The sequence below is a fragment of the Enhydra lutris genome, unplaced genomic scaffold, assembly GCF_002288905.1.
Source record: "Enhydra lutris kenyoni isolate GAN:26980312 unplaced genomic scaffold, ASM228890v2 scaffoldscaffold9, whole genome shotgun sequence".
Lineage (NCBI taxonomy): Eukaryota > Metazoa > Chordata > Mammalia > Carnivora > Mustelidae > Enhydra > Enhydra lutris.
This window is the reverse complement of record NW_019154093.1, coordinates 1,243,692-1,386,767: the sequence shown is the minus strand read 5'-3', so window position 1 is coordinate 1,386,767 and position 143,076 is coordinate 1,243,692. Positions and strand designations below refer to the sequence as shown.

General features: G+C 47.6%; 3 protein-coding genes and 1 pseudogene across 6 annotated transcripts in view; all 4 read right to left on the bottom strand.

Moving 5' to 3' along the window:
• Nucleotides 1–29,128: 29,128 nt before the first annotated feature.
• Nucleotides 29,129–61,907, bottom strand: LOC111143159 (opioid receptor delta 1). Its single transcript, XM_022496667.1, has 3 exons — nucleotides 61,687–61,907; nucleotides 32,065–32,414; nucleotides 29,129–29,670 (listed from the first exon to the last, which is right to left on the bottom strand). The coding sequence occupies exons 1-3, from the start codon at nucleotides 61,905–61,907 to the stop codon at nucleotides 29,129–29,131; spliced, it is 1,113 nt and encodes a 370-aa protein (XP_022352375.1).
• Nucleotides 61,908–98,044: 36,137 nt separating this feature from the next.
• Nucleotides 98,045–125,558, bottom strand: LOC111143404 (YTH N6-methyladenosine RNA binding protein 2). Of its 2 annotated transcripts, XM_022497113.1 has the most exons (6): nucleotides 125,352–125,536; nucleotides 124,833–124,857; nucleotides 124,584–124,589; nucleotides 124,170–124,249; nucleotides 119,469–121,055; nucleotides 98,045–98,892 (listed from the first exon to the last, which is right to left on the bottom strand). In XM_022497113.1, exons 1-6 carry the CDS (start codon nucleotides 125,376–125,378, stop codon nucleotides 98,869–98,871), a joined length of 1,749 nt encoding a protein of 582 aa, XP_022352821.1. In that variant the 5' UTR covers nucleotides 125,379–125,536; the 3' UTR covers nucleotides 98,045–98,868. The 2 variants fall into 2 exon arrangements, with proteins under 2 accessions (XP_022352821.1, XP_022352820.1); XM_022497112.1 differs by lacking the exon at nucleotides 124,584–124,589 and having other exon boundaries at nucleotides 125,352–125,558.
• A 2,160-nt stretch (nucleotides 125,559–127,718) lies between these two features.
• Nucleotides 127,719–128,251, bottom strand: LOC111142807 (annotated as a pseudogene).
• Nucleotides 128,252–139,085: 10,834 nt separating this feature from the next.
• The window catches only part of LOC111143535 (glucocorticoid modulatory element binding protein 1), a 31,077-nt gene continuing 27,086 nt past the window's right edge, over nucleotides 139,086–143,076 (bottom strand). For all 3 annotated transcript variants that reach the window (XM_022497356.1, XM_022497355.1, XM_022497357.1), the window contains one exon: nucleotides 139,086–141,369. In XM_022497356.1, coding sequence (XP_022353064.1) covers nucleotides 140,669–141,369 — 701 coding nt within the window. In that variant the 3' untranslated portion in view covers nucleotides 139,086–140,668. The remainder of the gene's footprint in view (nucleotides 141,370–143,076) is intronic.

The following is a 143,076-nucleotide window of genomic DNA, read 5'->3' as shown; positions in this document are numbered from 1 at the left end:
GGGCTTTTGAGGCAGGCAGACCTGGGCTCAAATCAAAGTTCCACCACTGAGATGCTGTGTGAGTCTATGCCAAGTCCCTTCTCCTCTCTTCCTTGTCTATACTATGTGGAGAACATATGCCAAACACTGCGTACCAGGGACTTTTTATATACAGCACGTCAGGGAACCTTCACAATAGTCCCTTGACTATAACTCCCATTTTACACATGAGGAAGCAAAACACTTACCCAGGATCACCCAGCTAGTAAGTGTCCAAGTTCAGATGCAAATCCACATCTGCTGGGCTTTACTGCTAGCACTCTTCTTACGGTTTACAGATTGCCTGCATTTCCACAGTGGTCATTGTACTCATACCAGCAAAGATGTACAGTGTACTCGCTAGGTGCTTCGGTACCTCACTTGCCTTTTTATTTAATTTTCACAACAATCCCGTGGAGTGGGTACTATTTTAACCTCATTTTACAGCTTTGGGGCTGAAGTCAGAGAGATGAGGCAGTTTACCCAGGGTCATGTAGCTTGGGAGGGGTATAGAGAAGCCGAGCTTGTCTGACTCCAGAACCCTCTCCTTTGCCCACTACACTAACCCACCTCTCTTTCCAAGGAGGCCAAGTAGGTGTCTCTATCTCTGAAAGAGGAGAGAGCCAAGGACTAGCAAGAGGTAGTGAGTTGTCCATGGCAGCCCAACAATTGAGCAGCTAAGCAGGGACTGAAACCCAGGCCCTTGAGTCTTAAACCCGGGGTTACTTCCCCCACCCATACTACTGAATCCTGCGCATCAGAAAATGTCCTTGTCAACTGGATATTTGGAAACCTTATACCTAGGTCCCCCAGGGGGACTGGGGGAACGCCTCCCATACCAGGCCAGGCAGAGAGTGCTGAGGGTGTGGAGGAGAAACTTGGCAGGATACTACCTGGGGAAGACAGTGGTTGAGCTGGTTACCCAGGTGCCTGGAGCTTTGGAAACCTCTGCCTTAGTCTGCCTAAGCCATGCACCCCTAGCTGGGAAGGGGGTAGTTACAGAGGAAGCTGCACACGAGGCCTGGGTTTCCCCGGCTGGCACAGCTCTCTGCTGTGATTTCTGCTGAAAAACAAAAAGTTCAATCCTCTGGGCCTGCTTGCTAATTACCAGTAATGACATAATAACCATTGTGGGCCCAACAGCCAAACAGCCCCAACTAGAAATTCTGCATAGCTCAGGCTCAGGAACAAAAGATTTGGGCACTCCAACTGAAACTGATGCCCTGGCAGAAAATATCAGAAGCAAAAGGGCTTTAGGGTTGACCCAGCCAAAGTATTATCTGGCCAATGGAGAGGATGATGGCTCCTCATACAATTACTTATTGAGAATTATTTATCTGCATCGTATAATGCCAGACCCAGAGAGAAGCTGCTTCATTTTTTTCATTAAGTCACTCCACAAATATTTATTTAGCACCTATTATGAGCCAAACACTCTTCTAGGTACAGGGGATGTAACACTGAACAAGACAGACAAAAATCACTGTCACCACCGAGCTTACCATTCCAATGATGGGGGATAAATGATAAACAAATGTTCACTAAAATACAGTATGTCAAAGAATGATAAGTGCTAAAAAAAAAAAAAAAAATGATAAGTGCTATGGAGAGAGAAAAAAAAAATTGGCCTGGAGGGAAGATGGGGAATGGTCATATTGTGGCAGGAAAGGGTGTCACCATTTTAAGTTAGATAGGAAGGGCCTTACTGAGAAGGTGGACATTTAAACAAAAAAAAAAAAAATTAAGGACATGAGAGAGCAAGTCATGAAAGTATTTAGGGGTAGAGAGTTCCAAGCTGAGTGAACAGCAAGTGCAAGAGCCCTGGGGTGGAGGTATGCCTGGTGTATTCAAGGACTTGCCTGAGATCATAGACCCAGTCATTAACAGAGCTGGGCGAGGAAAGGAATCATACGCAGACTGATCACCCGCTGTGTACCTGAACTCTCTTAAGCCTTAGGACAACTCGGAAGGTAAACATTATGCTCACCATCTCACCATTTCCCAGGTGAGGGGGTGAGACCCAAAGAAGAGAAGTAACTGATCCACTTCACACAGCTGGAATGGGCAGCCTGCTGGGGCCTCCCTGCTTCTCTTCTGTGTGTCCTCCCCATGCAAATCCTAAGTATCTGCTGAGTGAATAAATGAATGAACGAATGAATTTCTCAAGCTTTGCCCTCTCAATGACCTGTTTGCAGGCCAGCCTTCTAGTCTTTACTAATTATAGAATAATAACCACCACAATAACTCCAATGTGCCAGCTGTGGCCTGAGGATTTTACCCAAATTACCTAACTCAGCCCCCCTCAGGTAATCGTAAGAGAAGGTGCTAATAATTTTCCCATTTTATTAGTGAGAAAACTAATGCTCACAGAGGTAGAATTCCCTAGGGATCCCACAGTTGGTAAATGGTGAAGCTGGGATTTAAACTGAGGTCTGTCGGCTCCCAAATCCCTTCTTTTAATCCTGTAATATTAGTAGAAACCTCTGACATCAGTCCATCGCCTTCCTTTTATGAACCAGAAAACAGAGGCTCAGCTAGGGCAGACGAAGAGCTGGGGGAGGGGTGTGGCCCTCCAGCCCCCAGTCTGGCATCCCTGCTACTCCACCCCAGGGGGGCCGTGGACCAGGTTTTCTCTTCTAGGCCTGCCTACTTCAGCACCTCCGCAGAAGTCTTCGTGTGTTGCCCCAGCTCCCAGAGGAGAGTTCCAGGGAGCTCAGCCTCCACCTCCGCCCCCTCTGCCTAGGCCTGGGTAATGCAAGTCCCTTTCGACTCTGCCTTCCCAAAGCGCTTGCAAGTGGCATGAACCAGAGGTGGGCGGAAGAGAAACTCTGTCCTGCTCCTGTGGTTCCTGGAAGAGAGACGATGCAGGCTAGGTGCCAAGAGCGTAGGATGGGCTGGGGGCAGGGGCCAAAACCAGGCCAAGGGTGAGGATAGGGTGTCCCAGCCAACCAGAGAGGGGAGCAGGGGAGGAGGGTAAAAGATGAAACCGGTTCACTGGGTGTCATTTGTTCAACAAGAAACTGTATCAAGTCCCTAGACTGGGAAGACGCAGGAAGAAGAAGGTTCTTAGAGGCAGCATTTATAATAGCATTAACGATACGGACCAACCACTAAGCCCCATAGTGCTCAGCACCGGACTAAGTGCTCTAACTACATCACTGCCAGTCCTCAGCAATATCAGCCCCATTTTTTTTTTTTTTAAAGATTTTATTTATTTATTTGAGAGAGAGACAGTGAGAGAGAGCATGAGCAAGGAGAAGGTCAGAGGGAGAAGCAGACTCCCCATGGAGCTGGGAGCCCGATGTGGGACTCAATCCTGGGACTCCGGGATCATGACCTGAGCCGAAGGCAGTCGTCCAACCAACTGAGCCACCCAGGCGTCCCAATATCAGCCCCATTTTACAGCAGAGGAAACCGAGGCTCGGAAAAGTGAAGGGACAGCCAAGGTCCCTGCATCATACCCATTCGTAGGGTAGTGCCAAAAGGGTCTGGAGACCTGGGTCCCTGCTGTGTGACCTTACGCCATGAGCCACCCACTCTGATTTGAGGCTCCTGCATCTGTACCACAAGGGACTTGGTCAGCAGTCCCTACTGTAAACTCCCGGAGGCTCAGAGATCCATTTCTGCCCAGACTATGGGGCCTCCCACAGATACGGGACATCACACTTACTCTTCTCCCTGTCACCCAGAAGAAAAAAAAAAAAAAGGCCCAGCTATCTGCTTCCAGGGGAAAAAAATAAAGCCACAGATTTTCAAAATATTTGTCCCTGTTTCAAGGCTGCTGCTGGCTTTGGCCTCCAGCCAGGAAGGGGCCCCTGGGGTGGGGGAGTTGGGGGGAACCCAGGCCTTAAGACTGAGAGTCCTTGGGCCCGAGGCCAAGGGGGGCAAGGGACAGATGGGGGCGAGCTGGGCAGTGGGCCAGGACCCCTCTGGAGATTTGGGCTTGTTTCTTAATCCTTTCCTCCCTTTGTTGACCAGCCGGCCCAGGAGAGGCGGGGGAAGCAAGCGGGTGGGACCGAAGAGACTGTGGAATCCGAATACTAAGAACTGAACTGGAGCCCCTTTTTATGGTTGTCCATTACATGGAGACACTGGACAAGGCCACTGGGGGGATTATCCCATTGAAACCACCACCCCTGCCTGGGTAGAGAGCCTGCTGTCCCCATTTTACTGAGGTGAAAAGTGGTGCAGAGAGGGCAGGTGACGAGAGCCAGGCACACAGCTCATAAGTGGTAGACCTGGCAGGGAGCCCAGGTTGTTGACTCCCCAGAGAGGCAGCCACTGGGACAGACTAGAGATGGGGAGTAGGGTGGATAGGGCCCTAGCAGTCCTAGGAGAGCAGGGAGTTATGAGGATGATCACCTCCAACATGACCGTCCCCAAAGCCCTGAAAGATCTGGGCCCTGCTGTCCTGCCCAGCCTCCTCTCCCATCACGGCCTCACCAGCTGTACCACACCATAGTACATATGGACGTGCCCTGAGCACATTATGGGCATTTAAGCCTTCACACATACTGTTCGACATGCTTATGAAGCTGTTCCCTCCACTGCCCACCTAGAGAGCCCTTATTCATCCTTCAAATCCCAGCTCAAATATCCGATGCCCAGAAAGAGTTAACCACCCACTCAGCTGGGCTCACGCAGAAGTGCTTCATGCTTCCTGAGTGGCGGGAACCCCCTCAGAACCCAGCACAAAGTCAGTGCTCAATAAATATTTGTTGTCCCTAGACATTGCATTTTATCACTGAATCTGTGAGGCAAGCAAAACAGGTTTTCTTGTCCTCTCTCTTGAGGTGCAGGAAAGGAGGGCAGGAGAGAGGGAGTGACTTCCCAAAGTCACGCATTCGGTGACACTGGTGGAGCTAGAAGCCAGGCCTTCTCTGCCCCACAAGCCCCTGCCTGGCCCCTGGCCCCAAAGAGCTCTCTCATCCCTGCCGCACCAGCCAGGGTCACCACAAGTGACACCCAAGGCAGGAGTGGGGGGCATGGGCCCTGGTGGCCTGAGGTCTTGCCCCAGTATCCAGCTCAGACGTTACTGCTGCCTGGGGAAACTGAGGCAGAAGGTGACAAAGACTGACAAGTGGCTTTACCCTCCAATCCAGCTCCAGCTCTGGCTTCTCCTGGACATGTGCCTCAGCCAGAGACCCCAGCGGGCCCCAGAACCCCACAGACCCTAAGACCTCACGCTCACCGCTTGCGTCTCCTGCCTCCCCTCCGCAGTCCAGGATCACATCCTGCTGGCTCAGGTCCTAAACCTCACATCCACCCAGTACTCCCCATCTCATGCCTCCGTCCAGGCTGCCTCTCAGTGTCGCTCTCCTGCAGAGTTGCCCCTGCCTCTCCCCTCCCATTCATCCTCCACACCAAACCATCCTCCCAAAATATAAGCCTGACCACATCGTTCCCCTATTTTGGGGAACCCAGGGGAAGCCCCTGATGGCTCCCCACGGGCTCTGGGATGAGTCCCCCTAGCTCTCTTGAGCCTGTCTCTCTAGCTGCATCCCAAACGCCGGTCATGACTCTGTACCTTGGCAAAACAGTTCCTTCCACTAGGAATGCTCTTTCTCCTGCGCTTTGCCTAAGGAGACAGTCCCAGTTCACACTTCAGTGCCTTGATCAAAGGTGGAGGTGGTAGTTCTGTGTCCTCCCCACCCAGTTAGACTCTGAACTGGGGCAGGATGGGGAGGCAGAGACCCCACAGATTCATTTCGGTGCCCCATGCCCAGCACAGGGCCTGGCAGGGGTCGGGGGGTGGGTATGAGGGAAAGCGGATGGCTAGGAAAGGGAGGTACCTTCTTACTTCCCAGAGGCCTCCTCTGTCCCTTCACCTTAATGATGTCTTTCAGAACCTGTCAGATTAGCTTGCTACCTGCCTGTCCCCAGCAGGCCCCTCCCAGACCCCGTCTCCATTGTCCCAAGAGGGCTATCTTTGTAATCCTAAAAGAACACTCAAAACTATGAAAATAACAATAATTACTATCATTGGGTACCCATCACGTACCTCACTGAATTATTTAATCCTCATAAGAACTCCAAGAGGTACGCAGGTTCTTTTATTATGCCCATTTTATAGATAAGGAAGCTAAGACTCCAAGAGGTTAAATGTTTTGCCCAGGGCCACAGAACTAGTAAGCAATAGATTAAGAATTCAAAGCCAGGTCTGACTCTCAACCAATATGTGATGGGGCCTTCTCCTGCTTCCTGTTGTTCCCTCTCTTCGAGACTCTTTGAGCACCAGGCGGCAGGGGCGGGGGGGGGGGGGGGGGGGTTGTTAACAGGGGGTGTTTGTGTGTGTGTGTGTGTGTATGCACAGGAAACAGTCCTGTAGCCCTCACCTGCCCTTTGCTGAGCCTTGGAGATAGAGCAGACTCAGGCACCATCTCTGCCCCCTTGGGGAAGGTAAGAGAGTTTTACACTAAGAATTAGGGCCCTGGGGTGAGCAGACTTGGGTCTGAGCTCCAGGTCTACCCCTAAATAACTGTGTGACTCTGGGTAACTCACCTGATTTACACAATACCAGTTCCCATGCCCGGAAAGCAAGGACCATAATGCCTGGACTGCCAGGAGGACTAGATGAGATAAGGCAGCTAAAAGAGTATATAAGGGCACTCGGGTGGCACAGTGGGTTAAACCTCTGCCTTCAGCTCAGGTCCTGATCTCAGGGTCCTGGGATCGAGCCCCACATCGCATCGGGCTCTCTGCTCAGCAGGAGCCTGCTTCCCTCCACCTCTCTGCCTCTCTCTCTGCCTACTTGTGATCTCTCTCACTCTCTGTCAAATAAATAAAATCTTTAAAAAAAAAAAAATCACACATCTTCCAAACTTGAAAAAAAAAACTAATAAAAGAGCATAGAACAACCCAGCCAGCACACAAGACACATCCGATGACAATAAACATAGATGGTGAATAGGGACTCCCAGGATCCCGAGGCCAAGAATCTCCAGGTCCCTCCCTTGAAGCCTTCTCAGCCAGACACAAAAGTAATAGTGATAATAATGCCTGATCCACCCATTTGCTTGTTAAATAAATCTTCCAGGGAAGTGTCCTTCAGTGACCGTATGTTGGAGGTGAGGCAACCGAACCCAGAGAGGGTAGGTTACTGAATCAAGTCTGCCAGCAAAAGACTGGGACTTCCACCTCCACTGAGCTGTGGCCGCACTGGGCAGAGCCCAGTCCTTAGCCCAGGGCCCTAGCCAGGCTGCTGGAGAGTCTGGGGCTCCTGACTCCCAGATTCTAGTCCCAACTGGGTGGGAAGTTAAAATAGGAGAAAGGAGACAAAAAGAGGGACACTTAACTTGGCCCCCTCCCAGAACGAGCTCAGGACTGGGAGGAAACCAACAATTACCAAGTGGGGCCCTGCACCGGGCACTTCGCACTGGCTCCCTCCCACGGCCTGTGGGAGAGATGTTATGGTAGGCATGTTGAAGACAAGGTCTCCAAGACAAAGAAGTCAATGGCTTGTCCGAGGTCACACAGTGAGGCAAGTAGCAGTACTGGGAGGCAGAGTCCCTCCTCAACCCTCCCACCTTCAGCCCCAGACCTCCCCAGCTGCCCCTCTCTCCTGGGGAAACCTAGAGGCCCCAAAGCTCCCTCCCCATCTCTAAGCAGAGGCCCTGAGTCGCTGGTTGGATGGGTGTGGTACCTGGCCCCACCCTCCGTTCAGAGGACCCAGAGCTCACTTAACAGAGCCCTCCCCCTGAGGAACTCCCAGTCTAGTGAGCAAAGAGAGAACGCCTGTTCTCTGAGCCCCTCTGATGGTGGTCACTTTGTGTCACTGATCCCTTTAACCCAACACAAAGCGTGGTGATGGGGCATAGGGACAGGAATAAATAAATACATTCGCTCATTCAGAAATGTTCAGAGTTGCTACTACACGCCCCTGTATCCTAGGTGCTGGAGATACAGCAGAGAACAGACACACAAAATCCCTGGCCTCCTGGGGCTTACGTGAAGAAAAGAACAAACATCCTGTGTCAGGCACATGCTGAGATTCCCATGTTATAGAGGCGAAACCGACCTGCGAAGAGCCCCCCAGCTACAAGGCGCAGAATACGGATTCCTGACCAGTCTGGCCCCAGAGACCTTTGCATTGGTCCCCTGTCTCAAAAATCACCACCCAGTGTGCTAAGGATGTGGGGAGAAGTCAGCTGGTTGTGGTAGGATCCAAACGTCACAGAATGCCCTCCTTCACTTCTTACCCCCCCCACCCACCGCTAGGCTCCCTGGACCCCTCCCAGTGACCTCAGTAATGCAGGACAGGCATTCAAATCAAGGTCACGGCCGTGAGGCAGTCATTTAGGCAAACCAGTACTCACCCAGCAGCAGCCAGTGGGGTCATCCAGCCCATCGGGGAGAAACGGGGGAGCCATCACCGCAGGGACACATGGATGGAAGCAAAGGACAGCAGTGAGACATGAGCACAACCAACTGGACACTATCTAGGGCCCCTCTTCATCCCGGGCAGGGGGGAAACATCCTGCCCAGCCCCTGCCTCCCGGGCTTGGCTAGGGCAGACACCCCCTTAGCGGGCAATCTGATCACGTGATAGCATACCCAGAGCTCCTCCCAGACCCAGCCCCTGGGAGGCTGGGGGAACCCTGCAGACAAATATTCACTGAGTGCCTACTGTGTGCTACGTGTTGGGTCTTCTGTCTGTTCACGTCTGTCTTCTTCAGATGGTGTCCCCTGCCCGCACAGAGAACAGGGAGGGGGCAGGCGTGTGACTCCTGCATGAGTTACAACTGTGATGAGTGCTTCAATGAGGAAGCTTACGAACCCAGGTTCAAACCCTGGCTCTCACTCACTAGCTTTGTGACCTGGGGCCTGTCTTCCTAACTTCTCTGTGCCTCAAATTAGTCATCTGTAAAATGGGGATATTTTAGTGCCCACCTCCAGGGTTGTCAGGAGGATTAAATGAAATAATATGTAGAAAACATTTTGCACAATGCTTGGCACAGGGTAAACTGTGCCAATAAACTGGTCATAACTGGCAGCTGTGGTCATTACAAGGAGCTGTAGGCCTGGGTTCTGGAGGGACCTGGTGTGGGTCAGGCCACCACCTACCTGACAAGGTAGGGATTAAGAGAGGCAATAGAGGTGAAGCTCTGGGCCCAGTGCCCGGCCCGTGTAACCTGTCGGTAAATGGTGGTGGTACTCTTCGGGCTGTTCTCCAGCTCATCCCTGGGGTACAGCCTCTCAGCCGAGGGGCTGTCAGAAGTGCCCTCTCCCCACAAACACGCATCCAGAATTGCAACTTTGGACTGAAAAATAACCAGCATTCCCACCTGATACTACAACTGTCTCACCTCCTTTGACCTTCACAATGACCCAGGAAGTGGACAAAGGCAAAATTCTTACTACTCCCATTTTACAGATGAGGACAGTGAGGTGAAAGGACTCCTCTCTGTGTGCACTTGGCTGTGTTCCTTCAGATCTCCAAGCCTAGTTAAGTGGAGCAGCCAGGATTCCAACAGACATCTGCCTGAATTTTGTTCTCCGGGCCTTCCCTTGTTTTTTTTTTTTTTCCCCCAGTGCCTGTACTACTAGCAGGACAGCCCCAGACAAGACTCTGAACCTCTCCAGCACCAGTCCTTTCATCTGAAATACTTATCTAATGGTCAGCCCAGGATCCAAGCTGTTTCTGACCCAAATTCTTCTTCCACGGGCTCAGCTGCTGCTACCCTGACCCTCCCTCTAACCTTTTACCTCATTACCAACTTCAGCCACAAATCCATTGGCCAAGCAATGTCTGCACTCAACTACTAAAGCCCGCGTTTTATAGATGGAAAAACTGAGGTCCCAAAGTGAGCCATACATCCAAGGTCCCCTTTCAGTACCCAGATCATTTCCTTGGGCAGTCAGGTGGGGCTGACTGAGGAAACCCCAAGGAAGGCCCTGATCTGCTCTTCCTCCCCCACAAACACCAGGCCTGTGGGTGCCTGCACAATCTGTCCCCCAGCTCCCCAGAATAAATATCCCAGAGCTCCGAGCTCACCCAGTAAGGGCCAGGCAGGTTCCAGAGGTAAAGTGTGGGGTATCGTGGGAGCCGTAGGACCTACCAGGTGGATACTTCCCCTTTCAGCTGAGTCTTCTGGGCTTTGGGGTCAGACAGAGCTTGGTTCAAATCCCAGCCCAGCCACTTCCCAGCTGTGTCACTCTGGTCAAGTAGATTCACTTCCCTAAATTCCTGAGAAACAGGAATAATACCTAGTCCCTCATGGGATTATAAGGATATTAGTTAATGCTGCATATTAAAGGCTTAGCATAGAGCACAGTGCATAGTAAATGTGGCTCTAATTATGATTAGAGAACACGGGCCAAGAATAGGACACGAGGGCCCATCACACTCCACCTTGCCCTTGCCCCATTCTTCCCCCTTCCCTTCATGGCAGGTAAACCAGGTCCTAGAGGCTCTAATAATGGGTGCTGAAAGACCCTTCGAGGCTCTAGGCTCATCTGACCTTCTCATTTCACAGAAAGAGAAACTGAGGCCCAGGAAGAAAAGTGATGGGCCCACAGACTATAAGGGAGTAGAACACTGCCCCCTTTACTAAATAAACATCAGAATCCCAGGCCCCAGGAAAAACCTGCCTGCCCCACCCCCACCAGGGGACTATCATAAAGATCCATTCTACAAGCCTCCAACCAATATCAGGCCTCCATGACCTTTACGGGGAGCCCTTTGTGGGTACCCCTGTTGAGCTCTGCGACTAGCAGACCCATACATGGTTCTCAGGAAGGGCTTAGCGACAAACCCATGCAGTTCCTCTTCGGCTCTACAGAGCAGCTCTACTCAGGCTCCCCTCAACCCCACCCCAGGTGGCTCCTTCCATCTCCCTTCCTCACTGCTTCCCTGGCCTCTGTCTCACCCTGCGGTCTGCGTCCCATCAGCTGGGCACAACCGCAGCCAGCAGAGCTGGGGGCCTCCGGAGGCCTGTACAGCGTCAGCATCTTCCCAGCCAGGCTGGGACAGTCCTGCCCAGCACAGCCAGCCAGGCTCCTGGCCAGGGTCCCCTCTGCAGAGTGGGTGCTGGCCCTGCCCTTCCAGGGGCCCCACCCCCACCGGTCTAGCAGGTGTGGCGACCTGGGCTTCCTGGGAGCTTCTACAGGCACCTGCAACCTATAGGAGGGAGGACAGCCTGGTCTAGGCTGTGCAGGGATGGGCTGATTGGGAGACAGATGGGTGTGCCACGGCTTCTCCTCACTGACTATCGCCACCCCCATGCAGGTGTTCCAGCTGCCCCTCACATTGCTGGGTCCTGGCAGGCTCTGCCTGGCTCCTAATACACAGAGGAAACCTCAGGGCATTCTCACCCCGTTCCCTTCTTAAAACACTCCCACTGGCCTGCTTCCAGGCCAGCTATCATTCTGGTCACTGCACACTTATTACCTCATCTGATTCTGCTAATGCCTGTGAGGTCTGGATTATGGACTGAGGAAGAGCTGCAGACTCAGAGAGGGGGAGTGACACATGCAAGGTCACACAGCAAAGTGCCAGGGCCAAGATTTAAACCCAGTTCTGCTGCAGGCAAAGCCTGCAGGGCACCCAAAGTTCCCTTTCCTTCCCCCTCTCTGTTCCCTAAAGCTTCTGGATCCCCTTCCTCCCAAACCTTCCATCTTTCTCTGCCAAGTCTCTCCTTCCACAGTTCCAGTCAGAATTAATCTTTCCCACCTCGTGGCTGCTGTTAACTGCTTGTTCACCCACTCCCAACAGCAGCAGGGCACAGGAGTTATCTCTGAGGTGTCTGTCTCACTGGCACTCAGAGGGGCCTTGAAGGTAGGGGGCGACCCCAGTACATGCTCCTCAGACCTGAGGAGGTCACCTCTATCTCCACCCTCCCTCTACCCCCACACAAATGTCCTCTGACCTCCTCCTGTTGATCCCCTCCCCATCCCCAGCCTCCTGCCCAGGCCTGTAACTGGGGTGAAGGTAGGGAGCCTGCTGAAACCTCAGGGGCTGGGTGCCAATGCTCTGGCCCCTCCCACTCCCCTTCAGTCGCTGAGTATCTGACCCAGACCTGACACCAGGCGGGTCTCACAGGGACTCCCAGCTGCCCTAAGCACCAGGCCTGGTCAGGCATTCCCCAAGCCTCCTCCTTCTGGAGAAAAGGGTTCCAGAAGCAGAGAAGGGGTTGCCTTCAGCCCTCGTCCGTGAACTTGAGGGGTCATACTGAGCCACTCCTACCCCGGGGAAGCTGTGGGCCTTGAAATAACACCCCCTCCTCACCAACCCTCAGGAATAGTCCTACCCTCCCCCCTTCTAGGGCAAGCTTGGGCTGGGGTCTGTTTGGACAAGTCCCCACCTCCAATTTGCTAAAGGGGAGAACTCAGGTTCTACCAAAAAGAGGTGAGGTCCTCTGGAAAGTGTACGTCAGGACGGGAAAACTCCCGAGGAAAGACTGAGGATGAGAGAGACAGGACCGCAGAGAGAGGAGAGATGAGGAACACCGGGAATCGGGGAATGAGAGCAAGCAGGAATCTGAGACCGATATACTGGGGAGACCAGAGACCGAGGAAAGTCCCCCGAGACCAAGCCTAGAAGGGAGCGTGCCGGGCTGGGGCGGCGACAGGAGGGCCATACTGGCTGGCACAGCTGGCACCCCAGCTCACGGGTCCCTCAGTTCCGAAACTCAAAGTCAGTTACGTAAGGGCCGGGAGCGGGGTTCCGGGCCCGGGGGGGCCCCCCTCCCGCTGCGCGCCGCCCGCCCTCCCGCTCCGGCCAGCGCTGCGGCGGGCAGGGCCGGGCAGGAGACTACGGCCGGACAGGGCGGGGCTGGTGGGGGGGGCACCTGGGGCCGCAGCACTCTGCAGAGACCAGCCCGCGGAGACCGAACCCAGGACCCCCGCCCCAGACAGGCCGGGACCGCCAGGGACCGCCAGCCGCAAGCGTCCAGCCGCGGACCCGAGTTCCCGAACCCCTCTCCTCTCGCCCGCGCCCCTCCCCGCACCCTGAACTTCCAGACGTCCAGGCCCCTGTGGACCCCATTTCGGACCTTGGAAACCGGGACCCTTAAAGCCCCCCTCCCCTGACCCTTAGACCCTGGTCTCGCCCCTACCGGGACCGCACAGGCCCTTGGGAGTAGGTCCATCTGTCCCTCACCCCGTTCCTCCCGGGGACCCGGGATCGCCCCCAGACAGTTCAGGCTCACCTGGGCCAGACGGGGTGGGGACCTGGCCGGGCCGGGCCGGGCCGCGTTCTCGCTCTGCGCCGCTCTCGCCCTTTAAGAGGTTCCTGCCACTTTGCCCCGCCGGGGGCCTCCACCTGCACTGACAGGGCAACTCGGGAGTGAGGCCCCGCCCCCGTCCCGGGAGGCCTCCTGATTGGCACAGGCAACTGCCAATCGGCGGGGCGGGGTAGAGGATGGTGCAGAGAAGTGTGAGCGTCGCAACCGGGAAAGGGCTGGGGCTGCAGGTGCGGTCTCCGAGCTCTGAGCCGCCCGGTGTTGACCCGAGGGTCAGGGGAGGACTGGGTAGGGAGCTCGTGGATTGGGTGGTGTGGTGTCTGACGTCACACGGTAAAAGTATGATGCAACTTGCCACGTGGTGCTGCTCCTAACCTAAGGGCTGGAAGGGTGGTAGGAAAGGAGTTGGTTCTAGTGACCCATGGTGAGACTCATCTGCATCACCTGCCCCTCCCCATTTAGTCCTGTGTGACCCTGAGCAAGTCACTTCAACGAATCTGAGTTTCTTCAACTATAAATCTTACAACACTTTCCTGAGAATTAGTGATACATGTTAAGTCCCAGGCGCAGGTTTGGTACACAATAGGTGCCCTTCAGTAAATATGGTTCTTGTTCCTCCCATCCCCAACTTGCCACTCTTGTCAGAGACTTTCTCCCTTTTATGGTCCATCCCACCAGCACTGGAAGGGGCTTACATCGTCATTGGTCCAAACCCCCTCCCCTTGCTACCTAATTTTGGGGCATTTACCTAATTTACTAATTAAATTTACCTAATTTACTGGACTGAGGCCCAGTAAAGGCAAGTGACTTCTGGGAGTTCAGTGGTCTTCCCTATTAGATGGGTCCTGGAGTCAAACTGCCTGGGTCTCAATCCCCAGCGTTGCCCTTGATTTGAACAAGCTACTAACCCTCTCCAAGCCAGGTCCTCTGCTGTAAAATGGAGTCAATAAAAGTACTTTACTCGTGGCACCTGGGTGGCTCAGTTGGTTCAGCGTTTGACTCTCGGTTGCTCTCAGGGTCGTGGGTTTGAAGCCGGCGTGAAGCCCCTGCGTGGGGCTCCCAGCTCTAGGTGAGTCTGCTTGAAATTCTCTCCCTTGTCCCTTGTCTCTCTCTCAAATAAATAAACAGATCTTAAAAAAAAAACAGTCTTCTCCTCAAGGATTGTTGTGAGAATTAAATGAAACGATCCATGTAAAGTTTTAAGAACAGTGTCAGTCTCAAAACCTCCAAAAAGTGTTAGGACCTATGATTATTGATGTTAATATTATATCAAGGTCATAAATCAATGTATTGCCCCCACCAAATTCACTGCAACTTCCAAGTCAGGTCTTGTTTTAGACTTCAGGACCCGGGTACCTTCCCTCAAGAAGCTCACAGTCTAGCAGAGGGTCTGACTGAGCCCCTAGATCTAGGGGATGCTTCCTCATACGGGGTACGGGGGAGGTGGGGGCGGTGCTTCACAGCACCAGAGAAGCTTTAGTTCCTTTAACCAGAAATCTAGACACTTGAGACCCCTCGGTCCCTAACCCTGTAGACTACATGGGGAAAGCGGTCACACACATACAGTCTCCCAAGCCTACTGACACACCTTTCACCTGCTTCCAGTTTCACCTGCCCACCAGGTAATAATGGCCAGGGGCTAAGTGCTCAGGCTTTGGAAGCAGTTGAGTCTGGGCTCTGCGGTTTTTTTTTTTGTTTTGTTTTGTTTTGTTTTAAGATTTTTATTTATTTATTTGACAGAGAGAGATCACAAGTAGGCAGAGAGGCAGGCAGAGAGAGAGGAAGGGAAGCAGGCTCCCTGCTGAGCAGCGAGCCCGATGCGGGACTCGATCCCATGACCCTGGGATCATGACCCGAGCCGAAGGCAGCGGCTCAACCCACTGAGCCACCCAGGCGCCCTGGGCTCTGCGTTTTACAACACTTTGTGCCTTTGGGTAAGTCACTTTCCCTCGGGGGTAAAATGGGAGTAATAATGGCCCAAACTTCATATAGAGCTGTTGCGAAAATTAAATGAGAGAATGAAAATACATATGCAAATACCCAGTAATGCATCCAGTGTTAATTTTTAATTGCTCCCACATGTATTCAGGCAACCCAGGAGAGAGCAGGCTGTGAATGCCTAGACTCAGTGACTGCAAAGGGCTTTCCTCTCTCCCTCCCCGGCTCTGACGCTCCGCCCCTGTCAAGGGGGCGGGGCGAGGAGAATCCCCGCGGAGTCACTGGAGGCTCCCGCAGCGCCCGGCCGTAGGCCCCGCCCCCTCGCAGCTCCAGCTTCCAGGGACGAGCTGCGGTGCGGGTGACTCAGCAGCACCCGCGCCTGCCCCGGCCTGATAAGTGTGTGTGTGTGTAAGTGTGTCGGTGAATGTGTGTGTTGGGGTGGCCGGGGAGGGCTCCGCGTTTCTGAGTTTGTGCATGCGGAGTACCTGTGGGGTTGTGTTTGTGATCTTGATTTTGTGTGTGAGTCTTCTCTGTGTGTTTGCATGTGTGGTGGGGGGGGGTCGGGGCGTGCATCTGTGTCATGGTGTGCCCCTGTTGGTAAGTTTGCATAAAGGGCGTGACTCTGTGTGACCCTCTCTCTTTGTGTCTTATATACATGTTCCCCCCTTCTCTGCCCACGCCCCCTCCCCAGTCCCCTGGGGACCTAGAGAGCTCTGTCCTGCTCCAGGGGCCTCTCTGCCTAGGCAGTCTCTGTGTTTCTTGTTGAGGTGACTTCTGCACTTATGTGGGTGAACCTGGCCTTGTCGGTCACTGGCCTGGGGCGGGGGGAGAAGAGAGTTGGGTGCTGTCACTGCCTGGACTTCAGCACCACCAACCCACACCCCCCCTCACCGTCCCAGTATCTCTGCCTCTGAAGCTGTCACCTCCCTTCCCAGAGTGTAGGGAGTAGTTTGTTACCCGAGCAGCTACCTGTGGGGGAGACCTCTGGAAGGGATGACTCGCATTTGGTGATTGCTGTTATTTTATTCTCTCATTTGACCTCGCTGAATCCTTAATGGCCAAGAGAATTCTAGAGAGGGTCTGAGACCTGAGAGAATGGAATTGACAACCCAAGGTCATGCAGCTGAAGAGCAATGGAAACCGTGAAGGTGACAGACAGAGGGCAGATCTCCTCCCTAAGCTGAACACCCAGTTTGCCTGGAGCCTGTGGGATGCTGATAAGCTTCTGGGGCAGGGGAAGGAACCTGTTTATGTGCCCCTCCTCCTCTGAGTTTCCTGGGCCTCCGGCCAACTCCTTATCCTGCCAGCGCCTGAACAGGGCCACCAGCTTGGATTGGGTGATTGGGTCTTGAGTTGGGTGATAAAAAGAGGCAGGGGGATGGGCTGGGGGCTAGGGTGAGGGGCCAGGGCCAATGTGGGAGCATCTGTTACTTCAAAACTTTACTGAGCACCTTCTTAGAAACAGGCCAATACACTGCTCTGTCTAAAAGGGGAAGAGAGTCACAAGACCAGGCCTCATGGAATAGTGGAGACACAAGCTCAGGCTTGAACCAGGGGGTGTGGCTGGGATCTGCTGCCGGTTTCAGTCATGACTCCACCATGTAAGGCAGGGCGTGGGACCTGGCCAGTCCTATTTCTCTCCTAGCCTGTCTCCGTGTCAGTCAAATGAGGTAATGGCGCAACCCTGCCTGCTTTCCTGACTCCAAGACACGGAAAGGGAAAGCCATTTGTAAACAGAGTTGTTCTCCAGACATAATGGACAGTCCTGGTGTGATCTGTGGTCTCCTGTGAGAAAGGCCTTAAAGAAACAGTATACCCCAAGCCCAGAGAGGAAAAAGGGTCCCAACTGGGGGATTAGAGAAGGCTGCCTGGAGGAGGTGGCCTACCAGCTAGACTTTTAAGGGTGAGTTTACTAGGTGGAAATGGAAGAGGGTGTTCCAGGTGGAGGAACAGCCTGCATCAGGGCCTGGATGGTGAAGTTGTGCCCTGGGAACAAAAGCTGGTTTGGTATATTTGGCCCAGAGTGAATGCCACGTTTAGATGGGGGCAGATGCGGGGGATGGTGGCAGACTTGGGGAGAGCCAGGAGGTCTTTAAGGTAAAGACAGCCATGTCCTGGCTGGGTGTGGCGATCCTTTGATGGGGGGGAAGCTGAGAGGAGAAGGAGAATTGGCAGTCCTTGGCTCAAGGACCCCCACTCGTACCCCAGGACAATCCATCTGAAGCCTGGGCCAGAGGCAGAGCCCCAGGGTGACATCAAGGTGGACACGAGGCTGCAGAGTTCCCCTTCCAAGAGAAGGATGGAGGAAAAGCCTCCAGATGCCCTGGTCCGGGGAGGGACCCAGGCATGGACGCAGAGGGTGCCCACCAATGAACACATAAGGGCTCTGGAAGGCCTGCTGCCTATGAGTTCCTCTGGGTTTGCTCAAGTGTGGGGAGGGGGCCACTCCCGCCGGGAGAGAAGGCTCCATTTCCAGAAGCCCCCATTGAACCAGCTGTGGTTGCTAATGATTCGCTTATTATGTATCTGCTAGGAGCTTTACTAACCTGTACGCACGAGATATCCCTATTATATGGTTGAGTCAAACAAAGCTTGGAGAGGCAAAGTGTTCGCTCACGAGTACACAGCCAATAAGTGATGAGGCCAGACCTGCCTGTTTCCTGAGACGGCAGGAAAGAGCTAAAGGAGGTGTTTGGGACCCACTGAGATTCTGGCTCTGCGAGGCCCGGAGCTGTGGGTGGGGGGGGGTGCTCCGGGGAGAAGGAAGCACGGTGTCTGCTGCCACCTCGTGGTCCTAGAGCCACTGGGGCAGAGGCACAGAGCCCAGCTCTCTGGGCTTCCTGAGGGGGGCAGCTGCTCTGGGCATCACGGGGTCAGCAGGGAGTTAGTGAAAGGGGGGGCTGCGTGCTCAGGTGGGACCGTCCTGGATTTTGAGACCCTAGGCAAGTCTATCCTCCTTGCTTCTCAATTCTCAGTGCCTTCAGGACTCAGGGAGGTCATTTTTACTCCTATGGAGACCTTCCACATCCTTTATCTATCTTTGAAACTGAGAAAACGGAGGATCCTGGTAGATTCAGGCTTGTGGGGCCTAAAGCTTATCTGGGGGCCTCTTTAACAAAAAGAGTGAAAGGGCACCTGGCTGGCTCGGTCAGTAGAGCATGCAACTCTTGATCTCAGGGTTGTGAGTTCAAGGTCCATGTAGGGCATGGAGCTTACTTAGGGGGGGAAAAAAAAGAAGAATGAAGGGTTAAGAATAGAAAATGCCTGTAGCCATTCAAAGCTGTAGGATATGAGTGGGAAGGAAAGGAAGTCAGAGTGGGAAGATCTCAGCCAATGCAAGTTAATATATTTTACATTTGCAAATTTTACAGAAATATATGACCCTGTGAACCCAAAGTCAGGATCCTTCTAGGGCCTATGGTAGTGTGAAGTCTTGACTGATGTCTAAGCCTCCCAGTGAGTCTGGTATGAGGTCCCCTATGGGAGATTTGGGGATTCAGAAGCCGGTGCAGGATCTGGGTTCATGACCCACTCCCACCCCTACACTGCCCCAGGCAGCCTTCCCTGCCCGCCCTTACCTTCCTGGGCAGTGCCAGCACTGTGTGGTCAGTACCAAGCTGTTGGCTGAGTCCCTGCTGTGCCATCAGTCTGATGTCACCCACATGTGGTCACCAGGTGGACACATCTTAAGCCCCTCCTCTTGTAGCCAGGCCTGCGGGATGGGGGTGGGAAGACAGCGAGAGGACTCAGACCCAGTCCCAGCTCTCCTCTAGCTCATCATCTGGGGATCAAGTAAGATCTGGACCGAGTCTTAAAACTTTTAGGCCTGGGGTGCCTGGGTGGCTCAGTGGGTTAAGCCTTTGCCTTCAGCTCAGGTCATGATCTCGGGGTCCTGGGATCGAGCCCCACATCAGGCTCTCTGCTTTGTGGGGAGCCTGCTTCCCCCTAGCTCTCTCTGCCTGCCTCTCTGCCAACTTGTGATCTCTCTCCTCTCTGTCTGTCAAATAAATAAAATCTTTACAAAAAAAAAAAAAAAAAAAAAAACCTTTTAGGCCTAACAATAACTTAGAGATCAACTAATCCAAGTGATTGTCGGACTCACTTAACCACAGAAGCCCAAAGAGGGAAACAGAGGGAAGCAGGGCTCTTCTGAGTAAAGCAGTGGGCATGAGGGGATATGTGGGGTGCCCTCTGCTTGGCCTCCCCCCCCGGCCTTCCCCTGTTTGGCCTCCACCAGCCCTTCTAAGGGACCATGAGTTGGAGAAACTGTTGATGTTCAAGCTCTTTGCTTTAACCGAGGCCCAAGAGTAAGAGATTTGACTGAGGTCACAAAACAAGTTCATGGCCGATTCAGATGTAGGTCTGCCTGACTGTAGGTTCAAGGCTGTCTTTGCTCCATCTCCATACTGGACAGTTAGGGTGGGAATCATCCCTTCCCACCCTGACTCACATCCCCTGCTGTCACTCTGGATCCCCATCCACTCAGCACAGCTGGCAAAGAGAAGTTCAGAGGGGTCCCGGGGCCCCAGGGTAGGAGAGCAAGGAAGGGGCCCTTTTGGGGCTGCAACATTGGAATGAGGGCAGAGACTAGACTTTCCTCTGCTTGTGCACTGCTCGTCCTCAGTCTGAGCCCAGAGCCTGCCACACTGTGAATAAATACTAGCTGAAGGAATGAATTTGAAGCCATAGTTCAGGATAGGGGAACCTTGCTGAGCAGAGAAACCATCCCTCCAGGTAGACTTCATCCACCTCTGGGCACTTCTCCTGGTCCTCTAGGGATGAGATCTGAGCTGGACCTCTCCAGCTTAGTAAAGATTTTCAGCTTTGCTGTATCTTCCTTTTCTTTCTCTTCAGAGCAACAGAGGATGCTATTGTGTGACTTTGGGCAAGTCATTTGCCCTGAGCCTCCATCTCCTGATATGTTAAAAATACCTTACATTAGGGGCACCTGGGTGGCTCAGTGGGTTAAGCCTCTGCCTTCGGCTGGGGTCATGATCTCAGGATCCTGGGATCGAGCCCCGCATTGGGCTCTCTGCTCAGCAGGGAGCCTACTTCCCCCTCTCTCTCTGCCTGCCTCTCTGTCAAATAAATAAATAAAATGTTAAAAAACAAAAAACCCACCTTACATTAAACAACCTCTCCTGGCGGGGTTGGGGGGGACCAAAACCTTCGTGTCTTGAATTATTCACTTGTAATAGTTGTTATGATTTCGCATGTGCCAGGTGCTGCATAAAGCACCTGGGATTGAGAAAAGAGGTGACAGTGGTAAAGGACAGCAGAGCCTGACACATAAAGGGCGGTCACTGATAGTTCCCCGCCCAGCCCACACTCACCCAGTCTCTTCCAACAGAATGCCTCCCTCGTTCAAGGGCGTCTTTCAGGAACAAGTTCCAGTCCACAGCTTCTGGGGAGATGGAGGGGGCCGGAGTGGTGGATGAACCCCCGCCTCCCCGCCCCCCGCAGTCCAGGAAAAGTGAACTAAATAAGGGTGCTGGTGCAAGATATGGACAGTAGGTGGCAGCAGCGTCTGTGAAATGAGCCTGTCCTGCCCCTTTCCGAGGTTTCTCCCAGGACGAGCTGTTTGGCTGTCTCACGGATGCGAACATGGGTGTATAAATGAGTGTGTGCCTCGGTAGGAGGTGTGTGTATAAGGAATTGTGTGTGCGAGGAGGATGTCTGTAGAGTCTGGTGTGTATGTGTGGCCTCCAGGTCTGTGGGTCTATTTGCATGTGACTGTGTTGTATGCATGGACCCCCCCACTCAAGGAAACCTCTCTTAACTTTTTGGTCCTGGATTCCTGGAACATCTGGTGTGCGCACGGTGGCACACAGTGCATACGTCATTTCAGAGAGCTCTGGGGTGACCTGTGCCGCCCCTCCCCCCCCCCAGGGCTTCCCCTGGATGAGGAAGAACACCCACAAATCAATAGAATGGCGAAACATGGATGATGTTTTTACCTGTTCTTTCCAAACTTACCAGGTTTCTCAGTTTTTATAATGAGTATTCTGTAATAACTGTAGACATTATTGGGGGGAAACTCCTGTGTTCCTTTCCAGGGGCCTTTCCTCTCCCTTTGGGGAGTGACAGGGTTCCCATGTGTCTGAGAAGGCTGTGGGGGCCCAGCAGCCTGCTTGTGGGTGCCCACATAGCAGTTGTGGGAGGTCTAAACAGGGCAAAGGATCAGAACAGAGCAATCAGAGAAGGCTTTCTGGAGGCAGAGGGAATGGAGCTGACCTAGAAGGGTGACAAAGTTGGCACATGACTGCTGTCTGTCCTGCCTGCTGCACTTCTCTTAGAACTGCCCATCCTTGGGCCGGGCCTCAGCAGTCCTCTTCCTGAAGTGCAGCCTTGTCTCCCTCTGATGGAATTTGGAGGTTGCCGGCAGACAAGATTGAACTTAGATTCCTAGAATCCCCCACTGGGGAGGAGCATGAGAGGTCATCTGGATTTTTCAAGCAACTGGGAGCTATCGAAGGTTAAAGGCAGACTGTGTTTCCCCATCACTAATACTTTGTCCTGCTTACCATGTACAGCTGTTGCCTCACTGGGTCCTCAGAAGAGTCCTGGTAAGTTAGCTATAATAATCACAAGATTTTACAGAAGAGAAAGGGATGCCCGCAGTGGTCAAGCAGATATGCTTTTCTTCAAGGCAGACACAAAGGTGAATGAAAAATCTCCACCGTGCACACTTCCATGAACACCGAGGTGCTCTCACACATGCTGTGCAATCTCTCTCTCTCTCTATCTCTCTCTCTCACACACACACACACACACACACACACACACACACACACCCTTCAGAGCTGTTCTTCCCAGCCTCAGGGGGAGTAAGCTCTGGGCAGAGCTGCCAGACCTCTGGGAAATCTTCACCTGAGCCCCCCCTGTGAGGAAGGTGAGGCCAGGTGGTCAAGCCCCCTCCCCACCCTGGGCAGTCAGGCCCCCTGCCCCCAACCCCACCCAATCAGTCTGCACCTGAGGGGGGCTGGGATCCCAGTCCAGGTCAGGGCAGCCACAGCAGGTCCCAGGATGGGCAGCTGCAGGGGCAGAAAGAGGCTTAGAGTCTCTGAAGGGAGGTTACTTCAGAAGGGGAGGAGCAGCTCCAGGCCCTGGAGCTCTCCTAAAGACCTGGTCACACCTGCTGGGAAGGCAGATCCTGGGTCAGGAACTTCCCTTCCAGAGAATTACTTATGAATCATGAGGACCAGCAACCACTGAGGAGGGGGGCACAGAGGGTGGTGGAGGTCTCTTGGGACATCCATCCCCACACCCAGGGCTTCCCTGAATGCTCCCAGAGAAGGTTTAGGGCTTCTGTCACCAAAAGAAGGGTCACTGTGGGGCAGAAGCATGGAACAGAGGTGGGAGTAAGGTGGAGGGGAAAAGGAAGGGGAGTTAGTGGGAGCCCCAACAGGTACATGGGGTGGGCAGGGTTCTGGAGGACAAGGGACTGATATTGGGGGTGGGCCACAGAGAAGGAGGAGCCATTCGAAGGGTTGGGGGAGTGGGGGCTTCTAGAAGCCAGCTTTGGTTTGGGGCATGCTCTAGGAAGTGGCTACACTTGATATGAGTATGTCTCCCATCAGATGGGTTTGTTTTTTAAGATTTTATTTTTTTAAGTAATCTCTATACCCAATGTGGGCCTCAAATTTATAGCCCTGAGATCAAGAATCACAGGCTCTACAGACTGAGCCAGCCAGTAACCCCCAGATAGGGTTCTTAAGGACAGTGTTGCCTCTCCCTCTGAGACAGTCCCAAAGGTAGAGCTAGTCTACCCACCCAGTAAGAGCAGGCAGGTCTGTATCATGCCCCACACTAGCCCCCCACCATGAGGAGACCACAGAAGATAAGTAAAAGAAACAGCCAGAGATGTGGACACCAAGAATAGTGTTTTTCTTTATTGGGAAAACAGAAGTTTGGTCCTTGGTACCAAGATGGGACCTGGGATAGGCAAAAATTCAGGTGTTTGAGTCAAGCTTTGTTTTGACATGCTTGCCTCCCTCATCCCAAAAGTAGGGCAGCTCCAATTACAAATACCAGACCCCTAGGCACCCTTTCCTCGGCCTCTGGGCAAATGCCCAGTGCGTCTTACCGGAGATGTCTGTTGCTGGGATCAAGGAACATGAGGGAAAGATCTCTGTTCTCTCCCAGGATGGCAAAGCCCTTGGAACCCATCAACTCCTACCTCTGTCCCTCCATTGAGCAGCTGCTCAGAGAGGGACAGAGACCTGCCCAAAGTAACACAGCAACGAAGTGAAGGACAGAGTCAAGCCCATATTCCATCTCCTGGCTTGGGATTTATTCCAAGAGGAGATTCTGGAAGGTGAGCTCCAGCAGGTGGATGTTACCTGCATCACCACCTACTAAGGGACTCCACCCCCAAGACCCAAAGGTTCTGGCCAGAAGGCCCAGGCCAGTGCCACCCAGGGATCTTTCCTCCCAGACTGTGCCCCTCTCTTGGTGCCAGGAAGGGCAGGCTTGGTGAGGACAAAAGGCGACAGCTATGTATAAAGTACTTGCAGAGAAGATGTCCTCTTGAAAATTCCTTCTCCAGGGTAACAGTGTCCCATCTTCTGAAACTCAAGGAGATGATTACAAAACAAAGTCCTTGCTCCTGACCCACCTACAGTATTAAGAGATGTGGGTCAGAGCAGGTATAACCTAAAACGCTCAATCGCATTAAAAGCTCCACATTTCAGCCATTTACTCGGCACCAGGCACTTCATCATCCGCTCAGTTGAATGATGACTGTGGGCCAGACGCAGTACCATTTGCTGGGAACATTTGTGACACCAAAACAGACAAGCCTCTTTGTAAATCTTCACAACTTATTGTGATTGTTGTCCTCCACAACCGAGAAAAGGGGCTCCCAGAGAGAAGTGACTGGCCCAAGATCATACAGCACAGTCCTAGCAGGCAGATAAAAAATTAAAGAACAAGCAAGACTTCCAAGGGAGGGAGGGAGTGGATGGGGAGAGGGCCCTGCTAAGGCCACAGCGATTCCTTGGGAGGTGTCTGACGCCAAGATGATGAGGCATAGAACCCAGCATCGGGAAGGCTCAGTCCCGGACTATGAGCTGGACACAGGAGTCTCCCTGATGCCCTCTGTGTCATCAGTTTCCTCGTGGGAGGCAGAAGGAGAAGAGCAGAGTAAGTGGACTTGACAGATCTAAGATGTGATCCTAGCTGGCCCAGCCATGGACATGCTCTGTGGTCTTGGACAGGCCATTCCCCTGAGCCTTGGGTTCCTCATCCATAAAGTAGGGGTAATAACTATAATAGTGCTTGCCTCAGAGTCATGCTGCAAAGATTAAGTAAATTACCATGTAAAGGGCTTAGAACAAAGGGAGGTGCTGTGTATCACATACTAGTATTATCATAGTGGGGTTCATGGCCAGAGCCAGGGATGGGACTAGAACCTGGGCAACCCCCAGCTCTAGCGCTTGACCAGGTCAGGATAAGCGATGCCTCTCCCCAGCCCCTCAGGGCCCCATTCTGAACTCCCCAGCCACCTGCCGCCAGATCCTCACCCCAGTCTCCTCTGGTCTCCCAGCATCTGTAAGCTCAAAGCTGGGCTCCCTCCCTGGAGCTGTCCGCACTATGTGCTCAGTGCCCAGGAATGAAGTGAAGGAGTATATAATTATAAGTACATAAATGAGAAGAGAAAGTTGTGTATAGTGTTTCGTGTGTGAGTGCCGGGACCATGACCTTGGGGGTGGGGGAGGCATTACTTCCTAGGGGCTCTGAAGCCTCTGAGCTGGTTCCCAGCCTGGATCTGTAGTAGGTCCAGTGGGAGAAGGCAGCCAGAGGCCAGCTGAGGCTCTGCCATTGAAAATAGATGGGCTGGCCTTTGGGCAGAGGTCTAGTGGGGGACTAGCCTGGACTGTGGCTCCTCCAAGTTCTCTCCAGACAGTAGTGGCTTTCTCCACCTTGAGGAACATTTCAAATTCCAAGCTAAGCAGGTCTCCTTAGCTCCCCACTATCGTCACAGAATAATTCTGTATTCACTGGCCTACTAGGTGCCAGGCATTTTGGTAGGAACCTCAATTGCCATATCTCTAGCCTTCAGATGGGATTCTTGGAGGTGAAATGACCTGCCTGAGCTCCCACTGCTAGCAAGCAGCCAAGAACCCAGCAAAATCAGGACACTTATCAGAGACGAAACCTCAGAGACTGACCCATTCCCTTGTCTTAGATCGAAGAGAAAAGAAAAGCTCAGAGAGGGCAACTCCCTTGCCTAGGTCACACAGCTGGTTAGCTTCAGTGCTGAGATTTGAATCCAGATTTGGGGCTTCCCAAGCCATGTAGGAAACTGAACTTGAAGGCTCTGCTTTATTCTCATCACCCTCCTGCCCTCCCTACCACCAACCTCTCTTATATGACACTTGACATTATCCATCACTCCCTCCCCGTTGGGAACGCCCTCCTCCTCCAGTTTCTATGGCAGCACATCCTCCCCAACCTCCTCCTGCTTCTCCAGCAGCGTCTCACTCTCCGTGCTGTGACTCCTGAGCCTAGAAAGCAGGGGGATCCTCAGGCTGGGTCCCCGGGCTCTTCTCTCTATATTGCTGTCCCTGAAAGTTCATCTGCCTTTCCCTCTGGGTCTCCAGTTCTGACCTCGTGCTGTAGCAGAGTTCCTAATGACAACTATTTGCCATGTGCTGAGAGCTGACCTATGATCTGGACCCTATCTGTAAATGAACTCATTAAGTCCTCACGGCAAGCCCATGAAGGAAGTCCGTTCTACAGATGAGGAAACTGAGGCACAGTGAGGGAAACCCAAATCTGACTCCAGCTTTCACCGCTACTTCTGTCACCACAAGAAAAGACAGGTAATTGTAGGACATTTTGAAACTGGAGGCAAAAGCTTGCCTCCACCTCCTGAAGAGAGAGGAGTGGAAACCTGGGGGGGAGGGGTGGAATCAGAACCTACTTCACGGTTCTGAGAGCGCTGTGATGATCTAGAATTACACTGTCAATTTGGAGCTTTAAAATGTGTCACACACAGTACGTTTTGAAATGTGAAGGTTTGGAGAGCTTCAGGAGGAACAAAAGTTCATGGAAAATTGCCCTTTTCCTTCAGATTTTTCCTGGTTTTAAGTCTTCAAAAATCCTCATTCCAGAGTTCCAGCAATTAAGGCTCTTCTGTATCAGTGATCCCTGGAATTTACCAGGAACTCGGAGCCTGAAGGCCTACTGACCTGAGCCTGCTCCACCACAGGCTCTGTGACTTAGGGGTGAGTGGCTTGACCTCTGAGCCTGTGGTCTAAAATAAGGGTAACAGTACCTCCCCTGGGCTGTCACGAGGCTCGGATGGGACGATGTGCATGAAGCGCTTAGCGCAGAGCCTGACACTCGAAATTGCTCAGTTAAGCCCCAAACTCCAGATGCACACAGCTTTTTTCGGGTTTGCCAAGCACCTCAACATGTCCATGCTCTTGCACACACTGTTCCCTCTTCTTGGTGGCCAACCCCTACACATCCTTTAAGCCCCTCTCTTTTCCACCTCTTCTAGAATTTCTACGAATGTGTCTTAGCAGAAAGCTAGAAAACACTTCCCCAAGACACCCTCCCTGGGGCTTCCTGTCATTGCACACATCACATGCACATGATGCTCTGTTGACACCTTGTCTCCCAGCCTGGGCATGAACTTTCTGAGGGCCGAGCTGTATCTGACTTATTTCCGAGTCCCAGCCCCTGGGGTGCACAGCCTGGCATCAAGTTGATTTCAGTACAAATTCGCTTTACCTTAAATGCATGTGGTTTGGACCCAGACTCTATGGACCCGGGACACATTTATGTATGAGAAGTAGTAAAAACCAGTCAGATTTGTTTTAGCCATGGGAGACGGCAGGGCGCAGATCCAGAATAGCCTTGAGGGAGAGTTGAAGGGGACAGAGTCCTTGCGGAGAGAATCAACAGGCCTGGATCCAATGTCACCTTCTTCAGAAGTCTTCCCCAGTCCCTAAATTGTCCCCAATCTCTGACATCTCCCCAAGGCAGGGGGTCCCACATGAAGAGGAGTGTCCAGGAGGGTCCCCCACCTTGCTGATACACCCCCCCTCCCATTCAGACACAGAAGTCTCCAGGGGCACTGGGCACTGCCCTGCATCTTCCAAAGTACTACTGAAGCCATTGCCTGGAGGAAGCAAATTCCCAGGTCTGGGGGTTTCTGGGGTTCACACCCCAAAAGGGGAGCTGTGCTTTGTCTACTAAGGGTATCCCTACCCCTAATGTGCCCAACACCCATTCTGGTGCCTAAGCCCTCAACCTCCTGAACGCTAGTTCAGCCCCTGCTGGAGTGACAGTCTCCCAGACAAGAGAAAGGCTTTTGTTCCAAGGAAATGACTGTCAAAGGGAGAAGAGGTATCTTTTTTTTTTTTTTTTTTTTTTTGGTTTGAGACAAAGACGTCAGTTTCTCTCCATCTGTTCCAAAAAGGGAAGAAAATTAATTTGTTTCTACAAGGATGTCAGCTCACTGCTTCAATAGGGAGTTAGGGGTGTGGGACTGAGGCAGTGTCTGTGGCGGGGAGGGGGCAGGGAGAGGAGGTGAAGTATGGGGGAGGCACAGGGAACAAGGACAGACCCTGATAGGAAAGCAAAGATCTGGGAGTGCCTGAATAAAATGCCAAACACATGAAGAGAAAAACTCCTATCAGTTAGGAAAGCCTTCTTCCTCCCAGTTCCTTCAGAGACAGGCTCCTGTGTGGGCAGTTCCAGCTGCCTGTAAACACTGGACACCTTGGACACGTCCAGGTGTTGGGAGAAGGAGGAGGATCTCTTGGAGGTTCTTCTTAGAGACCCAAGATGGGCAGGAAGAAAAGTCCACACTGGTCCTTCAGATGCCCCCACCCAGTCCCAGTTGCCACTTACCATGCATGGGGCTCTTGCTAGCATTGTCTCCTGTCCTCCAGTACCTGGGCAAAGAAGTCAGGCCCCTGGGGACCCCCAAAAGCGTCTGCCCTCCAGCTTGAGGACCTACTGTCTAAACAGAAGTTCCCCAGCCTCGCCTCTGCCTCTGCCCACCCCCCAACCCTTGGCACAGAGGCCGCCTGGCAGCTCAGGTTTTGGAGCTGCCAGACCTCCCTCCTCCTTCTGAGCCCCATAGAACCTGGGGCTGGGGACCCTACCCCAGCTGAGGGCCTGTCCTGCTATCCTAGCCTGAAGGTGCTGGCCCTGCTCCACTGTCCTGTCCCAAGCCCCACTGGCACAAAGTGCGGGGGACATGACGTCCATGCTGAGGCCATTCCAAGAAAATGACTGTCAAGGACAGAAAAGGCGTATTGTTTCTCTCTCCCTCTCGATTCTATTTTCTATTTATGACGACAGTCCAGTTGGACCTGGACCTCAGCAACCCCGCCTCTGGCTACAACTCGGGGCTGGGACTCTACCCCAAGGTTGAGGCCGCCATCCCCTGCACACATCCTATCTCGTGGCCCTAGCCTACCTCGTGGCCCTGTCTTGAGCTGTCGCCTCTTGGCTGACCTGTCCCTCCCTCTCGCCCCCAAAAGAGGCCCCCCCACCACCAGAGAGAGACTCAGTCTTGCAGCCCTGTTCTCAAGCCTCCGTCTCCACCAAGGCCCCCTGGGTCCTGGGTCCTTGGCTTTTTCAGGTCCCAGGCCAGCAAGGCCGGCTCTGGCTAGAACCCGAGGCTGTCCCAAGGTTGAGGCTGGCCCGCCGCACAGGTTCCGTCTAGCGGTCCGGTCCCAGAGCCACAGGCCCCGCTCCCCCAGAGTCGCTAGTTCCCGGCACCCGACCCAAAACCGCCGACCGCGCCGGCCGCCCAGAGGCCCCGCCCCTCGCCCCGCCCCAGCCCGGAAGCCCGCCCCACCGCAAGGGCCCCGCCTCTCGGTCCCGGCCACGCTTCCGCTCGACCCCCTTCTCCAAAACAGGGGCGCCCTTCGGCCCCACTCCGCGTCGCGGCCCCGCCCCCTGCGGGCCCCGGGTGCCGGCTAGGTCACCCCGGAGGGGCGCTAGGCGGGCCGGGCCGGCGCGGTTTAGGCGGCGGCGCCCCCGCCGGGACCGTCGGACGGGGTGCAGGCGGTGACCCGTTCCCGGGCCGTGGTCTCGCGGGCGCGGCTGAAGCTGCCGGGCTCCGGGCGGCCGCAGGGCGTGCGGCAGAGCTGGCGGAAGCAGCGCTTGAAGTTCTCGTCGAGGAAGGCGTAGAGCACGGGGTTGAGGCTGCTATTGGCGTAGCCGAGCGCGATGCACAGGTGCAGCGCGGCCACCACCAGCGGGTCGCGGCGGTCGATGTCCACCAGCGTCCAGACGATGACGAAGATGTGGATGGGCGCCCAGCACACCACGAAGGCGCCCACCACCACCAGCACCATGCGCGTGATGCGCCGCAGGCTGCGGTCCTTCTCCTTGGAGCCCGACAGCAGGCGCACACTGCGCAGGCGCAGCAGCATCAGGCCGTAGCACACGGTGATGATGAGGATGGGCACGACGAAGGCGAAGAGGAACACGCAGATCTTGGTCACGGTATCCCAGTACCAGCTGGGGCTGGGGAACTGGAGCATGCACACCACGGCCCCGTCTGCGGGGGAAGCAAGGAAAGACAGCAGGTGAGGGATGCGGGGGCCGAAGCGACCCCGTCTGCTCGCCACCCTTCTTGGCTTGGTCAAGTCCCACACCTCCTCCTGGCCTTTGTTCAGGGTGATTCTTCTGCCCGGAATGTCCTCCTACACTTCCGTACTTGGTGAACTCCTACTCATCCTTAAAGACCCCAGCGGGATTGGCTGTAATCTAGGAGGTCTCCCTTCTATATTTTCTTCCGTTCTCTTTAGCAGCCTCTACATCCATGGACCGCAGTAATGATATAATTTAGCCCAAACCCACCAAATGCCAGTCATTGTGAGGCCTCAAAACACCCTACTCATTTTCAGACTAGCTCCAATGAGGACAACACTGCTCAGACAGATCTAGAGAGTATGATGAGTTAAGGGCAGAACTTGAGCCCTACCAACTGTGTGGTGTGACCCTTGGCAAACTGTTCAGCCTCCAGGAGAACTTCCATAAAGTGGGACTAATAAGAGTATCTAAACCTCACAGGGTTGTTAGGATTCCATGGGCTCAGGCATGTGAAACATTTAGCACAGCGGCGGGTGGGGGGGGGGGGTCAAGCTCTTGGTGCACTCACAGGAAAGGGAGGCAGATACATTTGGGAGTCCAGAAGTCAGGGCTAGGGTCAGGGAGACAAAGCCAAGCTTAATGGCAAGATGAACTTGCTGACTGCGGAATTTGTCCAGAGGTGCACCCAGGATGGAATGAGCTCCCTGTTCCTGGAGTGTGGGTGTGGGCTGGAGGAGCACCTTAGGGATGTTTCTGGATTCAGACACAGCCTGAAACTGACCTGGGGAACTCCCAAGGTCCCTTGGAACCTTGGGTTTTGAGGAGCCAGGCAGTGAACTTGGCGCCTGAGAGTTGTAGGAAGGGTACTGGGGATCCACACAGTGGGTCCTCTGGACAGCAGGATGGCAGGACTCCCAGGGCTGACTGAGTCCAAGGACTTTCTTGAGCAGATGGCAGAACAAGGTTCAGAGAGGAACAGCATTTGTCCAAGGTCACACAGCAAGTTACATACAGAACCAAGAAGTGCTGAGTTGGGGAGCGTGTGCAGGGGATGGAGCGTGCAGTGAGGAGGCCCATCTGGTCCGGCCCCCAGCAGGGCTGCAGTTAATGGCCCATAAACTGAAGGCTGACAGTGAGGAATGGGGCCCAGCTGCTGAGTCAAGACCAACTGCACAGCAGCTGTGTGAGGGCACCTGGGGCTCTGCCTCTGCAGGGGTTAAGGGTGGTCAAAACGCCTCCACCCAGGCCTACTCCCCTTCCATCCACAGCACTGACCCTCTGCAAACCTCCACCTCAGCGGCCAACAGGAGTAAGAGGCGGCATGAGGGCAATAGGTCAAATTCGAGGGTTATAGGTCAAATTCCACCAAATGCCTGCTTGTGACCCTCAGTAAACCACCTGACCTCTCTGATTCTGGATGTTCTTACGGTCAAATAAAGGTAGGAGTCCCTTGTCCTAAGTATTTTACACATATAGTCTCCTTTAAACTTCTCAACACCCCATGATACTGTGTGGCTCAGAGAGGTCAATGGCCTGTGTCACTGGCACCCTGCTATATGACCTGTCCCGCTTCCTTATGTCAAGCTGGGACCATGTAACCAGCCATCACTAGGAAACGATGGGCCATAACATTTCAAGGCTGGCCATGCTCTTTCATCACTCCTTCTCCGTACTCATTTGCTGGCCAAATGCCAGCAGGGGAGGATTCCAAAGCCACCACATGGCGCCTGGTTCCCTGAAGAACTGTGGAATCGAGCTCCTCCTCCAGCTCACGTTCCATGGTAATGTGAGGAATAAACCTCTGTACCGTTCAACACTGAACTCCGGAGATGGCTTGTTACAGCTGCTGCCCTGACTGACACGAGCTGCTACTATGTTAGTGACCATTCTCACTCTGAGGACACGCACCTGTCACTCTCTGCAGGCTATTCTCTAGGGCCTTGCCTTGGTCAGCTGGGCCAGTGGTTTTCACATTGGGGTGGAAGGGCATTTGGGCTGAGACTGCAGATCTTACGGCCTCCACGGCTCACTGGTCAGGGACACTCTCGCCCTAGTGGCCTCTGTCTATCTCCCTTTAAGTCAGTCATCCCCACACACTCCTGGCCAGGGACTGCACGCCCACAGCCCGCCTCTCCACAACCCCATTCATACATTTCCTTTGACCAGCAACCCATCTGCCCGCTGCTGAATCATTCATCCTCACAACAACTGTTCACACTCCCATCGGCTGACTCCCCACACTCTCACTGGCCAGCCGGCCACACTTTCCACTGGTCGGGAATGCACACCTCCCGCAGGGGCCCCCCATGCTGAACCCGGGGGGTCAGTGGCCTGTACCACAGCTTCCGCACTCACTCACCCCGGGGGCGGGTCACAGCCATGACCATGATGGGGACACCCACACCCGAGGCCAGGACCCAGATGCAGATGTTGATCAGCTTGGCCTTGGCGGGCGTGCGGAAGTCCAGGGCCTTGACAGGGTGGCAGACGGCAATGTAGCGGTCAACGCTCATCATGGTGAGGGTGAAGATGCTGGTGAACATGTTGTAGTAGTCGATGGAGAGCACAGCCTTACAGAGCAGCTCCCCAAAGGGCCATGTCTCCATCAGGTACTTAGCACTCTGGAAGGGCAACGTGCTGGTGGCCAATGCATCCGCCAAGGCCAGGTTGAAGATGTAGATGTTGGTGGCTGTCTTCATCTTAGTGTACCTTCAAAACAAGCGTGTGTGTAATTATTTCCATTTCACAGATTTCAGTTTCACTTAAGACTCAGGGAGTGGGGGGGGCGCCTGGGTGGCTCAGTGGGTTAAAGTCTCTGCCTTCAGAGCCATGACCTCTGGCTCAGGTCATGATCTATCCTGGGATTGAGCCCCGCATCGGGCTCTCTGCTCAGCAAGGAGCGTGCTTCCTCCTCTTTCTCTGCCTGCCTCTCTGCCTACTTGTGATCTCTGTCAAATAAATAAATAAAATCTTTAAAAAATAAAAAATAAAATAAAAATTTAAGAAAATACTCAGGGGGAAGAAATGATTTGCCCAAGGTCATGCTAAAGGTGAGGGGCAGAGGTGGGACTAGAACCCAGAACCACCTGACTCCACATCACCCCTTTTTCACTATAACAGATGCAAAAGGATTTCTCTGACTGTGGCTGACTTTGGCAGAAGGTATTTTAGGAAAAGCCCTTCCTCTTCTGAGGGGTACTAAGCAACATGGTTTAAAAAAAAAACCTGGGCTCCAGAGGAAAACAGGTCTAGGTTCTAACCCCGCTTCTACTAGTTATTAACTGAGGGACTAGGGGCCAGTAATGTGAACTCTCTAAGCATCAGTATCTGTAACTGTAAAAAAAAAAAAAAAAAAGAGGGAGGGGTGGTGATGTGAAATGTAACGGGATGATCTAGTACTTAGCCCTGAAGCCAAAGCCCTGGCAAGTGCTCAGTATCTGACAGTTACTATTCTTCATCTATGAAGGATGAAGCTGGGTACTGGACCAGAGTGACCTGAGCCTCTGGCTTCTGCCACTGATATTTGGGAAATACGACTGGCCAGCTCTGAGGAAGGGACTCTGCCTAGCAGACTGGGTGAGGCCTCAGACCTCCAGGGGTGCCCTCTGTGGAGGGCCAGGGCTCCCAGTTCTTCCTGTGGTCCCATCCAGACCTTCTCATCCCCAGGCAGCTGGACTCACCCACACATCCAACCCAGGGCATGAGCCCAGGTATCCAAGCCAGATGTGTGCAACTGAGCCCCCCTCCACCTGAAACACCCCTCCATGCCCGACTCTGCTTTGCGGCCTCCTGCACCACACTAGCCCCCTGCTGGGCCATCATGTCTGTCATGGTCCCCCTCTGTACCGGGCCTGCGCTGGGCAGCGGACAGCCTGGAAGAGGCTCCATACACGGAGACACACTGTCCCGGTGCAGCGTGATCACCGCAGGAACATACAGGTATATCAATGGGGGACAAGGACTGCTTTCATGTCCCTAGAGTGATGTGAGAAACCCAGAGAAGGGCTGCATGAGTGACTCCTCAAATTTCCGAGCAGGAGGAGCCCTGAGAGATTGAGGGAAAATGATTTTATGGAAGTGTGGTCCAAGGACTCCCTTCAGAATTCCTGGAATAGGAGACTCGTAGACCCCACCCCAGACCTACTAAATCTTACCAACATGGGGCTTGAACTCATGACCCCGAGATCAAAAGTCACATGCTTTACCGACAGAACCATCCAGGCACCCTGGAAATCTTCATCTTTAACAAGCACCACCCCCAAATGACTCTTAAAGGCTCTAAAGTTTGAGAAGCACTATGTGGCCTAAAGCCCATAGAGAAAAGACAGGAAAACTGAAGCCCACGGAGGTGGTGACATGACTTACCCAAGGTCACACAGCAGCAGAGCCAAGGCAAGAACTTAGACCTCCTGACTCCTGGACCAGTGCTCTCTCCCCACTCTACCCCCAGGGTGGAACCACACCGCATGCCTCCACTGCTCTGGAAATCCCATGCTACCACGCCCAGGCTTGGGCCCCTGTGAGAGCTGATGATGGCACACCAAGTGCCTTCTATGTGTTCTGAATGACGGAACAAATCCACACCAGCTAGGGCTGCTCCTTCACGAAGGGACTGATTCTTCTTTTTTTTTTTTTTTTTTTAATTCTGATTCACTCATTGTCCTCCAGGGCCAGCATCTGTCCCACTCCCTCCCCAAATAGCTGTCATTTGTCCTGGGGCTGGAGAAGCAAAAAGTTTTGCTCGGCGACAGCAGAATTTCAAGTCTCGGGAAGTCTGTCTTCCGCGGGGTGCGGGATCACAGCTGTGTGGGAGGCGGTCTCAAGCCCACAGCTGACTCGTCTAATTTCGCTTCTTTTACGCGGAACAATTAGAGGCTGTTCTTTGCCTGCTATTTTGATTTGTGAGGATCCTTCAATTCCCCGAGGGGGCTGGGATGCTGGGAAGTGGGTGATGAAGCTGCTGTCGCTGGTCCAGGCGGCCTGAGAGGCACCGCACTGACGGCTGGGCAGAGCCCCAGAGGCTCCGCTCCCCTCCTAAAAAGCCCGCCCACCCCCCCCCCCCCCCCCCCCCGCCCCCAGCCAAAGGGCTGCCAGGCCTGGCCCTACTGGCCTCCTCAGACAAATCAGGCCGCTCTCCTGCTCTCAACCCACCAGTGGCTCCCTGAGGTTCTCTCCCTATTCCATGAATTGGTCCCAGAACTTTCCCCTTGATGGATGGGCCCCGCCCCCGAACCCCCACGATGGACTTCTTTGCTGTGCCTTGGCATATCAAGCCTACTCCCACCTCAGGTCCTCCGGGCCGCTGTTCCTTCTGCCTGGAACCCCACATTTTACATGGCTTGTTCCTTCTCTTAAGTCAGGGCTCTATTCAAATGTCACCTTCTCAGGGAGCCCACAGCTGGCCACCCTATGTAGAGTACCCCTCCCCGCCCCATCTCTCTGTCTCAAGTTGATGCATTTTTCTTTACAGCACGAGCCACCACCTGACTTTTACTTTTTTTCCTCCACATTTGCCTCTCTCGCCCATGTATGCTCCCCGAAGGCGGGGGGGATCGGTCCCTCTTGTTCCCTGCTAAATGGCTGGGCATTTACCAATAGCGCCTGGAAAATGGCAGGCCCTTGACAGACACTTGTTAGAACCAGGTCTTAGTCGGGAGGCCTCATCAGCTCTCCCAGAGACCACGCAGCCCCCTCTCCCCCCAACAATTCATCATCCAGGTAAGTCAGGGGGCCCACTACAAAAGTACATTTGCTCAGGATACTCTACTGCTTCCAGTTCTTCCACGGCTCCCCACCGCCATCTGGATGAAAATCAGACTCCTCAGACTGGAATCCATCCGGGTGGCCACCTTTCCCACAGGGCCTTCCATGCCCAGCCACATCCATAGTTCCTCAGATGTCCAGTCTAGCATGCCCTCCCTGCTATGGACAGCCACTGTAATGGTTTGGTGGGAATCCTTTCAACACACACACACACACACACAGGATTTTATAAAGTGTTATTTCTGCCAATGTAATACAATTATATTGTGTAAAAAAAAAAGTCATATAGTGTTATAATGAATACAGGTTACTCACTCCTCTTTCCTGCTCCCCAGAGGCCACCACTTTTAATATTTTTATTCTTCTGGTGATCATCTCCATAATTCTAAATAACATGTTTCTATGGCTATTTCTTAATTTTCCTAATTTATCAGTTTCACACAGTACATGTTGAAGTTTGTATCAGGTAAGCCAGGCTACATGGCAGTAACAAATTAGCCCAAAATCTCAGTGGCTTCACACTATAAAGGTTTCTTTCTCATCCTTGCAGAGTCCATGCAGCATCTCTGGGACTATATCCCATGAGGCAATGCCAGCCCCGTTTCAATCTTGTGGTTCTGCCATCTTAACCCAAGGCCTCCTTGATCACCACAGGGGGAGAAGAGACAGCTGCAGGATCATCTCAGCTTCCTTCTAGCAGCAACACAGCATTTCCACCTAAAGCTTAGGGACCGGACTGGCCATGGCGCCGCTCCCAACTACAAGGGGTAAGTACAGTCTTCTATGTGCCCCGAAGCAAGAAGGACCAGGTATCAGTGGACACTAGTAATGTCTTCCACAACGCCCCCCCAATACAGTAGATGAGTATTAACTCTTATACTACCCAGCTCCACTTCCTTTCTCCATCCTTTCATATAGTTTAATCGCAACTGCTAAATTCTTAAATTAAATTTGGGGGTTAGGGGCGCCTAGGTGGCTCAGTGGGTTAAAGCCTCTGTCTTGGGCTCAGGTCACGATCCCAGAGTCCTGGGATCGAGCCCCACATCGGACTCTCTGCTCAGCCGGGAGCCTGCTTCTCCCTCTCTCTCTCCCTGCCTCTCTGCCTACTTGTGATCTCTGTCAAATAAATAAATAAAATCTTTTTAAAAAATAAATAAATTTCTTTTAAAGTTTACCTTCTTATGACTTTATATTGTCCATTGCTGAACCAAATGGTATACTATCATTACACTTATTTTCTGTACATATTTTTGTTTCTCCTGGAGTTAACAGTTGCCTTTTCCCCTCATTTGCTTAGTTCTATGTACATATTGCTAAATCTCTTCAAACATTCTAGCAGATCTGTAAAATGCTTTTTCCACATAGTCATAGAAGCTATCAGCTCCCTTTGTTTTCCTAGTGCTTCACCCTCTGGAGCCTTCCTCCTCCCTTTCAGTTTGGGACTGGTTGCTTTCTAGGCCACCTGCATACCAGTTCTACTATGTTGAAGAGTCTGCTTCTGGGTTTGCAAGTCTTTTCTCTCTTGGTCTATGCCCTCATTTTGGTGAAACACATCCTCTAGTCACTTCCTAAGGAAGGGCACATAGGAAGTAAAATTTTTTATCTTTGCATGTCTGAGAATGTCTTTATTCTATGCTCACTTCTAATTTCCTTGACTATATATGGAATAGTATGTTGGAAATAATTTTCCACCAGAATTTTTAAGGCATGGCTCCCTAATCTTCTAGCTTTCAGTGCTGCCACTGAGCTATCTGAAACCATTCTGATTCCTGATGATGTATATATAATCCGTTCTCCCTACCTCCAAAACTTTCAGGATCTTCTCTTTATCCCTGGTATTCTGGCATTTTCTGATGATATGCCTTAGGATGGTTCTTTTTCATTTGTACTGGGCCCTCTCATTCTGAAGATTCATGTCCTTCAGTGTAAAATATCCTCACTTCATTTCTTTGATAATTAACTCCCCTCTGCTTTCTCTGGAATCCCTAGAAAATTGTCAGTCAGATATTGGGTTTCTTGATTGATCCTTTAATTTTATCTTTTCCATTTTCCATCTCTTTGTCTTTTTGGTACATCCTCTGGGAAATTTCCTTTTCATTACCTCTCAACCTTTCTATTGACTTTTTTATTTTATATTGGCTCTCACATTTTATTTTCCCAGTGTCATTTCTTTTTCTTTCTTTTCTATATAGCATTTATTGCATCTTATTTCATGAATACAATATCTTCTCTTGTTTCTCTGAGGATACTAATAATTTTTGCTTTGTATTTTTTTCTGCTTTCTGCATTATCTATTTGCTTCAAACATTTCTGTTTGTTTGCCCCCCCTTTTATCCTAGAGACTTCCTTCAAACATCTAGTGATATGCGACTAAACGTTGATTTTTTTTAAAAGATTTTATTTATTTGAGAGAGAGTGAGAGAGAGAGAGAGAGAGAGAGAGAAAGCATGAGAAGGGGGAGGGCCAGAGGGAGAAGCACACTCCCCGCTGAGCAGGGAGCCCGATGCAGGGCTCCATCCCAGCCCAATCCCTGAGCTGAAGGCAGACGCTTAACTGACTGAGGCACCCAGGTGCCCCGTACAGGTTGATCTTCGAGTAAAGCACTAAATAAGTAAATGGCAGCCCTGTGTGTGTGTGTGTGTGTGTGTGTGTGTGTGTCCGTGCACATGTGCACACATCAGTATGGGGGTCCTGTCAACTGGTGAGCCTCACTGTAGGGGAACTGGGCCAAAACTAAGCTTTTATACAAGGAAACATGCAAATATCAGTGCCAGCATGTGTTTTCTCTGGGGCCTTGAGAAAGAATTCTCCAATCTCCTGCTTAGGGAGCACACTTCCAGCTGTCAGGATTATGGTAGCAGAGCTGGAGGAGGGGTCTGTGGATGCCCCCGCCACCGCACTTTCCATTTGGTATCTCACTCTGACCCTTTCTGTGTCTGCTGCTCAGAGTTCTTCCAGGTTAACTTCTTGAGAGAAAAACCCTTAACCTCTTGCAGAGTAAAGGGTTAGTCACCTGATGCGCAGCATAACAAGGGTTGGCGGGGGGGGGGGCCCTAAGGGTCTCAATGCTCCCTCTATAGATAATCCATCTTCTGCCCCTGTTTTCAGTTCCACACCTCACCCCTGCTCAGCCTGTTACTCTCCTTCAAATTGCTTTTCATCATCCAAATATGTGTTGACATCTCTTAAGGAACATAACCTGAGGCACAAGAGAGGGAAGTAATTTGCCCAAGGTCACATGACCAGTAAGTAGCAGAGCTGGTATTTAATTCAGGCTGTCTAGTGCCAACATGTGGTAATGACTTTGCTGTACTGCCCCTCAGTGCATGTTACCTCCCTTCCTGTCCCCACCCTGTCCCATAGTTAGTGAAAAAGTGAAGGAATGTGAATTTATTATTTGTTCACGCTTCCAACAGGTATTAATCAAGTATCTGGTATGTGCCAGGTGCTGAGTAAGGAATATAGGTGTGAAGATGACAGTCTAGGTTCTGGAAATTTATGGTCTCAGGGAGGGATCAGACTTTGAACAAACTGCTACACTAACTAATATAGAGTCACCCACTATTACTGCTCTACCATATAAAAAAGAACAGGGTAAAGTGATGGACATTACCCAGCAAGAGTGAGAGGGAGGCTTGTGGAAGGAATCCGGCTTATATTGGAAGGTCAACTATGGCTTTTCTGAGGATATGTGCTATGAAGTGAATTATAAGAAGAGACATCTAGAAACTTGCTCCTCTCTCCCTCTCCCTCCCCCTCTCTCTCTTCTTGCCAAGTGAGGACAGAGCAAGAAAGTGGCAATCTAGAAGGTAGAAGGAGAGCTCTCATTAGAAATTGACCATGCTGGCACCTTGATCTTCTATATTTAGCCTCCAGAACTGTAAGAAAATGAATTTCTGTTGTTTAAGCCACTCAGTGTATGGTATTTTGTTATGGTGTTTTGAGCTAAGACAAGGTGACATTTCTACCAGGTTGGAAAGAATGAGGAAGAGCCAGCCATGTGAAGTTAAGGAGGTAGGGTATTTCAGGCAGAAAGAACAGCATGTGCAAAGACCCTGTGACAGGAAAGAACTTAATGAGCTGCAGGGATGGTCAGACATTAAGTGTGACTAAGTGGCAGTAAGTCTGAGAAGCAGCAACAGAATATGCAGCAGGGAGAAGTCAGCAACGGTCAAATCATGCACAGCAAGAAGTCTGGATTTTATTCTGAGTGCAGCAGGAGGCCACTGGAGATTTTAAGCAAGGGAGTGATGTGGTTTGATTTATGTGTGTTTCATAAAAGATCACTATGACTACTGTGTAGAAGCTAGATGAAGGGAAGAATGAGGCTGGGTGAAAGACTGAATTTTCTGGAAGGATAAATCATTTACTGCCCCACCCCTCAAAACCCTACTGTTGGTCTCTAATTTTTTTTTTTTTTCTATTTCAAAAAGTTGTAGATATGACCTTAGACCCTTGCCTTACACCATATAAAAAATTAACTCAAAATGGATGAAAGACCTAAATGTAAGAGGGAAGACTATAAAGCTCATAGAAGAAAACATTGGAGGAAAAGCTACATGACATTGGATTTGGCAATGATTTCTTGGATGGTAAACAAGAAAAACAGATAAACTGGACTATGTCAAAATTAAACAATTTGGTCGGCTGCCTGGGCAGCTCAGTTGGGTTGATTGAGCTGCTGACTCTTGATTTCAGCTTGGGTCATGATCTGGAGGTCCTGGGATTGAGCCCTGTGTTGGGCTCCATGCTCAGTAGGGAGACTGCTTCAGGATTCCCTCTCTCCCTCTGCTCCTGACCATAAAATAAATAAATAAATCTTTTAAATTTTTCTTTCTTTCTTTCTTTCTTAATTTGACAGAGAGAAAGAGAGAGAGCACACAAGCAGGGGGAGTAGCAGAGGGAAAGGGAGAAGCAGACTCCTTGCTGAGCAAAGAGGCAGACGCTTAACTCACTGAGCCACCCAGGCATCCCAATAAATCTTCTTTAAAAAATTAAACAATTTGGTGCACCAAAGGACACCATCAACAGAGTAAAAAGATCACACAGAATGGGAGAAAATATTTGCAAATCACATATCCAATAAGGGATTAATATGCAGCATATATAAAGAACTTCTAAGGGTGCCTGGGTGGCTCAGTCAGTAAGCGTCTGCCTTTGGCTCAGGTCAGGATCCCAGGGTCCTAGGACTGAGCCCCACATCACACTCCCAGCCCAGCAGGAAGCCGGCTTCTACCTCTCCTGCTCCCCCTGCTTGTGTTCCCTCTCTCACGTCTCTCTCTCTGTCAAATAAATAAATAAAATCTTCAAAAAGAAAAAAAAAGAATTTCTACAACTCAGTACTAAAGAAAGCAAACAACTGGATTTAAAAATGGGCAAAGGACTTAAATAGACATCTCTCTGAAGATATAAAAATGGCCAATAAGCACATGAAAAGAAGCCCTACATCTTAGTCATCAGGAAAATCAAAGCCCCAGTGAAATACCACTTGACTCCTATTAGGATGACTACTATCAAAAAAAGCAACAACAACAGACCAGGGGCACCTGATGGCTCAGTCAGTGAAGCATCTGACTCTGGACTTTGGCTCAGGTACATGATCTCAGGGTGGAGGGATCGAGTCCTGCATCAGGCTCCACATTCAGTGGGGAGTCTGCTTGGGATTCTCTTTCTCCTTTTCCCTCTGACCCACGCCAATGCTCTTATGGTAGTGCATGTGCTCTTTCTAAGAAATAAATAAATCTTTAAAAGAAAAAAAATAGAAAATAACAAGTGTTGAGAAGGATGTGGAGAAATTGGTACACTGTTGGTGGGAATATGAAACGGTGCAGCCACTATGGAAAACAGCATAGCAATTCCTCAAAAAACTGAAAACAGAATGTCATAAGGTCCAGCAACCCCACTGCTGGGTACATACCCAGAAGCACAAAGAGCAGGGTCTCCAAGAGGTGTCTGCAGACATTCAAACCAGCACTTTTCATAAGAGCCAAAAGGTGGGAGCCACTCAAGTGTCTACTGACAAATGAATGGATAAACAAGACGTGGCCTAGGCATACAACAGAATGTTAACTCAGCCTTGAAAAGGAAGGAAATTCTGACACCTGCTACAATAGGTGTGAACCTCAAGGACACTGGACCACATGAAGTAAGCCGGTGACAAAGGACCAAAAACCTGTGTGACCCCACTTATAATGAGGTGCATAGAGCAGTCCGATTCACAGAGGCAGAAAGTGGAATGGGGGGTTATCAGGAGCTGGTGGAAGAGAGAATGGGGAATTGTTATTTAATGGGGACAGAGTTTCAGCTGGGGAAGATGAAGTAAGTTCTAGAGAGGGATGGTGGTGACAGCTGCACAGCAGTGTGAATGTGCTTCATGTGCTTAAAAATGGTGAAAATGGTAAATTCTGTTGTGTGTATTTTACAATTAAAAAAAAAAAAAAAAGACGTGACTAACGTGCCATCACTGTGTGTGTTCCCTAAGTTGAAGAGTGTGGTGTGGGAATCCTTTAGGGTCCTCTAGATCTTGGCTCCACAACATACTGGACTGTGTGATCTTGCATAAATGACTTCACCTCTCTGAACCTGCTTCCTCATTGGCAATTTCAATGTAATTGGCTTTTTAGGAACAACACATGTGAAAGTGTCTAGCTTACTGGCTGGTGTGTAAACAAGAACAGGCAGCTCTTTTGGGCTTTTATCCCCTGATATCGTTCTGCTTTTCTCTCCTAGGGTTCCCACTGGATCCATTCCTGGGGGTGAGGACAGTAAGCCTGGTGAACTTCTACTGACTCTGAGAGGCCTTGGGAAATCCTTTGCTTTTTGTTCTAAGTCAGAATCCTCCATTAGGTCATCTTGAATTCCGCAGCTGCAAGGGAACCTGCTCCCAGCCACATGTCTCAGCCCTAGGGGAGGCTTCCTGCAGAAGCAGCACCGAGTGGCCGGCAGTGCTCATGTCACAGCTTTAGGCCCATCCCCTCGTCTGTCAGACAAGCCCCACTGGCAGTGGGGAGCATCCCCACTTCACCCTGACCAAGAGGGGTATGCTCTGTGTCTGAAGCACGTCACGTCCCAGGAGCACTCCAGGGCCTCCGAAGAGCTGTGCTTCTTGGCTGACAAGTAAGACCCTAGTAGAATTTTCTCCCCCCAGCAAAGCCAGGGCACTCGGTTAAAGCAGCAGTGAGTGGCAGGCGCTGGGAAGGCTAAACCATTCCCTCCCTGGTGCAAGGCCTGCCTGGGACAGGTCTGATGGCTAAGGGTGGGTTGTTTGTGTTCTTTAAGAGATATTCTCTGAGGAGCATTTCCTCCGTCGGCCAGGCACTGTGCCGGAAACCGTGAATGCACGAATGTGTTTCATCCCCATGGCAAGCCTGGTTGCTACTGCGTCCTCACTGTCCCCACCGCACAGTGGAGCTGGGGATAGCTGGTACACCTGGAGACACACGGCTGGGGAGTGCCAGTGATGGGATGCCAACTCGGATCGGGTCCCCAGAGCCCACGGCCCCCTGCTGCCTGCACTAGGTCAGCAAACTGTGGCCCTGGGGCAGGGCCTGGTCTGGAGGCCCTGGAGCTCCAAGTGGAGCGAACATCTGGACCGGCACATCTGGATGCAGGTGGGCTCCGTGGCCTTCTTGTTTCTCACGCGTTCCTCCACCCTGCTATGGTTCGGGGGTTTGCAGACAATCTGCTCACAGTCCAGGTGGGGCTGGGGAGAGACAGGCCTACAAACATCAGAAAAATGTCACAGGCACCGTGACAAGGCATGAGGGAAAGAGGTCAATTCAGAACAAAACATACACCTCTGGTCACAACGGGGTGGCAACCGGTGTTCATGGACAACAACTCCGTGCCAGGTCTTTCCCAGGCATGAGTTCACGTACTCCTTACGCCTGAGACATGCCATGCTGGCACAGGGAAAACATTTTCCTTCATTTCCTCCTCCCAGGACCCACACAGAGTAGAGAGAATTTATGATTCCCCAGTAACAGGGAGCAATAAAGGGACTCGCCCAAGGTTGCGGAGTCAGAAAGCAGCTTAGTGGAGATTCAAACTGAGTGCTTTCCCCCAGAGCCTTCCTCTTGACTTCCATTTCAGCTTCTCCCCTGTGGACCCAAAATGCTCTGTGCACCCCTCACATACTCTCTTTGACAGTTAAGATTTAAGCTCCCCGAAGGCATGGTGTGTGTCTTGCTCCCCACTAGGCACCTAGAACCTACAGCAGTCCCTTGCATAAATAATAATGTGCTCAACACTCTTGGTAAATGACTAAATGTCACTAGCATCTTCCACACTGGACTGGGACATTCTTTGGACAGGAACCATGTCCCCTCTATGTTGTATCCCAGGATCAGCACGGGGCCAGGTCAGAGGAGACATGGTTTACTGGAGGACATCCAGTGGGACAGAGGAGTCCAGGGGTCTGATCCTGGAAAGTAATCAGCCCCAGACTGAAGACCTCGGACTGGGACAATTCTTCCTCCCCTCCTCTTCCTTTCCTCCTCAACCCAGAAAAATACAGGTCCCCCAAAGGACGCCTGAGCCTGACCCCGCTTGGCCTGAGATGGAAGCGACTCAGTTGTGCCGTGGCCAAAGGAAATGTCAAATCATTTATCCAAAGTAGCTCATCTGTTTCTAATGAAGCTGAGGGTATGTTTTCCACTCAGACACCACAGCCCATGAGGATCAAAGTAGGGGCAAGAGACCTGAAGACAAAACCAAGAACGGCAACAAGGTAAGAGCACTAACCCTCAGCCTGACTGACCTTGCAGCACCTCGGGGACAAAGCGAACAAAATGGATTCGGGCTCAATCAAAACTCGTTTGGTTCCAAACAGCATGGATTGCTGGCGTATTTCGAATTCACTTGGTTCCAACCTCTTTCTAAGATCTCAGAAATAATAGCTGCTCACTATAAAATGTTCAAACAGGGGCACCTGGGTGGCTCAGTGGGTTAAGCCTCTGCCTTCGGCTCAGGTCATGATCTCAGGGTCCTAGGATCGAGCCCCGCATTGGGCTCTCTGCTCAGCGGGGAGCCTGCTCGCCCCTCTCTTTTTGCCTACTTGTGATCTCTGTCTGTCAAATAAATGAATAATTTCTTTAAAAAAAAAAGTTCAAACAACATAGAATCATTTAATAAAGAAAAATTAAAAATCACTGTTAAAATTCCAGACCACTGTTACAGATAAGATGCACACACTTATACCATTTTACATAAACGGGACCTTGCTTTAGTACTGTTTTATAACCTGTTTCTCTCTCTCAAAAATATGCTGTGACCATCTCTCTATGTCCATAGATACAAGTTAATATAATTTTTGGTGCCTGCCTGTGATTCTAATCCAGAGGTCAACAGACGTTTTCTGTAAAAGGCCAGAGGATAAATATGTTAGGCTTTCAGGCCACAGAGGATCTCTGTGGCACCGTCTCGCTTTCTCCTTTACAACCTTTTCAAAGTACAAAAACTATTTATAGCTCAAGGACCACACAACAGATTGTGGGCTGGATCTAGCCTCACCTGTGGACACTGAAGCTCCTACATGAAATTACTTAATAAATCCCCTGTTGAAAGACATGTAGGTTTCCACGTCTTCGCTATTACAAAAAACCCTGTGATAAACACTCCTGTGCACACAGATACCTGTGCATCTCCTAGGGGAAAGTTCCTGGAAGCCCAGAGCTAGAAAGCAACTTCACAGTGAAGGCATTCCCTCTAAGACCCTCCAGACAAATGGCTATGCAGTTTCTGCTTGAGTATTTCCAGAGACGGGGGACTCACCCCCTGCAGGCACAATCCACTGTGTTGTTAGGACCACACACAGAGGAAGCAAGTTTTCTCTTTTTGAGCCAAGGGCTGCCTCTTTCTCACCTGGCACGATTCTCCCTGGTTCTGCTCACAGAATCACAGTGTCTAACCCTTCTTCCTTCCACGTGCTGGAAAATGGCAGGTGTTAAATTCCACACCTCATGCAGCTGTGGCGAGGCCAGATTGAACACAAGGAAGTGCTCGGGCCACGTTGGCCATTATGGCTGCTTGGTTAGCTGCCTGCTCAGGGCCACGTGGCCATTCCTCGGCATCCTCAGCTTGGGTTGTTCTGGCACAGTCCTGAGTGTGATAATCTGAGGACAGAGGATCACCCTTTTGGGTTAACAGAGAGCCAAAGACGATGGAGGTCAACCATGTGATGGGTACACAGACAGTGCTCAGGCCTGGCCTTCTCCCATCTCTCCAGGCAAGTAAGTGAGGCCAAATCCATCTTCTTTGGGATCTAGAACCTCGAATCTGTTCACATGGACCAATACCCCAGGCAGCAGGGCCGGCGTCCGTGGACAGGTGTTTAGATTTGTGCCCATATCCAGATGCGGTCTTCAGTGTTTTCGAGCTCACCACTCACTGCCAATGCAAATACCGGCTTAAACTGCACCACCGTGTCACACATGTCCCCGAGCTGGCCTCCTCAGCTCACAACTGTGTTCATTTCCTTCTCCTTCTAAACCGCTCCAGAAATTCCCCATCCCCTGCATGTCCACACTGTGGACTAGGGATTTGGCAGATACCATCACCACCAAGCCTTCAATAACCATGGTCAGCTGGATGGTGGCCCCAAGAAGGACAAGTTTACATCCCAACCCCTAGTGCCTGTGAATGTACTGACTTTACTTGGAAAAAGGGTCTTTGCAGACGTGTTTAAGTTAAATCTTGGGATGAGACCATCCTGGATTGTCTGGGTGGGCTCTAACACAGGGGACCGGTATCCTTGTAAAAGACAAACAGGCAGAAGGGGAGACAAGGAGGTGGCCAGGTGATGACAGAGGTACAGACTGGAGGGGCACAGTCACATGGCACGACAGACGAGGAACTGCCAGAAGCTGGAGGAGGCAAGGAAGGCCTCTTCCCACGTGCCTGAGGAAGGAGCGTGACCCTGCAGACACTCTGTGGACTCTTGGTCTCTAGAACTGTGACAAGATACATCTCTATTTTAAGCTCATGCTAGTGTGTGAGGGCAGCCCTAGGAAACTAGTACAGGAACGATGCAGCCCAGGGGCACAGCCTCTGACACCAGATACACCTTGACTAAAGCCCCAGCCCTGCCTCTAATTAACTGTACGAACTTGAGCAAGTTCTAACTTTTCCCAAGCCTCGGTCTACTCCTCTGTGAACCGGGTGTAATGATCGTACCACATGAAGGTATGGCGAGAACCTCATTTGTCCCTGCCTATGATTTCACGCTGCTCATACCATAGTGGTTTCTCTTGTCCAGAGGAGGAAAAAGGGGTATGACATGCCTTGAGCTGTCCTGGGAGTCCCGGGCTCCCTCCTGACTCCTGTGCTGGCCTTTGGTAACCTGCCACCACTGGGATGGGACTCAGAGCCCTGTGCTGGAACTTGAGCCCTGGTCTGTAATACTGAGGTCCAACCTGCTCTCCCACTTTACAGATTGGGAAACTGAGGCCCGGAAAGGGAAGGATAGTTGCATGAGGTGACTCAGGGTGTCAGTTCCCTGACTCCTGAGAGGCCAAGTTCTTTCTTCTCTACCAAGCTGTCCTTCTAGAGGCTAACTCTCAGATGAGGGCTCAAGGCAGCTGGGGCCAAAGGGAAAAGGGGAGCTCCTGTCCAAGGCTTTAGAATTCCTGATGAGGGCGGCTCTTAGTAGATGCCTACAGCCTAGGTCCCTGCGTCCAGTGATTAACCAGTCTGGGGCAGGTCCACGATGGGACCGTCCCCATCACTGTCATCACCTTCGCCATCTCAATCATGGCAGCTATGGCAACTCGGTGCTTACACGGGCCTGACATCTTCTACTGAATTCTACCATAACATTCGTGTAGATTAGCTCATTTAATTACACCAACAACCCTATGAAATCGCTACTATTATTAACATCCTTATACAGAAGAGGGAGTGTACAGAAACTTGGGAAGTGTCCTGGGTTGAATAGGTGTCCCCAAAATTCACAAAATTCACGTCGACCTGGAACTTCTGATGTGAACATATCTGGAAACAGGGTCTCTGCAGACATAATTAAGATGAGGTCATACTAGATCGGGGTAGGCCCTAACTCCACGATGACTGGTGTCCCTATAAGAAGAAACACAGAGACACACGGAGGGAACATGGCCATGGGAAAACAGCAGCGACAAGTGCAGAGATGCATTTGCAAGCCTGAGGGATGCCAGGGACTGCCAGCACCCACCAGAAGTGAGGCGAGGAAGGAGTCTTCCCAAGAGCCTTTGCAGGGAGCCTGCCATGGTTGATTTCATGAACTTTGGGCCTCCTGAACTGGGAAGCATACATTTCTGTCATTGCAAGCCACCCAGTTTATGGTCATTTGTGACGGCAGCCCTAAGACATGAATACAGAGGGGTGAAACATCTTGCTAGCCATGGCCTCGAACACAGAAGCAATCCAGGTCTGTTCAAATCACTCCACTCCCCAGTTCTCCCAACAAAAAAACTTTTTTCCCATCAGGAACATAGAATGTGAGGACTGAAAGGAAAGGTGGCGGATGAGACTGTTTACGGAGCACTTACTAAGTGCCATCTGTACTAGCTGTGCTGCTACATGAGTGCTACGAGGGTGTTATGTAGCCCACTGAATCTGCATGGGGCGTGAGCTTTAGCCCCATTCTACATGTAAGGAATGTTGTGGCTCGGAGGGCGGAAGTAACTCACCAAAAGTCCCAGGGCTAGGAGTGGTGGGGCTGGGCCTTGGGTCCCTCGGACTCCAGAACCTACAACCTAACCTCTACCGCATCTTCTTCTCCCTGTGTATCGAGTTCAATCCCTTTGTTTTACAAAGGAGGAAGCCAAGGCACAGCGACAGCACCAGTCATAGATGCTGTGCCCACAGTGGAGAATAAAGAGCTTAAACAAAGCATCTGCCAGCCAACCAGCTGGGGTCTAGTTGGGGGCACCTTCTATTTGTATACAGAAGGTGGCTGCTCTTCCCACTAGGGAAACATGCCCGCTGGGCAGCAGGGGCTGCAAGCTTTGTCCCTGCCCACCATTTAACAGGAGTGGCAAGTCGCCAGAAATTAATTAGCTATCTCAGTTTTGGCACAGCCTGGGGAAGGAAAGTGGTTAATTATAACAAGGCATGTCATGGAGAAGATTAAAGGCTGGAACATGGAAATAAAGGGCCCTGAGTTGAACATGAATGGGGGGCCGGGGTAACCACGTCACGCTCAGCAGTAAACAGGGCAGATGCCTGGGCTGTTCAGCTCAAGGACCACAACATGCACGTGGAAGCCAGGGAGGAGAAGCTCTTCTCCATCGCCTTGGCTCTGCTTCTGGCTTAAGGGTGGCTGGGCCAGGGAATGGGGCCCCAAGAAAGCAGAGTTCCTCAAGTGTAGCATGTCAGCCCACGGGTCTCCGGAAATAGGACATGTCCCTCCTACAAACACCTACTGACCTTCTGCCTGAGTGTCAGACCCTAGGCTGGGGCTCCAGCTGTGAGCAAAGTCTATTCCCTGCCCGCCCCCCCACACACACACCTGTTCCTCGGAAGAGAGAGGGAGAGATGAGCAATCGTGTGCTTGAAAAAGTATGCGCACATCGGGGACACATTGGACACTGTGGCAACACAGCGGGGGCCTGGGGGCATCAGAGAAGGCTTCCCGGAGGAGGGGTTTGCAAAGCTGAGAAGCAAAGGGTTACTCTAGAAAGAAGAGAGGCCCGAGGTTCCCGCACATCTTCCCTCTTGTCTTGTGGTTGAGGGATTTTTATTATAGAGCCCAAGTACTCCATAGAGAGAACCTCATTAACAAAATGTCAACTAGATACTTATGAAATAGTGACGTCTCCTTTAGGTCAGGCATGGAGCTAGGAAATAGGATAGAAGATGAACAGGACACAGATCCCACCCTCCAGGAGCAACCAGTGGAAAAGGGAAATCTAACACTGGAATGAGCAATTACATTACAACTAGAAAACACTGATTCAGGAACATGACCGTGTACTTGTGTGTGGCTCCCCTTGTTCTATGCGAGGCACAGGCAAAGGCACCTGATTTACATTGTTGCATTTCCTCCTCACAACAAATGACCGTGGTAAGTGCTATCACTGCGTTTGGCACCTGAGGCTCAGGGAGGCAGAGAAACTTGCTCAAGGTCACACAGCCTGTAGGCTCTAGTACCAGGACTCATGCTCAAGTCTGTCTGATTCTGTGATGATTAATTTTATGTGTCAAGCTGGCTGGGCTCCAGTACCCAGTTATTTACTCAAACAGCAATCTCAGTGTTGCTGTGAAGGTATTTTGTGGATGTGGTTAATATCTGCCATCAGTTGGCTTTAAGGAAGTTATCCTTGGTAATGAAGCTCAACCTTAAAGGGCAAAACTGAGGCTTCCCAGGGGGAGAAGAAATTCTGACTGTTGACTACAGAATCCGCTGTTGCCCGAGAGTTTCCAGCTGGCCAGCCTTGCCAGCCCCCACAACTGCATAAGTCAGTTCCCTGAAATATATCCTCATGGTTCTTTTTTTCTGGTAAGACGGTGTCTGATACAGACCTGAAAGGCCATGATCTAGGCTAACATGGATGCCAGGGAGCCACACACTGTCCTCACCAGAGAAGGGGCGAAGACACCAGCCCCTAGGAAAGTGTTGTAGAGATTGAGAGTTTCCAAGCAAGGTCCTCTGTGTGCAGCCTTGTGATATCACCAAAGCACACGCTCATTTTTGCCCTTGTCGGATTTGATGGATTCTTGATCATTTGAGTCCTTACCATCGTCAAGTGAAAATCCCACAATTCCATGTAAAAATACCACACGTAAGTTTGTCATTTTTAGTGACCACAGTATGAGGAATACGGGGATGATATAGTTTGCCTCACCTGTCCCCAGGCCCCAAGGGACACTCCTTGAGGACAATAGACAAAGCCAGCCCTGTGCAGAGCACATCATGTCTATTCTCTCCTCCGACTCACACCCACTGTGGGAAGTGGATACCTATATACTCCCATTTTGTTCACAGAAGGAAACTGACCCACAGGGCAGACGAGCTTGTCTAGGAGTACAGAGTGGACAGAACCAGGATCCAAAGTCAGGTGTGCCAAAACACCCAGGTATCTCCCCTCTGGGCCTTTGGCCATGCTGGGCCTTACTTATCACATATCCCTCTGCCTGATACACAAAAGTTTCACCTTTATTTATTAACAATTTATTATTTTAATAACGTTACAACTTGGTCTATCCTGCTCCACGGCCTCTCCTCATCCCGGGTGCTCTAAAAAAGTCATTTTTCACAGTTGGAATAAGAGGGTGTCATGAATCCCACCCGCTTGACCATTGCTTCACAATCTCCTTGCACACACAGGCTCTGGGAGTCAGGGGAGGCTCGGTTCGCGGGCTGACTGCCATTTACCAACTGTGGCCCTGGGCAAGTGAATTCACTTCTCTGAGCCTCAGTGTCCTCTTCTGTCAAATGGAGAGAAACATGCTACCAGCTTCAGAGCATCGGGAGAATTAAAGGAGAGAATCTCTCGGCACAGAGCTGGCCACCCTGTCAGCACTCGAGAAAGGCTGGCAGGGCTATTTTTGATGTAAAGTCCTGTGGAGTCAATATGCCACATTTTGCTGGAATGACAGTGCCTGCATAGGTGACAGGAGTGTCTTAGGGCTACCAGCCCCTCCAGCAGGACAGCCCTCTCTGATCACAGGCTGGGCTTGGTGTCCCTGCCCCACCTCTCCCAGGGAGGAATGGAAAATCACCAGATGGGGGGCACTTCCTAGCACTTCAGGAGCATGAGTTTTTGTAACCAAAGGAAACAGATTATCTCCATCTGTCCTGCAGGGGATCTGGGCTGGCTGAAGAAGCCATTTCTCTCCCTTGGCTTCATCCTGTCCCAAGTTCCAGAGTGCTAGGAAACCAGCTAGAAGGCGCCATTATCACCAACAACTTCCTGTTCCGGGCCAGGCCCTGAGCTAGGGCCATACATCCTCTCCCTTTGCCTTCACTTTCACCGTTCCCTCTGCCTAAAACACTTCCTCTCAGTGGCAGGCCTCTTCTTGGTTGTCTCCTCCTCCCCGACCTCACCACATACAACCGCAGCCCCACCACTCTCTCGCATGGTCTCCTATGGCCTTGGCCTAACATCTACTCATTTACTGTCTATCTTTCCCCCGCTAGAATGCTGGCTTCACAAGGGCAGGCACGGTATCTTGATCACTGTTACACACCCAGCCCCCAGAACAACGCCCGATATTAGGAGGAGCTGCTGAATGTATGTTTGCCACAACCCTGCGACGTAGGTTGTTTTCTATCATCTCCATCGTACAGATGAGAAAAACAGGCTTGGCAAGGTGAGCCCAAGGGTGGAGGCCAGCAAGAAGCAGAACTGGGTTTGAACCCTGATCTCTTTGCATCTGAAGGATGAGGCTGCCTCGCCAGATACTGGCTCTGCCCCAGGAATCTGGGACTTCTCTGGGCCTGTGAGACGTCAGTGCCGCCCCCACCAGCACTGGGCTGCCCTGTACAGGAACCCACTCCCCATGCTCCTGGGTACAACTATTTCTAGCTACTCTTTGGCTCTCCCTCAGCCCAGGTAATCCCAAGCGTGGAAAGAGATGCAAAGAAGGGACAAGGGGTTAGGAAAGGCAAGTTCCAGTCCTACCTTATCCACTAACTCAAGAGACACAGAACCGAACCTCTCCAAGCCTCAGTTCCCTCACTTTTCAATCACAGGGGCTGAATTTGACATACAGGTGGCAAAAGACAGGGCAATGGCTAAGAGTGTGGGCTCTGAGATCAGACGGTACTTGGAGCATGTAACAGAACTTCTCTGTGCCTCAAGTGTCCTCACCTATAAATGGGGGCACCTCATATGGATCTGTGAGGATGAAATGGGGTAATACTTCTCTCTCTCTAAGCAGACTGCCTGGCACAAAATAAGCGTTTAGTCAAGAGAATCATCATCCATGATTCAAAGCTCTACACCTTGGTGAAAAGGTCACCTTGGCAGGGGAGAAGAATGAGGTCATTTCCGCCTCTCCCTGTGTTGTATCCATTGGATGGGGCTTTTTGACCTCACAGGACTTTGAAGTTTGAGTTCTTTCAATGTATCAAGACTCAGAAAGCTCCAGAAGACAAGATTCTTCCCGTATACACCCACCCTGGCCAGAGACAAAGCTGTTGATTTCTGCAGCTGCACTGGGAGCTATAAATCAATAGAACCCAACCCAGACACTCCATCCCACCCCATATCCCCCAGCTGGTAATAGGGCCGCTGCAGCCTGCATGATGGTAAATTGCTAATTTAAGCCAGGCTTTCTGCTCATGCCCACGATGATCCCTCTTCCTGTGCATGTTATGATGTTCTGGGTAGCCAATTGGATTTAGAGGTCCCAGGACTCTGAGGTTAATGAAATCATGCTTTGCCCTTTGCATAGCCTCCAGACAGGCATCATCTGCCAGGAAGGGGAAAAGGGGAATCTGAGATGACAGCATCTCTGAATCTCAGTGCTGGGGAAGGGAGCCTACAATTACGTTTATCTTTTCTCCACCCAAATCTCCAGTGCCCTGCCTCCACCCAGTGGTTTTCCAGGGTCCTCTTGCATACCTTCAGAGATGGGAAGCTCCCTACATTACACAGCAGCCCACACCCATTTGGACAGCTTTTAAAGATTTATTTATTTATTTTGGGGCACCTGGGTGGCTCAGTCGGTTAAGCGTCTGCCTTCCACTTGGATCATGATCCCAGGGTCCTGGGATCGACCCCCTCATCGAGCTCCCTGGTTGGTGGGAAGCCTGCTTCTCCCTCTGCTTATGGGTATGCACGCACTCTCTCTCTCTCTCTCTCTCTCTGACAGATAAATAAAATCTTAAATAAATATTATAAATAGATAAATAAAGAAATATTTATTTATTTATTTGAGTGAGAGAGAGAGAGACAGAGTACATGTGAGAACACAGGTCGTCGGAGTGGGGGCAGAGAGAGGAAGACAGAAATTTAAGCAGACTCCCTGCTGAGCACAGAGCCTGATGCAGGGGCTTGATCTCACAACCCTGAGATCATGATCTGAACTGAAACCAAGAGTCAGATGCCCAACAAAGTGCACCACCTAGGAGCACCTGGAGAGCTCTGACTGTTGGAAATTTCTTTGTATAAATAATAAGAGGTGTACACAAATCTAAGTGTTTGAGAATGTTCGAGATGCCATGTTTAGATCAGCATAATACCGGAAATAACATAAGTCCCCCACAATAGAACACATTCATACAATGCAGCCATCAAAAAATCATGTTTTCAAAGGATGTTTGAGAACACGACAACACACTCATGATATAATGTCAAGTGAAAAGCAGCTTACAAAGTATAATATATAACATGATCACTATTCCAATACTGTGATCCTGTTATCATTAAGACACACACACACACACACACACGGGCAAAAAGAGAGAGAGGGAGATGGGAAGGAAATACACCCAAATGACAACGCTTTTCTCTTTGTAGTAAGATTATGGGTAATGTATGTCTCTAGTTAAACTTCTCCATATTTTCTGAAATAACTGTGTTACCTTTACAGCAAAAGAAAATTTCTAATATTGAGCTAATAAAACTTCCCTATACAATCTACCCAATAATTCCAGTTCCTCTGGGGCTCAATAAACACTGATTGATGGGGCGCCTGGGTGGCTCAGTCAGTTAAGCATCTGCCTTCAGCTCAGGTCACGATCTCAGTGCCCTGAAATTGAGCCCCATGTGGTATCAGGGAGTCTGCTTGTCCCTCTTCCTCTGCTCCTCCCACCCCTCCCCTAGCCCCCAACTCATGTTCTCTCAAATCAGTAAATAAAATCTTTTTAAAAAAATTAAAAATAAAAAAATAAAAATAAATGCTAATCAAAAGAATGAGAAGCAAGCCCTTGAAACAGACATGATGGGGACGCCTGGGTGGCTCAGTAGCTAAGTATCTGCCTTTAGCTCAGGTCATGATCCCAGGACCCTGGAATTGAGCTCCACATCGGGCTCCTTGCTCAGTGGGGAGCCTGCTTTTTCCCTCTGCCTGCCACTCCCCCTGCTTGTACTCTCACTCTGTCAAATAAATAAAATCTGGAAAGAAAGAAAGAGAGAGAGAAAGAGAGGAAGGAAGGAGGAAGGGGGAGGGAGGGAGGAAGGGAGGGAGGGGATAATGGAAAATGTTTACTGAGGGACGCCTGGGTAGCTCTGCCTTCAGCTCAGGTCATGATCCTGGAGTCCTAGGATCAAGTCTCACATTGGGCTCCCTGCTCGGTAAGGAGTCTCCTTCTCCTGCTATCCCTACCCCCTGCTTGTGCTCACTCTCTTTCTCTGTCAAACAGGTAAATAAAATCTTTAGGGGAAAAAAAAAAGAAAGAAAATGTTTACTGAAAACTTGCCAAATGCCTGCTTCTGTGCTGAAGTCCTTCATTCACATCATGCCTCATAAATTTCTCAGAACCACCCTGTGAAGTTCTAATGCTACTCCCATTTCACAGATGAGAAGACTGAGGCTCAGAGAGGTTGTCTGTGGCTAAGGCTCGCTCTGCCAGGAAACAGCACAGCTGGGCCCGGATCCCAGGTCAGTCTGGCTCCGAGGTCCAGGCTGTCACCCACCGTCAGCCACGCAGAGGCCTCAGAGGTTTGCAGGCCGCAGTCTGCCCGCTCCTCCCTTCCTCTAACTGGACGTCACTAGCCCTCGCTCCATGAGCCTTGTGGACAAGTGGCGGAGGGGACATGGAGTGGGTTTGGAGTCGGAAAGACCTGAGTTGGCACCTTTTGGACCGTGACAGGCAGCTGCTCCCTCTGAGCCTTCCCATCCTCATCTATGAGCCCACACTGCAGGGCCATCATGGGTATGGAGAAGCCTCTGGCCCACGGTGGTGGCTCAGGAAAGGCTTTTTGGTGCCCTTGGGGACTCTGGGCGTCCTCCAGTGTCTCTGTGAGTCACACACACTCCCCAGGAAACGAACCTGAGAACTGGGAAGCGCGGGAGGGGGGCAAGGCCAGGAAGTACTGGGGGATGCCAGCTGGGGGCTACTGCTTGCTCTCCCTGCTCAGGCGGGGGGGGGGGGGGGTCATCTGGCCCAGCCTCCTGCCTTCTGGAAGGACTAACAGCAGTCCATTGTATGTATTTATTTATTTTTAAAAGGATATTGGTTTTTTGTTTGTTATTTGTTTTTAGAGAGGGAGGGGAAGGGAACGGGAGAGAGAGAGAATCCTATTCAGTCTCCACATCCAGCAAGGAGCCCAATGCGGGGCTCCATCTCCCAACCCTGAGATCGTGACCTGAGCCAAAATCAAGAGTCGGACACTTAACTGACTGAGCCCCCAGGTGCCCCAGCACTCCATTTTAGAAAGGGGAAACTGAGGCCAGGGTTTCAGTGACCCCGACAAAGTGGCACAGCTCTTTTCCATCACCCTGAGCCAGGCCTCGGATTTCCCCTTATTGAGGTCCTCCCCTTCTGTCCCACCCCAGGCCCACCCACACCCCATTCATCCTTTTGAACACCATTCCACACAGATCGCTCCAAAGTCCTCTTCCCCATGGTCTGTGGCTCAAAGCTCCCTCATTTCCCAGAACGGTCACCTTACCATGGGACCCAAGAGCCCATCCAGCCTCAGCTCCCACGGTCTGGACCAGCAACTCCTGCCTCAGTACAGCCACAGGCCCCTGACACGAACATGACCATGCTGGCCTGACTCTGGGCCGCTCCTCTGCCCCCGGCCCCCTCGCCACCAGAACGGGCACACCAAAGCTCAGCGCTCGGCTGGTGCACCTGACAACCACACCGTGCTGAAGGGGATACCTGCTTGGTGTCAGGTTTTTGTCCCTGCAGCCTTCCCACTTGACAGCCACCCTGGCCGCTGGCATTCACTCAGCTCCGCCCCAGGGTGAAATTCCCTGCCCTCTGCCGCGCTGGGAGATCCTGGGAACCTCTCTTTGCTCATGCTGTTCCCTTTGCCAGGAATGTTCCACCCCTCTCCAAGCAGTCAACTGCTCCTGCCCCTTCACAACGCAGCACAGGCAACACCTCCTCTGGCTGGGCCAGGGGGTCTTCCCTGGACCCCTGCAGCTCCAGGATGCCAGATACCGGGTGGTGTGAGAAGCCAGAGGCCGTGCCTAAGCTCCAGCTGCAGGTCTGGGCCCTGGGAGCTGAGGCTGGACAGGCCTGGCAGGGCTCAGTGTCAGCAAATGCATGTTGGATAAGCAGATGTGCAGACAATTCGGGAAGCAGGCAAGGGCCAAAGACAGAAAATGTAAACAAGGAGGCCCAGGGGCGCCGCACTGCCTCCCGGCACAGAAGCAGGGTGCTGATTCATCAAGGCACCTGGCACACCTGAGGGCCTACTAGGTGCTGGGTGCTGCAGTGCAGACTTTACACACACAAGTTCCCCTAACCCTCCCCCAAATCTACCCTGATCACTCCGATGTGACAGAGGCAGACATGAGGCTCAGGGAGGGCAAGCTGTTCGCCCCAGTGCCCGCCGCTGGGATGTGGTCAAGCTGAGGTTAAGACCTGGCATCTCTCTATCTCCCCAGGCCTGGGGACCCTGGGTCCATGGACTCCAACCCAGGTAAGAGAGGGGAGGAAGACAAGAAGCCAAGGGGCTCAGTCTGGGCCTCCAAAGAAAAATGGTGGGGACCCGGAGCTCCCAATCCTGCAAAGTTAACCCCTGAGCACCTGTCCCAGCAACCCCTGGCACCCCAGTAGTAGAGGGAGGGGACAGCCAGAGCTCTTCATTCATCTGCCATGACCCCAGCCCAGACCAGGCTGCCCGGTCCAGCCTCCCCTCCCGGCCTGTGAGGGAGGCGCTTGCGATGGGAGGGAAAACGTGCTGTTTGACCAATGTCGTCCTGTCACACGTGTCTGAGGCAGGTACTCTGATCAACACTTTATAAATGAAGAAACCGAGGTGCAGGGTGGCAGTCCAGCTCACTAAAGACCTTGGGAGGTAGCAGAGCCCACACCTAATCTGAGGAGAAGTCAGAAGAGAGAGGGGCCAAGGGAGAGCCTGAGGGGCAGAGAAGCACCTGAAACTGTCAGGAAGAGGCAGGCTGAGGCCGGTTACACGCAGGGAGCAGGTGGAGGAGGGAAGGAGGGTCGGAGACACAGCAGGGTATGAGCCTGCTGAAACCAGGAAAGGGAGAGGTGTGGGCAGGGAGACAGGGCAGGCTACGGAACAGACAGGAGGCCATGCAGAAAAGCATCGACTCTGTTCTCCTGCCTGGATTCTTGGCAAACCAGGAAGTCCTGGGCCATGCAGAGGGAAGACATACGGGATCACCTGTCAGAGATGGAGGTCTGCTAAGCCCTCCACACTCTGCCCTACCCAGTAGACCACCAATGAGAACTCTGAGATGCCAGCCCTGCTCAGGGCACTGACACCCAGAAGGAAGGCTTGTTAGGCATCTGCTCTGAGGACCCACAGGGTCACCGCTGTGGTGAACGCACCGCTGGCTGAACTCACACTGTGGGACTAAGTGGTGACGCTCTGCCTGGGGACCAGATGTCCCCCAAATCCTGCTCATACTTCACAGAAGCCTTGGGGACCAGAGGCTGTTCGCTAAAAGCACAATTCCCAGAGGCCCCTCTCATGCATCCAGAAGGATGAGCGGGCTTCTCAAGCGGGTCCACGAAGTAGGTAGAGGGCTGGAGTGTGGGGGAGGCAGGAATGAAGGGTGCCTCATGATGGGGGATTCTGAGGTTCTTTTTTCTCAGCCCCTCATCTGTGTTAGACTTCTCGTCAGAGGCTCTTCCCTCATCTTCTTACTGAGCTACCCACTCCTCATCCTGCAGCTCCTCAGAGGTCTTCTCGGAGCTCCCTGACCAAGTGAGACCCCCCACACACACACTGTGGGCTCCCCAAGCATCCACCTACTCTTCCATTTCCCTCAGCACAAATAGAAGTTTGTTGGATGACTAGCTGATGATTGTCATTTCTCCATGAGGGCGGAGACAGTGTATTTTTTTCCTCACCACTGCACCTCAGCATCTAGCCCAGTGTATCCATAGAATTTTCTTGAATGAGTTCATTCTTTTCATTCCTTCACAGAGTGCCAATCCCTTTTCTCAGAGGAGGTAAATGGCTCAGCTGCAACCCTTCCGATCCTCACCGCAGCCTCGGACACGTTGTTGCTCTTCCCACTTTACAAGGGAAGAAATGAGTTTCAGAGAGGTGAAGTCACTAACCCAAACACACAGCAAGTAAGTGGCTTTGAATTCAGGATCGGAACCTAGATAAGTCTGGCTCCAGAGCCTGACCTCTGCCACCACACACTACCCTGCTTTCCCACCCTAAGGGTTTCTCTGGATCTTCCCTTGGAATCCTGCCCCTGCCCCCCAACTGCCCAAGCTCAGGACTGACAAGCAGAATTCATTCTTTCAACCATACATTCGTTCAACCAGTCAAGTGACTCACTTACCAAGCTTGGCATGGGGCTGTGCCAAGCCCTGCATGGGGTGCCAGGAAACCAGACAGATCAGGGGCTTCCCTCCATCCTGGGCTGCCCTCCTTCCACTGCTCTTGGGACTTTGCCAGCAAAAACAGAGCACCAGGCAGCAGCCCTACCCTTAGCCTCACTGTCAGGGGACAAGAGTTAAGTGCCAGCCCCATCATTAGTCCTCCCCCCAGGACAGCAGCCTAAAATACTTAGGCCAAATAATGTGTAGCTTCACAATCCTTTTGTCTCCATTTTTCTCAGATGACCTGAGACACAAGGAAGCACAGAATTCTGCTCCCTCCTTCCATGCAATTCTTTGACTCTCCCCTACCCCAGGCAGCTCTTGAAAAAGTTCTAGACTTGAAGTCCTAAAAACAGAGTTTTAGCTCCAGGTCTGGAGATAGCTGTGGGACCTCTGGAAAACAAGTCATCCTGCCTCTCTCTGAACCACAGATTCCATAGCTGCAAAATGGAGGTGATCATATTGAGGATGCTAATGCTTATCCCACCGGTTTATAGGTGAGGATTAAATCATTCAGACCCAGAGAGACAGTTATCACGTACATGATTGGCTCGGGAAACGTCTTAGCAACATGGGGACCTATGGGGGCTAGCTCTGCTGCTTACAAGATGCATTTAACAATGGAATTTGGGGAAGGTTGGCTGGAAGCAGCCCTAGCAAACTGAGCCCAGAGCATTCCCCAAGTGGACTGTCAGAAGTGAGGGGCCTTTCCCTGGCTCACTGGGAGTGGGGGAGCTGTGCTCATCAGCCCAAAAGCCAGAGTCCCGGGAGAAGAGCTGGGAACGGGACAGAACACACTGACACAGCTCTCCCCATTCTTTAGCACCTAGAGCTCCCCAGAGAGGGTACATGCGCAGAACCTGGAACTCGGACTCTTAGCTATCCTCAGGCCCACCTTAGGACAAGTGCCTCTTTCACCCTCCCTTCTTTAAAAGGCACTAGATTCTAAGGGATCTGGAAAATTCCTTCTCGTCATAACACAGACACCTTCCACTTACTGGGTCCAGGCACCAGGCCAGCTGCATTTTATATGTTTGTTCCCTGACACTTCACAAAACCCCTGTTGAAGAAGGTTCGATCGTTACCCCATTCTATAGATGAACAAACTGAGTCTCAAAAGAGTAAGTTATGCACCCAAGTCACTGGAATTCATACTCAGGTTGGCCCCACTCTAAAGCCTGTACTACCTCCAAAGACAAAGTAGGGAGAATCAGTGACAAAACACACTGCAAAAATTCATCCTGCCTGTGCTTAGGGGAATCTTCCCACCATAGCTGGTAATGAGCCACTGAAAGCACAGGAAATCCTGTGTCCTCCATTCATCCTAAGGGGGCAACGATACAAATGCTCCCTCAATACCCACACACTCATTCAGGGCTTCAGGGCAAAACACTCTCTCCTGCAGAGACCCCAGACTCTGGAGTTCAGACTCCCACCTGAGGAGACTGGGTCTCTATTCTTCAGACAGGGAGACAGACAGATGAGGCGGATGGTGGGACAGGGGCCTGGGGTGCCCACTGTGATGGGCATCAGTGACTGAGCTGAGACCACAGTTTCATATCTAAGTCCAACCTTGGAGTCCACCGTCTGCCCTCCGCCCTGCTGGGTGGCACCACAGCCCAGAGAGGGGTTTAGGGCTCTGCCCTCAGTCAACCTGCAAGGATGACCCATTTCCAAGTGTCAGTAAACACAAGGGCATCTTTGTTGTTATAAGGCTAGGAGTTTCCTTTCGATCTTTTTTGCCCATGTCTGAGCTGGCAGAACTGGGTCAGGAGGCTGCTTCCGGGCAAGCCGATGATGTTTTAGATTGTCTGAGAAAGTCCCGGCACTCTACATCGATATCGGAGAAGAGAATTTCGCTTCCTGAGGTGAAAAGCACAAACCCCACTCCCGTCCAGACAAACCAGTGCTGCCTCCAGCAGAAAGAAAAACCTGTCAGGGAAGAGGAGAGAGTGAGACGGGGCATCTGTGAGGGGGTAAGACTTGGCTGAATCACACCCAGAGCTCCAGGCCAGATGGCCACTGAGGACGGAAGCAGGGGAGGGACTGGCTGGCCCATAGCCCTTGCCCACCGTATGCAGGAGGGACGGGCTCCTCCTCCGCGAATGCGCACACAGGTGCACAAACAGAAGGTTCCAAAGCCATTCCGGTGCTCTCCTCCCCCAAGGGTTTCAGGGACTTGACAAAAAACAACACGGTCACCTAGTCACAGTCTCATACAGAGAGGATCACCAACTGATGGCGTGGGATAAGCACACACCAACATAGGAACCCTAAGAGCCATAAGAACCCAAATGGGACTTGGTCAATGTGTCCACAGAGTCGTGCGGACGCGCCAGCCTTCTCCCATCCCCACACCTGCACGGACAGCTGGCTCCCCTGAGGCCCCCCTCCCAGGAGGCTTGTAGAGGTCCAAACCCTCAATTCCTGTGTACTGTCCCCAACGCAGAATCACCCACTGTGAGAAACTAACTGTCGCCAAATTATCCCACATAGCCTCCCGCAAAAGCAAGGGAATGTGAACGAACGATCAAATGTTATTTAGTCACACACACACACACACACACACACACACACACACACACACAGTCTCTCTCTCTCTCTCTCTCTCTCTCTCTCTCTCTCTCAATCTCTCCAGCGTCCTTCTCTCAATGGAAGTGGTCTCCTCGCTGGGCCCCGGGCTCCCCCTGCAGGAAGTGTGGAGGCGCGGGGAGCCCCGGGTCCGAGGTCAGGGGCCCCGGTACGCGGTCCCCACTCTCACCCGGGGTGGGGAGTCGGGGGGTTAGCAGGCCGCAGCAGACTCACCGTACGATGCCGAACATGACCAGCACGTTGCCCAGCAGCCCCACAGCGCACACGGCCGAGTAGAGCGCGGTGATGGCGATGGCCAGGGCGAGGGACGAGGCGCTCCGGGTGGCCGGCGGCCCCGACGCATTGGCGCTGGGGAAGGCGCTGGGGAAGGCATCCGAAGCGTTGGCGAGGAGCAGGGGCTGCAGCACGGCGTCGGCGGAGGGGGCCGGCTCCATGGCGGCCGGGCAGCGGATGCCGCGTCCCTCCCCGCCGTGCGCCCTGGGCGCAGAGAACCGGTGCGAGCGACGCGCGAGGGCTAGGGCTGCGCGGCCCCGACGCCACGGACTGCAGTGCCCCGGGCGCGTGGTCGGCCCGAGTCCCCTCCGCGCGCCTGGCCGCCGGCCCCCCCCCCCCCCACCGGCGCCCGGCTGCTCTCCTCGCCCCGAGCGCTCTGAGCCCGAGCCGCTGCGGGATCCTTGGACGCGCCCGCCGCGCGCACCACGTGGCCCGGAGGCGGCCGCCAGTCTGCGCCCGCGACCGGGGGCGGACGCTGCACCACCGGCTTGGAGCTGGGCCGGAGAAGCTTCCCACTCCTCCCTAGGTATGCTCCGCGGGCTCGGGGGCACCCCGACCCCCGCTGGGGGTCACCTCCTCACCCCTTGCCGCTTTGGAGTCTGGAGGACCTGGATGTGAATCCCAGGTCTCACTCCTACTCTAACGAACAGAGAGTGACCTTGAGCAAGTCAATTAATCTCTCTCAAGCTCATTTTCCTCCACTGTAAAATGCGGATCATCGCACCACCACACTCAAAAAGTTGTGGAGATTAAGATGACCCTAGTAAAAAACTCAGCTCGGCGCCAGGCACACAGTAGGTACTCTGTAAATGATTTTCCTGCACCCTATTCATTTGTTCAACAGATATTTTGGGATGTTGAATATAAGAGCTGGGTACTATTGGGGATCCATTCATTAGCACACAAACCGAGATAGGGAGCCTACCTCCTGGGGTTTACAGCTAGTCCTGAGATCACACTACAGAAGACAAAAGGAAGGAAAGCAAGGCAAGGCATTCCTGGGGGGGGGGGGGGGGGCAACAAAACTCAGAGGTCAGCATGTGAAGTCTGGAGAGGAACTAGGTTTGTGAAGAAATAAGTAAAGGGCATTCTAGACAATGGAACCACATGTGCAAAGACCCTGTGGTCAGAAGAACAAAGAGGAGACCTAAGAATCACTCCAGCTGCTATAGGAGCACAGGGAAAAGGGGGGCACCTCCCACACCCCTGCCCTAACCTGACCAGCCGAGGCCCAGAGCCATCCTCCTTTTTGGGTTCCTATCCTTCCCAGAACATTCTCTCTACTAACCATTACTGTGTTCCAGGCACTCTCTCTACCAACCATTACTCTGTTCCAGGCACCGTGATAAGCACTTTACTCATGCATCAACACTTCGGAGTAGATTCTATTATTAATGTCCCCATTTTACAGATGAGAAGTCTAGGCTAGGTACTATTTTATCCCCTATGATAATTATTTCTATCTGAGCTTGTTTCCTCCTTGGGAAGACTAGACCTGATCTATCCCTACACCCAGTAGAGGTCTAGGGTCACAGTGGGTACTCAGGAAATACTGGTTAAATGAATAAAAGTCCCAAGGGGGAATGGAATGGGACAACACTGGGGTTCCCAAGCTCCAGACTCTTGGGAGATGCTCTTTGAGTGTTTGGGCAAGGGTCCTTCCCTTCACTCAGACCACTCCCCAGCTTGAGTCATCCACCTATGTGTAAGGCTCTTACCCTTTCCCAAAAAGAATAAAGCCAGAATTCCCAAGTTCACCCTCTTCTTCATTCTCTAGGCCTCTCCCAGCTGCTGTCTGAGCCCCTCCAACAGCTACAGCAGACTCTGACCCCAAGGCTTTCCCACTCAACCACCTAAGGACTCTTCAGATTGGCCATTTTTTTAAGGTTACTTTATTCTTTTTTTAAGTAAGCTCTACATCAACATGGGGCTTGAACTCATGACCCCAAGATCAAGAGTCGCATGCTCCACCAACTGAGCCACCCAGGTGCCCCAAGATAGACAATTTTGCTCGGTGGTCACAAGGGCTGCCAAAACAGTCCCTTGTCCCAAAGGGCCGGGTACTCTGGTGCCAAGGGGGAGAAATTGGGACAAAGAGGGCTACTTTTTTAGAGTTGTGTCCTCCTCCCTACCTTTCCAACAAGCCAAGTTTTTTCCTACCTCAGGACTTTTGCACACTCTATTTCTTCTATTCAGAAGGCTCAGCCAATTCTCCAGGCTAAATGCTATCCATCCTTTAAGTTTCAGCTTAAATATTACTTCCTCCACGAAACCTTCACTGACTGCCCCCCCAACTAGAGTAGGTGCTCTTGATATTTTGTTATCATGGCATCATGTACCTCTTCTTTACAGAATTTCCACATATTTAATCAACTTTACAACAGGTCTTGTGCATCTCTGTACCCTCACCTTAGTACAGTTCCTAGAGTTTGATAAGTAACTGAATAAGAAGTTCAAGTCCAACTTTGGTGAGCAGCCATTTTGATGAGGAAGACAGATATTGCTTAACAAAGGACTTGGGAATCCTTTTAAGCAACTACCACCCTTTGTATAAATTCTGCAACTGCATCTTACTTGGAACTGAAATGCTAGTTGCCAGCTCCACCCCTCTCCCCTTGGCTTTGGGCTATCACCAAGCAAGCCTACCCAATTCCTTGCCATTGCCCTCAGGGCCCTCCCAAGTCTGGTCCCAATCAGGGCGTCCAGCTTCCCTCTTCTAACTCCATCCCCATACCCACCCTAATCGTGTGCTCCAGCCATACTGGGCTGAAGGGAGTTTTTAAAAACTGCATCCCACGTTTGTTTAATTCCTCCCCGGAATAGAAATGATATGGTGCAAAGCCACAGCTATGGTGGAGGCAAAAGACAAAAAAAGAGTCCCTTTGGGGCGCTTGGGTGGCACGGTTGGTTGAGTATCCAACTCTTGGGTTTGGCTCAGGTCATGATCTCAGGGTCCTGAGACTGAGCCCCTTGTCAGGCTCCGCACTCAGCGAGACGTCTGCTTGGGATTCTCTCTCTCTCTCTCTCTCTCTCTCCCCCTCTGCCCCTCCCCTGCTCCCTTTCATGCTCCCTCTCTCTAAAAAAAAAAGAGTCCCCTTAACCTTTCTGAGCCTTAGTTTTCTCATCTATAAAGCAGAGGTACAGGACTGGGGTGAGGGTTTGGTGAAGCAGCAGGTGCTCTGCCAACCAAGAAAGGCTACGTGAGTATGAGTTACCACATGGGGATGAGTAAGACCGTGGCTCTCCTAAAGCAGCTCACAATCAAGAAGCTGGTAAAGATATGTAAATGACCAAGTGCATGAGCCACATGCTTTCCTAGGAAAACACACGTGCTGCTATGGTCTGCCCCTTTTAAGAGTTTGCCTGCTATCTCTTCTTTCTCCTGGGAGAACACAAGTCAGCAGTCTGCAACCCAGGAGAAGGTACTCACCAGGACCCAACCATGCCGACACCGTCATCTTTGACTTCCAGCCTCTGGAACTATGAGATAGAAATTCCTGTTGCTCATAAGCCCCTGTGTCTAGGGTGCTTTGTCAGAGCCCCCCAAACTGATTAAGATGCATGCCAGGTGCCCATGAATTGCCCCCGCTGAGGACATTGAAAGAACGTATGGAAACTTGAAAGCCATCTAACGGGCTGTCCCCAGTGGCGTCCCAAAGTGAGTAGTTTAAAGAAATCAACTCTGACTTAAATGTGAGCATTCTAGTCTATCTTTAACAAGCAGTCTCATTTCCGTGGCCACACTCATAAATAATCCTGTGGCTACCATTTGTAGAGAGTTTGCTATGTGCCAGGCCCTGGGCCAAGTGCTTTGAGGAGTATCTTATTTAATCTTCAACAGCCCTCAGGCGTGAGTTTCTACCCTTAGTATTCCATTTTCCAGAGACTAGGTTAGCTGCCCCAGCCCAAGCTGGGATGCCAAGCCAGGTCTGTGTGACTCCAAAAGCCAGTCCCCTGACTACCACCCTCGCTGCCTCTCAGAGCAAAAACTAGACAGTCACCACTCCCCCACCCCAAACACAAGAACCCATCACTCCTGTCTCCGCTCAGCAGAACTTCCCCACTGCAGGGTGATGAGTCACTGGGAGCTCAGGAGACTCTTGAATCTGACCCTGCTCTTGAAGCAGAGTAGACACAGCCCTCCAGCCTGGGTCACCAAAGGGTTCGGCTCTGCTTCAGGCTTGTTCCCATCCTTGACTTCAAGGGAAAAACAAAAAAACAAAAAACAAAACTGGATGGGAAATCCAAGGCCAATCTAGGGTATCAGCAGGCGTCAGCAGTGGAGAAACAGAAATCACTGAAGGAGTCAGAGCAGGAAGGAACTCCCTGGGGAAGCTATTAACAATTTAGTATGTGGGAATGTGGCTCCCACCTGCCAAAGAGACAGATCTGCCTGATGGAAAATACTGTGAGTGAGTGAGCGAGCGAGCGAGCGGGCAGCTCCCCTGGGCTGCCTCTCAGTCTAGCTTCATCTGCAAGCCCCAGGAGGGCGATGACCTTAACCATAACCATAAAATAATAACCACTTGCATTTGCAAAGCACTTCTGACTTCCCAAAGCACTTCCAGATTGATGACTTCACCTTATCTTGACACTATCCAATTACAAGATGAGGTCAGGTTTCATTATCTTCCATTTCTAGCTAGGAAGACAGACTTCTAGAGAGCCTGGGTGAGATGCCCAAGGATACAGAGCAGATCAGTGAAGGAAACAGGGTTGGCACTATCCACCTAGTTGCCCAAGCCAGAAGTCTGTGAATCCTTGACTCCTGTCTCTCCTCCCCTCGTAACCACACCTCTAAGCAATCACCAAGTCCTGTCCATTCTTCCCAGATAACCCACGGCTGCCATCGTTCTTCATCCCTACTAGCACCTTCCCAGTCTGACATGCCACCATTTCTTGCTGAAACTACCAAAATCGCTCCTGAAATGGCCTCCCTGTATCCAGGCAGTACCATGGCCACAGGCGCTCCATGCCTTCACCTCTCTCTCTCACCAGCCCCTTGTACCACCTTCCTCTTCCCATGCCATCCTTCAGCCAAAATAAGCAGCTGGTGGTTCCCCCACATAACCTGCTTCTCCCACCTCCAGGTTCATCTATGTGGTTAAGCAGAAGGGGCTGGTCTGGGGTCAGACTGGTTGAAATCCCAGCTTAGCCACTTACTAGTTGTATGACCTTGGGTGAGTCATTTAACTTCATCCATTAGCTTCCTAAAACAGGGACAATGAAAGCCCCTACCTTGTAGCACCCGGCATGTAGGCAGTCCTCCATATGTGAGCTACTGCTGGGATGAGGGTTCCTCTGCCTGTAACACTCTACTGCAGCCTCCTCGGCCCCTTTGTCAGCTAAGCCCCTCCCGCACCCCCATCACGTCTCAGCTGCGATGTTGTTCCCTTCCCTGCTCCCCCAGATTAGTTTCTATCACACACTGTCTGTTCCCTGGAAGCACATCTCCCTCCTGGAAGCACTGTCAGGTCCTGGATTCCTAGAACACCATCCCACCCACACACTGCTGGGGAGGCCTTGGTCTGTCCAGAGGAAGAGAGAATGGAGTGGAAGAGGGAGGGTGGCCACAGCAGGAGAAGACTGGACTCCCTGAGAAGGAGAGGACAGAAGAGTTTGTAGGTTCCCTGAGTGAGGACTTTGATGGGCAGCAAGTAAGAACTTGGAATATTTTGGCAGCAAGTTCAGGGTCAAGGGAAGAGAGATAAAGGCTCCTGCTTTCAAGTGGAACCTGGGGCTTAAACAAAAGCACTTCAGACGTGACCCGGATGGACAGAATGCCAAAGGTCTTTGCCTCATGTTTCCTGGATCATGCAAACCTCAAGGAAGGAGAAGGCTTAAACCATCCCCCTACCAGGCCCTCTCCTCTCTGACTCTGGATTTTCCCACAACCCTGGTGGATGGGGGCAGGGGTGGAGTTTGTTTTATTTATTTATTTTTCAAATTGTTTTTGTAACACTGAATGTCAAGGAGGAAAAGCATATACCTGTTAGAGGAAACATCATGAGGCCCAGACCAGGTATCAACAAAAGACAGATGAAAATCACTGTCTTTGGAAGAAGGAAGGTGATGGGGGAAACTGGAGCTGCAGAATCTCCCACCAGCTCCTCAGCCCCAGGATTAGACCCCTGTCCAGACACTGCCTGCCATCTGCCCAACAACCATGTCTTCCCCTTATTCTCCTAGTCTCTGATCAGGGGTAGGTGGGTTCCCTTGATTTTGGGAAAGGGAGCTCCTTCCCCTCACCCCCAGGGGGTGAACTGGCCTTAATAAATTATGACAGTCTGTAGTAGATTGCAAAATGGTCACAATTTCTTCATTCCTCTTTGTGTCTATACTCTTGGCCATGTGACCTTATGGCTCTTCCGATCAAGCAGTGGAGTCCATTTCCTACCCCTGTGCTTGGGCCAGCTTTGTGACTTGCTTTGCCCAAAAGATGAGATGGAAATGACAGCATGCCAGCTCAGAGTCTGGGATCTCAAGAGGCCTTGCATTCTTCTACCCAATCTCTTAGAACTCTACCGCTACCATGGAAACAAGCTTGGGCTAGCTTGCTGGATAAGAGAGTCATCACCCCATCACCCCATTTGATAACCAGCAAACACTAGGCATGTGAGTAAGTAAGACCTTCCTAGACCAGGCAGCCCTCAGCCAACCCTACAGCTGACCACAGACACAAGTAAGTAAGACCAGCCAAGTAAGACCAGCCAAGATCAGCTAAGATTAGCCCGGGCTGACTCAGATCACAGAACTACTCAGCTATCCACAGACAGCTGATGGAAAATAAATGGTTGTGGTTTCAAGCCACTAGGTTTGGGGATGATTTGTTAAGCAGGAGCCATCATAACACATACTTCCCTACAACATCCTGCATCCCAGGGGTGGATATGTAACCAATGAGATGTAAAAACAAATCTGCTCACAGGCTTTCTTTTCCCAGAATGAAAAGCAAAGGCCCATCAGAAGGAAACTATTTGCCCAAACCCCCTTGGGATGCTGATATGATGCCTGGAGCTATAGCAGCCATCCTGCAATCATACAGTAAACATGACAATGAAAAGCCAGTATGGTGAGCTTGTCAGTGGAAAGACAGAACAAGCCTGGATCTTTGGTGATGTTGTTGAGCTCTGAGTATACCAGCTCTGGACTGCCTATGTCAAGACCTCTGGTGTGAGCCCCTGCTAGTCCTGTCTTTTTGTTACTTGCAGCTTAAAAGCATTCCTGAAGGATGCATCCATGCATGGGTAACATCCCAAGAAGAGTGACACAGAAATAAATGAACATGGCTTAGTGGCATGAATGTGTATTTGTTTTGAAACTGGGAGGTGGAAATCTGTGATTAAGAATATGGACCCTGCATTTGAACACTGGGCCTGCCACGCGCTAGTTAGGGGATGCTGGAAAATTTACCAACTTTGCCAAGCTTCCATTTCCACATCTATTAAGAGGAACTGCTAATAACACATATTTTATAGGATTATGAAGAAGAGAAATGGGGCAATGCAAACACAGAGCTTGCTGCCGCGCCTGACACAATGGAAACATTTCATAAGCTGCCATCCTGGCTAGTGCTGTTATTCCAACAACCTTCCTTTCTCAAATGTGAGGCAAAGTGATTCCCAGACCGAGAAGGGGCCATCCCTGGGATCTGGCCATGGTGGGTACATGTACTGAACGGTGGTCTGGGTCCTCTCTAGAGCTGATTCACAAGCATCAAACTACAAGATTTGCTTGTTTGAGGGGGAGGGGGTGGATGCTGAGGGGCAGGGATCGAAGGGACTTGAGTGAGAGCAAAAGGGAAGGGACAGTGGCTGGGAGGAGAGTGTGCTCCCTGCCCAGAGCCAGCTAGAGCTTCATGAATAGAGGCCGAGGTGTTACAGAAGACAATGGGCCTCAGTGGAGTGTGACCTGGTGGAGAGAAGGGCCTTCTGGAAACTTCTCGGAGAACATGCACAGTGCCACAGCTGCCTGCCTCCTGGGGGACAGTGAGGGAAGCTCAGGATGGCAGAATGAACACGCTCTGTCTCCCATTTTTTCTATCAAGCTGTCATTTTCCTTAGAGAACAAATCAGCTCTTGCCTCTTGCCTTGCCTTTCTCCACTTTGTTTCCTCTGCTCATTCCCTTCAGCTTCCCACCTCATCCCAAGCCTCCTCCTCCCTCCATCTGGAGTTCATTCCCATTCCCTCGGCTGGAATCCCTAATGCTACCCCCTGCCTCCATCCTCCTCCTTCATCCTCAGTAACTCCCCTCTGGAGCACGGCACTGCCCCAGCTCTCATCTGCACACTCTGAAGCCGAGTATTAATAACCACTTTCAGGTGACCTTGTCCGATGGGTACTCCCTGCTGGCAAGTCCTAGTCTCCTTCTTCCAAGGTATCCTCCACCTCCCCTCCCCCGCAACCCCGCTGCCCATCCCTGTCCTCCCCAGCCTCTCCCCAACAAACCCTGGGCAAAACCCTGAGCCAGAGCGGGGTGCTGGGGAGCTAGATGAGTGTCCACAGCCCCAGCCCTCATGGAAAGTTCCTACCCTCAGAGGCATCGCTCTCTCTCCTTAAAGGGCCCTCAGGCTCAGGGTGCTGGCCTCCCAGCTGGGCACCAGGACCATTCTGGTAGCAAGGCGGGAGGTGAGGTGAAACAGACAGATTTAGGGAACCTGGGACTAGTATCCTGTCACCAGATGCTCAGAACCGTAGAACTGGAAAAAAGGCTTAGCCATTGTCTAGTCCAACCCTCCTTCCGTTTATAGAGAAAGATGCTGAGGTGCAAAGTGGGATAAAGGCACTGACAGACAGCAAGTTAGGAGCAGAATTGGGAGCAGAATCGAGATCAGAACCCGTCTCCTGAATCTGGTAACAATGCCCCTTCTCCCACCTTGGGCAGGATGACCTTGGGCAATGAATGGGCAATGAATGGGCACCATTCATATGCCAGGCACTGCGTGAAGCCCTTTTATGTATATGATTTAATCCTTCACTTAACTCTTTCAGGGGAGGACGATCATGACTCCAAGTTTACAGATTGGGAATCTAGAGCTCAGAGCAGTCTGAGAGTTTGCTCAAGGTCGTGTAGGAGCTGGATTGGAACCCAGGTCTCTCTGAGTCCATAGACCTTCCTGGCCACAGCACAAAATCTCTCTGTGAAACTCCAAGCACTCAGAGCCTCAGTTTCCTCACCTGTGAAATGCAGCGACTGGACTCCATGGCCCCAGACTCACCTGCGAGGTGCTGAAAGAAATTCAGAGGAGAGGCAGCCCTTTTGCTAGTTGCCCGCATTAGTGAGAAAATTTCTCTGTTTTCCCCATTTGCTTCAAAACAGCTCGCCCCCAGGTTTACACTGAGAGGAGCCTAGGGAAGGTGCCATGGCAACCACAGAGGCTCCTGAGAGCCCAATTGACCTAGGTTGGCCAAACTGGCAAACTGAGTGACCTGCAGCCCACAGCACCCCAGGGGGTCAGGGCAGAGCCCCAGGGGGAGGGGCTGAGCAGCCTGAGATCTTGGCTGGGCAGAGGGAATATGGGTCTGCAGCCTGAACACAAGGCTCTGTCGTGGGATCTGTGACACAGAAACTTAGGGATCCTGAGCCAATCACTTCCTCTCTCTGAGCCTCAAGGTACTGTTTTGTCCCTGAGCCCACAGAATATACTCAAAATAAAGAGCAACTGCTATTATTACTAATACCCCCAAATTTTTTAAAGATTTTATTTATTTGAGAGAGAGCATGGGGTGGGAGCACAGAGGGAGAAGGAGAAGCGCCCCCCTCCCCCCAACACTGAGCAAGGAGCCCAACGTGGGGCTTGATTTCAGGACTCTGGGATCATGACCCGAGCCACCCAGGCGCCCCTAATATTCAAATTTGGAAGAGTTGGATGCCCGTCAACTAATGAACCTGAACATGCTTTATAGATTGCAGCACCACACAAGTGCGAGAGATTATCATCACTCAGGAAAACTATTCACACTGCCCGGGCTGTGTAGAACCCCTTATTTGCATATAATAATTGAACCGAGCACTTTCTATACAAAAGACAAGGTAGACACTATGTTTGGGGAGAAGAGCAAAGATGATCCACACGCGGATTTTTACAGTCTAAAAGGTGACATGTAAGTAAGGGAGGCGGCAGTGAGAGGTACGAGAGAGGGTCGATAAAGTAGCTGGGAGCTGAGACCCTCAGAAGCCCCCCGCAGCTCACTGAAGCCAACAAAAGAGCTTCATCTGAAGGGAACAGGGCTGTCTGAGAATTCATGGTAAGGGACATAGATGGCCTCTGGGAAGACCCCCGGACCAAGAATAGAAGCCAGGACTCACGGTGTTTCTCCACCATTCTCCTCTCTCAGCACTTTGGCCTCCTCCGCTGCTCCAGCCACGCGAACGGGTCCGACCAGCCCGCAGGTCCTAAATTCTCAGGTTCAACCCTTGGCCCTGGCACACAGCAGACAGGATGACCAACTATCCCGGCTGGCCCGCCACTCTCCTAGTTTTACCCCAGAAACTTCTCAGTCCTGGGGAAATCGGCACGGCCGGTCACCTCACCCTCACAACAGCAGCGAGAGGCAATTTTATTGAGTTAATAAATGTTCTAGTGCCAGTCACAAGCCAGGGGGGTGGGGGGTGTGACGCCTGAAGCCCCCTTCCGGGGTCCTGGGAAGAGGGAACCTGATTGGACCTGTTGAAGTCAGGTGATCCCCCTGGTCCAATCAGCCATGGCCACTGGTGGATGGGCTCACTGGCAAACATGGCTGCTAGGGGCCCCGCGGCCCTGGATGGGGAAAGGAGCGAGTGGGGTCACTGACTCATGGTCCAGGCACATCCCCCGAAAAGGTGTCAGTTATAACATCTATGTCCGCACCAAAATAACGAACTCTTAAGAGAAAGGACCATGCCCCATGACCTGAGCCCATTATCCTTATATGCAAAGAACCTAGCACATGCCTGACGAAGTATGAAATACACATTTGTTTGGTTGGGGTTTTTTTCGCTGTTCTTCTAACCCATTAAGCTTGCGCAACCCTATGCCTTAGCACTTGCCTCTACCTATAACGTTCTTCCCCCAGTCCCCAGGTGGCTGGGGTCTCTCCTCAAACACCAGCCCTGAGCTTCCGTCTACAAGACATCTCTCCCCCACCCCAGCACTATCTCCCACATCAGCTTGTTGCAGCCTGTTATTACTTCCTGGCTTTCTTCCCAGTGCTAATCACCACCTGGAATCATCTTGTTCATATACTGGCTTGAATTGTGTCTGTTTTCCCAATACTAGAATGTGAGCTCTAGGAAGGGCAGGCACCTTAACCTCTTTTGCTCATCACTGTGTGACCAGTGCAAAGATAACACCTGCCCCCTTTAGGGGCTTAAGAAATATTTATTGAATGAATAAATAAATGCATAAAATGTAAAGGGCAGTTCATGCTAGGGGTGGTAAGAGCACCAGGTGAAACAAGGAAGGGGGAATTAATTCAGGGTCTGCGCAGGTAACAGGAAGTTGCTTAACCTGGCTGGAAGGCAGAGAGCACAAAGGGAAGTGGGCAACAATTTGCTGGGTAGGTTAGTGGTTTGGGACCAGATCTCCACACCAAAGAGCCTAGCTCTTTGCTTATCCACACCTGCAGGAGCTTTTAGGTGAGGCTTTCCTTTTCGTAAAATAATTTTTTAGTTGCTTCAGATAATGCACGTGAGCATTTCTATCAAAAGGCCTATCGTAGGGGTGCCTGGGTGGCTCAGTCAGTTAAGCGACTGCCTTCGGCTTGGGTCATGGTCTCGGGGTCCTGGGATCGAGCCCCATGTTGGGCTCTCTGCTCAGTGGGGAGCCTGCTCCCCCCACCCCTGCCTGCCTTTCTACCTACTTGTGATCTCTGTCTGTCAAATAAATAAATAAAATCTTTTTTTTTTTTAAGTCCTATTCTAGACAGGGGTGTTTTGTAATGATGCCAGACATGAGCATAGATCTTTGTGGAATGTCAAGAGCTTGCAGACGAAAGTCTTCTGTGCTCTGACAATAGCCCCAAGAACCACACAAGGCTGGCTCTGGTCACTGTTCAGAAGAAGCCTTGTGGAGGGATGGTGAGAACAGTAGCCTGCCTCAAGTTCAGAAGATGTGTCCCTTCTTTTTGCCAGCTGTGTGACCAGGACAGAACTCTCACCTTGCTTAAGTTCATTCATTCACTCAGCCATTAATTCAACAAATAGTTATCAAGTGCCTGTCATGATGGTTAATTTGGCCCAGTCAACCTGGCTGGGCCACGCTGCAAAAATATTTGGTCAAACATAATTCCAGACATTTCTATGGGGGTCTTTTGGATCAATTGACATATTTTTAAAAGATTTTATTTAGTTATTTGAGAGAGAGGAAGGGGGAGTGAAAGAGAGAGATCACAAGCAGGGAGGAAGGGCAGAGGGAGAAGCAGACTCCCCGCTGAGCAGGGAACTGGATGTAGAACTGGATCCCAGGACCCTGGGATCATGACCCAAGCCCAAGGCAGACACTTAACCAACTGAGGCCACCCAGGCGCCCAAAGGATGAATTAATATTTAAATTGTTGGAATTTGGGTAAAACAGATTACCCTTCAATATCTGAGTGGGCCTTGTCCAGTCAGTTAAAGGCCCACATAGAACAAAAGACTTGACCTCCCATGAGCAAGAGGTGATTCTCCAGCTTGACAACCTTCACACTTGAAACCCCATCTGAGCGTCTAGCCTGCCAGCCCACCCTACAGAGTCTGGACTGCCAACCTCCATAATCACATGAGTCAACACCTTTAAATGAGTTCTTCTTTCTATATACACATCCCAATGACTCTGTTTCTTTGAAGAACCCTGAATAATACAGTCTACAAAGTGATTAATGCTGAAGATGGAGCAGTGAAAAAAGCAAAACTAATCAGTGACCTCACTAAATTTACATTCTAGTGAGAAGAGTAAACAATAAATAAGAAACAAATACAACATTTAACAGGCCATTTAGAGGTATTTACAAGTCTGTGGAACCCCAGGGCACAGATCTGTCTGGCCAAAAGACCTAGCTGGGTAAAGATCTGGGCAGAGCAGCTTTTAGGCAAGAGACAAGGTTTCTTTTCAGATCCTCTTTTGTAAAAAAGAGAAAAGAAGATCAGCTCTGTTGTCATAGAGAATGTTTAGAATGAGCTCCTTTTTGTTTAAAAAAAAAAAAAAAGACACGTCTAGCAGGAGAGAAGGAATTGTCGCCTTAGCAGATGGCAGCAGGCTCCTTAGAGAAAGAATTGTCTTTCCTTAGGATAACACTTCAATAAACCACTCGAGGGGGAAGTCCTGTGCACCCAAGTGCACCTGCTCTCGGCCCAGCCTAGAAGAGACGTACACCAGCAACCACATGTGGGAGCTGCAAGGAGGCACACCGAGAAAGGAGGGTGGTGGCACAGGCCCTGACAGAGGACCTGAGGACTTTTCCCAAAAGCAGGTCAACCTCGATTTTATTTTCTTTTTTTATGTGAAGTTTTATTTATTTAAGTAATCTCTACACCCAACGTGGGGCTTGAACTCACAACCCTCAGATCAAGAGTCACATGCTCTAATGACTGAGCAAGCCAGGCACCCCAGGTCAGCCTCACTTTTATTTATTTTTTTTAAAGTATTATATTTATTGGGATGCCTGTGTGGCTCAGTCAGTTAAGCATCTGCCTCTGGCTCAGGTCGTAATCCCAGGGTTCTGGGATCGAGTCCTGCATCAGGCTTCTTGATTGGTGGGGAGCCTGCATCTCCCTTGGCCTGCTGCTCCCTCTGCTCGTGCTCTCTCTGGCAAATGAACAAATAAAATCTTTTAAAAATATATATATATATTTTTTTAATTTATTTATTTGAGAGAGCACAAGTGGGGGAGTGACAGAGAGAAGGGGAGAAGCAGGCTCCATGCTGAGCAGGGAGCCTGACTCAGGGCTCAATCCCAGGACCTGGGGATCATGATCTGAGCTGAAGGCAGATGCTTAACTGACTGAGCCACTTAGGCGCCCCTCAACCTCAACCTCAATTTTAGGTGGTTTGTATTCCTGTGATGTAACCTCTTGGTCCCTCAGACATTAAGAATGTTTGTAATACACACATGGCTTCTTGTGAATAGGGATTTTTCTGGAAATGGAAGAAAAGTGCTAAGATCCTGGTCTCAGTTGCCGGGTTGCCCCAGGAGTTGGGCACCAGGACAGCCCAAAAGGCTGCAGAAACTAAGAAGTCAGCAGTTAGGGGCGCCTGGGTGGCTTAGTGGGTTAAAGCCTCTGTCCTGGGATCAAGCCCCGCATCCGGCTCTCTGCTCTGCAGGGAGCCTGCTTCCTCCCCTCTCTCTCTGCCTGCCTCTCTGCCTACTTGTGATCTCTGTCAAATAAATAAATAAAATCTTAAAAAAAAAAAAAAGAATTCAGCAGTTAGCAGACAGGAGCCAGAAGTGACTGTGCCCATTTATGCCCCTGAAGAAGCCCAGTTTTGAGGAAGGAGTGGAGTTTCTACTGGGTACAGAATAAAGAGTTCAAGCCCATCTTATCTCAATTTTTTTTTTAAGATTTTTATTTATTTGACAGACAGATCACAAGCAGGCGGAGAGGCAGGCAGAGAGAGAGAGGAGGAGGAGGCAGGCTCCCTGCTGAGCAGAGAGCCCAATGTGAGGCTCGATCCCAGGACCCTGAGATCATGACCTGAGCCAAAGGCAGAGGCTTTAACCACTGAGCCACCCAGGCGCCCCTCATCTTATCTCAATCTTAAGAGCCTGGCTGACTTCTGGGTCACGAAAGCATAAGAAAACAAAGCGTGGGAAGCTTGACCCCAGATGCTAACAGGATCTATCTCTGGGGGATGGAATGACGTGATTTTGTTATGTATGTGCAACTTCCTAAACCTTTTATGATTAGCAGAAAATTCCGAAAGCTATCTTCATTTTTCTACAAATTAATAGATCTCCTCCTGCTGCCAGTCCCACCCGAGCGGACGAGACAGCGGGTTGGGACCTGGAGGGAGGCTGGGGCTCCTTCTTCACTACATTTGGAAACATGACTCATCCCACTCTTCAGGCTCCTATGAAAGTGGAAAGAGCTCTGAGGGAGACTTGCAAATTGCTCCTCTCTCTCTCCTCTCTTTCCACAGGGAGAGTGAGAGGAACCCAACGAACCTGCTCTTCTCTCCAGAGAGCTAACTCCTGGCCTTTTGCCTGCCAGGCCAAGCTGCCTCCCCCTAGCCCCCAAGGCCAGGCAAGTAAACGAGGTGGGAGTTCGTTTCCATTATTTTTCAGTTCTGTAGCCAGGCCTGGGTTCCAGAGAAAGCCTCCAGCACTTTCCTAAAGGCCCCCAGAACATTGCTGCTCCTAGGTCCTGATGTCAGAGAGAGCCACGGGCCTCATACCTTCCACCTCCCCCCCTGGGGACTCCATCCCAACCCTGGCAACAGTCCCCTTTCTCCCACAGCCCAGGTTACCTAAGATTCCTCCTCACCTTCTGCCACAGAACCAGCCTCCTCCTCAAATGATGGTCCAGGTAAAATTTGGTTACAAAGGGCAAATTTGGGGGGAGCCCCTCGCTGGCTCATTTTTTTTTTTTTAAGATTTTATTTATTTATTTGAGAGAGAATATGAGCAGGGAGCAGGGGGAGGGGCCAAGGGAGAGGGAGAGAAGCAGACTGCCCGCTGAGCACAGAGCCTGCCCGGGCTTGATCCCAGGACACAAAGATCATGACGTGAGCCGAAGTCAGACACTTAACCGACTGAGCCACTCAGGCACCTGAGCATGCAACCCTTGATGTTGGGTTCATGAGTTCAAGCCCCATGTTGGGCATAGAGCTTACTAAAAAAAAAAAAAGAAAGAAAGAAAGAAAGGACATCCTAAAGTTCCTCCCCAGCCCCCACCCCCTCACCCCACTCCCTGCCATGTTAATGGGGCCTTCCCAGCTCAGATCAAAGTCCTCTGTCCCTGCCCTCTCTTCTCTGTGTCCAAACCCATTTCCTGGATCCTCCAAGGAAGCAGAATATCATTAATGACCAAACAGAAGCAACAACCTAACCACCTCCCCCCAGCCCCCAATCTCAGGGTGCACAGAGCTCAGCTGTCTCTTTGGTCTCAGCTTCTCCCTCCATATTCATTGCAAAACCTGCTTTGCATAACTGAAAGGCCAAGTAGGTATGTTGTCCCAAAAAAGGCAGTCTTCTACCAGGATGAAGTCTGGCTTAGTCTAGAAAATGCTGCCAAGCAGCTCTTTTTTTTTTTTTCTTGTAGTTGAATATACATAACAAAATTTCCCATTCCAGGCAGCTTTTTTTTTCCCCCGAGATTTTTTTTATTTATTTGCGAGAAAGAGCACAAGCAGGGGAGAGCGGCAGGCCGAGGGAGAAGTAGGCTCCCAGCTGAGCAGGGAGCCCACTGTGGGGCTCGATCCCAGGACCCTGGGATCATGACCTGAGGTGAAGGCAGACGCTTAACCGACTGAGCCACACAGGTGACCCTCTAAGCAGCTTTTTAAAGTAGCTTTTTTCAGGGCACCTGGGTGACTGGGTCAGTTGGGCAGCCGACTCTTGATTTCTGCTCTGGTCTCGGTCTCAGGGTTGTGGGTTCCGTCTCTGAGTTGGGTTCCACGTTGGGCATGGAACCGGCTTAAAAATAAATCAATAAATAAAATAGCATTTCTTTTTCTTCACTGCAATGTTATAAATAAAATGTGTAAATGAAGTCTGAGAAAACATGAGTGACAGGGTGGGAAGGGGTTAACATTTTGCCAGGCAAGGTGCCCCAAGTGCTGAGCAGGTGATTTGCGCTTCCCCCTGGGGTCCCCTGAGTCACTGCCTGCCTGCCCAGTGGCCTCCCTGTTAAGAGTGGCCAGGAAGGAGTTGGGTTGAAGCCCTGCTGTCAAGGCCTGAAACGCTACATTTTTATCCATGGGGAGCCACTGAAGGTTCTTGAGCATGAGCAGAGCCTCGTTTTACTAAGATCCATCTAGTGTGAGGGTGAAGAAAAGCAGGGGCTGTGGGGGGAGCAGGGGGGCGCCTGGCTGGCTCAGTCGGTAGAGGATGGGACTCTTGATCTCAGGGTCGTGAGTTGAGCCCTATGTTGGGCAATAGAGCTTACTTAAAAAAAGAAAATAGCAAGGGAAGATTCCCGGGGTGGGGGGATGAGTCAGGAGATGTCAAAGAGGTGGTAGGTCCAGGTCCTGGCAGTATAGGGTAAGGAGAAAGAACTGGAACCCTCCAATGAACCGGGACCCTCAAAGGACAACCCCCTCAGTGAAGGAGCAAATGAGGGAAACAAGGACACTTGCACATCTCAGCCTGAGTTGGAGTGGGAGGATGGGTATGTCCTGGGGGATTTATAATCCAAGTTCAAGTTTGGTCCACTCACAGGTCTTGCATCACAACTGAAGAGAGAACATAACACGTTTCCCGGACCGCAAGCTTGGTCCTGAGAAGCCCCTGTTCAAGCCAGGCCTGTAGAGCCCGGGGGCACTGCTTGAATTCTCCTCAGAGGTGAAGGAATTCCCTAGGAGCATCCAAGGAGCAAAAAGCCTACTCAGTGCCCTCTGTCTGGGTCCTTCCTCCCTATTTCCGTGGTTTCCTGCCAGCACTGCCTCTGGGGCTGGGACTGCGCTCGGCCCTCTCAGCAGGTCGAGAGGCAGAGCCAGGTGGAGAGCCCTGGACTCCTGACCTACATGAGGCAGCCTCGTGCAGAGCCCTGGACTCGGTTCTGGAAGAGATGCCAAGGTCTCATTGGAAGGCAACCCCAAATGAAGACTTTTAAGTCCTGGGCTCATGCAAACCACGGGGCTACCAAGCAAACCGATGAAAGGGCTCAGTCAGAAATGGATTCTGGCAAGAGAAAGGGTGGGAGAGAAGAGCCCCGGGTCAGGCAGATGAGGCGGACTTTCACTATTGGCTCTGCCACTTCCTGACCGTGTCCCTGGCAGGCCCTGCCCCTTCCCCAGCATCCCCCTTCCCATGTGAGGTCTTCTCAGAGGCTAAGATGCTATGTCCTGCTGGGGGAACAGAAGGGAGGAGAGAGTTCCAGAGACAAAGCTCAGCTCTGAGGCAGGGGGTAGCTGAGGAAGGGGATGGAGAGCCCAGAAGCAGCTGAGGGTGGTGACAGGCCAGGGCAGGAGGTGGAGAGCTTGGACTGGAGCCCCTGGTCCTCATCTACCTGAAACGCCATGCTGTGGGCACCCCCCCCCCGACCCCGAGTCCCCAGCTCTCTGCGATCCAGCCTGGCCCCAGAGCACTCTGGAAACTGCTTTCCTCTGCTTGCCAGCGACCCAGGCCCAAAGCCCTTTCTTGGTCCTCCTCTGCAGTCTCTCAGGAGCCGTTAACACTGGGGCTCACTGTGTCTGCTGCCATGCTCCGGGCTTCCTGCTTCACACGGTCCCCTTGTGGGAACCAGGTTATTCTTCCCGAAGGACAAATAGAAAATCTCATCCCCTTGCTCGCAAACCTACTTAGACCAGTGGGTCCTTTTACCCACTACTCTAAGTACAAACCCATCACCCAGTCACAAAGAGCTCTCCAGCACACCTCCACCTGCCCTCCCAGCTTCACCCCTCCCGACTCCTTCTCACAAGCCTGCTCCCACCATCCTTTCCTACCTCCCTGTCTTTGATATGCAGTGATTTCCCCCCCAGACCCTCCTTTCTCTGCTGATCAAATAACCTTCAGTCATCCCCGTCCGTGCTCCTGCTTTCTGGAAAATCTGTCTTGAATATTCCCACATGTAACTGTAACAGCCAAGCAGCTGACACAAAGGCTCCCTAAAACACAGGGGTTCACTAGTAAGTCCTCCCTGATTTCTGCCTGTTTCCTCACCCTCGTTCTCCAGTTTTTCTTCTGATTCTCTGAGCTGTTTGATAACCTCCCAGTACATTCCTTCTCTGCTTAAGCCATTCAGGGTTGGTTCCTGTTGCTTGCCATCAATAATCATGACTGATACCCCTGTCTGCCTCCTGGATTGCTATCCAGCGAGATGCTGTGTACACAGGTGCTCTGTGAAGAGGAAAGCCTGGCAGAACTGTGATTGATCATCCCACTCTGCATTCCCCATCCGTGGCCTCCCATCATCCAGCTGCCTCCAACAGAAGAGAACCAGAAAAACAACTCGCAATCCCATTAGCCAAAGGGAATGAAGGGCCAGAAGAGCTAGCAATGAAACCCAAAAATAGAACACTCATGTTACACTTGATAATTACCTCCCTGAATATGCTTTTTGCAATTATATAATCCTAAACTTTTACCTTTTTTTTTGCATTGTAAACAGATAGCAAAAAATATCCAAAACCACTTACTGATGATTCCTGACTCCATTAAGGTAAGTTTAAGTGCTTTGTTTAGATCCTCTGTGACTGAGCCACTGAGAGAGAGAGAGGGGCCACTTCCCCCCCTGCAGTTCCTTCTCCAGGCCACGCAGCCTTCACTGTCCACTTAAGCTAGAAGAAATCAGTCCCTTTTCTAAACTCCTCTGGCACAATTTTTTTCAAGTATCATTTATATATTGTAAAGTGCACAAATCTTAAGTGCACCTTTGGTTGAATTCTTACATATTTTGCATATGCCCAGGGTTCTGCTACCCCGGTGTAGACACAGAACATTTCTAGAAAGTTCCCTCATGCTTCCTTTCCAGACAGTTCCCTAGTAGGAACTCTTTTGACCTCCATCACCATAGATTGTTTTGCCAGTTCTAGAGCTTCATAAAAATGGAATCATGGGGGCGCCTGGTTGGCTCAGAGGGTTAAGCCTCTGCCTTCGGCTCAGGTCATGATCTCAGGGTCCTGGAATGGAGCCCCACATCGGGCTCTCTGCTCAGCAGGGAGCCTGCTTCCCACTCTCTCTCTGCCTGCCTCTCTGCCTACTTGTGATCTCTCTCTCTCTGTCAAATAAATAAATTAAATCTTTTTTAAAAAATGGAATCATGTAATATATACTCCTTTACTTCTAGCGTCTTTCATTCAATAAGTTTTTGAGTCTTCTGGCTTTTTTTTTTATTTAATAAAATGTATCCTTGGCACATGAAACCCTCCTTACTCGTAGACATCTTTTCTTTCTTCCACTAGACTTGGGAGTGAGATCCATTTCAGATGGCATCTCCTTCAGGAGCCTCGACAAATCAGATGATAAATTGTTCCCAAATTAATTCCCCGGTGAAGATCAAAACCATGGACCCCATTTCTTTGTCCCTCTCACATTTTTGCCATGACTCTATGCACATGCATTGGGTATTTACCATGTGCCTCTGGCCCAAATCCTCTAGACACATTGACTTCCTATTAGTGCCCACCACAGCCCTAGATACAGGTGTGACTCTGTCCCCATTTTCTACATTAGAAAACTGAGGCTCAGATGTTATGTTACTTTCCCCATGGCCAGCTTACTATGAAGTGACGGAGCAAAGACCCAGACCCCGGTGTCTCTGACCCAGTAGCCAGATGGCTAACCATGAACCTGCACTGCCTTGTGGTTGGGAGAAGAGCTAACAAGAATGGTCCCCTCCCATCAGCCCAGCAATGCCCGAATTATTATCCCCATCTTCACAGGGAGGAAGGCTGAGGGTCAGAAACGTTGAATGACCTGCTCATATCATTAGCAAGTGGCCAAAGCTGGAGATGAGAATCTCTCTCAAGGTGAGCCTGTGTTCTTGGACATCCATGAGCTGCCTTTCTGTGGGACAAGCTGACTGAGTGAAAGGGCTTTAGTGGCAAATCTCTGTGTGGGCTGGATGTTTGCTTTCTTGACCCAGGGAGATGTTGGGATCAATGGTCTTCTTCAAAGCACAGCATTTGGAACATGGCGGATTGGATGTATAAGGCTGAGTAGAGGGGCTGTGTTTGTGGCAACATTTGTCATCCTCAAATATTTTGAAAAGGCAGATCCAAATGAAAAGGACAAGTGCTCTCATTCAAGCAAATGTACTGAGCTCGTGATAGGAGCCCAGCATAGTGCCAGGCACCAGCGAAGGCAGCAGGACTGGTTCTGTCTCTTGGAGCCTCTGCTTGCTGCAGGGAAAACAGACACGAGTAATGAAGGGCAAGTTCAGGATCACGGGAATCTACAACAGGGGTTCCTGACAGAGCTGGAGAGGTCCAGAAAAGCTACGGAGAGAAAATGACACTTAATTTTGGCCTGAATGATGAGAGCTAGAAGGTTAAGGGGAGTAAAGTGTGTATGTTGGGGAAGCCACATGTGAGGAGAGCCTGAAGCAGGAAGAGAAAACATGGATGCTCTGTGAGGACAAAGTCATTCACCTTGTTCACACCCAAGTACATAGGACCACATCTGGCACAAATATTGGTTGCCTGAATGAATGATTGATTGAATGAATGAATACTTAAATAAAAGTATAAATACCTGGTTACCTGAATGAATGAATGAATGAATGCTTAAGTGAAATTCAAACTGGTTGAATTAGCGTGGAGAAAAGAGCAGCATGAGATGGAGCCTGAAAGGTGGGCATCAGCAGATCATACAGGGTCTTGAAGGTCATGGTTAAAAGACTTGGATTTTATAGGTGAAATGGGAGGGTATTCAAAGAATTTTGATACCTAACATGATCTCATTTGCATTTCTAAAAAGTCACCTTGGTGACTGAGGAGAGAATGGCCCCCAGAAGGGACAACCCAAGATAATGGCTGGTGGGGATGGAGAGCAGTGGAAGGTCTCAAGAGATATTGAGGGGGGTGGGAGGCTCAGGACTGGAGTCAAGGATGACTCACACAGGCTTCTGGATGCAGGCACGGGCTGCATGGCGTGCGTCATGACAGGGACCCTGGAGGGGGAGCAGGTGGGGAAGATGAGGGGCTTTTATGCAAGTCGGGATTCAGATGCCTAAGAAACACCCAAGTGAAAAAGTCAAGTTGGCTGTTGGGATGTGTGGGCTGATGCTCCAAGAGAGGGCTCTGGAGAGAGCTCTGAGGGCTGTTGACATCTAGATGGTAATTGAAACCTCGAGAAGAATGAGCTCATCCAGGGAGAGGATAAAGCAGAGGAGGCTGAGGCCCAGAACTCAACCTTCACTGGCTACAGACAGGAGCCCGAGAAGCTGGCAGATGAAACCAAGAAGAGGAGAGAGGCAGGTAGCAACCTGGACAGCACAGGTCACACAGGTAGGAAGGAGAGTGTCTGGAGAAAGTAGCCATCCTCCGAATTATGTAAAACGAGGATGGGAATGTGTCCAGCTGATTGAGCAACACAGAAGTGAGAGATAACATCTGCTGTAAAAGTATAATTGACGATTACTCTTATAAGTCGGAAGGAAAGAGACTATGTTCTAGGGACAGGACTGGGGCATCCTCTATAAGGCTATGGATGCCAGGGAGCTCATAGGTTATTGCAAACCTTTCCCCGTGGGGTCAGGATTTCTTCTCTTTGGCAGAAAGGAAGTTGCCTGTGAAGAGTTTTGGACACAGAGGGAAAGAGTCTTGGAAAATGAGCTCTTAAAGCATCAGCAAGGACTTGTGATTTAGCAAAGAAACCACCCAGATTTCCATGATTCATTCATTCAACGTGTTTATTGAGCCTCTTCTATATACCTGGGGCAGAGACCTCAGTCCACTGACTATTTCTTGAGCTCCTACTGTATGCATTGCATTAGTTAATCTCTTAAGTCTTTTGTTATTTGTAAACTCTTGGGACTCTTGGCTGGCTCAGTCAGTAGAGCATGTGACTCTTGATTTCGGGGCTAAGAGTTGAAGCCCTACATTGGGCATAGAGTTTACTTTAAAAAAAAAAAAAGTAAACTCTCAGAGCAGTAGTTTTTCTTTACCCTTTATTGCCCAGCAAACGGGGAAAACCCAGCCATCCTTGTCAATTCGCCATTCTCCCAGTTTCTCTTGAGTCTATTCCCTCCACTTAGAATGTCCTTCATCTGCATAAATCCTCCTCACTTTCTTTCTTTTCTTTTTTGAGATTTTATTTCTTTATTTGACAGAGAGAGCGCGTGTGAGCGCACAAGCAGAGGGAGCGGCAGTGGGAGAGGGAGAAACAGACTCCCGGATGAACAGGGAGCCCAGCCCGTTGCAGGGCTCGATCCGGGGACCGGTTACCATGTCCCGAGGGGAAGGCAGGCACTTAACAGACTGAGCCACCCAGGCGCCCCAATACTCTTCACGTTCAAGGCCCAGTTCAGATGTCCCTTCCTCTGTGAACTTTCCCCAAATGCCTCAAACAAATTTAAAACCTCCTTCTCGGGACTCCTAAGGGTCAGAATAGCCCTTGGCTTCCCTAGATAGTGTTGGTTTCTGTGTGGAGATTCTCTCTCCCTGTTCCGTCTGTGCCTCTTCTTACACTCCCTGGTGCCGACTGGAGCACTTAGTAAATTTGTCAAAAATCAGCTACCGCCGCTCTAGGTCAAAATAGCGCTGTGTGTTCCACACTGGAAGGCTCAGGAGGGAGGACCTGAGTGGCTCAGCCCAACTGTCGGTTTTCCGCTGCGGTGGTGATCTCCGGTCTGAGGGTGGAGCCTGCTTGGGATCTCTCCTTCTCCCTCTGCCCTCCTTGCTCATGCGCGCTCTCTCTCTCTTTCTAAAATAAATTTTTAAATTTCTTTTAAATCTTTAAATAAATAGATAGATAGATAGATAGATAGATAGATAGATAGATAGATAGAAACAAAGAGGGACGCCTGAGTGGCTCACTCCATTAAGCATCGGCCTTTGGCTGGGGTCATGATCCCAGGATCTCGATTCCCGCATGGGGCTCCTTGCTCCACGGAGAGCCTGCTTCTCCCTCTGCCTGCCGCTCCCCCTGATTGTGTTCTCTCTCTCTCTCTCTCTCTCTCTCTCTCTCTCTCTCTCTCTGACAAATAAACTTTTTAAAAAAGGGGAAAGAAAGGAAGAAAGAGAAAACAAAGTCTCAGGCTGAGCCAACTCAAAAACGTTCCCTTAGTGCCACCTGCTGGCTACAGGAGGTAGGACAGCTCCTGATCCAGGCTTTCTCTCCTTGTTCGCGGAGTCTTCTCATTCAACTTTTATTCTTTCATTCATTCATTCATTCTTTTGTTCATTCTATGCCAGGCTCTGACTACACTGGTGAGCAAGACAAAGTCAGTTCCTGAGCTCAGGGAGTTTAGAATCTAGTGCAGAAAACAGGCTCATAACGGGAGTGTGCTAGGAGCTGTGATCCTGAATGTTTTGAGGAAACATTCAGGAGGAAGGAACGGGTCTATTCTGCCTGTTCCTAAGGCTGCCAACCCCAGAGGCCAAGACTGGGGCATGATCTAAGCAGCATGTTGCCCTCTTGACTACCTGGGTTCTCACTTAGGAGCACATCTGTGCCAGGCAGGTCCTCCACATCCCACCCTCCACACACTCCCACTCACATTTTTTTTTTAAAGCTTATTGATCACAACAAAGAAAAACAGTACACCACACCACAGAACAAACCAGTGTCTCTCTCAGTGCCTCTGAATGGCTGGGTCCTGGAATCCATGTCTTATATTCTTAAGGCCCTAAAATTGGAACCACAATGTTAAAGCTGGGAGAGACCTTCATTCTTTCATTCATTCATCTGTAAATACTTACTGAGTACTAGTAAGTGCCAGATATGGTTTTAAGTGCTGAGAACATGAGAAGGAACACGAAAGATCATGGTATACACTCTCATGACGTTTATATTCTCTCAAGGAGATAGGAAACAGAGCAAGTGCACAACTTTTTAATACTCAGTTTTTTAAAAAAACACTCAGTTTTAATAAGTAGTCCTTAGTGTGACTCAAAATACAAAAATATGCACAAGAAAAGCCTCCCACTCCTCCTCTAGCCACCTAGTCCCCTCCACAGAGGCAAGCAATGTTATCAGCTCCTTCTGCACCCATCCAGAGATAACATATGTATATACAAGCAAATATATTCTCCCCCCACCTGTATTATACAAATGGTGGTTTTCGACACACACTGTACTGTGCCTTGGGTTTTTTTCACTTAACAGTTTATCTTAAGACATCATTCTATATCCATACACAGATTTCCATCTCTTTTACCGTGGTATGGGATCCCACTGTGAGTATTGCATGACTGAAAATAACATTACATTGTGATAAATGTTAAGATGCAAACAGAAAATAAGTAGTGAGCTGAATTTTAAAGTAACAAGGGAGATCTGGCTTTAGAGAAGATAGTCAGGAAAGGAAGTTCGCACTTAGGAAATGACATTGATGCTGAGTCTTAAATATAAGAGGGAATCCGCCAGGGGACCGTGAGGGAGGTGGAGGAACATGCACACAAAACAGAGGATTGTCAAGGCAGCAGTGAGCTCGGTTATTGGAGTGGCTGGAAACCACTGTGGCCACAACCAGCTGAGCTAGAGGAAGCACAGAACCAGGGAGGAGGGGACCAGGGTAAGGAGCATGGGGTGGGGGGAGGGATTCCAAGTGCAACAGGAAACCAGTGGAGGGCCCAAGAAAGAAATGGGCATTTATATTTGTAAAAACACTTCACTTAGGCAGCTATGTGAAAGGGAGGGATTCGAGGGCAAGAGTGAGCGGGGGAGAGCAACAGCCTGGAGAGAGGGGAGGGCATGAGAAACACTGACAGCGCTGGCCTTATCTTGGCATAGAGTTCAGGGGATTGGACATGGATGGGTGGACCTCCTAAGTCACTGTGCCCAGCTCCCTCCTTTTCCAAGCTGACCAAACCTAATGCCTGGCTGGCCACAGGTCACAGAGCTCCTTAGTGACAGGTCCAGGCTGAGAATCCAAGGTTTCTGGCTCCCAGGTCAGTGCTCCTATCACTCTAGGAAAACAGGAGTTGGATAGAAATTTAGGGATATTTTAGGGGATAATTTTAAAATTTAAGGATAGAAATTTTCTCTTTAAATTTCTGTTAACCAGAAATTAGTGGCACATTTGGTTTTTAAAACTGCTTGATGAGGGGCGCCTGGGTGGCTCAGTGGGTTGAGCCTCTGCCTTTGGCTCAGGTCATGATCTCAGGGTCCTGGGATCGAGCCCCGCATCAGGCTCTCTGCTCAGCGGAGAGCCTGCTTCCCCTTCTCTTTCTGCCTGCCTGCTGTGATCTCTCTCTCTCTCTGTCAAATAAATAAATAAAATCTTTTAAAAAAATAAAAAACCTGCTTGATGGGGTGCCTGGGTGGCTTGGTGGGTTGGGCCTCTGCCTTCGCTCAGGTCCTGGTCTGGGATCGAGCCCCGCATCAGGCTCTCCGCTCGGCGGGGAGCCTGCTTCCCACCCCCCCTTCTATCTCCACCCACCTCTCTGCCTACTTGTGATCTCTGTCAAATAAATAAATAAATAAATAAATAAAATCTTTTAAAAAACTGCTTGACAATTTTTTATTAGCTTGCCTTTTTGTTCCTTTCTTCTCTTCCTTCCTTCCTTCTTTCCTTTCTTCCTTTCTTTCTGTTTCATTCTTTCTGTTTCATTCTTTCTTTTTCTTTCTTTCTTTCTTTCTTTCTTTCTTTCTTTCTTTCTTTCTTTCTATTAGCTTTCTTGACGCTCCACCACAGAATGGCAAGAGACAGATCTGGTGTGAGTATCATTTCAGGCCCACTGCTGCTACTGCAAGCCTAGAGCAAGGGAGACAGGCAGTGTGGGAACAGGGACAGCGAATGTAAACAGGGTAGTCAGGAGAGACCTCACCAATAAGACAACCCTGCTGAAAAACCTGAAGGAGGTGAAGGAGTGAGTGGGCCTTGCAGATGTATGGGGAAAGGTGTTCCAGGTGGAAGACACAGCTGGGTGAAGTCCCTCTGACAGGAACCTGGCATGTTTTAAGGGTCTTGGGGAGGCAAAGGTGAGTGGAACAGAGGAGAAGAGTACAGATGCAAGCCTGGAGAACGGTGAGATGAATGTGGGAATAGAGGTCAGATGGCATAGGCTTTGTGAGCCACAGAAGGCTCTGGCCTTTACTCTGAGTGAGATGGGAGCCATGAGAGGGTGTAAGCTGAGAAGTGAGATGATCTGACGTGCACGTTCACAGGAGCTCTATGCTGCCATGTGGAGGACAGACTGTGGGAAGCAAAAGTGGAAGTGAGACCCGCTTCAAGGCGGTGGCAATCAAGGTGGGAGAGGATAGAGACTTGGCCCGTAGATGTGACAAGAAGTGGTCAACCAATAAGACTTGCTGACAAACATGACACAGGATGTGAGAAAGAGAGTCAAACATTACTCCCAGGATTTGGTCTGAGAAACGGAAGAGATGAATTTGTTACTAAAGGAGATGGGACAGATGAGGAAGGAAGGGGTTTGTGTTTGGAAGTGTTGGGTTTGAACTGCTGGTGAGACATCCAGTGGAGAGGCTGAGCTGGCAGTCGAATATACCAGAGTTCAGGAGGCATGTTTGAACTGATGCATGGTGTTCAGGGCCACAGGACTGGGTGAAATTTAGTGAGTGCAGAGGGTCAGGCACTGAGCTCTGGGTCACTCTGGCATGGAGAGGACAAAAAGCAGAAAAGGAACCAGTCAAGGAGACTAAGTCGGAACACCAGTGAAACAGGAGGAAAATCAAAGGAGGTCCACTATGCTAGAATCCAAGAGAAGAAAGTGTGTCAAGGAGGAAACAATGCCACATGCTGTTTATAGGTCATGAGGACTGAAAATTAACAACGTGAGGTCATTCATGACCTTGACGAGACCAGTTCACTGGGATGAAGAGGATGAAATCCTGACTGGAGGGGATTAGAGAGAATGGAAGAAGAAATGGAGCCAGTGGGTAACAGCTTCCTCTTTGGGATTTTGCTGCAAAGAATAGAGAAATGGGTGGTAACTGATGGAAGAAAGAGGAGAAACAACAGAATGTTTGTATTCTGACAAGAATGATCTAATAGAAAGAAGTGAGGTTGGCATATGGAAGAGGGGAGATTGGATGGAGCCATGTTGTTGGGTTGGTGAGAGATGGAAGTTCTGGTGCAGGGCTGAAGGGATTTTCTAGGGCAGAAGCATGTATGAACTAGAAGGTTCATCAGAATCATCGGGAGCATGGATTAAAGCACAGCATACTGGGCCCCACCCCCTGAACTTGTGATTCAGTAGGTCTAGGTGGGGCCCAATCTGACAAGCTCCCAAAGGTGCTGATGCTGCTGGCCCACAAACCAGGCTTCAGGAAACACTGATCTACAATGTGTGAGTAGATGTCGTGAAGGGAGTCTGTGATGTTTCATTCTGATGGCTTCAACTTCCGCAGTCAAGTAGGGAGTCTTTTTTTTTTTTTTTTTAAGATTTTATTTATTTGACAGAGACCGAGACAGTGAGAGAGGGAACACAAGCAGGGAGAATGGGAAAGGGAGAAAGCCTGCTTCTGAGCAAGGAGCCCGATGTGGGGCTCTATCCAAGGACCCTGGGATCATGACCCAAGCTGAAGGCAGACGTGTATCGACGGAGTCACCCAGGCACCCCAGGAAGTAAAGTCTTAACTGAGAGTAAATGTGGGATCTGAGGTGCTGGAGATTTCAGGAAAGGGAGAAGAAGGTATGAGATGATTAATCTCATGAGTGGGAAAGTGAATAGTGGGGAAAATGTTGGTGATTCCCCTCCTGAGACTGATGATCGTGAATTTAAACTAGGACCCTAGTTGCATGTTTCTCCCCAACCACTCTAAATGGCACAGGAGCAGGTAGGTAGTAAAGAGTTGTATGTAACCCGGATTGTGGTTTGTCAGTTAAAATGGATGAAATGAGAGAAAGGGGCAGGGAGTTGATGGTGACGACAAGGTAGAGGGGGATTGTGGCCAAGCATGGGATAGGAGAGACATGAGGCAAGGTGAGGTAAAATGAAAAGCGGATACACTTTTGTCCAAAGTGGTTGCTTTCTTCTCAAAGTCTTACCCAACCTGTTTTTCCTCCTCACTTCTCTGGACTTCTGCTGGGTGCTCTTCCAGCCTCAGACGCTTATCTTGTGTTCTGTTCTCTGGAGCACTCATCAATACATGACGAATTTGTCTCTCCACCAGAACTGGAGTCCCACTGAAGGCAGGAGCTTTTCATTTTCTGCTGTCCCCCCCAAGTGCCAGCCCTCCCCACACTATCCCCCTTATCCAGCCCTGGGTGGCTTCCTCTTCACCCACCTGACCAGATCATGCCCTATACTTCCTTTGATTTAGAATGCCGTCATCTAAAAATGGAATGCCTAACTCTTCAGGTTGAAAGGCTTTGGGGAGAAGAAATCTGGAAAAGTTTGGATTCCAGAACAAGTTTAGAACAGGCTTCTGCCAAGTTGTTGTTGTTTAAGATTTTATTTATTTATCTGACAGAGATCACAAGTAGGCAGAGAGGCAGGCAGAGAAGGAAGAAACGAAGCAGGGCCCCCCGCTAAGCAGAGAGCCCCATGCGGGGCTCGATCCCAGCACCCTGGGATCATGACCTGAGCTGAAGGCAGAGGCTTTAACCCACGGAGCCACCCAGGCGCCCCCCAAGTTGCTTTTGATGACAGAGATGTAGGCCCTTGGGGTGCTGCTCATCCCAGGATGCTAGAAGCCATTCAAATTGGATTGTCATAGAAGACCTGTGTCCTTCTTTAGCAGACCAAAATAGAAAAACCATGGAAATGTGATGGGCAGGGTTTAAAGGAGGACACGGCAGATGATTTGATATTATTCCATTTTTGTAAAATAATTTAAAATTACGGGGATTATATATATTTAAGGATATACACATTCTACATATATATTGAGTCTTTATATGTCATAAAGCAAAATTTTTTTAGAAGTTTAGAAGGGTAAACAGCAAACTACTACACCAACATATACACCTTTTTATGCTATATATGTAACTATCTGGTTTATTTTGTTTCTTTCATCAGAAAAGCACTACTAGTTAAAATGAATTTATTTATTTATTTTTAAAATATTTTTTGTTTATTTTGAGAGAGAGAGAGAGAGAGAGACAGAGTGAGAGAGAGCATGAGAGGGGAGGTCAGAGGGAGAAGCAGACTCCCCATGGAGCTGGGAGCCCGATGTGGGACTCAATCCCAGGGCTCTGGGACCATGACCTGAGCCGAAGGCAGTTGCTTAACCAACTGAGCCACCCAGGCGCCCTAAAATAAATTTAAATCCCTGCAGAAATCATGTATCAACAAGCTTCCTCTTTCCAATGAGGAAATGTGTGCAGAGCAATTTGCTGACTTGCCAAATATCCCAGAGCACTAATGTTGGAGCAGACTGCCTAGCTAGGAGTGAGAGCTGCCACTGTAAAGGAGATGAAGAGGAAAGGGGCTCCTGTGGTTTCCACCAAGTAAGAAAAAGCATAAAAATACAATACAGAAAGGGCAATCTTCTGGGTAGATGCCGCTCTTCTCTTCTTGGAGAACCCTGTATCTCCCACAACTCCAAACAATACTACAGCGTAATCCTTAAACTGGATCCTGTGAGGACAAGAATCTTACTCATTTCTTCTTCCCAATGCCCAACAATAGCATCCCAGAGGGGCTCACAAAAAAAAAAAAAACAAGCTGAATAGATGGAAAAAACAGAGTACACTCAGGCAAAAAACTGGACAAAGCAGCAAAATTGATAGTTTCTTCAAGGAGCTTCCATTAAAGGGCAATTTTGGGGGGAGAGCAATTTTTAGCTTTTTTCCTTTTTTGTTCAGGGGAACAGCTCTTACGGCCAGCAGGTGGGTCCAGAGTAACAGCTTTCCAACCTTCAGCTAGCCAGCCATACGTTTGAGCGTTATTTTAAAAGGTAAAAGGAAACAATAAACCATGTGACACTAAGGTCATCTTTGCGCCGTTAGCAGGGTAGCATGAAATACCATTTCCCCGTCCTTCAGGCTACCTAGCTCATCTGTGAAAGGAAGGGATTTAGCTCAGGGGGACAGACACCATCTTAAACCCAGTTTCTGGCAGTAAAATAGCTCTTCCATCAGGGCAAGGGGAAGAGCGTACAAAAACGAGGTTATGCAGAGCAGCTGCAGGGGGCTAAAGCAAGCCAGGTCACCGGATTGAGAATCAGGCTATCAGGACGTAGGTTGGCCTCCCGTGGGCCACGAAGTCTGGTCCTCAGCTCCCCGCCAAGCCTGGCAGCAGAGCCAGTCCCGGACATCTGGGAGCAGAGCCATGCAGGTTTGTGAGACCTCCAATCCACTTAATCTCGCTGTGGATATCCTACCCCACAACCACAGTCTGGCATCCACATGCAAAAGCCCAGCAGATGTAATAAATATTACAGTTCTAAAGAAAAGCTTCTCAGAGGTAAGAATAAGGCACACTGTTGTATGTGGCATTACTTCCAGAGTGGGGGCCAGGGGAGGGGAGGGATAAACAATCAAGTTGTTAAAAAAAAAAAAATCCTACTGACACTACTTCTCAAGGGTCCTACATTCATGGTACAAACCACATTTCAAATAGACATCTTCGATTTAAGATGGGTTTGGGTCCATGGGATGCCTGGGTGGCTCAGTCAGTTGAGTGTCTGCCTTTGGCTCAGGTCATGATCCCAGAATCCTGGGATGGAGCCCACCAGGCTCCCTCCTCAGAAGGGAGTCAGCTTCTTCCCCTCCTTCCTGCTCGTGCTCTCTCAAATAAATTAAATTAAAAAAAAAAAAAAAAGGTAAGATGGAGTTGGGTCCTGATAAATCCATTGTTAAGTTTAAAATATCCTTAAGTTGAAAATGCATTTAATACACATTACCTGGGGCATCTGGCTGGCTCAGGCTGTGTAGCATGCAACTCTTGGGATTGAATTTAAGCCCAACCTTGGGTGTGGAGAGAACTTAAAAATATGTGTGTGTGTGCGCGCGCGCACAAAACCTACCAACCACCATCATCTTGCCTTGCCTATCTTAAATGTGCTCAGAACACTTACATTAGCCTACAGTTGGGCAAAATCATCCAACATAAAGCCTATTATATAAAGTGATGGATACCTCATACAATTTATTGAATACCTTACTGAAAATGAAAAACGAAATGGTTGTGTGGGCACTAAATGGTTGTAAATATATCTGTTGTTTACCCTTCTGATCAGGTGATGGGGCTGGCAGTCGCCATAGCCCTGCCCAAGCATTATGAGAAAATATCTTCAGGCGTATTGCTAGCCTGGGAAACAATCAAAATTCAGAGTTCAGTTTCTACTGAATGCCTATCACTTCCGCACCAGCATAAAGATGAAAAATCTTAAGCCCAACCATCGTAAATCAGGACTGCCTGTAAATCATTTTTCAAATAAAAGTCAAAATAATCAACAATATCCAAGTGCCATATTAACTCTAATGAAAAACTGAAAACTTCAGTTTATAACCATTTATCTTCTTACAGGTAGAAAAACCTCTGAACCCCAAAAGTAGTTTAGCTGGGGTATAAACCAGATCTTCTAACATTTTGGATCTCTGTAAGACTAAAAGAAGAAATTATGGAAAGGCACAAGCCAACCCATTCACTGGGCCTCTCCATAACTCCAGAAGATTCACATATAATAGTGCTTTGCAACAAGAGTAGAAGAAATGAATGGTTAGGTGTTTGGTTAGACTAAATCATTCTCCACCTACATCAGTAAGAAAAACTTGACTTTAATAATCTTGTGCAATTTAAAGAATTGCTTTTAGGGGCACCTCGATGGCTCAGTCAAGCGTCTGCCTTCAGTTCAGGTCATGATCCCAGCGTCCTGATTATCAAGCCCCACCTCAGGCTCTCTGCTCAGTGGGGAGCGCGGTTCTCCCTCTCCCTCTGCCCACTGCTTCCCCTGCTTGTGCTTACTCACTCTCTCTCAAATAAAGAAATAAAATATTTAAAAACAAAGAACTGCTTTAAAAAAAAAAATCAAGGGATGGTTTCTAAATATTCTCCAATAAAAGGAACCTTTATTCCTTGGAAAAATGGGGCTGGGGCTGAGAAAATACAAGACAAGCTGGGAACACCTATCTAGGTATATTGTACCAGAAATTAAGGAAGGGCTCCAAAAAAACATTGAGGACATGTCAAAAAAACACAAGAGCCAACTTAAAGGAGCTCCCAATTGCCAGAGCTGGGACAATTTGAGCAACAAAAAATAAATGATAGCACTGACCCATGGAATTAAATATCCCTGAGTCCACACTGACACAAATGTTAAAAAATGGGGGAGAAGTCACAGCTCCTCCTTACAGGATTCTAATTAGCATAAATATAGAATAGACCTAGCAAATAAACATTTGGCAAACGTCATAGTAATATTTGTCGTAAGCAGTAACAATCCAGATGTCAAAATTAATGAACCGAAGATTGATAGCATGAAAGTATACCCCTCCATGAGTTACTTATTATTTACAAAGGGGAAAATCAGCAAAGTAACTATACAATGGAGAAATCTGGCAGACACTACCTTTACACCACGTGATCAAAGTCCACATCACCAGTACATAAGACATATGGACATCATGTATCCTTATACAATGCACTGAGAAGGGCCCTGAACTCGGTATTCTTACCGAAAAATAATCTCAATCTAATAGTGAGAAAATAGGAGGCAAATAAAATTCAAGGAGCATTCTATAAAATACTTGGCCAATACTCTCCCAAAGTGTTAATCATAAAAAATGAAGACTGAAGAACTCATAGGCTAGAGGCCTAAAGACAACTAAATGCAATATGGGATCCAGGACTGGAGGCAGAGCCAGAGAAAAAAGGATATTCCTGGAACAACTGGAATGATCCATAGATTAATGGTACTGTATCAATATTTAGTGGGGTTTTTTAAATAAAGATTTTATTTATTTATTTGACAGAGAAAGAGATCGCAAGTAGGCAGAGAGGCAGGCAGAGAGAGAGGAGGAAGCAAGCTCCCCACTGAGCAGAGCCGACGGAGGACTCGATCCCAGAACCCTGAGATCATGACCTGAACTAAAGGCAGAGGCTTTAACCCACTGAGCCACCCAGGCACCCCAATATTTAGTGTTTTTGATAATCGTACTATGGTTATATAAAATGTTGACATTTGAGGAAAGCAAAGCGAACCAGTATATGAAAACTCTACGATTTTCACAAAAGTCTAAAATTATTCCAATATAAGTTTTTAAAAAATGGAACATGTAGGAAGGAAGGAAGGAAAGAAGGGAAGGAAAGGAAGAAACATGTTAGGGGAAAATAACCAATCAACTGTGATTAAAATTAAATGGAGTGAATTTAAGATTTATACATTTTGTTCATCTTAAAGTTTTAGAATGGTTTGAGGGGCACCTGGGTGGCTCAGTAGGTTAAAGCCTCTGCCTTTGGTTCAGGTCATGATCCCAGGGTCCTGGGATCGAGCCCCGCATCAGGCTCTCTGCTCAGCAGGGAACCTGCTTCCCTTCCTCTCTCTCTGCCTGCCTCTCTGCCTACTTGTGATCTCTGTCAAATAAATAAATAAAATCTTTTAATAAATAAATAAATTCTATAGAATGCTTTGAATTGACACTGATGATATGTGGTTAGAGTGTTCAGTTTCCCTTCAACAAAGGAAAAAAGTACACAAACATGGCTATCCAAAGTCTTACATTCAGAAACAACAGAAGTATGGAGGGCAAATAATCAAGTCAACGATTGCTACTGGCAAAGCAGTCACTGGCAAATAAAACTAGTTTTTGCTGCATTAGGAGATCTTCACTAAACCAAATTTTGGACCAAACTCTTAGAACATAATCTAATTTTTTATACTACAAAAATGCCTGTGTGTATATTTTTAACACCGAAATCGTGGGATGCCTGGATGGCTCGTCAGTTAAGCAGCTGCCTTAGGTTCAGGTCATGATCCCAGGGTCCTGGGATGGAGGCCCCCCCCCGCCCCCCCGCCCCCCCCACCCCTCAGGCTCTTTGCTCAGTGGGGAGCCTGTCTTTCCATCTCCCTCTGCCTGTCACCCCCACCCCCGCCTGTGTTTTCTCCCTCCTTTCTCTATCAAATAAATAAAATCTTTAAAAAATAACACAGAACTCCAACATCCTGACCCCGACACTCAGAAGAGCTAGGTGAACAGCCTTGTTAGGGGCTCTAAATTCCTTTCAATCTGCCCCCAAAGCCATACCAGTATTTTCTGTGATGTGAAAAGAAAAACTGGGAAGCACTGGCTTAAACTAACATTTCAAATCGCAAAAAAAGCATCCTGAATAATCTCATATCCAACTTGAATACATGTGGAAAAGTCTAGGAAAAATTGCTTTTGAATTGGCTTATCTCAGTACGTTTACCCTTTTGAAGGTGAAATACTGGACAACTAAGTTCATGGGAATTCTCTACAAATCATAGAAGTTCCACTAATACTAAAAATGGTGAATGTCACATTTCTAATTCAGAACTTGAGCATCTTCAAACTGATGAAGCAAAGGACTCCCAATTTGCAGGGGAAAGTATTTCAAAATGAGCTTGGCAAAGAGAGGAGTATCTAGGTATATTGTACTATGCCTCAGGCAGAGAAAAGTTCTCAACTCAAAGGGACGACTACAATGTTAATTACAAATCAGCATTATTTGATTCAGTAGCCTGGGCTATGTAGACTGGCCAAATGAATCGTCATTTGAGGACAAAACATCATTAAAACCCATTTTCAAAACCCTTTCTTATAAAGTTTTCACTCACTTGACCAACTTTACAAATTTGGGACAACTTAAGAACTAAAAATCTTTAAGTAATCTCTATACCCAACATGGGGTTCAAACTCACAACCTTGAGATCCAGAGTCCCAGGCTTGGGGAACCTGGGTGGCTCAGTCAGTTTGGACTGGACTCGTGATTTTGGTTCAGGTCATGATCGCAGGGCTGAGACTCAGCCCAGTCGATTATGTGCTGGGTGTGGAGCCTGCTTAAGAGTCTCTCTTTCCCTCACCCCATCACTCTCCTCCCCAACCTTAAAAAAAAAAAGGGTAGGAGTCCCATGCTCTATGGACTAAGCCAGCCAGGAACCCCACGGGCTAAAAATCTTTAAGGCAGAGAAGCCCCAAACCTTGAGAAATAAAAAAGGGTAAATCAAATACCGTTATGATTATATGGTTCACAAAGACCCAAGCCCCACTGGAATTTATTCTTAGATCTGCACCCACATGAAATACTCTCTAAATAAGCGGCATTTCAAATTAAACACTTACATCCTTGATATTGGGCTCTACCTACTTTGCAAATAAAATTATGCACTATCCGGCCAGGTTTCTAAAGAGTTAGCACAGTGCCTGGCACCTAATAAGCACTCATAATCAAGTATCTGCTGAATGATTTAACAGTGGCTCAACCTTCCCTGGGAAGCATTATGAATTCCGGCCCATCTTTTTCTTCACAGAGGTCATGGTTGTCCGGCCCTAGATACAAAAGCAAGCCTGAACTATCTCATTTCAGCAAACTTTCTAAAACCAGTTGTCATCTCACCTCATACAACTCCAATCTCCATAAATGCTCCAAATCTTTCATAAAACACAGAAGACTCAAATCATACTAATAAATAGCACTAGAAGTGATGCTCAACAGGATCTCACGTTTATTGAGAAGTGATTAATGGTAAAAAGAAAGGCAATGCCCTTTCCTCATTGGCTGAACAATAAACTGAAGAAACATTCACTACACGTTTTACAATATTTTTCTCTTCCAAAATGCATTTCTGTAAACAAGTTTTTACCACTGTTCTTAGCTTTGAAATCAAATTAATCCTGACTTAATCAGTATAATGTACAAGAACAGAAAGTTTCTTAGGACTCCTAGTACTTTACTTTGAGTAACAAAGGGTCAGAGAAAATGAACCACCCTTAAAGACACAACCTTGGGTAACACTGTTAAATTCTCCAAGACAAAAATTCTTCATAAAAATGTTCTTCCAGTTCGGAAGGGAAAAACCAAATTCCCACTTTCTGGGGTGGAGGCCCAAAATCTTCGAAACTCAAGTGTTCTCCAAGTGCAAATGTCAAAATGGGGAGAGGAAAGGGTTTAAAAATTAGAGAAAACTGTATGCACTTACGGACTTTAAAATCCGAAAAACATAGTAAAAAGACAAAAAAACAAAGCATTATGCTCTGAAATCACAACCAAAGCCAAAATAAAAGGGACATTTTTCACCTAAACTACCTAGAGGGATTTTTTGTTTAGTTTTTTCTTTTTCTTTTTTTTTTCATTTTCCAGTTAAGTCCTATGTCTTTTGTGAAATTCCAATACTTAAACTGCAAGTCTGCAATCGTCTCTGAAGTCAATGAAATTAAGAAAAAAGTCCTAATTCTCTTGAAGGTCATTTTTTTCCTCTTAGGATATGCAGATGCAACCGTTGCTGCAGTCTGTGCAGAACTGCCTTTTATTTGCCACGACCTTGACGTTCCTACAGAGATTAAAAAACAAAAACAAAAACAAATTGAAATGGTTAGTTAAGACTTATCTGAACATGCTTAAGAATTAAAACTTTAAAGTAACTCAATAAAAATTTAGCTATTTGTGCTGAATAGAATATACCTCACAAATAAAAACTTTTACTTCCTATATTTTAAACTAAAGTAGTAAACAATCATCCCAATTAATACAAAATTGTTTTTCCTTGACTTTAAAATTTCTTGCATGACTTAAACAGATCTGTTTTCCAATTACAGTTGGCTTAAGCTAACACTTGTCAATCCTCCCAAATATGGGCCTAATGGAATTAACTCAAACCATTCATCAAAAGCCTAAAGAAGGGAAGCGGTATATAAAATATACTAAAAAAAAAACTCTAAGGGGCATCTGGGTGGCTCAGCTGGTTAAGCCACTGCCTTCAGCTCAAGTCATGATCCCAGAGTCCTGGGATTGAGTCCCATATGAGGCTTTTTCCCCTGCTCTGTAGGGAGCCTCCCATTCCCTCTCCCTCAGCCTCTCCTGCTTTGTGCTCTGTCAAATAAATAAATAAAATCTTAAAAAAAAAAAACAAAAAACACAACTCTAATAGTACTAGAGTCATTCTATACTAGTGCTAAGGCCTTAGGCATACTCATAGGCCTCAAATTTCCCTTTTTTGTAAAGTGAGGAAACACATCTCACAGAGCAAAAGCCTGGGTAGCTCAGATGGTTAAAGCCTCTGCCTTCGGCTCAGGTCATGATCTCAGGGTCCTGGGATCGAGCCCCGCATCGAGCTCCTTGCTCAGCAGGGAAACTGTTTCTCCCTTTCCTGTTCCCCCTGCTTGTGCTCCCTGTCAAATAAACAAATAAAATCTTTTAAAAATAAATAAATAAAAGCAAAAACATTAAGTGGTTAGGAGCACACAGGCCTGAACTTAGACTTGATTCATCAATCTGCTTGAGTATTTATCCATGGTAAAATATGATTCCTACTAAAAAGAAGAGCAACTACCACTTATAGGTTTCCATGTTCCAGACACTGTACATAATAATGATCTTCATAACCACGCTGCACAGACTGTATTATTCCTAAGAAAACTAAAGCTCAAAAAATTTCCTTGACCAGTATTACTAATAAGAATCAGGATTCAGGGTGCCTGGGTGGCTCAGTGGGTTAGGCCACTGCCTTCGGCTCAGGTCATGATCTCAGGATCCTGGGATCGAGTCCCGCATCCGGCTCTCTGCTCAGCAGGGAGCCTACTTCCCTCCCTCTCTCTGCCTGCCTCTCCATCTACTTGTGATCTCTGTCAAATAAATAAATAAAATCTTAAAAAAAAAAAAAAAAAAAGAATCAGGATTCAGGGGTGCCTGGGTGGCTCAGTGGGTTGGGCCTCTGCCTTCGGCTCGGGTCACGATCTCAGGGTTCTGGGATTGAGCCCCGAGTCGTCGGGCTCTCTGCTCAGCGGGGAGCCTGCTTCCCCTCTCTCCCTGTCTGCCTCTCTACCTACTTGTGATCTGTCAAATAAATTTTAAAAATCTTAAAAAATAAAATCAGGATTCAAACCTAGGGCCATATATAGGCTCTTTCTCAATACCATGTTATTACAAATGCTTATGTAAAAGTCAACGAAGTGAAACTTTGTGATGAATTGACTACCCCTATGGCTAAATTAATCCATAGATACAAAAACAGTATTCAGAAAGAGCAGTTATCTTTTCTTTTAAAGATTTTATTTACTTGAGAGAAAGCACAGACACACTCGTGAGTGGGAGAAGGAGCAGAGGGGCGGGGGAGAGGGACCAGCACTCTGGACTCTTCAGTGTTTCTTTTTTTTAAATTTATTTGACAGACAGAGATCACAAGTAGGCAGAGGCAGGCAGAGAGAGAGGAAGGAAAGCAGGCTCCCTGCTGAGCAGAGAGCCTGATGCGGGGCTCGATCCCAGGACCCTGGGATCATGACCTGAGGCGAAAGCAGAGGCTTTAACCCACTGAGCCACCCAGGCGCCCCTCTTCAGTGTTTCTGGATTCATCGCTTCTCGGCCTTTTGGCTAAGATCAAGTTTTCTTGATTCAATCTCATTCCCATGCTTTTATTATTTTTTAAGCCAGGAACATGTGGCCTTCTGTCCCTCAACGTATACACCTTCTTTAAAACTTCTTTAACCCCCACAGCTTTCAATGTCTTTTTAAATTTGCATCCACAATTAAAAATTAAAATTGCACTGTCTTGTTTTATGTAAAATTAGTCCCAACTCAATCAAAAAGCTCTTAGAAAGTAAAGATGAGGGCGCCTGGGTGGCTCAGTGGTTAGGGCCTCTGCCTTCGGCTCAGGTCATGATCTCAGGATCCTGGGATTGAGTTCCGCATCGGGCTCTCTGCTCAGCAGGGAGCCTGCCTCCTCCTGTCTCTCTCTGCCTGCCTCTCTGCCTACTTGTGATCTGTCAAATAAATTAAAAAAAAAAAAAAGAAAGTAAAGATGATGTCTTCAACTAACCTCACTCACAAGTTACAGGAGTTTAGCAGTAGGTAACATGCTACAACTGACTTTTGAATAAAATTGTTTTTTTTTTTTTTTTTTTTTTAAGTTTCATTTATTTAAGTAGTCTCTACACCCAACATGGGGTTCAAACTCACAAGCAGCAGATCTAGAGTCATCGCGTGCTCTTCCAACTGAGCCAGCCAGGCGCCTCACAGGTTTATTTTAAATTACGCAAATTACACACAAATAAATGGCATTAGCTGTCTTAATCTCCTGATCAACATCAAGAAAATATCACACTGATACAATTAAGCAAGTTCGATTAACTGCTGTTCTATTTCCAAGTAGTTTTGAAGTAGACACAAAAAATATGCTTATATAATTACAAATAATAAAGATAACATCCATGTTCTCAGTATAAAGATACTTAAGCATTTCCATACTATCTTGAAAAGTAAAATAGATTTGGCACCAATAAAAAAAAAAAAAAAACCACCAGATTTTATTTTTTTAAGTAGGAAAGGAAAATAGCTTTATAACGGAGAACGTAGTGAACACTTTAAATAAGTGATCAAAATAACATTCCCAATAATGGCATAAATAGCCTCCTAATGTGAGGCACTGAGGACACAAAGTCGCTTCTGTAGTATTCCTGCCAGAGAAACACAATCAGAGTGTACTTAATGAGGAAACCTTAGACAAACTGAGGTGCATTCTACAAAAATAAACAGCATATACTCTTCAGAAAGGCAATGTCATAAACAAAGCACCTGGGTGGGTGGGGTGTGGTATGCACATGAAAACACTGCAGATTAAAAGAGACCAAAAAGACATGAAAACTACAAGATCCTGGACTGGAACCTGGATCATTAAAAAATGGCTATCAAGGACATTAAGACCTACTGGTAAAATACAAATAAGATTTGTAGATAACAGTTCTGTATGTCAATGTTAAATTTCCTGACGCTGATTAACCACACTATGGTTATAGTGCATGTTCTTATTTTTAGGGATTAACAGCAAAATATTGAGGAGAAAAGGACCTATCTGAAACCTACTTTCAAATGGTCAGAAAAATCACCCATCTCCAAAAAGAAAAATAAAGTAATAAATGTGGCAAAACAGCACAGTGGCAAATCTGGATGAAAAGTATACAGACATTCTGTGAACTATTCTTGAAATTTCTCTTAAGTTTGAAACTATTTCAAAATAAAGTTAATAGGGACGCCTGGGTGGCTCAGTTGGTTAAGCAGCTGCCTTCAGCTCAGGTCATGATCCCAGAGTCCTGGGATCGAGTCCCACATCGGGCTCCTTGCTCGGCAGGGAGCCTGCTTCTCCCTCTGCCTCTGCCTGCCATTCTGTATGCCTGTGCTCGCTCTCTCCTCTCTCTCTCTGATAAATAAATAAAATCTTAAAAAAAAAAATAAATAAAGTTAATAAAAATGGGGAGAAAATTACAGTTTTCATTTCATTCTTCTGCAAATACTAGCTACACTAAAACTTATGTGCAACAAATCATAAAACTTTGAAATGAGTTTATTTCTGGGGCACCTGAGTGGCTCAGTTAAGTGACTCTTGATTTTGGCTCAGGTCTTGAACTCAAGAGTTATGTGATCCAGTACATGCTCAGCAGGGAGTCTGCTGAAGATTCTCTTCCCTCTACCCCTTCTCCCACTCTAAATAAATAAATAAAATAATGAAATTAGTTTATTTCCTCAGACCTACACTAAAAGTCCTTAAACACAGAGCACTTTTTTTTTTTTTTAAAGATTTTTATGTATTTATTTGAGAGAGCAAAAAAGCAGAGGGGAGAGGGAGAAGCAGGCTCCCTGCTGAGCAGGGAGCTCAACGCAGGGCTCAAACCCAAGACCCTGAGATCATGACATAAGCCGAAGGCAGATGCTTAACTGAGCCACCCAGGAACCCCAAATACAGAGTATTTTAGCAAAAAAAAAAAAAAAAAAAAAAGAGGCTCCTGGCTGGCTAGGTTGGTAGAGTGTGCAACTCTTGATCTCTGGGTTGTGAGTTCAAGCCCCATACTTTTAAAAATTTTTGAAAAAAGTTTTTAAGTATATTTTAAAAAGGGCTGCCTGGGTGGCTCAGTCATTGGGCATCTGCTTTTGGCTCAGGTCATGATCCCAGGGTGCTGGGACTGAGCCCTGCATCGGGCTCCCTGCTAAGCAGGGAGTCTGCTTCTCCCTCTCCCACTCCCCCTGCTCCTGTTACCGCTCTCAGTGTCTCTCTGTCAAATAAATAAATAAAATCTTTAAAAAAAAAAAAAAAGTACATATTTTCTTAAAAAGTTACCTAGCAGTTTTTTTACAAGTCTTTTAGAATGAGAAAGGATGACAAAGAGAATGTTCTAACACAAGGACCATTATTTTTAGACACTTTGGGACATTAAAACCTTTTAGGTTTTAAGGTTCTATTAAAGACTTCTCTTACATCAGCTTTCTTTCACTTTTGTGACTACTTCCTATAACCACTGAGAACAATTCCACTAAATGCTCTGACAATTTATGGCCAAAGGGCTTTACCTGTAGATCAGCTGTATTTGCCAATATGCCTAAGCAACCAGTCTACCCCAGTTAAGATTTAACAAACAAGGGGCGCCTGGGTGGCTCAGTGGGTTAAAGCCTCTGTCATGATGCCGGGGTCCTGGGATCAAGCCTGGCATCGGGCTCTCTGCTCAACGGGGAGCCTGCTTCCCTCTCTCTCTGCCTGCCTCCCTGCCTACTTGTGATCTCTCTGTCAAATAAATAAATAAAATCTTTAAAAAAATATTTAATAAATAGAAAGTAAGGAGGTGGGGGAACCAGGAGAATGATGATGGATATATAATAAAGGGAAGAAAGCAGAAGAGCACATAAAAGCAAAATCAGATCTCCAATGGGTACAAGTCCCAGACAGAACTGCCATGAGCAAAACATACATTTATGTCTTGTTGAACACTCCAGCTTTTATACACGAAGATGCTACTGACTCATCATAACAGGGAAAGTGGTATGTCAAGTGTTTTTTTCCCCCATGGTGCTGTCATGTGGAACCAGCCAATGACAGCCCATCCCTTTTTAAAATCTAGTGCTTCCATGGGACACCTGAGTGGCTCAGATGGTTAGGCATCTGCCTTCGGCTCAGGTCATGATTCCAGGGTCCTGGGATTGAGCTCTGCATCCGTCTCCCTGCTCGGCAGGGAGTCTGCTTCTACCCCTTTTTCTCCCCCTGCTTGTGCTCTCTCACTCCGTCAAATTAAAATAAAATAACATAATATAACATAATGTAATATAAAATAAATAAAATAAAATCTAGAGCCACAGGCCAGACAGTTACAGTGAGATGTGTGGTAAGAACAGGCTGAAGTGGTCAGTCAAGGTTAAGCTCCCGCCATGGATTTGCTATCTGCAATAAAGTAAACATAAGATCCTCAAGAACAAACACAAAATTAACTACAAAGTCCCAGTTAACCAGAAAACAACCAAATGCTAGAAGGGAAGATGCATGCATTCCTAGAGCTTAAGGATCTTGTACTGGTAATAAAGAATAGAGGAAAATCACAGACAAGATCGTACTGAATTCACACCCCACCCCCAAATTTCCCATTAGGACACTTTCATCCTAATCTTCAAATCAATCCAAAATCTCAACAAGAACAATAACGAGTCTAAAGAAACAATCTTAAGAAATAAAGATAAATTTAAAGACATTAAGACAGGCGCCTGGGTAGCTCAGTCATTAAGTGTCTGCCTTTGGCTCAGGTTTATGATCCCACAGTCATCCTGGGAAGCCATTAGGCTTCCGGCTCTTTGGTAAGCCTGCTTCTCCCTCTCACACTCCCCCTGTTTGTGTTCCCTCTCTTGCTGTCTCTCTGTCAAATAAATAAATAAAATTTTTAAAAATAATAAAGATATTAAGAAAATGTAAACCAAGGGAAGAAGTTTCTAGCCTTCAGTATCTGGTCTGCCACTTAAAAACTAGAGGTAATACCCATACTAATCATCCATTCCACCTGAGTCCTTACCCAGTTTATATCTATGATTATAAAATACAAAACTTCATCTCTAGGAAATATTCCAAAACCACAAGGTGGCAATGTTACCTAAAATATGCACATTTGAAACCTCTTCCTGTAATACATATTTCTCTTTCTGCAGATTTTTTTCCTCTAAACTTAATATCCCCTTGTTTCTACTACCATCCTACTCTCTCCACTTTTAAGAAGCCCTTAAATACAACTGAGACATATATTTATTTGCCGGCTATAATTTTATTGACCTTAAAAACGGATATTCACCCCTAAAATTAAATTTACTTCTATACCCCTCAAATAATTTTGTTCTATGTCCCCAGGGGCCTTGAGAGAAAGGAACAGAAATTTCAGTGTCCCTGGCTGAACATAAGAGAATGTGGATGGGCTAACATGATAAAATGATTATACTAAAATCACTTTCATAGAGTGAAATCTAAAAAACAAAATATATGAATAAACAAAGCAGAAACAGACCCATAAATACAGAGAAAAACAGATGGTTGTCAGAGGGGAGGTGGGAGGGATGGGCAAATGGGTGAAGGAGAGTGGGAGATAGTCTTCAAGGTATGGAATGAGTTAGAGGATAAAACATACAGCAAGGGAAATATAGTCAATGGTACTGTATTATGACATAGCCTTACATGGCAAGAGTTGGTAGCTACATTTGTGGTGAGCAGAATATAACATACTAACTTGTCCAGTGAAATCACTATGTTGTACTTGGACACCTGCGTGGCTCTGCTGGTTGGGCGTCTCACTCTTGATTTTGGGTCCAGTCATGGCCTCAGGGTCACGGGATTGAGCCCCACCCTCTCACGCTTTCCCTCTGCCCCTCCCTAACCCTCCCTCTCTAAAATAAATATATTTTAAAATATATATATCTTCAGGGTGCCTGGGTGGCTCAGTTAGTTAAGTGTCTGACTTCAGCTCAGGCCATGATCTCAGGGTCCTGAGATCAAGCACCCTGTCTGGCTCCCTGCTCAAGAGGGGTCCGCTTTTCCCTCTCCCTCTCCCCACCCCACTCACTGTTCTCTAAGAAATAAAATCTTTTAAAAAAATCTTCTACCTTCTCATCCCCTTTTAAGTTTTTCTAGGTGCAGAAATGGACACTTAGTTTGAATGAATTTCTGGGAACCGAAGTAGGAGCAACAAGATGAAGTTAATGCATTTACATTTCCTATCATCAAATTCTTTCCAAGACTGCTAATTAGAAGCTGAACTCCTATACACATTTTACCAAAAGGGTTAGAAGTAAAAACCTAGATAATCCACTATTTTCAGTACCTGAATAATAAATCTGACTATGAACAGAACAAGGATAAGATAAATCACACATTAACATTTTTTTAGCTTAACTAAGATAATGAGAAAACACTAGCTCCAAATCAAATGAAATGGTGTGACAGTCTTGACTATTCTCTAAATCACTCATTGGCCTTCCAGTAAAAACATTTGAACCAAAACTAATTTCACAATAAAACCAATTTCTCTAAACACTGCAGAATATAGTTCAACAAATAAGGTTTTTAATAGCTTCTCAAATCCCCTCCATTCTCAGTACAAACATATTTCGCATTTGACAGATAAATTCAGAATGAAGTAATCATTAGAATAAGATTTCCGGACATCTGATGATACTCTCCAGCTCTAACTCCAAAAATATCTTGTAGAACCATTAACAACTCCCTCAATATCTTTCTAGTGCAAGCTACTGTCATCTCTCATCTGGAATGTGCCAGACTCTTAAAGACCTCCCTTTCACTCTTGTGCCCTCTTCAGTGTATTCTAAGGGTCAGACCCCAAAATGGAAACTCATTAGCACTTTTAAGTACCATGCCAAAAGTTATTGAAGAATCTGATGATCCAAAATAAACAAGTACATATTTATATAGATCATAATCATTCATAAAAAACCTCTATGAAACCTGTATGCAAAGAATTTGTATGTAACTTAATTCTAACACCCACAGTAAGGTATTTCTCTGATTTACAAAAAATGCGAAAGCAGGATGGCTGGGTGGCTCAGATGGTTGGGCGTCTGCCTTTGGCTCAGGTTGTGATCCAAGAGTCCTGGGATTGAGCCCCACATTGGGCTCCTTGCTTGGCAGAGAGACTGCTTCTCCCTCTCCCTGCAGCTCCCCCTGCTTATGTTTTCTCCATCTCTATGTATCAAATACATAAGTAAAACCTTAAAAGAAACTACTAAAGCTCCAAGAAGTTTACTTGCTCTAATCAGTCATAGTGGTAGATATATTAGATTTTCTAGAGTGCTTAGACTTTCTGCTACTATAAATATGATATGTTAAGACCACAGAATCTAGAATTCATGCTCTCTATAATTATCAACCAGTATACACAAATTAAGGTCCATCATACGTAACATACTTTATAGAATCCTTTCCCCCTCTGAAAAATACTTTTTTTTTTTTTTTTGACAGAGAGAGATCACAAGTAGGGAGAGAGGCAGGCAGAGAGAGGGGGGGACACAGGCTCCCCACTGAGCAGAGAGCCCGATGTGGGGCTTGATCTTATGATCCTGGGATCATGACCTGAGCCGAAGGCAGAGGCTTTAACCCACTGACCCACCCAGGTGCCCCCAAAAATGGATTACCTTTAAAAATCAGCCTTTAAAATCTTAGCTTGGGCAACTTCAAGATGGCTAGTGGCCACTAAATATTACAGCTTAAAATTAACAACTCTAAAAAAATTAACGTGCGCACAGAAAGGAAGATACAATAAAAGGAACTAAATAATGCAAAACTTCAGGCACCTGATCAAATAGAGATCCAGAAAAGTACATAAAGATTCTGAGGAATCTGAGGTGCCTGGGTGGTGCAGCTGGTTAAGCATCTGATTCTTGGTTTTGGCTCAAATCATTATCTCAGGGTTCTGGGATCAAGCCCCACACAGGGCTCTGCTGAGTGAGGAGTCTGCTTAATCTCTCTCCCTCTCCCCCTTCCACTTGTGCTCTCACTCCCCCTCTAAAATAAATCAATCTTTAAATAATGTAAAACTAGTGTCTCTTAGAAACAGCCACAATGTCTCTAAAAAGTAGATTATAACATCAAGCCACAGGGGCACCTAGGTGGCTTGGTCAGTTAAGTGTCTGACTCTCAATTTCGGCTAAGGTCGTGATCTCAGAGTCATGAGATCCGGACCCGTGTTGGGTTCCACAATGGACATGGAGCCTGCTTAAGATTCTCTATCTCCCTCTGACCCTCTCACTTAAAAATTTTTTTTCCTTAAATAAATAACATCAAGTTACAGGTACAGGATATTAGTCAAAGAGACTGCCCCCTTTTAATGGACAAAAAAAAGTATAGGCAAATAGAGACTCACAATATTGATAGCTAATTAAAAATGGGCAAACTGCTCAAAATACTACAATACTAAAAAGCACTGCCAGGTTTATCAAACACATGTGAGTTCTAACACTGCTTTTAAAGATGAAGTCTTGAGATGAACAGATAATAGACTTTTGGGGGAAAAGACAGGACTACAGTACAAAGAAAGAAACTTTAGAAACCAAATGTACAGGAAAAATAAGCATGAGCAATTTGAGGTAAGAGGCACACAAAACACTTACTAATGATATATATAATCCAGGAGTTCTCAAACTTGAAAAATACAAGGCAATCACCTATAGATAAGAGCTGATAAAATGCAGATTCCAAGGACTTGTCTCTACAGATGCTCCTTGAGTAGGTGAGAGAGGACAACAATCTGCAGTTTAAGTATTCACTGATGGTAACTTATGTAAACCGAGAAACTTCTCCATCAACTTGTAATCCCATAACAAAATGCCTATGGAGCTCACTAAATTAAATTACTAATAAGTCTGGGTGTAGAGCCTAGTTACCAGCATTTCTGTAAATACTTTCCAGATGACTCAAAGCTTATTTTATATCATTGTTACCATCCTTTTGTTTATACTCTGAAACACTCATCTAGGTCCACCCTGCTCCCCTCCCCATCCCTCTGCAGGCTTATGGATTTCAAGTAAAGTAACACTTGCTATAAATGATTTGAAATTACCCAAGAACTTGTCTGGGTTCTAGTTCTGGCTCACCACTAAACAGAAATAATCTTGCAAATCTGTGTAAAAAATGAGAGTGAGATAGACTAGAACCTTCCCACTCAATTTTAGAACCTTTTCAGAGTACATTACATCCAGAGTCATTTGTGTTTCCCCTTATTCCTGCCGCCTGTCATTAGCAGCAGCTTTCACAAGGTTGTGCAGAGTGGATCCAATTAGCTCCATTTTGATGCCTGTGATGAAGTAAGTATATCCTGAGCGCTTAAACAAAGGTTTAAATTTTCAATTAATTATGCTCTCCTCATATACCTTCAAAGAGGTGAATGGCATCAGTAGATAACAGAACATTGTTGTTAACTGTTTTGAATGATAAATGTGGGGGCACCTGGCTGGCTCAGTCAGTAGAGCATGTGATTCAACCTCAGGGTTGTGAGCTGGAGCCCACACTGGTGCAGAGATTAAAGAAAAAATCTTTAAAAAAAAAAAAACAAAACCATAAATGAGAAGATGCAGCAAATCCAAAGAACAAAAACAGCTTTGGGGCAAGACAAATTCCAGCTCATCTACAACTTAGCTGGTGATCTTGAGAAAGTTACACCTTCTAAATCGCAGTTCCTTAACTGTAAAATGAAGACAATTTTATAAAAACTTTAAGAAGGCGGGGAGGGGGACCCTGGGTGGCTCAGTTGATTAAGCATCTGACTCTCGGTTTCGGCTCAGGTCATGATCCCAGGGACGGGAGATGGAGCCCAGGACCAGGCTCCATCCACGCTGAGCGCAGAGCCTACTTTAAGGGGGAAAAAAAAAAAAAAAAAAGGTGGTGGTGAGGGAACCAAAACCAAAACTTCATATACTGCTGGGCCCAACCAACCTCTCCAGCTTTACCAATTACCATTCTTTCCACTTCTCATTATTCTGAAAACAACCTAAGCATTCATGAGATCATGTTTATGAATATGATCTGTCTTGTCTCCCCTTCCTAGAACGCCCTCCCCACTTTTCTACAGGGCAAATTCCATATAATGGTCCATGGGCTTTGGGCCCAAAGAGACTTTTCTATTCAGATGCAGCTCCAACATATTTCCATTTATCATTTATTAAGACAAAACTGAAACAAAAGCGTATGTCAGAACTTCACTACTTCATCCATGATTTGAGCAACTTCTTTGCTAAACCAGTAATTTTCAAATTCTGGAAGACTATTTCCTCAGATTTCTGTGCTATTCAAAATATGCAGAGCCACAGACATGACACACTTAAATTTAATCTGCATGAATATTTTCTCTATCACTTTAAGGGTAGACAATTAACAAAAACCAAGTCCTGATTTACATACATAGCATTTGTCAATTTTTTAAAAAGATTTTATTTATTTGTCAGAGACAGGGCGCGCACAGGAGCATGCGTGCACAAGTGAGCTCTAGAGCAAGAGAGCACTAGTGCACAAGCAGAGGGAGTGGCAGGCGGAGGGAGAAGCAGGCTCCCCGCTGAGAAAGGAGCCCAAGGCAGGACTCAATCCCAGGACCCTGGGATCATGACCTGAGCAGAAGGCAGACTTTAACTGACTAGGCCACCCAGGCGTCACAGCATTTGCCAATTTTCATGGTGTAAATAACATGGCAGAGCTATGTATTACATAGTTTATATACAGTATTATACATTGATAAAACAGATGTAAATAACCTGCAGTGATAAATTTGAGTATTATGGTTTAACAGTAGTAATAATTGTATTCTAAGTTTATGTAGTTTAATTTTAATTTTCTTACAAACTGGTTTATAATGTATTTAATATAAATACAAAGGTATTTAAGACATCTTTTAATACAATGTATTTAATTTTAATGTCAAAATAATGTTTAACAGCCAGCTTGCTAAAATTTCTTTTTTAAGATTTTATTTGTCAGAGAGAGAGAGAGAGAGAGAGAGAGAGAGCGCGCACGAGCATAGGCAGACAGAGTGGCAGCAGAGGCAGAGGGAGAAGCAGGCTCCCCAGTGAGCAAGGAGCCTGATGTGGGACTCAATCCCAGGACGCTGGGATCATGAACTGAGCCGAAGGCAGCCGCTTAACCAACTGAGCCACCCAGGCATCCCATAAAAAAAATTTTTTTAAAGATTTTATTTATTTATTTGACAGAGAGTGAGTGAGTGAGAAAACTAGCAAGCAAGCAAGCACAAATTGGGGGAGTGGCAAACCCTGGGATCATAACCTGAGCCGAAGGCAGACACTTAACCAATGGAACCACCCAGACACCCTGCTAAAATTCTTCAAAGCTAAGCAGCTCACAATTAGCCAGCTCCACATCATTGACATCACTGAAATACCAATTCCACAACTTATTAAGCAATGAGACCCTATACAAATAACCTCTTTGAGCCTGCTTCCTCATCTAAAATGAGAATATACCAAACATTTATGTGCCCCTTGTGCCAAGCTCTGTGCTATCATCTGAGTGTTTATTACTCATTCTTACATGGTTCAAATGTTTCTTCCTCCATGAAGCCCTCCTAAATTTCCCCAAATGTATCACTCTTTTTCAGAAAACCATTTCTTCATTATACTCTATTGCACCTATTATCCCGCAAAGGTGACACCTCATTTAAACACAAACATTTGTTCAAAGACAGATACAAAGGGCATCGTTCAAGGAGATCCAAATTCAGAGTCATCTATTCTCTTCTAGTCCTCCCTTAAGTAGGCTGCAGAAAGGCACTTCATCTATCCACAAAGCAAGGAAGGTGATGAGTAACTATGAGTTACTGTGCTATTCAAAATATGCAGAGCCACAGACATGACACACTTAAATTTAATCTGCATTAATATTCTATCACTTTAAGGGTAGACAATTAACAAAAACCAAGTCCAGAAACAGAATTTCCTTAACCCTTTCGGCAGAGAGACAAGTAACTTATCTGCAAGACCGAAGTAGACATAAACATCCCTAGAATTTTACAGAAAGTTCAGGTTTGCCATTTCAATTAAAACAGGACACCGAGCATTGCATTAGTTCTGAAGAGGCAATTTAAACCAGTGGTGGAAGGCAGAAATACTAAATCGAAAGAACAATATGCCATGATTATTTATTCCCTAAGAATTTAATAAGAAAACACATCTGGCTAAAGTGACATATTCTAACTTTTCTATCACAAATTTTATTTGTGTATTTTTAATTTTTTTCTAAAGCTGAAAATGGAGCAGGGGTGCGTGACTTGCTCAGTCAGTGGAGCAGGTGACTTTTTTTTTTTTTTTAAAGATTTTATTTATTTATTTGACAGACATAAATCACAAGTAGGCAGAGAGGCAGGCAGAGAGAGAGGAGGAAGCAGGCTCTCTGCCGAGCAGAGAGCCCGATGCGGGGCTCGATCCCAGGACTCTGGGATCATGACCCGAGCCGAAGGCAGGGGCTTTAACCCACTGAGCCACCCAGGCGCCCCAAGGAGCAGGTGACTCTTGATCTCGGGCTCATGAGTTAAAGCCCCACACTGGGCACAGAACTTAGTCAAAGAAAAAAGAAAAAGAAAATGGAGCCAAGGTTGACAGCTTCAAGTATTTCCCAACAACTGATTAAAGGTCCAAATCAAAGGGTTAGGAAGATGGCCATAAAGGAAAAACAAAAACCAAAAAAACCCACAAAACCTCCTTATAAAGAAAAACACTGGGGCACCTAGGTGGCTCAGGCAGTTAAGTGTCCAGTTCTTGATTTCGGCTCAGGTCAGGATTTCAGGGTGTGAGAGATTCCTCCTGCTTGAGATATTCCCTCTCCCTCTGCCCCTCCCCTTCCTGCTTTCTCTTTGGGGAAAAAAAAAAAAAAGAGACAGAAACATTACTTGGACCAACATCATAGGAAAACTGGATTTTAAGAAAAAGGTAACACTTCTCTTAAATAATCATTTCTATGTTCCTCTGATAAATCTTCAATATGTTTTATTTTTATATTTTTTAAGCTTTTATTTGAGAGAGCACGAGAGAGAGAGAGCATGTGAGCGTGTTGGAGGGAGAAGCAGACCCTCTGATGAGCAGGGAGCCTGTTGCTGGGCTGGATCCCAGGACTCCAGGATCATGACCTGAACCAAGGCAGGCACTGAGTGAGCCACCCAGGGACACCCTCTTCAGTATGTTCTAGGTAATAATTTTTTCATTAATACTAATGCAGTAAATATTTTTAAAATATCCATATATCTTATCTGTACTAAGATTTACTGGGACTCTAACAGTCCTTTCTGTCATCCATGTCCTTCTAGCCTCAAGTCCTTTATTTCTTATATGTAGTAAGTAATAGGTCAGAAATTACGAAACAGAAATAACCTTCCTAAAAAGACCTGTTCAGTAGCATACATTCCTTTCATGAATTTTGAATGTTATCTTGGGCTAGCTAACGCTCTTATTCTTGATTTCTCTGGTACAGACTATTCCATGTATAAATCTTCTCTACAACGTATCTAATAGAAGTTCTTTTGGTCTCTTCTTGAAACCCTCCCATGACTAAGAACTCCATTTCTGGAAAGTTCTCCCTACTATTTACAAAAACCTTCCTCCCTATAACCTGTATTCATTGGTTCTGGTGCTATCTTCTGACAAGGAGAATAAACCCATTAGTCTTTTGTGTTTTTTTTGGTTTTTTTTTTTTTAGATTTTATTTATTTGTCAGAGAGGGAGAGAGAGCGAGCGAGCGAGCACAGGCAGACAGAATGGCAGGCAGAGGCAGAGGGAGAAGCAGGCTCCCCGCCGAGCAAGGAGCCCGATGTGGGACTCGATCCCAGGACGCTAGGATCATGACCTGAGCCGAAGGCAGCTGCTTAACCAACTGAGCCACCCAGGCGTCCCTAGTCTTTTGTTTTTAAGTAAAACCTATGCTCAGCATGGGGGATGAACTCATGACCCTGAGATCAGGACATCACGTATTCTACCAACTGAGCCAGTCAGACACCCCCTAAACCTACCAGTCTTAAAGGCATTTGATACAAGCTATCATATTCTCCTTCCAAATCATTTAAGCTAAACATTCTGATGAACACAGGGATATGATGAGAAACAAATAACGTGTATGAAACACATCATTGGAAGAAGTGAGCTGTTGCGTATTCAGTAATGATAATTATAATTACCATGTACTGGTTCATCTTTACTTCTACAAGCTTCTCACTGTCTTCCATGCAAAGGTAATGACAAGGAGTACCGGATGATTTATGGAATTGTTTAATCACTGCTATATCACACACCTGAAACTACTATAACACTGTATGTTAACTAGAATTAAAATAAAAACTTAAAAAGGTAACATCAAGGAGCTCCTCCATCCTGATTCAAATGAAACCTTCCTTTCTTTTAAACTCTAGAACTTTTTTAAACTAATTTTGTGCCTTTCTCAGTTTCCTTCTATATCAAACTAACTGCATGAACATTTCATTCAACTCCTTTTTCCTAAGCCAACCTCCAACAAGCTTCCATTGTGGAGAAACCTACTCCACAAATACCAATTAGACTTGCTCTTAAACTGTACAGGACTTCTTGTTCCAAATTATCTATAGTCACAGATGTGGACTGCCCTGAACTGATCTATGTTTATTCTTCCCCCAAACACCTCTGGCTACCTTCTATACATCTTTCAAGGCTCAGCTCAAAAGATCACCTCTTCCAGAATTTCTTCTGTGACCAACCCACCCACAACCCAGGCTGGTTTAGGCAGTCCTCACTTTCAAACTGTCACCCTGTGCGTATCTTGAGAAACTGCTTTGTTTTGTATGCTTACCTGTCACTAATGTAAGGCTCCCTGACAATACACTCCAGATTTCTCAGTAGTATCTAGCATACAGCAAAGAAAAGATATAGGGGTGCCTGGGTGGTTTGGTCTTTAAGTTCTGCCTTCGGGTGAGGTCATGACCCCAGGGTCCTGAGATCGAGCCCCGCATCAGGCTCCCTGCTCCGTGGGAAGCCTGTCGCTCCCTCTCCCACTCCCCCTGCTTGTGTTCCCTCTCTGTGTCTCTGTCAAATAAATAAATAAAATCTTTAAAAATAAATAAATAAATAAATATAGATATGTCAGGACCTTGCTATATTCCCTCTCCGTCTCTGTGTGTCAAATATACAAATAAAATCTTTTTTTAAGATTTTATTTATGATTGACAGAGAGAAATCACAAGCAGGGGGCAGCAGGCAGAGGGAGAAGCAGGCTCCCTGCTGAGCACAGAGCCCAATGTGGGGCTCAACCCCAGGACCCTGGGATCATGACCCGAGCCGAAGGCAGACGCCCAACTGAGCCACCTAGGAGCCGCCATAAATAAAATCTTTAAAAAAAAAAAAAAAGGAGGGGGTGCCCGGGTGGCTCAGTGGGTTAAAGCCTCTGCCTTTGGCTCAGGTCATGATTCCAGGGTCCTGGGATGGAGCCCCGCATCAGGCTCTCTACTCAGCGGGAAGCCTGCTTCCTCCTCTCTCTCTCTGCCTGCCTCTCCGCCTATGTGATCTGTCAAATAAATAAATAAAATCTTTAAAAAACAAACAAACAAACAAACAAACAAACAAACATTGTAGGACAGATGTGAATAGGCATTTTTAATCAATGCATGTTCACTGCAATGTTATTTCAGCTGGAAAAAAAAAAGCAGCTGACAAATCTAAAAATTAAGGATTGGTAAATTATAATAAATCTATGAAAGAATACTAAGAAGCCATCAAAAGTGATGTCACAGAAGAATATTTAACAATTAGGCAAAGGTTCTAAATAAATGCAGAAAGCCAGTTACAAAATAGTATCTGAAGTACACAAGAGTAAACCACATATGGGAGATACTCCTAAAATTTGCTGAAGTTTCAAGCCAGATAGATCCAATGCTTGAAGCTTCTATGATACTGAATTACAACATGGAACAGAACAAGTTGCTAATAGTAGGCTAAAATGGCTATAGTTCTGCTTCAGTGTGTTCTGCCAAGATACATACCCAATCATGGAACTTTAGAATAGCTGTGACATCATTTTCAGGATGAAGCTTACGTATTTCCCCACTTGAGTTACTATGCCCACTTGGCACAATTTTTTGGAATCTTGTAAATAATACACGAGTGCACATACAAACACCCCACCTAAAAGGAGTCTACTGCCTCAATGAGCTAACAGTTTGACTCTCATGAAATTTGTTTTATCTTGGAAGCCTAAAAAAGACTAGCTTTACATCAGTTATGTAAGAATGTTAAGGTCAACAGTAGGCAAGAGAAGTAAGGCAATATTGACTGAAATGTTAACTGGGTTTAGAAGCAATCATAGGTACCTTCCTGAAACCTTAGCAATCTTTTCTAACAGAAGGTAAACTAAAAAGTAATCTGACACAAGTATGGTCGAAGCTTTCTTTTTTTTTTTTTTTTTTTTTTTTTGGTAATTTGTTCACCAGCCTGAGAACAATTCATATACTCATTCACCAGAAGTCTTTATGGAATGGTTTTAAGAAAGATCCATTAGTTGGCTTAACAAAGACCCTAAACCTTTATTATTACCACTCACTATGAAAACATCACAAAGCTGGTGAATTCCAACATATGACTTACACCTCCTTATGAAGTTGAATTATTATTCACTGAACTGCTCCAGTGAATTTAGTACAAACTTGATTAAAAGTCTACATAAATTAACAGCGCTCAAATTTGCTACTTCATTTTTAAATCCAAGTTTCCCCACTATTTCCAATACATACAAGTCAATCTTATCATTTATGCTGTACATTCCTGTCTTTGCCCTATTTTTGTTTTTGCCTTCCTATTTTTAATCACAACATGTGGGACAGAACTTTGCAGATGAAAGCAAGCAGATTCATAATATGGGATTGACATTACGCATGTTTCAAGTGGTTGAACTAAGCACCTGGATGCCCCTCACACACTTTAATAATCTACTGTGAAACTACATGACGCTTAAAAGGTCATGGCCTCCCATCCTTGAGTTCCTCTATTTTTCTCTTAAAAGATTTTATTTATGTATTTGACAGAGAGAGAGAGAGAGAGAGAGAGAGAGAGAGAGATATCACAAGTAGGTATAGAGGCAGGCGGTGGGAGATGGGGGTGGGGAGCAGGCCCCCCTGCCGAACAGAGAGCCTGATTCGGGGCTCGATCTCAGGACCCTGAGGTCATGACCTGAGCCAAAGGCAAAGGCTTAACCCACTGAGCCATGCAAGCACCCCCTTAAGTTCCTCTAGATACAGGAGACTGTTAAAACATCTTTAGAGCCTTTCAGATGTCTGGTGAAAATAATCAGTAAACCATTTCCTCAAGATTATGGCAGATTTTAAGTTAAACCAGTAAACTTTGGGGAAGGGAAAAGAGGAATTTAAAGTTTTGTTTTGTTTTTTTTTTATTTTATTTTGTTTATTTATTCGACAGAGAGAGAGAGATCACAAGTAGGAAGAGCAGCAGACAGAGGTGGTAGGGGGGAGCAGGCTCCCTGCTGAGCAGAGAGCCCGACGCGGGGCTCGATCCCAAGATCCCGAGATCATGACCTGACCTGAAGGCAGAGGCTTAACCCACTGAGCCACCCAGGCGCCCCTAAAGAAAAAGTTTTTTGACAGTGAACTTTTCATAATGTGGCTCTATACTTCTAGCATCACTGACAAATATATCTCCATTTTTTATTCATCTGCACACACTAGAAGGCAACCATCCTGCTTTAGCTGGACAACTATGCATCTCTGAGTCTGTGTTATCCAGGTGGAGAATCTAATCATACAGCCCTCCTCCTTCTACTGCTCAAAAAATAACCTTTTATAGAGGCGTAACAAGTGCCTCAGATCCTATATCAAATATATAAAACCTGTAAGAATTCATGACAAACCTAAGAAAAATATATTTACATAAACTTAATAAACTTTATTTTACATTTGAAGCTAACCACTTAGGATTCTCTCAATCATTAATGTATCTTTAACCAACTGAGCCACCCAGGCGTCCCAAATGTATCTTTAAAAAAAAAAAAGTCTTCTTGCCCATAATAATCTTTTCACCTACTTCCTACATTTAAATATGTCAAAGTCCTAGATAACATAAACTCTGCCCCAACTCGTATTTTACCATTCTCTATGGTCTTAAAGTTTACATTCACTCAATACACACAAACCAAGCATTACCAACACTTTCCAATAAATTCCAACTCTTTAGTTTGGACCTATTCCCCATCACTCTGCCCAAGATTGTCACTTGTTACAGAGGGGGAACAAGAGGTTACTCTTCAGGAATACAAAAGAACTTTAAGAGCAAGAGATCAGCTTTTTATGATTATGTTTCCAAGTTTTATATAATACATACTATGTTTCCAAATGGGAAAAAGGTTTTGGAAAAAGTAACTAAGCAGAACACTAAGGAGGACAGGAACAAGGAAAAAGTTCCAAAACATTCCCTAATACTTCCAGTAATCAAAGGCAAGCAAAAAGCGATGTCAGGGCTTGGTGGCACACCAACTCCTGACTTAACCACCTTACCTGAGTTAAGCCAAAAGTTAATTGTAACAGAACTTTAACCTTTCCTCTGCCATATTAAGGCCTCAATCTTTTCCTACTTGAATTTTCATGGTTCTATCACTTCAATTATTCCCTTTGCATTTCTTCTGGCCTTGTTCTTCACCTCTTTTGCATCATTTAAATTCCGCTTTCCGTTAACTTAAGCTCACATTTCTACATACTAAGCCAAACAGTAACATCAATTATACTTCCATAAAGGCTTAAACTGTTAAGTGATACATTTGTTATTTACAAAGCTTTTATTAACCATTCAGAATACCTCTCCTGTTCTCTCTAGTTCCTTCTCCTTCGTTGTAAGTCTTAAGAATGGTAAACTGGGGGGCGCCTGAGTGGCTCAGTGGGTTAAAGCCTCTGCCTTCGGCTCAGGTCATGATCCCAGAGTTCTGGGATCGAGCCCCGCATCAGGCTCTCTGCTCGGCGGGGAGCCTGCTTCCTCGTCTCTCTCTCTGCCGGCCTCTCTGCCTACTTGTGATCTCTCTCTCTCTGTCAAATAAATAAATAATATCTTTAAAAAAAAAAAAAAAAAAAAAAGAAAGAATGGTAAACTGGTTACCTTTTTAACACTTTCTTCTTCCTCTTGGCGTTTCTCATAGTGTGAGAAGTCATCAAAAATCGAAGTGGTGTGCTTGTAGCTGGCTATGATTTTCAACACCTGCTTAGCCTTTTCCAGAGGCACTTCCTGAGTGTCCCTGGAGTTGGTCACTGGTTTATTCTCGTTGTTCTCTAGGCGAATGTGTCGCAGTTGGCTATTGGGAACGTCCTTCACAAAAATCCATCTGACATCAAAACGACCCTTCCATTTGTCCTGGGACCACACACCTGCACATGTGTTGTAGTCCACAGCAGATTTCATTTCTGCAACGCCACAGAAGTGTCCACTGCCGTTGACACTGAAAAGTAAGTAAACGGGGCCTTTCCCGTTCATGGAGCGATAAGCAGCATCCAGTCTCTTGTTACCGTGCTCTGTGCTGCACCAGATATTATACTTAATGGAACGGTGGATATCGTCCTCAGAGTAGCTCTTAATGATGAAAACCCGGCCATGTTTCAGATTCCAGTCAAAATCCTTGGGGTTATAGTTGTTAATGGACCGCAGCTTCTCCAACACTGGGTGAGGTTCTGAAGGAGTAGGTCCAGATCCAGCCTGAGACTGTCCTACTCCATTACCATCCACCCCATTATGACCGAACCCACTGCCACGGTTCCGAGGTGCTACCCAGCGGGTTGGCTGAGTTGCCTGTTGCTGGACTGAGAGTTGGGCAGGCTGTGGTGGAGGTGGGGGCAATGGCTGTGTTTGTTGCCCCACGGATGCCTGAGCCACTGGTGGGCTATTGTTAGCCTGCTGACCTACAGGCTGGGGAGACCCCTGGGTTGGCTGCTGACCTATGTTCTGAACCAAAGCCTGTGAGGGGGCTTTTGCCACAGGACCCTTATTATCCCAAGTTCCAATATCCATGTTATGCTTTATTGGGGGTGGTGGAAGACTTGACCCTGCAATGCCATTCTTGGTCTTCAACTTCGGTTGCTGTTTTGCCGGCTTGCTAGCAATATCAGCCCAAGATGCTGGTTTTGGAGGAGCAATGGTAGCTGGAGGCAAACTATTGGAAGCCACGATGTTACCAGTAATGGACCCACTACCAACTGCAGAACCTACAACTTTTGGAACATTGCTTGCAACTTCTGTGCTACCCAACTTCAGTGCTGCCATCCCTTGGTCTATAGTATTCATGCCAGGAGCCTTATTGAGGGTCTCACTGGCAAAAGCGGACTGTCCATCAATCATGGCTCCACCTAAGGAGCTAGGTGCATAAGCATAATTGCTACTATATCCAGAGCTCTGAGTAGACTGTCCCTGAGAACTGTTATTTCCCCAAGCTGAGAAGTCAATCCCACTGGGAAAGAAATTAAAACCATGCTGACCAAGAAATGGAGTGCTACCCAGGGCTCCTGGTTGTCCAAACATTGCATCTGGTAGGAAGTGAGGCTCTCCGTTGCTCAGCTGTCCATAAGAAGTCAGATAGGGCATGGCTGTATCACCCCCAGTAGACCAAGCAGCTTCACCCAAAGAATAGGAGAAGCCAATGGAGGGACTGTAGTAACTGGGTAAATAGGAATCTGACATGGCAGTATATGCATTATTCTGTGGAAAGGAAAAAAAAAAAGGCAAATCAAAATTAAACACAAAAATTAATAAAACAACAATCAGGACATTTCCTCTTCCAACTATTCACCCAATTCTAATTCAACTAGAAAAGCAACTATTTCAGGTGATCTCTTCCCATAAACTTCCTGGTTCTTACACTGAAAGAGATTTTAGTTTCATAATTAAAATGTTTAAACATTTCAAGTTAAACTGACATACAATTTAAGCCTTAACTTTAACAGTATACAGTTTAGGACATACATATAAGCCTTAACTTTAGCACTAGAATTGAGGAAAGGGAAAACCCAGCAAAAAGTATTAAGTCTTTACTCTATAGAAGTGTTGAGATGATGCTTTTACTAAAAACCAGTTCTCTGTGGATTCAAGGAGTGTGAACTTTGGCAGATCAGAGGAGTGTTCCTAAGAGTTTCCTATCAAAACCATACTATAATAGATAAGAAACAGAAAGAACTGGAAATTTCAAATTCTATCCCAAAAATCTGTGCAGCCATTCCTCAACCATAAACCAAGGTTTATTAGACCTAGTTTACATCATTAGCCTCTTGGCAAACCATTTGGGAACATTAGGAGATACGACTATTTAATTATAACCTGGAAAGGCAATGCACAATAGCTTCCAAAGTTTAAAACTGAAAAATGTTGCTATCTGGTCTGCTTCACCTATAAAATTAATGGCTTCAAATGCACACCTGACTTTTCCATTAAAACTAGGGGAATTCCAAAAACACTGAAAGTCTGTATTTTTAAGAATTATTCTAAGGAAGAGGGGCGCCTGGGTGGCTCAGTGGGTTAAAGCTTCTGCCTTCGGCTCAGGTCATGATCCCAGGGTTCTGGGATCGAGCTCCGCATCGGGCTCTCTGCTCGGCAGGGAGCCTGCTTTCCCCTCTCTCTCTGCCTGCCTCTCTGACTAGTTGTGATCTCTGTCTGTCAAATAAAAAAAAAATAATAAATTATTCTAAGGAATAACCAAAAATATAAACTTATACTCAACTAGTCAACACATTAGAAGACAGACTGCACTGCAAAAACCTCAATCATTCTTGACCTAATACTATAACTCACAGAATAGTCCAATAAGGGAGAAGCTACAGATATAAAAAATTGGTCTGTATAGGTATGGATATAGCTCAACTCAAAATAGAGTATCCTAACTTCAAAATAGCTCTGGTGCAGGCGTTCACTTATCTTGATGAGCACTGAGTGATACACGAAATTGTTGAATCACTATACTGCACTCCTAAAACTAATATAACACTGTATTAACTGCACTGGAATTAAAATAGCAGCTCTGGTACATAAGAACCTGTTAACTACTGAATAAAGAATTTTGTTCTTGGATGACCATAAGTATGTCAGGCCTTAAGTCTGTATTATCAAAGCCAACACTATTCTCCCTAGCCAGACATAGCACTTGAAAATTAAATGTTTCAACTAATGCAATTTGATAAAAATGGTCCTTTTCTCTGCCAATATTTTCCTTACCAAAAAAGGGGGGGGGAGTAAGTCTTTTCACACATCCCCTTAGGTTTAAGAAAAATCAGTTTCTCGAAGACAGTGTTAAAATTTTAAGACTCAAATCCATTAGGAAATAAGAAATTCAGTCTATCATCAATGGATTAAGCCTTAAGGATTATTCCAACATAAGGCAATAAATAATGGTTAAAAAGTAGAAGAATTACTCTTGATAAACTACAAAGAACAAAGATTTTCAAGTTATCCATCTATTCAACCATGATTTCTACTCCCCCACACCCCAGAATTTTTTAAAGACATTCAAGCTTTAGCTTGAGAAGTAAAAAACATGCACTTAATATCACAGGTTATGCCATCACATAGCTGAGTGCCTACACCTGAACTGGCAGGTTCCCACATGCCCCTGAGCTCAAAAATATGAATTACACAATGTTTCACAAGAACTACCTAGAATTATGTTTCCAAATGCTCCCACTCTCCCTGTATGATTATGTAAGCAAACTACTTCAATAGCAGGAACCTATAAATAGTTCATTCCTCTACTTCCTTCCTACTTTTCCTGATTAACTGGTTGCCTTCTCTGAAAACTTTTCCCAATCACTTGCTTAAATGGTTTCTACACTCTCAATGGAGAAAATTTTACATGGGGGATCTAAAAGTTTTATGCAAGAATTAGGTCCAAATATGGGCATGCACCAATATGTCAAGTTTTCAAATCTAGTGTATGGCATCTGTTCAGAATTTATATAGATATCTCATAAGCTTTTTCATTTTTTAGGGTATCTTCGGTGCGTTACTGTAAGTTTTCCTTTTGGTTTATTAAATCTGTGGGTTTGTATTTATTAGCTAAAACCTTGTAAGTTGTATCTTTGGGACCCAGAATATTAATACAAAAGAACTGACAAATGAAAGTAGTTTCTACATACACAGACCATGTTAATATATGAACCTATATAGACCTAAAAGAAATTAGAAAAACAGGTTACACAGCAAAATCCTCAATCATTTTTGATCTTCATTTGCACCAAACAGTATCTTATCTTCCTTTAACTCCATTTTATAAATTCTATAGCTCCCACAAGTGAGAAACTGGAGGTGTACAAAATTGATTTCTACAGATATAGACACATCTCAACTTGAAAAAGGAATACCTAAGTCCAAAAGTTAGGATAACCTAACAACCTACTAACTAGTGACCAGATGAAAAGGAAGATTCCAGTTCTACAGCACTAAATAAAGTTCAGGTGATTTTTTATTAGTTTTTTTCCCATCACATATGCATCCAATTTTCCTAAAAGAAAAAGGTTTGGGGGGTAAAAAGTCAGAATACTTAAACTGAGTATTCTTCAGTTTGGCACCGTTACATTCTTGGTAAGGAGAATTACTAACAGGTGCTGCTGGTATACTATAAAATGCTATCACTTCCAATCTCAGAGTATGTTTGCTGTCAACAACGATGGGAATCTTAAGTCTGTAACATCTGTAGTAACTCCTTTTACGACACAAGGACTGGTATTAAAAAAGTCACCCTCTGAAAATGAGATTAACTGATAAGGCAGAGAAAAAATACGGTATATTACACCCTCTGATCAGGCATGTAAATGGTTAACTACTCACGGGCCTTGCCTGTGGACTCAAGTAAGGTTCAAAATCATCATCATTTAATCCATCCTTTTGATGTACAGATCCATTTTGTACTGAAGGGGAAAAGATTCAAATACATTAGGAGTGTCTCAATCGCACAACCTATCTCCCAAATTAAGCAAATCTATTCTAACCCGGAGAAAAGCCTCACTAAACAGAGCAAGTTAAGTCTGAATTTCAGAAAAACGGATAAAGAGGAGAATGAAAGCGGAGCAATATTCGTCAATGAAAATGTCTCCCTCCACCCGAAGCAAGTTGATCTTAAAAAGGTCATTTTATTGGCTCCTCTAGATTTCAATTCCCTCCGGCTTCCCCTCCCCCATCACATGTGAGTACTTCCAGAGTGTGATCCACGAGGATGAAAAACAAAGGCCTTCTAAGACCTACAGGAAACTAAGGACCTGGGACATTTCAAAACCGAATCCACCCCCACCCTTAATGAATTACTCCTTGTTCACTGAAAAGCTGTTCGCCAGCTGCAAGAACACACCGAAAGGGTCAAATACTTAAGTGTGAGGCACCTGCGAACTAAGCGGCTTCCGAAAGGTCCTCTCCCTGGGGCGCTTCCCGGAGACCCCGCCCCCACTACTCCGCGTACCCCTCCCGGCCCAGGGCCACCGGCGGAGCTGGGCTCACCTTTGTTTCCTTGACCTTTTGGTCTCTGCGGGCGAAGAAAACGTCGCCAAGCAGCAAGTCGTCCAAGGAAGAAATGGAAAAGGAAAGACAAATTAAAGCCGGGCCGGAGAAGGGAATAAAGGAGCAGGCCTGAAGGGAGGCGTCAGGAATGATGGTGAGGGGGAGGCTGAAAATGGGAGGCGGGGAAAAGCGCTGGCCGGCGGGGCCCGGGGAGAAAAAGCGGGGGACGCGCCAGAAACAACGCGAGGAGACTAGCGTTTCAAGGAAGGGGAAGGAAACAAGGAAGAAAACGAGGCCCGCTGAGAAGAGGGAACGCGGCGCGGCCGGTGGGCTCCGAGGCCCGGGGAGAGCGGGCGGAGAGCGAGGCGCTGGGCGCGGCCGGCCTGAGAGGCCCGAAAGCTGGCCCGCGAGAGGCGCCGCCTCGGCTCGGCCGGGCCCGACCGGGGGCGGCGGGCCCGGGCCTAGTCGGGCTCCCTCTCGCCTCACACAATGGCCGAGGCATGCGGGCCGGGCCTGTACCTGCTCCAAGAGGCTGCTGGCCGACATGGCTCTCGGATCCTCGCGGGTAGCGACAGCGGTGGACTCTCGTCAGGGCGGCGGCGGCGGCGGATGAGCCCTGGCGGCGGGAGCAGGCGGCGCGGTGGCGGCTTTTGTCCCTGACACTCGGGGGCCTCGGCGGACGCAGCGGAGACACAGCGCGCGGCTCGGGCTCCGGCTCCGACTCGGCGACGCTCTAGCCCGAGAGCTCAACGCCCGTCTCTATGTCTTTACGCGCGCGCCCGCCCCTCGCAGCCGAAATAAGGGCGCCGAGCGGCAGAGGCGGACGGTGCGCGCGGCGCGACGCTGACTCTCACATTCACTCACCCACGCGGAAGGGGTCCGGCGCGAAGCACTCCGGGAAGGAAGGGACGAGGCCGCAGTGCCCTCTGGTGGGCTGGAGGAGCGGAAGCGGCGAGTGCAGCCTCCCCGCCCCCATCGCCTCGGGATTGGGGCCTATAGGAAGGTGGGGGCGGCCAGGGTCGCGCCACGAGGTTTAGACTAACACCTGGAGAGAGTAGCTTTAGCTGGAGAAAACCCACAAAAGCCGGTTTCTCAATGAAGAAGTCACCCCCAGAATGCGAGAGACCTCAGAATAAACCTGCCTCCCAGCTGCAAATGGCACCCCACCCCCATGGAGGGGGGGTATCCTGAGAGGGGTCACAGCCCCCAGGGAAACTTCATGGGGGCCCTCCCCCGAGAAATACACACCACCACCACTACCAGCAGGGAGCTCGTTATCCTCTGTTGGACTACAAAGAGAGTGCCCAAAGAACAAAAACATCCACAAAAAATTCCGGTACCCTGCAAAAGAGATTTGACATTGCAGGGAGGACAATCTACAGCTCTTTTTTTAGGGAAGTCGTTGGCCACCGTGAATCTGTTAAACTGTGGCCTTTATTTCCAAGAAAAGCACACCACATACATCTACACAAAATGTTCCGTGTACTTTCAACAATTCCCAAGAATCTATAAATCTATGGACTTGAAGAGAGAATGTCCTTATCTGGGGAAGGAGAGAAATTAACTCTACTTGAATATCTGCTGTGGGTTACGTTTTGTTGATAGGTGCTTTCGAACATTTCAAAGCTAGCAGCACCTTCCAAATAGTCTTCAGTCTCTGTTTGACAACTGGGGAAACAGAGGTTAAGCAATGTGCCCAAGGTTGCAAAGCTATTAAATAGTCATGTGTATCTGACACTAAGAGAAACAGAATAGTGTCCCTCCACCCCCACGAGAAATCCTGTATTCAGGAATCAAAATCCAGAGGAGATCCATAATATGGGCAAAAGCATACTTAATCAGCAACAAACCCAAACTCATGCAGGGATATTTGATCCTAGGACAGCCCATCTCCTAATAGCTTTTATTATTGCAAATAGTAGTAAACAGATAAATAATGCACTATTAAGGATCAACCTGATACCATCCACTCTCTGGAAACAGGAGGCTTTGGTGGATTCAGTAGTAAAATAAATGATAACACAGCATCTTGAATTTTGCATTATAATTTTGCTCAAAGTGCTGAAAGCATTATTTTCTGCCCATAATCGTATTTATATCATATTTATGGTTGGAAGGAATAAGATCAGGCACCGATATGTAATGGACTTCTGGAAAAGACAGTAAAATGTCAAGTCTCAGAGCAGAGATCCCAGCAAGAGAATAAAGAAACCTAGTAACCTTTTTTTTTTTTTTTTTGAGATGGCCAGTTAACCCCATAGCCCACATTTTTGTATAAACTAAGCAGTTGCCTACACTTACTCTTGAAAGCAGCATGATAGGATGAAAAGAGGATTGACTAAGAATCATGTCCTGGGAAGGGGAGGGACTAAATACTGGCCTCACCACCAGATTTGTAACATTAAGTAAATTACTGGAAACTTTCAGAGATTTCCCCCATTTGATAAAGGGAAAATAATTACCTAACAGGTTTGTTGTGAAGAAAAAGCTTAAAAATACAACAACACGGAAGCAAGTCTGGTACATTGCAGGTTCCTTTCTTGTACTCCCATTAAGGGATAATAGTGAAAATTCCCTCTTTCCAATGACGTTTCTAGTGCCTGAAATTTTTCTTACAATAGTTCCCCCTTATCTGAGGTTTCACTCTATGTTTCAGTTACCCATGGTCAATTGTGGTCTAGATCAGATGATTGTGCTGACATGTGGCCAGAAGACCAACAGTAGCCTAATGCCAGGTTACAATGCCTACATCGTTCACTTCACATCATCTCAACACGTAGACATTTTATCATCTCACATCATCACAAGAGGGGTGAGTATATTATAATATTTGGGGGGGTTGCTATTTATTTATGACAAATATCCCACATCCATAATCCTCTCCTGTCAGAAATTCTTTGAAACAACGCCATCAGGCTCAGCCAGTCAGAGGATGGGGTCATCTGACTCACCTAACCTGCGAATGGCCTCATAGGTAGCAGAGGTTTTAAACTAGCCATATGAGAGGCGCCTGGGTAGCTCAGTGGGTTAGGTGCCTGCCTTTGCTGTGGGGTCTTTTGCTCTTCTCCCTCTCTTCTGAGGAAATTGCATGGATTTCTTTCACTTCCACTAACATCTCTGCACCACAGATTCCAGATCAGGTCATGATCGCAGGGTCTTGGGATGAAGCCCTACATCTCCCTCTCCCTCTGCTCCTCCCCACTGCTCATGTTCTCTCTCTCTCTCTCTGTCTCAAGTAAATAAAATAAAATCTTTGGAAAAAAATAATAAGCTGGCCGTTTGAAACTGCCTGTCACCTTGTCAGCCTCAGTCACATGCATCTGGATGGACGTGTGGTCCTTAGCACCAATGACACAGCAGCAGGCAGAGCATTTCTGCAACAGGTGCAGGTCCCCAAACTTGCTGGCGTCCTACTGCATGTCCAAGGCGTGCCTGCTGCCACCACCAGGACTGTGAGCACAGAAAGCTACAATAAGATATTTTTGAGAGGTCGCCTTCACATAACTTTTATTACAATACATTGTTATAATTATTTTATTATTGTTGTTAACCTCTTATTTGTGTATTTTATGAATTAAACTTTATCATGGGTATTTATATATAGAAAAAAAAAACAGTATATATAGGATTCAGTTCTATCTGCAGTTTCAGGCGTCCACTGGGAGATCTTGGAACACATGCCCCATGGACAAAAGAGGACTACTGTAGCTCCTTTGGGGTTACTTTCTGTCCTCCAGAAGTTCTCAGGAGTTAAAATGCAAATATCCTTGGAGCAAGGGTAATCTCTAAACCTGTATTCATTCTCCAGATTGGTTGCAACAGGCCCCTGAAGAGAAACAAAAGAACAATAAATTTAATCACCAGGAAAAGGGTGAGGAAGTCTGGAGTGTGGTGTGTCATCTTACCGGGAAACCCCCCCCCCATGGTTTGAAAAAGGAATACTATATTGGAAATGGCCTCTCTAGCTTTGTCTCTGCCACTGGGTGGAAAAAGCACTCGAGATCTCTTTTAACAAGTATGTATTGAGGTCTAGGGGCGCCTGGGTGGCTCAGTGGATTAGGCCGCTGCCTTCGGCTCAGGTCATGATCTCAGGGTCCTGGGATCGAGTCCCGCATCGGGCTCTCTGCTCGGCAGGGAGCCTGCTTCCCTCTCACTCTCTCTGCCTGCCTCTCTGCCTACTTGTGATCTCTGTCAAATAAATGAATAAAATCTTAAAAATTAAAAAAAAAAAGTATGTATTGAGGGTTAGGCGATGTGCTGAAGAGAAAGCCTTAAGAGTTCACTTTACCCCTGAAGCTTATAGACAGTCAGGGAAAACGACAGTAAATAAATAGTTATTCAATTACAGTTGTGCAAAGTGCAACGAGGAAACACCTATGGATCTAGCCCAGATGCAGGGGGGTGGGAGTGGGGGAGGGCAAGGAAGTTTTCCCTGGGTGATAAGCTTCAGCTAAAACCTGAAGGATGACCAGAAATTAACCAGACAGGGAGGGAAGGGAAATGTGGGAACAATATGTGCAAAGGCCCTATGTGGGAAGGAGCTTGGCACTGATGAGGAATGGAAAGGAGGCCAGCATGACTGGCACATAATGAGAGAGAGGGTGGCAGCAGATGAGACTAGAGAAAGAAGGAAAACAGGGACTTTAGTCGTTAGCTGCAAATGACGATCAGCAAGGAGAGAGTTAACAGAAATATAGCATTCTCAGGTTTATGTTTCAAGGAGTTCCTTCTGGTTGCGGTTTGGGAAATAGATCTAGGGATAGACAGTAGATGAGGAGTTAGAAGAGGATTGTAGGAAGTCCAGGCAAAAGGTCATGCTCTAACATAGTGGCAGTGAATACGGTTAGAAATGGACCAAAAGAGAAACCAGAGCGATACAAGGGGAGGTAAGGAGAGTAAATCATTCCCTCACTCAGAATCTATTTCCAAGACTGTAAAAGAAGGACACTGAGGGGTGCCTGGGTGGCTCAGTGGGTTAAAGCCTCTGCCTTCGGCTCAGGTCATGATCCCAGGGTCCTGGAATCGAGCCCCTCATCGGGCTCTCTGCTCAGCAGGGAGCCTGCTTCCTCCTGTCTCTCTGCCTGCCTCTCTGCCTACTTCTGATCTCTGTCTGCCAAATAAATAAATAAAATCTTAAAAAAAAAAAAAAAAAAGAAGGACACTGGACCAAAACAAATTCTAAGGTCCCTTCTGGTTCCATTATTTTAGATCTCTGGAGGGTAGAAACCAAAGTAATCCTTCTAGATACATGAAATGAGGAGTGGGGATGAGAGAGAAAAAGAAGTAGCAAAGAGTACAGATTTTTGCATACTCTTCAGAATTATGCTGTAGACTGGGGCTGGGTTGTTGGGCTCTGGTCCTCAAACCTTTCCAGCCTTCAGGAATAGTAGACATTAAGGCCCAAGTCACACCCCTTAGTAAAGCAGGAATAGAGAAATGTTTACATCTTTCATATAACTGACAGTGTAAAACCCTATTTTTAAAGATTTCTGCTGGTTCTCTGTAGTCCATACAATGTTTGCCACTCCCTAGCCCTGTGAATTTCTCACCATATACTTATGGCCCAGCCACATTGAACTTGTTTCCCAAATACATGGTTTTTTCTGGAACCCAGAACTCTGTACATGCAGTTCTTTCTGCCTTAAATGCCCTTGTCATCTCGCCTACCCAGCTCCTATATGTCTTTGAGATTCTCATCAAACAATGCCTTATTTCTTCCCCCAAGCAGAAAGGTGCTCTATTCTTTGTTCACCCATAATATTAGCCATATTTCCTTATTGTAACATTTTAGTGCATTAAAACCATTCACATCAATATTTATTTTTCCTTTGGAAGTTTGGGATTCAGTTGAGAATCTAATGGGAGTAATGAATTTTGTCCTTGGAAAAAGGTACATGCACCCAAATTTTTGCCAACAATCTCATTGAGCAGACCCTTCCCCAAGCCCATCTATCCCACGGACCCCAGGTCAAGAGAACCGAGCCTTGGGCTTACATATTGCTTCTCCAGTAAATCTAGGACTGCTTAATAGGACAAGGAGCATTTTTATTATTGATCTTTATATTCCAAAACTGAGTAAATACTCATTGAATTTTTATATTCCCAAGCTAAGTAAATACTCATTGAATTAATTTGTTCTCATTCATTTTCAAAATTCTCCCTGGTCCTGTCAATCCCCATTTTACTAATGAAAATCTGGTGGAGCCAACATATGTGTTAAAAAGTTAAATGTGCAGGGGCATCTGGCTGGCTCGGTCAGAAGAGCATGTGACTCTTATTCTGGACATGAGTTCAAGCACCACATTTGGTGCAGAGATTACTAAAAATATAAACTTTAAAAAAAATGTACAGAGACTTAATTAGCTTAATTGAATGTTAAAAGAAAGGCACTATGGAAATCCCAGGGTAGGTGGATGATTGGCTTTGTAATGTGCAGGTGTGTTTTATGACGGTCTGAATGGAAGCATGAAAAGAGCAATGTGAGAACAAGGCTAAAGGAAGAAAAGACCTGCAGCTGGGCCAGGTGGCCTCCGGACACTAGCAATTCACAGCTGTGCAAATCCAAAGGCAGCTGTTAGAGACCTGGAGGGCAGAGAAGAACAGCACCAAGAAAGGGCCTGCAAAAGGAGCCTTGAAGATTCAACTCAGAGTCTAGAGGTAAGAGTAGAAATTTTTGCCAGTCCTCCAGGAAGTAAGAAAGGTAATGATAATGTAATGAGCTTTTCATGAAGCTTAATGTATTCACTGTAAAGGACTGTTTTTTATTCTGAGATTATTTCCTGTCTTTTTGATGTAAAAATGCCCTTTTCAAATGATGCCGGTAAGAGTTGGCCATTTTTTAAAAATCCTTATTCAGTAAAATATAATGTCGAGAACCCCATGTTGGTTCCTAAGACTTTTTTTTTTTCTTTTATTGATACATGAGATCTAAAAGTCCATGTAGCAGTGTGCTAGGGAATAGCTTAAGGTCTCAACCTAAGACAATCAGAGAGAAAAACGAAGGGCAAACAAGATTTTTGGAGATAATGCCAAAGGGAAATGAAGCCAGGGACCCCCCCCCCCGGAGGCGCTGATTCAATTTTAAGTTTCCAAGAAAGAATAATTAAACCAATGAATGTGGGTCTGAACTATTTGTGACAATGTTTTGTTTATTTGTTTAAAGATTTTATGTATTTATTTGACACAGAGAGAGAGAGAGAGAGAGAGAGAGAGACAGTGAGAGAGGGAACATAAGCCAGGGGAGAGAGAGAAGGTGAAGCAAGTGGAATCCTGATGGAGGGTTCAATCCCAGGACCCCGGGATCATGACTGGAGCCGAAGACAAATGCTTAACAATTCAGCCACCCAGGTGCCCCTATGTGTGACGATGTTTTACAGATAAATCCTTCCCTGGTTCTTGGATGGGAACTACGGAGAACAAAAATAGGCAAGTATATGAGAAATTGTATCCAGTTTGCTCAGAAAGTCTACCCAGAGTGTCTCAGTCAATGACAGGGCGAACTTAGCATTTTTGTAGCAAAGTAGTTCTCATAGTTCCTAGAGTAAAGGAGTATTAGCTTTTTGTTCAGTTAACAAAGGCTTTGCAGTGCTATCAATGTTCTGCGGAGTAGGGTCCCTGTGTAGCAACTGGCACATGGATTGGGTTCTGCACAGTAGGACCCGAACAAAGAAATGAAGGAGTTCTGGGATGCCTGAGTGGCTCAGTCAGTTAAGCATCTGCCTTTGGCTCAGGTCATGATCCCAGGGTCTTGGGATCGAGTCCCGCATCAGACTCCATGCTCAGTAGGGAGCCTGCTTCTCCTTCTGCCTGCCGCTCCCCCTGCTTGTGCTCTCTTTCTCTCTGACAAAGAAATAAAATCTTCGGGGCACCTGGGTGGCTCAGTGGGTTAAAGCCTCTGTCTTCAGCTCAGGACATGATCTCAGGGTCTTGGGATGGAGCCCTGCATCTGGCTCTCTGCTCAGCAGGGAGCCTGCTTCCCCCTCTCTCTCTGCGTGTCTCTCTGCCTACTTGTGATCTCTGTCTGTCAAATAAATAAATAAAATCTTTAAAAAAAAAAAGAGAGAAAATCCTCCAAAAAAAAAAAAAAAAGAAAAGAAAAGAAAAGAAAGAAATGAAGGTGTTCTTAGCAAGGACTCTGAAACCAGTGTCATTTCAAACAGGGCCATTAACAAAGCGATAAATCAGGGGCACTTGGCTGACTCAGTCAGTCAGTAGAGTGTGCAACTCAGTCTTGGGGTTGTGAGTTTGAGTCCCATACTGGGCATAGAGATTACTTTAAAAAAATAAAAAGTAAAAGAAAAAAGAAAACCAAAGTGATAAGTCAGTACTTCCTGTGAAGTACAGATGATCTGGATTCTAAAATCCTTCATCCAGTAAATGAACTTTCCCTCCCTCCAGTACTTCCTCTCAGGAACCCTAGAGAGATGGGGAACAGGACTTACTGCCCAGCTGATCACAAAATCTTAGCAGCTACCACTGCTCCAGATCTCCACAATCCTATCTAAGCTGCAGCCTGATCAAGCTGAAAATTTTAACTTAAGTGGTAATGAAACATGTTATCAAATAAAACACCATTATATAATGATTCATTGAAGGGCTCCTTTTAGGTATTAAGTTTCCCTAGTAGTTTAAAGACTGTTTAATAGTTTGATGAGTTACAATGACTCAAAAGTATCTGTTGTTTAGGATAGAATATAAATGTTTCTTTATTGTAGATGAAGTAAATAATGTTAACCACCACATAGGATAGTTGGGAGGATCAAATGGGTTAACATATGTAAAGTGCTTGGAACAATGCTTGGTACATAGCTCCCCTTCAATGAGTATTGGCTACTTAGTATTCACACATCAAATACCTATTCAGCTTCTACTACAAGTCAGGCACCGTTCTAGGGCCTGCAGAAACAGCAGTGACATAGAGACAAGAAAGATCCCCTGCCTATGGAGGGAGCTTTCATTCTAGTCTGGGGAGGAAAAAAAATCAGATACATAAAAAGGAGGAAAATAAAGCAGGGTAAAGAAAACTAGAAAGCACAGGGCAGGGGAAGTTGCCATTTTTCATGGTGTGGGTGGTCAGGGAAGTCCTCTCTGATAACGTAACATGTGACCAGAGACTTGAAGGAAGTGAGGAAATAAGCCTTGCAGTTATCTGGGGGAAGAGTGTCCTAAGAGATTACTGAATCAAAAAAACAGGCTCCCAAAGAAGAAGGTCTGGGTCGGTCTGTAATGACAGACAGGGACAGGGTCACGTGGTGAAGACACCGTGCTCCACCAGAGACAGGACTGAGTTCCAGACAACGCTTGCTATGAGGAAATGTGGACCCAGTATTGTCAGATCTTCTAGGTTGTTGTTTTTTTTAAAGATTTTATTTATTTTTCTGACAGAGATAGAGTGAAAGAGGGAACACAAGCAGGAAGAGTGGGAGGGGGAGAAGCAGGCTTCCTGCTGAGCAGGGAGCCTGATGCAGGGGTTTGATCCCAGGATCCTGGAATCATGACCTGAGCCCAAGGCAGATGCTTAACACCTGAGCCACCCAGGCGCCCTGGTTGTTTTTGTTTTTTTAAGAAAAACTGTCTCTTGAATTTTTCATGCGAACTGTCCTAATGTTTGAAAGGCATAAATGCGTATGTATGTTCATCAAATTCATGGACAAGAATGTTCAGAGGCACTATTTATAATAACTCCAAACTGGAAACCCCCCAAACGCCCATCATTAGAATGGATCAGCTATGGCACAGTTTCTGCACAGCCGTGAGAAGGACCCAGCTACAACTTCACACAACATCATGGGTGAATCTCACAACATAACACTGAATGAGAAAATGCTAGATGTGCCAGGGTGGCTCAGTCACTTTTAAGTGTCTGACTCTTGATTTTGGCTCAGGTCGTGATCTCAGGGTCCTGAGGTTGAGCCCCGTATCAGGCTCCATGCTAGGCCTGGAGCCTGGTTTAGATTTTCTTTCCCCTTTCTTTCTCCCTATGCCCCTCCCGTTCTCCATGTGTGCACTGGTGCCTGCACTATCTCTTTGAAAGAGAGAAAAGAAAAAAGAAAGAAAAGAAAAGAATAGGCCAGTCACAGAGCAGTTCAAAAACAGGTAACACTGAGCTATGGTGTTGGAGAGCATATGGTGATTACCCTGGTTGGGTGAGGCACTGTAGTTTTGTTGTTTTTTTTTTTTTTCCTTGATCTGGTAGCTGATTTAATGGGTGTGTTCAGTTTAACTTTATCAAATTGTACAGTCATCTGTGCACTTTCCTGTATGCATTTATATTTCATAAAAAGTTAAAACAAAAATGTGGGCCAAAGTCTCGGGAAAATCAGGGCTCTGGGCTTCCAGTTTGCTCTGTAATACATAGATTTCTTTAGAGGAAACAGCAGAGTAGTTTTTAAAAAACAAACAAACGTATACTTCAGGATGCAACTAAACCCTCTCTGTATATGCTTTCTTTAGAAGCTCCTACAGAGTCCATTGAGGAACTTGTCTTTCCTTCTGGGTCATTACCCAGCTCACATTTACCCTTAGATGTGATACAATACTATTGTTCATTCTTGTTCTCAAACTAGAAAAGCAAATTCCTATATACCATATTGCTAGCCATAACTATCAGTAAAAGTACAGAACTGGAAACCATAGATGCAAGAGGAGAACCCAGAGGCAATTTCCAAGTAGGCTGTAGTCTCCTAAAGGCTGAGAGGCTCATAAAACCTAACAGAAATTTCAGGTAGTTGTGAAGAGGCAGTAGGAATCATACTGGACTGAAATTATCTATCCAGGAAACAGGGATGTCTTAGCCTGGGCCATGCCCATAGGTAGAGAATCAGTTGGATATGAAAGATAAGCTTTAGGGGCACCTGGTTAGCTTAGTTGGTGGAGCATGTGACTCTTGATCTCAGAGTTGTGGGTTCAAGACCCACGATGGATGTAGATTACTTAAAATCTTGGGACACCTGGGTGACTCAGTTGGTTAAGCAACTGCCTTTGGTTCAGGTCATGGTCCTGGAGTCTTGGGATCCGGTCCTGCATCAGGCTCCCTGTTCAGTGGGGAGTCTGCTTCTCCCTCTGGCCCTCCCCGCTTTCATGCCCTCTCTCTCATTCTCTCCCTTCTAAATAAATAAATAAAATCTTTAAAAATAAATGACTAAAATCTTTTTTTAAGATTTTATTTGAGGGACGCCTGGGTGGCTCAGTGGGTTAAGCCTCTGCCTTCAGCTCAGGTCGTGATCTCAGGGTCCTGGGATCGAGCCCCCCATTGGGGGTCCCTGCTCGGCGGGGAGCCTGCTTCCCCCTCTCTCTCTGCCTGCCTCCCTGCCTACTTGTGATCTCTGCCTGTCAAATAAATAAATAAAATATTTAAAAAAAAAAGATTTTATTTGAGAGAGTGAGAGAGCGAGTGCACATGCCTGAGTTGGGGGGAGGGGCAGAGGGAAAGGGAGGAGGCTTCCTGCTGAGCAGGGAACCCAATGCAGGGCTTGATCCCAGGACTCTTGGATCATGACCTGAGGCAAAGGCAGATGCTTAACCTACTGAGCCACCCAGGTGCCTTCCCCCGACTCCCCACCAAAAAGACAGGTTTTAGATAGTCACTGCACAAGAACATCCCAAAGGTGCTCCAATTCAGGTGATTGTTGGAGTTGGGGAAACTGTTTTAGGTAGTGAAGACTGCAGACTATGGATGTATCCTGAGGTTTGGGTCTTGAGGGTCCCTTGACAAAAATGATTCTCTCAAGAGTTACTGACATGGTAGAAAGAGAGAATCACTGACGTGGCAGAATTTAGGAGGCAAATCAACTTTGGCTCCCAAAACCTAGGGCTAGGGAGGAGGAGTATGGGTAAGGAAGCTAGAGGAAAGTAGAACCTTCTAGAGGAAGTCAAATTATAGATATCAGGACTAAGAAAGTTGTTCCTGGATTGGGAAGGAATCTTGAAAAGGGTTCAATTAGGGTTGCCTAAGAGAAATTCCAGGGGCAGAGTCTAAATCTAACAGAACCGATACCTTGTCTAGTGCAACGACCTTAGTTGTTACTGTAATACATTAGACCATGCAGGAATTTCCCCCAAGAGGTATCCTAAGGGTGAGGAAACAACTGTACTAGGTAAGCTGTCTGAAAATGCAGGGACTAGCCTAGTTTGTGACATTCTTCTCGGAGAGGACTCTTTGCTCAAGAGCATTGCCCAAAGTGAATCACAACCTCATGCCTATTTTCAGAAATCAACCTTTCGTTTTTCCTTTCGACCTCCTAACAGTACTAAAACCTGGACCAGTTATAATTCAGTGAACTAGTAATTACATATTTCATGCTTGATTATACTGTCTTTATAATCAGATGTTACCAATACCAGTATTTCCCACCACACTTACCTTAGTGCCTTTCATGAAATGGGATAAAATGCCACCACTAAAAAGAGTGTCAGACCACCTGAACTGAGTATCAATTTCCAAGGTATTTGTATTAACATTGGTCTTCCTTCCCTAATGTAGACAGAGGTAGGAAAGAAACTTCACATGAAGTGGCTTTGAATCTTGAATATTCAAGTACATTGTCCATTTTTTACTTTAGAATAACTGGGAGTTGTTTTGTTTTGGGGGTGGGAGCACGGAAGGAGTCTGGAAATTAAAAGAAGGAAAAGAACAAGGCAGGGACATAACCAGTGAGACGGTTGCACAGTTGACTCCAAGGCCTTTGTGGAAACCACATGGCAGGAAGGTTGGGGTCATTTACCTTCTGCCAGCTAAACTCCAGTTGGACCCTGGATTCCTCTGATGGAAACTCAGAGAAGCTAACACATGACTTGGCTTTTTCCAGTGGGGTACTCTTGGGAGACTGCCCATGCTGCTGACTCTGCCTAGCTCTGGAGGCAGAAGCAGCAAGAGACTAAGGACTTTCCCCCCCTCTTACATAAGCAAGCCCCACTACTTGAAAATGGAGTACCAAAAAAACTAGCCAAAATGATCTCTCCTAAACTAGCTTGAGTGTACACCTTCTCCCGGAAGTACTCCCGTACCCACCTACCTTCCCAAGCCGGGTTAGGTGCCTGATCCTTTGTTCTCTCAGCTCCCAGCCAGTAGCTCTGTGGCTGCACCAACCCCAACATGATGATGTTTCAGTATCTCACTAGAAGAGGCTAAACTTTTTTGTGTCTTTTATAGTCTGCTGAAACCTGGGGACCAATTTTCAGAATGTTTTTCAATGCACGAAATAAAATACATAGGGTTACAAAAGAAACCAATTATATTGAAACATAGTTCTTCACTCCAGAAAACCTCTGAAGCATGAAGTCCTTGAGTGCAGGAACTCTGTCTTCATCTCTGTATTGCCAGTGCCTAGCACAAAGCCTGGCACGTAGATGGTTCTTATAAATGTTTATTTAATGAATGAACAGAAATATAGATGGCTACTGCCAAGTCAGCCTGAGGAATGATTCATTGCAACTGCTCGTGTACATACCAACGGCTTGCATATTTCTCACACTGAGATTGTTTAGACCAGGGCTCTGAGGAAACCCCCACTCAACGACCGGGAACACAGCAGCTAGCAATAACGACAGGCTATTGGAAGACCAGGAAAACAACAAAGCTCATGTATTTCCACCAGCCAGAATATTCAGATAGTGAAAGTAAACAGGTTCTGTCTTCAGGAGGAGGAGATCTCTTGACTTTGGAACCGTGATGCTCACACTACTTTAAAACACTACAGACAGCTGAAGGAGGAAAAGTAAGGAACCTGAGCTAGTGTGTGGGTGTTCTCCAGGGCTCCTCCTCTGTCCTGAATTGGACCTCCCATCTCTGGGAAAGAGAAAAGTGTCCCTAAAAACCATGATAAGCACATGACATGTGCCTTTCTAGGTTCAAGTAGCAGTTTTAGGCTTAGATAGAAACGCTGGGTTTATGTACCATCAGAAAACCTAAAGAAGTAATAATAAAAGCCAATTCCCTCACTAAAGGGCCAAAGGTCTGTTCTAAGCTGATTGCTACATCTATTAAACATTTTGAAGAGAAAAGTAAAACCCCATACAATTTTAAAGCTCAAAGCCACAACTATATGGGGTTCAGAAATTTAACCCTTAAGGCTTATTAAGATTGGCCCTCCCGAGTTAGAGGGGCTTCTCTAGCTATTAAAGCCATCTGAGGGATGGCAGAACAGTTTTCACTTGCTTGACAATAGGGTTTCCAACATCTGTTGGAAGAGACATGGCTTCAGGTGGGTGCCTTCTTTGAAAAAAAAAAAAAAAAAAAAAAAAAAAAAAAAAGCTTCCCACTCCTAAGGTGTGTGCTTTCTTTTTTTGACCTTGTTTTCCTTTAAATTGTCTGCAGTTTCCCTATATTTGTCCTAGTGCAGTAAACAATGCAATCAAAGAAATAAAAACCAGGATCCACTCTTGCCCCAAACACTGAAGATGGTCAAAGAGCAGGAATCACAGCACGGAAAATGGCCCAGCTCTAAATATACAAACAACATTATAAAAATAATAATAATAACCCCCCAAGATATTATTATTGACATTCCTGGTACATTTCCTATAATATAATGTTGCAGACAATGCTTCTTTCCCAGGGAGTCCAGCTTGCTCAGGAGGAGACATCTACTCGGTGCCTCAGGATAGGCTGGGGCTGTTGAGTCTTCCCTGCAAAGCCTAAGGTTTTTTATGAGCTTAATATCTCACAGAAACATCTGTGGTATAAATGGTATAAATGAATCTAAAAGAGGAGGAAGGCAGGCAGGCACCTGTCACTGTTCTCCAAATCAGCCAAAAAGCTGAAAAGCGTGGGATCCAGGAGACAGATGCCATTAACAATTGAGGGATGGAGGGTAGAACAAGAGGAAGCACCAAATGAGTGGCTGCTTTTGGTTCCAAAGCCAAAAAAGGGCCCCACCAAAAAGGGCAGCTGGTCTGGATGAGGAACTCCCTGCGCCTGGAGTCATGCAATAAAAATGATGGCCTTGGAGCCCCACCCCCAGGACAGCCACAGTCCAAGAACCAGAGAAATTTACACCACATCGCACATTTGCAAATGAATGGACTGATCCTAATTTAGGAGGGTTAAGTGCTTTGACAAAGTTGGGAAGGGAGGGAAGGTGAGCTTCGATCACAAAGCACAGCTGTGACAACCAGGGATTTCTGTTTCTGCAAAGCGACAGGCCCCTGGGCCCCTGATGCCACTTGGTCCAAGGAGATGTACCCTTCCACTTCTTTCTGGCCTCTTCTCAAAATGGCACCCGTGGTAATAACCCTTCGAGATATCAAGAGGCATCAGTTGCACTTCTGGAGCTAAGATAATTTCCTTGCCCCATCCTGGCCAAAGCACTTCCCTTTTTAAGCTGCTGCTGGTATGCCACCTTCCCCTCCAAGTACAGTTCAACTTTCTTTCATTTCAGTTTTGCAGCAGCCTCTGAGGGTCCTTTCCAGGACACAAAAAAAGTATCCTTCCACTTCCATGTGTGGGTGGGCTGCCTTCCAGTGTCAGATCTGCATTCCAGAGTTTGGTCAATGCATCTTTACAAAACTAAAACCACATGCGTACACAGACAGACTAGCCTGGAAAGGGCTTTCTGGACAGGGTTTCTGATTATCCTGATGCCTCCCCTAAAAGAAATAACTTTCTTGGTGTAAAAGGATTAGGACACTGAGTGACCTACTCTCAACTTCTGGAAGGACAGCTTGTTTTTGTCCATTTTTCAATAAGGGGGTGGGAGGTACCCAACATTTTCAGTTACATCAAAGAGATTTTGTTTAAAAAAAAGGATCCTATGTGGAAATGAGTGGGACAATGATAAAAATAAACAAATAATTAAAATTCCAAACCAAAACGTATCTCCTGGCCCCGAGATCCCCAGTTAATCCTCTAAGACCACAATCTCCACATTGTGGACTTGATGCTGGTGGTCTTCCATCTCAGCCACAACTTTCTCCTCAGTCCTCAGCTCTGTCTCCAAAATGACTGCTTTGCCCTCAGTATCCTCAGCCTCTGGGTCTGGGGCTGGGTCAATCTCAATGATGGTCTGCCCATCCTCCGAGGTGCTTTCAACAGCCTGGATTGCTGAGGTGAGGCCGGATTCCATGGCCACCAGCTCCACGGGGCTCACCATGGTGGTCATGTTGCCCAGGGTACTCCCATCCTGCATGGCGGTGGAGCTTAGCAGTGCCAAGCTAGACGAGGGGTGGATGGTCACTGTGTCTGGGGAGCTGCTCTTGGCAGAGGAGACCACTGTGGCATAGCGGAAGAGCTGAGGGCCAGAAGGCAGTGTGTGAACAGTCACAGGACTGGAGCCCTGGCTGAGGGTGGCCACTGGAATATTGCCCATGGAAAATGACTGGCCCACTGGGGTGATGGTGATGGGGGAGATGACTGTGAACTGAGGCTGCTGGACCGGAGGAGAAGGGCTCAGGACTGTGGTGGAAGCTGGCCGCTGGAGCCGGGGCCTTTTTGGAGGCTTAGGAGTGCTCACAGGCATCAGTACCACATTTTGAACCGTCTGGGATTTCAGCCTGTGATCCTGAGCTTGCTTCTTCTGCTCTTCCAGCTGGCGTTCCAACTCTGGAAAGAAAACACAGACTTTGTGGGGAGAGAAGTATATTCTTGGGAACAGTGAACGGAGTCAGGAAACCTGAGGTCTTGTCCTGGCTTTGCCACTATATGGCTTCATTGTTTTCAAAAGAAGAAACCAAACTGGATGATTTTTAAAATCCCTCCAGCAACTACATTTCATTGTGTGATTATAGGCAGGGCAACGATTCAGAATCATTTTCAGGCTGTGACCCTACTACATCCCAGCCCTAGAAGCTCCTGTGGCATTTTGTCACCTGTCACCAAAATGCAAACCAAAGAAGCCTGCTGTTGATCTCATGGCTTATAGATGCCCTGCCTGGATCTCCAGATGATAATAAGGAATATTTGCACAATCCTTTTGGAACTAACATGGACCTACAGAGGAGCTACAATGGCTGCTCCAAAAAAACAGTGATTCCCAAACTGTCCTTCAAGGCAAGATCACCTTGCTGGTGACCTTAGTCTACCAAATGGCCTTCGTCTACTACTAGCACCCAGAGAAGTCTACAGAAAATTACAGAGGAAGTCCCTAAGAATTATAAACACTAAAAGAGGTCTTAGAGTACTAACACATGGATTTTTTTTAACTGGGACCCAGAGAGGTAAAGTGACTTACTTAAAGTCTCAGAGTTTGGGCCAAGACAAAAGTCTTCTGATGGCCAACTTTCTGGCTTTTCCATCACAATATGCCTATCACTATCCCTCTCCCAATGTATAATCCAACCCTGGTGACCACTGGTGAGTCTGGTTCTACACCAGAACTTCTACTTCTTAGTATCTGAGAAACATTCAATAAATAATCAGTTACATCTGGAGAGCACTTTGCTCCTATGGAACACCAAGAGCAAATCAATTCCTTGCTGAGAATCAAAGGAGTAGGCAGGAATCAAGATCACATTAAAAAAAATTTTTTTTCACTCAAAATTTTTAAATACTGCCTCATATGTTACAAAATACTGCATTTTTTCCCCCATTTTCAGTAGTAGTCAAAGAAATGTAAACCTCAAGAAGATAACAATTACATGGGGCACCTGGGTGGCTCATTCAGTTAAGCATCTGCCTTTGGCTCAGGTGATGATCCCAGTGTTCTGGGATCGAGTCCCATATCAGGCTCCCTGCTCAGCTGGGAATCTGTTTCACCTTTTGCCTCCACCCCCCTGCTCATGCCTTCATGCTGTACACTCTCTCTCTCATAAATAAATAAAATCTTTGAAGAAGTTAACAATTACATCTATAATTTTTTTAAAAGTTAAATCAGAGACTATTATACTTCACAACATCCAATGTTGGTATGTTCAAAATGGTGACATAATCTTCTTGGAAATTTGACAATAAGTCATAAATATCCATAAAACAATTTTCAATACCATTTAACTTGAAGCTTAGTTCTGGGAAGTAGTTTAAAAGCACATAAAAAGAAAAAGTTATATTCATACAAGTTCATTGCAACAAAATAAGCTACTAAAGAAAAACCTGAAAATTTAAATGTCATCCTTAGAAGAATGTCTAGGTAAAGTACTGTGTAGCCACTTGGAAAAATATTATTATGTCACAGTGGAAAAAGCAGAAAACAAAACTTTATGTGTACTATGATTAACCTATCTTAAAAAGTATATGGACAAAAAGCCAGAAGCCCACATTCCTAACAAAAACCATTTTTTTTAATGGTTTGAAGTTTCAAGGTGAAAGCATTGG

Bases quoted from the DNA above. Each gene is read 5' to 3' on its own strand.
- LOC111143159 (XM_022496667.1), bottom strand. From the start codon at position 61,907: ATGGAGCCGGCCCCCTCCGCCGACGCCGTGCTGCAGCCCCTGCTCCTC. The intron at 32,415-61,686 runs GTGAGTCTGCTG...CTTGTTTTGAAG, and splicing joins GTCATGTTCGGCATCGTACG to GTACACTAAGATGAAGACAG. The intron at 29,671-32,064 runs GTGAGTGAGTGC...CTTCCCCCGCAG, and splicing joins GGCTGTGACCCGCCCCCGGG to ACGGGGCCGTGGTGTGCATG.
- LOC111143404 (XM_022497113.1), bottom strand. From the start codon at position 125,378: ATGTCGGCCAGCAGCCTCTTGGAGCAG. The intron at 124,858-125,351 runs GTACAGGCCCGG...CTTCGCCCGCAG, and splicing joins CCAGCAGCCTCTTGGAGCAG to AGACCAAAAGGTCAAGGAAA. The intron at 121,056-124,169 runs GTGAGTAGTTAA...TCCTTTCCACAG, and splicing joins TGAGTCCACAGGCAAGGCCC to AATAATGCATATACTGCCAT.